Source organism: Adiantum capillus-veneris, chromosome 5 (genome assembly GCF_014529385.1).
Source record: "Adiantum capillus-veneris isolate H3 chromosome 5, ASM1452938v2, whole genome shotgun sequence".
Taxonomy (NCBI): domain Eukaryota; kingdom Viridiplantae; phylum Streptophyta; class Polypodiopsida; order Polypodiales; family Pteridaceae; genus Adiantum; species Adiantum capillus-veneris.
In genome coordinates this window covers 69297981-69442159 of record NC_140935.1, presented here as the reverse complement: position 1 = coordinate 69442159, position 144179 = coordinate 69297981, and the positions used below count along the sequence as shown (strand labels likewise).

At 41.9% G+C, this 144179-nt stretch overlaps 2 pseudogenes; one reads left to right on the top strand and one right to left on the bottom strand.

Moving 5' to 3' along the window:
* Positions 1-38272: 38272 nt before the first annotated feature.
* Positions 38273-68203, top strand: LOC147457497 (uncharacterized; annotated as a pseudogene).
* A 3151-nt stretch (positions 68204-71354) lies between these two features.
* On the bottom strand, positions 71355-88786 carry LOC147457496 (FT-interacting protein 7-like; annotated as a pseudogene).
* Between the last annotated feature and the right edge of the window lie 55393 nt (positions 88787-144179).

Genomic DNA, 144179 nt, shown 5'->3' with positions numbered 1-144179 from the left:
CCTCTTCTTCTGGGCTGCTAATGTCAACACTAATGACTACTCCCTTGTTGTGATGCAGTCTCTTTGGCGGTTCATCATCCTTGGGTCCCGGCTTCATAACATTGGAATGATTTCCCTTGACCATGGCTAAGGGCAGTTGTAGAATGGGAGTGTACTAGAGGAATTCAGGCGACCACATGTGTAAAAGGCTTGTGCTATGGAGTTTGATGTGTTACCCCTTCAATTAGCGCACCCCACCTTACACACCTCTCTAATCGTTACGACAATGATATTATTTTTCTTAGTGGAGAATCAACCCTTAGTTGACCTTATCGAACCGCCAAGCATTCCTCATGAGCCCAAAAAGATTCTGGATTCTCATGATCTTCACACCAGACATCATGTCAGACAACACGTGTTGGTAAAATGGCTAGATATACCTAAAGAAGGTTCTACATGGGAGAATGTTTCTGCACTTAAGAAATGTTTTCCTACGTTCATTTTTGAGGACAAGACGATTCTCCGGGGGGGGGGGGGGGGGGGGGGGGTTAATGTAAGGACATGGATCCTATGGGCAAGGCCATCAGCACGGCCGGATAGTGTGTACGCTAGGGGGAGGCTATAAGATAGCACGATTGGGTGGAGACTAGCACACGCATTACCACCACCCTTTCATAGGGGTCAGCACATGTTGAAGAGAGGATTGAAAACCCAAAAGAAACATGCCCTTTTTTAGGAGGAAGCTAGAAAAGTTAAGGACATTAATTGATGGGCCATCCAAGAACATCATATGGATGCTCGCAGTAAAGAAAGCAGGCATTGGGAAAACAATTGGTGTTTAACGAAGAGGGAGTGGACGGGTTCAATGGAATCCTCTCTATTGTGGACAAGAACCTCAAGTCCACTCAAGGTCCCACTCACAAATATGGCTAACCAGGCTTTTGTCAAGGGTCATTGGATCTCAATTGGAAAAGATACCTTATCAAGCCTATCCTAAAACAGGTTTGTTGCTCGTAGCTCAAGCACTGGCATCCCATAACTATGATGTCTGTGGCATACAAAATCATTGCCAAGGCAGTCGCTCTTCAAATGCCCCCCCTACTGGAGAGAGTCTTATCCCCTCATTAGCATAGGCTCATCAAAGGAAGGTCAATATATGACAACATCTTGATAGCAATGACCAACATTGAGTGCGCAGCTTTCACGAAGCAAGAGTGCATTTTGCTGCAGCTAGATCTTGACGAGGCTTATGATAGGATTATGTGGTCCTTCATTGAAGATGTCACGAAATCATTGGGCTTTGGACCTTGCCTTTGTCATCTTATTCACATTCTGTGTGCAGGCAGCCAATTTGTGATGCTTATACAATGATAAAATTGTGTACTCCGTTGAATCCAAGAGGTCGATCAAGCAAGGATGCCCACTGACCCCTCTTCTATTTGCTATTGGGTTGCATCCTCTTATGATGATGTTTGAATCTACTGCTGCAAGGGGAGAAATACAAGGGTTAACTCTGCTCGGTAATGACCAACTCCTAGCCAAGATGTTCGCGGACGACTCCCTCCTCTTTTTGAAGGCCTACCCTAAGGTGCTCAGGAAGGCCCTTGAGACTGTGCATACATTTTTTGTGGCTTCGGGGTCAAAATGTAGTATTGAGAAGTGTAAAATGATCTCCCTTACAAAAAAAGACGCATTTGACCCATCATTCTGGTTAGGGGAGATTGTGTCTAAAGGTAGGCTTTTTCGGCATCTAGGGCCCCTTTAGGGGTGGACGTTACTCACAAGAAAAGGTTCCAGTGGATCCTAGAGAATATCCAAGGAAAATGAGAAGGTGGGAGTATGTGTTGCTACCCTTCCAGAGTCAAATCAGAGTGATCAACTCATATATGCTTCCTTGTATTGCTTTCACCAGCCTGCTCCTCGAAATAGCCAAATGTAACTAGGAGTTTTTGAAACTTGTTAGAATATTCTTATGGAAGAACAATACTAAAGCTTGGCTATTGTGGAAATGGGAAAGTGAGAAGGTATTGCTCGCCCATTGGTCCAAGGTGGCCTCGGAATTTTGAACCTTGTTGTTCATGCTGAGGCCATGTGTGCCAGGTTATTTGTCTCAATCGCAAAATAAGACCAGTCTTGGCCTATCATGATGAGGGATATGATAGACAAGGAAACATATGCTCTAAAGGTGGTCAGTGGAAAGGGATCAAGGTACACGGCAAACTATTACTCCCAAGATGGGCTAGCCTAAGACTGAGTGGCATCACATGAGAGCTAGTTTGAAAGTGAAATAGAGCAACATGGGCATTGGAATGGGGTGAATTAAACAGATACTTCCAAAACTTCATCTCAAACTAGTCCCGTGGCTATCTAAAGTAGCTGGGGTTATCTTGAACCCTTATCGGAGAGAAACTACAAGAAGGATGAACAATAAAGGACTTCAACGGTTGAGCCACTTATAGGATAGAAATTGTCATGGCAAGGGTAGGACTATAGGAGGGCACGACCCTGGCCAAGGGCTGACGGATACACATGCGATACAGGGGCTATATATAGCTAGGAGCCAGAGGGCCAAAAGCCTATATATAGGTATGGTTGGGTGGTTATTGGCATGTCTATCTCCCTATGCCCTTTCACTTGTATCAGAGCTAAGGTCGAGGAGAGCTATGAAGGTGGAGGAGGGGGTAAGTTGCATGGCTTGTTGCATGACTTCATCTGTGTGTGTGTGTGTGTGTGTGTGTGTGTGTGTGTGTGCGTGTGTGTGTGTGTGTGTGTGTGTGTGTGTGTGTGTGTTTGTCTCTATCTTTCTCTATGGAGGGCTGCGGGCAAGCTTCACGAGGAACCCCTGCTGCAAGGCGGGCATGACCCCTTGAGTAGATGCTAACCGCACGAGAGTGATCCCTAAGCAGGGGCTTGGAAGCCGACAAGCAACACAGGAAAGCCCGCTTATCGGAGGAGGAACCTGCAGGAAATTCCGGCATGTCAGGCCTGTTGGGAGCGCATGGGGGGACACGAGAAAGATCCGTTTCAATAGCTATGAGCACTGAGCAGTGCAGGAGGTGCTGCCTCTTTCTCTCTGGCACGCATCCCTGCAGACGCCGTCGCCATGGATTTTTTCTATGGTTTTCATATTAGGGGTTTAATTTGGGCACCCTAAAGTGACCAAGGGTCACCATAAGGGCCCCTTCTCACCTCCCATTCCACTCGCAAGAAGATACCTATTGGCTACGGGGAAGGAACAAGCAACCAATCAAGGAGATGATGGCACCATGTGTCATAGAACTGCACAAGATAGAGGACATTCCAGCTTTCAGTTGAAGCTCAACCAATATGCATCTTGAAAATCTAGGAGCCGGCGGATGAGCACTGCAACATTAAGACCATAGCAATGCGGTTGAGCTCGGCTAAAGCAAAGGATCAATGGAGTTTTTTGAAGACCCACAAGGCTTCATTCATTGGCCGTGCCGAACGGACAATTCTATAATGGCTAGAGTCGGCAAATTGGATAGCTTTGACAGGGACTGATGTTCAACCGATTTCCAAGGGGTTCTTTAAAAGATTTGCACAAGTTACTTCTTGTGCAATGTGGCAGTGGCACTGAATGCCGATACACCGTAGTGTTCCCACGTGAAGCAAGGATCCATATGCTTACTTGGTCATCAATTTTTCTTAACAAGTATCTCTTTGATTTATCCTCTTCCTACTCTCAAGGAGCGGGGAGACACAAGGCTTCAAGCTTCTAGAGCACGACTCATAGGAAGGTTGTATGTCATTACTGCAATCAGATAACGACATGATCCATCCATTGTCAGCAAGCGTGCAGCTAATCAGGTACAAGTTTGGAATATGCTCGTAGCATACGAACTGGAGAGAACTTGCCACAAAGTTGCACCCTCTCCCCCATGGTTTTCGCCGTTCGACCTAGACTTGTAAGAGTTGGTAAGAAAGTTGACTTTAATGTTTTCAATTATAACTTCTTTGAATCTCGTAGATCTCTCTACATTATACCCACAACAAGCAAAGCATGAAGAAATTTGAGCATGTTCGGGTCTACAATTATAGCTGTCAAATTCTCAGTTTTGGCTTGGAAATTTTGGATCCTCGGCAATGTTTGCTCCTCTGGTTCAGGCAAGGCTTATGCCATACTGGTACATGCAAGGCTTGTGGCATTTAAGGTGCCAGTATTTGGCAAGGCCAACCACTGATTAAACTTTCACAAAGTTGTAAACCAAGTTTGGTAGGACATGGCTCCTCAGCCAACTGTTGGTCATTGTTGCAATCAGGCAACAACATGATTACCCATTATCAACAAGCATGATACGACAAGTTTTCTACAATATTATGGGAGCATGGTTCCATCTACAGGATCTTCAAGAATACAATAAGCAAGCCAAGTAGCGGCTATGGCTATGAACCATCTTCCAACAAGTTTTTTCCTTCAGAATTTCAAGACAACTGGTTACAACGGGATGACCAGGTTAGACAATTTTAACTTTTGCTTGTTTTTCCATGTTTTACGTGAAGCCAACAAGGCACTTTTGTTTTGGCTCTCACATTTGAGGCCATCACTCTCGGCAAGGCATATACGCCGTGAGCGGGATGAAAACACACACAGCGCCTCTATAACGACCCGACACACACTCTTGGGAAGATACACACACACACACTATGGGGCACCACTCGGCTTACACAACACACCTGGCCGAGACAGGGAACACACCTCTGGAGTGAGAGGAGAGAGACTATCCACTTGCCCACTCCACACAGACACACACACACACACACACACACACACCCAAAAAACTCAGCTCAAAAGAGGAGAATTTCTGATGTTTAGATACAAATGAGCTTGGACCAACACCAATGGGGCAAACAGCTCACACAATATGGGTAAAAGATACTAGATACAATCACAAACTGGAGCAGAAACTTCGCTCATAGGAGAAACTTACACAGAAAAATAGCAAGAAAAGAGTGAGGAATTTGGCAAAATGGACAGCGCAATCGCTTCTGGAACAGCCCAAAACCCCAGTCTACAATGTCAAAGTGCTCAAATCCGACCTCGGATGAGCAGTTTACGGCCAAAACAGGCTCCAAAATGAGCAAAAACACAGTTGCGGGTGTTCCTCCTCTCTTCTCCACGTTTTTTCTGGTCTTCTCTCTTTTTTCAGTTCCCACACTTAGCTTTATTACTTGGGCACCCTTGGCCTTTTAGATGACCTCAAACGGACCCCGAACAGGCCAAAAACTGACCTCGCAGTGCATAGTTGTCACCTTTTTGCATCATTCGCACACCTGGCACTCAGCTTTTTTCCAATAATGCATCTCGCCACCACGTGAAGTGGCCCCAAAAAGTGGTCCTAATGATGACCTTTTTGCATAACTCTCACAAGAAAACACCCACGTTGTGTCCGTCCTCATCCGCGTGCAAATATTGACCTCGTTCGCCCTCCTGATGCCACTAGATGCCATCTGACGCACTTGCTTACCTCATGTCGTCGGCCCGCGGATAGCTTCCTCGAGAAGTTTTACACGCTATAAAATCCTCATTATTGTAGAAAAACACAGTGGTACTGGTAATAGTGAAAATCGATGCACTATGTACATGCTGTCCTACCTGTACACACGTGGGCCCCACGTAACCACCTGGCTATGGAAATTGGGCAATCCTTTATTCGATGCACCATGCATGTGTATGTACATATGCGCAATCCCTTGCTCCAAAAAACTCCTGACATAATTTGCCCACCCCCTAGCCTGCTAGAGCATTCATGCTCAGCAGCAGCACTAGTAGATGCTCATTCCACCTGGATCAAAAGGCCAAAGACATATCGCCTGATTCACAAGAAGCATCATAACACCACACATACATTTGTCAACAATCAACCAAAATGCACCATAGGAATATCCAACTAAGACATCCGCCCTGTCTGGAGTTCCAAAAGCATAAATATTGCATGCTTCATTCAACCCAACCGATAGAGACAACTCAAGTGACTCATCACCTGGCATCTTGGCTTCACCAGCCATAGAAACAACCTGCAAATCATGCACCCAAGTAGCTAAAAGCACTGTGTGAAGGTAAAGTTGTTGATATCCAAAGCACAAAAGTATCCCCGCAGCACACATATCCCTAGCATAGGCATCCACATAGCTGAGATTGGACTCATATATGCCAAACCCCTTCTCATCATCATAAGCATACTCATCATCACACATAACTTTATCCACATCATAATCATGGCTAGCACCACTATCCATAGCTTCAAGCATGGGTTCATGAGTCTCCAAGAATACAGATCCCTGCTCTAAACCACAATCATGCTCACAAATCGGTTCAATCATTGCACATACATCAAAATATGGCTTCAAAACAGGCTCCACATCCAACAAATCCACAAAATGGCTCTCAACCTTGCCCTCTTCCCTAATTTCCAAGGAACTAGTATCCAAAGATGCGTGCTCATGATCAATAACCTCAACCTCACACTCACACCCAGAATCACAAGGTACACAAGTAGCCAATGCATCCTCTTCAAGACTTTTCAATCCTGTATCCAAAGCATTACTCACCTCTTTAGGCTCTTCCAGAAACCTGTCAACCTGCAAGACCTCTTTACGCTTCACAATAGACCTTGGGAAGAAACGAGAAACATCATAGGATAGGCTACTTTTCACCTGCTTAGGCTTAACTTCATCTTCCATGTCAAATCTATCTTGCACATGCATACCTGTACTGATACCATGTTCCTCAAGACGCTTAAACTTCCATTCCTTGTGCTTTGCAATGCATACCGCATCTTCAAAAGACTCGGGCGTCTTCAACTCAACCTCGAACCGCAACCAAGGTGACAAACCATCAACAAAAGACCTTTTCTTCAATGAACAAGGGGGGGTCTCATCCTTAAGAGCAACACACCAACGAGTCCATAAATCTGTAAAACCTTGTACATAGGCATCAACACCTTGACAAGAACCTTGCTTAAGAGCATTGAGCTCATTCCATGCCACATTTGCATCTTCAAAAACCTGGAAACGCTCTAAAAAAGCTTCTATAAACTTGTCAAGACTCAAACCATAAGAAGAAGCCACTGCTACTTTAGCTTCCAAATCCATGAACCAAACACGGGCCTCATCTTTCAAAAGCAATCCAAATAGCCTCAAAATCTTCTCCTCGTCACACATATTGTTGCTTATGCATGCCACCTCGACTTGCTCCAGAAAGTCTTCCGCATCTTCACCACTTCTTCCATGAAATCCCGGATAAGAGAAAGCCATGTCTACCCAAGTTTAATGCTTTGAGAACCCCTTCGAACACACGTGCAAGAACCCAAAACTTTTCACTACCCAATCCCCAGAAACTTCAATGGAGCTCAGCTTTAGATAAGGACAAACACATGCACATCAAATGAGTTTTCATAGTTGATCATCGGAATTACAACAGGCAAAGGACATTCCAAGATCTCTCTTAATCTTCTTGGCCCGAACATAAAGACTATGCGCTGCTGGAAAAAAATCTTCCTGGACACATGAACATTTATCTGGATTCTTTGTGTTAAATGAAAAGGAGTGAATTGAGGGCCATTTTGATCATCCATTAGAGCCAACCATGAAGCTCCCAAGAAAGAACACCTGTGTTATCCTCTGATTTTGCCAAAATTTCAGCAGCATAACAGCATAAAATGGCTCAACAGACCAAAACACCAGCCATCATAACTTGGAAAAATTTTGACAGAGTTTCCCCAGAAGTAGAGCAATGAGAACCCAAAATATAGACTGTATCTGTATGCATAAACTGCCAACAATAGAACACGAGCATCAAATAGGACTCACTAGTATATAGCCTATGGCGAGGTCACAAAAAGGGTGCTCCAGCTACCTGTATCACCGAAAGGATCTCCACATTTGAGAATCCCCCAGCTCAATAAAAACCTCACGCTATCGACCCTCACACGAAGGCTAATGCAAATCGCGTATAGTCAAGTCTCAGAAATGACTATCTTCCAGACCAAGTCTCAGAAATGGCTGGGACTGCCAAATACAACCAAGTATGGCTCCACAAATGCGTACAATGGCAGTTGCCACAAGTAACGTACAATCCAGCAGACAATGTGCTCAAATAGGCGCCAAGTGATGCATTCCCACAACAACTGCAAGTGACATCACTGCTAGTATATCACTGTACTCCAGCTACCTGTACCTGTGTGAATCACCTGTACCTGTACCTGTCCCTGTAACCTGTAACCTGTAATCCCGAATCTCGAAGCTTGAAGCAAAAGGTACTCGAAGAAGATCCTCCGTGGGGGCGCCAAAAGAATGTGAGCGGGATGAAAACATACACAGCGTCTCTATAACGACCCGACACACACTCTTGGGAAGATACACACACACACACTATGGGGCACCACTCGGCTTACACAACACACCTGGCCGAGACAGGGAACACACCTCTGGAGTGAGAGGAGAGAGACTATCCACTTGCCCACTCCACACAGACACACACACACACACATACACACACACCCAAAAAAATCAGCTCAAAAGAGGAGAATTTCTGATGTTTAGATACAAATGAGCTTGGACCAACACCAATGGGGCAAACAGCTCACACAATATGGGTAAAAGATACTAGATACAATCACAAGCTGGAGCAGAAACTTCGCTCATAGGAGAAACTCACACAGAAAAACAGCAGGAAAAGAGTGAGGAATTTGGCAAAATGGATAGCGCCATCGCGTCCGGAATGGCCCAAAACCCCAGTCTACAATGTCAAAGTGCTCAAATCCGACCTCGGATGAGCAGTTTACGGCCAAAACAGGCTCCAAAATGAGCAAAAACACAGTTGCGGGTGTTCCTCCTCTCTTCTCCACGTTTTTTCTGGTCTTCTCTCTTTTTTCAGTTCCCACACTTAGCTTTATTACTTGGGCACCCTTGGCCTTTTAGATGACCTCAAACGGACCCCGAACAGGCCAAAAACTGACCTCGCAGTGCATAGTTGTCACCTTTTTGCATCATTCGCACACCTGGCACTCAGCTTTTTTCCAATAATGCATCTCGCCACCACGTGAAGTGGCCCCAAAAAGTGGTCCTAATGATGACCTTTTTGCATAACTCTCACAAGAAAACACCCACGTTGTGTCCGTCCTCATCCGCGTGCAAATATTGACCTCGTTCGCCCTCCTGACGCCACTAGATGCCATCTGACGCACCTGCTTACCTCATGTCGTCGGCCCGCGGATAGCTTCCTCGAGAAGTTTTACACGCTATAAAATCCTCATTATTGTAGAAAAACACAGTGGTACTGGTAATAGTGAAAATCGATGCACTATGTACATGCTGTCCTACCTGTACACACGTGGGCCCCACGTAACCACCTGGCTATGGAAATTGGGCAATCCTTTATTTGATGCACCATGCATGTGTATGTACATATGCGCAATCCCTTGCTCCAAAAAACTCCTGACAACGCTTCCGCTATTACACTAGCAACTCTATCAAGGACACAAGATAAGTGATGAATTGTTTTGAATTACTATCCACACACAACAACACTAAAAGGAAACTAAAGCTAGGACTTATTTCACAGGCAAAGTACCATATTTAAGTCATTTTTGTAAAGTCACGACCCCATACATGGTAGGTGGGTCAAGCTGTGGCTTGTGTTTTCTATTACCTCTCTCGATGAGAGCGTTATACAGGCAGATTGTTTGCATGCTTATAGGATAAGCTGCAAGTCAGGCATAAGATGCGTAAGAGCACACATATTGGGTACACACTCTACAAATTTAAGGAAAGTTGCTTAGCCTAGCATGCTCTCTTCTCTCTATTATTTCTCTCGAAGAATAATGAAAACTTTCTAAGAATCTTTTGATACATGTTCTGTTTGCGAGTCAGCCTGAGCCAAGGTGCTCTAACTCTCCGCTAGAAATTGGGCAAGATGCCATCCAAATTAGTCTTCATCGGTGCGACGATTGAAGACTAATTTCCACGAGGGCTATGAGCCACACACGCTGGCCAAGAGTCATTGTCAGATCTTGGGTAAGACGCAACTGTTGGCATTCCTTGGGTGATTGTTTTCACAATCAAACAAATATATCCAGTGGAATACACATCGACGTTAATGGACAAGCAAGAGTCTTGTCATTACGGATGTTTAGAGTGTCATCTTTGCACTACGTGTTTTTAGTGAGAGGCTCAAGTTGAGGTTTTGATAGCCTTAAACTCACATCAGTTGATCTCTATCACGGAGTCTAGCTGGAGCAAACCGCCATGACAGCATGGCTGTCCATACGAGATAGGCATTTCACTTGTGTTGATATCCTTCTCTCTCTATAGAACTATGAGTGTCTATGCAAGCACAGTTTTGGAGTAAGACCCAACGGGTGATTACTAAATCAGTCCATAGGAATTAAGGATCACAGTTTGATCTATTCCCGTTATACTTTCAAGGAAAGAATTCCGCAATCTACCACGTGGTAGTGGATAAATTTAGCTTTCTGTACACGGTTGACTATGTTGGTTACCATTACCTGCTAGTTGAGCAGTTTCTACAAAGGTCTTCCCAAGGGGTTTGACTACGTATATTTTAACCAACGGGTTTGGATTGCGAAGGCAACACCCAGGGTTTCCAATATAATGTTGCTTGGCTTTTTATCAGGTAGGCAACATGCTCCTTTGCAATTGAATACGGGTGAGTGAACATATAGTTCAATCCCCAAGTACGCATCTATTGATTTGGTATTATTCCATTTTTTTGTATGCTTTGTTTGATTTTTTCACCTCGTATGCATGTTTCCAAGACATGCCAAGGGCATGTCAGAACAAATTATTTTGGGCCATAGTGTCCAACATACATTTCTACATTATGCTATTATGAACCCACTTGTAGGGTTTTCTTTGGCACATGTTGTCACACGCGATACAACATGGTCTAGAAACTCAAGGAGTTTGGTTTAGCCAATGTGGAGCAATGATAATGAGGGTCCCTCTCACTCTTGTCGTGGAGTGTTTTGCAGTTACCTCCACACACAAGTACATCTTGTACTTACTGGATGTCACTTTTTTGGCCATCCTTATTTGAAACATATTCCACATGTGGAGAATATGAGTCTCTCGGACAGACACTGGTGCCGCTATTTCAATTATGTTCGCGACGATGTCCCTAGGTGATGGTCCCATCTGTTTTCTACACCATTTTCAACACGACGTATCAGGAGCAATTTTAGTGGCCATAAGTTGTCAGATACTTAGAATGACTTGTTAAGGTACAAGTGCTACTAAACAATATTACAGATGGTTGTTTTACGTATAGAAAGGCTATGAGTTTTTAATGAAAAAGTTTCATTGTCTGTACCTAGAAGTGATCATTGTTTCACCTTCTATTATGGTTTAGACGTTTCAGCAAGGCTTGCAAGTGACTGCCACTCAAAGTAGTTAGTTTCTTTTCATAACTTTTTACATTCCTCTTTAATGTGTGCTAGGCGCATCACATTTGCCATAAGTATTGGCAAGGATGATCATGGATATACAAGTTTGGATCTATTATTTCCTAAATGCATGCACACTAGGTGTTATGGGCCCTAGTGTTTAGCAAAGGCTGATTTGGAACGACATGCATATTCATCAAGTTGTTGCTTATGAAGCATTTTGGACTCTATGTGCAGTATCTCTACGAGATTAAGATATGGGTCTACTAATCACCAATAGAGATCATGGCTCGGTTTGGTTGTTTGTGGGTTTTTCAAGCTAACCGTGATGGTTATTCCAGGCATTTTTGATTCCTCAACAATGTTATACAACACTGTGATTCCCATTTACCAGTCATCTGGGAAGATTGTCTGTAAACCATGGGGGAAACACACCTCAGTACTTCAATTATCCAATGGGATAGGCAGATTACAAAGTGTAATCTTGGGCTAAAGGATATGAAAAGTGCGTACATTAGAACCAAGCAATCCAATTAATACGCATTTATTGCTCTACTTGGAGTTTATTTACTATTAGTTATCGCATGTTTGCGACTAGGTTTAGTCTCTTCATGTATAAGTCAGGTTCTAACCTTGAACCCTAGTTATGGTGGGGTTGTTTACTGATGAAATTTGAGAACAAGTCAAGGACTTACACTTGGCTGATGAGTTATGCAGCAAGTTACTTTCACGAGAAGTGAAAAACGGTACTCTTTCAGGTACATCTTTGTTGTGATAGCTCGTTTAAGCATGCTCATGTGCATTCTAAATGGAGTCTACACACTAGATGGTTCCAAAAGGACAACAATGTGCAAAGTCACGATGTTATTCTTCTTTCATTGAACCTCCTACTGTACCATGTTTTGGTCAAACAAATAGCTAGATCCATGAAGGATACCACTCTGGAAAACATTAGTGTTCTTATGAAGATCCTACCACTTTTGTTTTTGCGGACAAAAACGCTTCTCCAAGGGGGGAGTAATGTCATGCCAAGGGTAGGACTATAGGAGGGCACGGCCCTAGCCAAGGGACAATCGATACACATGCGTACAGGGGCTATATATAGATAAGATCCAGAGGGCCAAGGGCCTATATATAGGTATGGTTGGGTGGTTATTGGCATGTCTATCTCCCTATGCCCTCTCAGAAATAGAAAGTATGGAAATACATTGAACAAATGGATGCCCAGTTTCAGTTGAATGGCACTGAGAAGCTACTTGTCAATAGGTTGTAGAAGGCCTAGACAATGTTCTGATGCTGATCTCTAAATCTACATCTGAGTGAAGAGCTTGGAAATGGCCCATGAGTAGCTTTAAACCCCATACCAAGGGCATATACCAAGTGTTAATACACGAGGATGATTGGTTCCCCTCGTTAAACAAACATTGGAAGAAGCATGGTCGGAGGCTAGATGGGTACAGGTTATGAAGATCCACAGTGGCCTCAATTTATGAAGAAATTTTTGTGGAAGGTTCTATGGGGGGTCTTGTGATAGGCGTCAAGGTTCAAGTACGTGGCATCGGGTCTGATAGATGTTTAGGGTGCAGATCTGCTAGCAAGGACCTCGCCCACCTTTTCATGGAATGCCTGGCTATTAGAGGCCTTGCAGGAAATTTGTACAAATGCATACGAAGGACATGGACGATAGGTTTTTCAGGAAGGATATGTGCCTTGGTGGCAAACAGTCTCGAAGTTCTGCATTGCTAATATGTACTCAAATTGTCAGATATTGAAGGCCAAGAATTGTCGTGCTTTTTTATAGAGATCTCTCTGTATCTAGCTTCTCAAAGATTGTACAAGAAATCAAGGAGTTGATATGTGTGGTAGATAAATGGCATAACTCAGATGATTGGCTTAGGCCGGCCCTCGCCATCCGGTCGATCCTTGCTCTGTAGACAATTGGACTCTTTGTAATAGCATGATAGTAGGCTACCTACTAGCAGACGGTAGCTTGAGATATAAATCCCAAAACTTATCCACATACTTCTGGATAGATTCATTGGGAGTAAGCTTCAAACTTTTCCATTCGGGAAGCACTTTGTCTTTGGCATCTCTTGCAAGAAATTTCTTCATTATGGAAACTCATAGAGCTTTCCATATCTTGGGAGCTTTTCCATTACCTCATAGAGTAGCCCACCATTATCGATAAGACTTTTGAAAATGCATTGCTACATGATGTAGCTTGGACGACTCCGTGAAGCCCTCATCTCCAAAGGACACATCAAATTGTTGGATGAATGCCAAAACTTTATCCATAGCACCAAAGGTGCCCTCATAGGTGAGAAAAGAGATTCTCTTTCTTCCTCCTTGAACTTCTTAATCTTGTAAAACCTTTTCCAAGCAGTATAGGATTTGAAATGTCCTCCCCTCTTGTATTCTCTAGGAGAAAAAGCACTGCGTCCATCAAAAGAGGAGGAAGATGATGAAGATGGAGAAGTAGGTGACCAAGTCTTTCTCTCCTTTTTCTTCTTTTGATTCCTCTCTTCTCTCTCAGAATGACAAGGACAAGGACTATATGATGATCTTTTACTCTTTGGAGGAGTTGGAGATTGTCAAGACCGCCATCTTTGTGGAGCCACATCTTTCTAAGAATTTGGAGATTCACTTCTTTCTCTTCATAGGGTTCCTTCTCTTCTCTCACTAGAGAGAGTCTTCTTTTTGAAGTCTCTACAAGAGGCTTCCTAAGCTCTCTCCTCTTGGGGAGTTTGGAGAATCCCATGTGTAACATTTAATGGCCTAAAAACTTATGTGTAGCGGAAATTAGCATGAACATAGTGGGCATTTCATTAGATTAGATTCCTAATGAGAATTACAAGAGTGCTTGGGTGGAGAGAGCAACAAAAAGCATAACACCTAGTTAGATAGCATCAAAAATACTTTCAAAAGAGAGAGAAATTAAGCTATTGACAACAGTTGAGGACCAGATTTGCATGGAGCCGGTCCCCCTCCAAGAGGCTTTGTATTATGGTTTCTCCCATCAAGAGAGACATTGTACAATACAATTCTTTGTGTTCCTTCAAGATTAGCTAGTGCAATGAATATGAAAGCTTCATGCACTAAGAAAAACACTTAGCAAACAAAACATCAATTATCCCCGTTCTCAGACCCAAGACCTCATACACCTTCGAAGATGGTGAGAGCTAGCAGGGTATGAGAGTAGATTGAGAGGAAGAAGGAGTATCTTACGAGAAAGATGTACATCTCCTCACATAATCACTCATATTAGCATAGATTAGCTTAGTAATTAGCATGGTAGAGGAGATGAGTATGCATTGAAGCTTGGCTCTTGGTTGGATTTTCATCCACATGCCAAGAGTGTGTCGATGTAGGCTTCTATCTCACAAGCCTGGAGTAGGTTTATGAGCTCTCCATTAAAGCTTGGGAAGAGATAGTCTTCTCTTTCTTCACACATGAGATTGTGTGAGTGCGTGTGTGATAATGCCATGCAAAAATCAGCCCCCTCTCTCTCTTGGGCGAGCCCTCTTGCTATTTGCTCTTGCTATTTGCTCTTGCTATCTCCCCATTGGACCTCCCCAAGTCAAGCCAATGCTTATTAAGCAGCATAAGTGATAGCCTTGTGACGTGTGTCCCCATTTCCCTTTTGTGAGAGCTTTAGGTAAATTAATAATTCAACTAATCTCTCATTGGACCCCTTTGCCTCTTGGCCAATAGAAATCAGGCAAGCCATTGGGCTGCTGAATGCTCATTGGACCCCTTTAGAGACTGTCCAATAGTCTTCCAGGAGACTTAATTTTCATTGGTTCTTTTTATTAAGTGTTTTTAAATTAATTAAACTAGATTTACTCTAGCCTAATTCTCATTGGTCCACCTCCAAGGCCATCCAATAGGAATTGGGTACACCTTGTGGGCATCTCGGCTAGGGAGCTGACATGCGTCCCTCATTCCCTTTGTGTAAAGGGGGCTTGTGTGTGTGTGTGTGTGTGTGTGTGTGTGTGGATTTCTCTCTCATCCCCTACTTGCTAGGCTCGCCCCCTCCTATGTAGGGATATGCAAAGACTTTTGGGACACATACAAAGCATCCAATTCCCCCTATGGTTGACCTTTGGACACAACCTTTGAATTTTGGAACCTTAGCATTTTGGAAGTCTTAATGGGCTGAACCTTAGGGTCTTTTTAGCCCATTGTTGCACATGGATCTTTTGCAGATGCCCCCCCCTTTGGATCCCTATTTTCCCTCTTTTGGATCCCTATTGTGGTCGGTCTGCTAGCTTAACCAATATTCTAGCTTTTTCTCCCCTGGCACTTCCCCATATTAAATGATCAGTTTAACATGAGAAAATCATTTAGGAGAATTAGATATTGATTATTATGACACCATGTGTGAAGTTGTTGATTAACTTTGGCTTGCAAGGCAAGGTTGCCCATAGCTTGTTGCAACCTACTAACAAGATAGTTCACAAACATGGGGGCATCATTAGTAGCACCTTTATCTGTAAAATCAAAACTTTCAATATTAATTCTACTCTCTTTATTATTGTCATCCATGCTAGCTAAATTTATATCTATGCTACTTTGTGCTTTGGAAACTTCAAAACTTTAGTTGCTACTCTTCTTAACTTTTAAAAGTTAGCTCTCAAGCATCCACACCCATGATTTAGAGATTGTTGATTGCAAAGAGTAGTGGAGAGGGTCTAGCAATGCCCGACTGATTATAGGTTTTGTTGAGCTTGCTAGTATCTCAATAATGGATAAGCCAAAGGTAAGCCCTAAAAGACTCCATTATTAAGTCTATAGCTCCCCACTATGTACCTCAAAATTAGTTCATTCCAATTGTGATAATAAATCCATGTTCCACTTACCCTCTTGCAATGAATAGTTCCAACTTTTCATGGAAAACCCAAGGACCTCTCTTCTTAAGCAAGAAAAGAGAAAACAGTAGCTCTGATACCAATGTAACAAAATATGTCTATAACATTGACTGTAGCGGAATTAAAGTAACAATAGTGAGCATTTCCTTCAGATAATTCTTAAAGAGCATAAGTAGAGCACTTAATTAAAGGTAGAAAAATGAACGTTATACTTAGTTAGCGTGCCATGAACAGTACTTGTAAAAGAGAGAGATAATTAGATAAATTGACAATAATTGAGGACCAGATCTACTTGAAGTTGGTCCTGCCTCCAAAAGACTTTTGTATTATAGATTCTCCCATGAAGAGAGACTTGGTCCAATACATACTTTGAGTTTCTTAAACCCTTGTTGATGACATGAAGATGGTAAGCTTCATGCACCAATATTGTGCTCATAACTAACTTGCAGAAGCATTAACTTGTCCTTGAATTCAATACCAAGACCTCAAACACCTTCAAAGGTGGAGAGAGGTAGCATGGAGTGAGGGAAGGGAAGAGGAAGAAGAAGTAGCATACGAGAAAGAAGTAATTTCCTCACCATAGATTACTCTTGGAGCGTAGCTTAGCATAGTAATATAGAGGTAGAGAAGATGAGCATGCCATTGAGGCTTAACTCTTGGTTGAATTTTCATTTCATAGCCAAGAGATGTTGCTGCGGGCTCTCTATTTCTCAATCTTGGAGAAGGAGATGGAGTTATTGCTCAACAAAATGAGAGAATGTGTGAGTGTATGTGGTTGAGTATGCCAAAAATGATAGCCTCCTCTTGCTTGGTCCACTCCCCCCCCCCGCCTCATGCAATTACTCATGCTTGCATCCTATTGGTCCATCCATGGCTTAGCTAATGAGAGATAACAAGCAAGGTGTGTAGCCTTGTGACAAGTGTCCTTCTTTCCCCTTTAGAGAGGGCTTAGATAATTGTTTAAATTCATATTGGACCTGTAAATCAACTGTCCAATAGGAGTTAGGGGGATCTCATTTCTCATTGGTTCTTTTAGCAAGATTTTTTAAAATGTTTAAGCTCAATTTACTCAATCTTAATTATCATTGGTCCTTGCCATAGGCCATCCAATAGGAATTAGGCTTTATTTGGGGGACAACCTATCTAGGAGCCTGACATGTGTCCTATATGGCTTATGTGAAAAAGGGGAGTTCTTGTATAGTGTGTGCGCGTGTGTGTTCTCTCCCATCCCCTAAAAAGAGGGCTTGCCCCATGTAAGTGGGAGTGTTCGCTTGGCCACTTGCATCCACTTGGTGACCATAGTCCAAAGTTTACACAGGTTAAAAATACCTATCCGTGGCAAGGATTTTAACACTAACCTTTGGAGGCTTTAATAAGATAACCCTAAGTTATTTAAGCTCCATTACCTGCTTATTGTTCTTTTGTAGACCATCTCCTTTTTGGACCCTTCATGAGATGTAGACTTCTCTCTCTTTTGGTCCCATGCTGAGATAGATGTAAAAGCACATATCTATATTCTAACTCTTGTTCCCATTCATTTTTCCATATTAAATGATCACTTCAATATGATAATCATTTGGGATGGTTAGATATTAGATTTTATGACATGATGTGACCTAATATTGAATCTCTTGTAGGAAAAATTCACTTAGAACTTGAAAGATTACATGGAGGTGTTTATTATGGCCCTTTAGGGAATTGAAGTAGATAGTGATATCATCAGAGAATACTCTTGTAAACTTGCGGTAGGGCCTAAATATTTTCTCCATTAAGCGGTTGAATGTGTCCGAAGCAGTTGTCAAAGGCATGACGAGATATCCATGAAGACCAAATGTCATGCAAAAAGAGGTCTTTACGATATCTTCATTGACTACCATTATCTGATGATAACCACTTTTAATATCAATCCTACTGAAGTAGGTAGACCCTTGTAATTCATCAAATAGATATTCTACCTGTGGCACAAAAAATATATTCTTGCTAGTGATTCTATTTAGTGCTCTATATTCGATTCACATACAATATTTGTCGTCTTTCTTTTGGATTAAAAGGACCCGTGAACAAAATGGTGGAGAGCTAGGCATCACCATCCCCTTTTCTACTAGTTCATGAACTTGCCTCATGATAAGGGATTTACTTTGCAATGAGCATCCCCTTTCAAAGGTCCAATCATATAAGCTCTAGGTGAATCATTGCGCACATTTCTTTGGTGGCAAGTGTGATAGCCAAGTCCCTACTCCCCACACTTGAATCACTTGTTATCTTTGCAAAAATGCTCTAGCTCTTTAGAGGAGAGTCTATTCTTACCTTTGTAGACTCCTTTCTTCTTAGCTATTTCGTTGTTGTTGCTAGAGTTGCCTTTAGAATAATTTTGAGTATTTTTCTTCTCTTTAGGCTCATTTTGATCTTTAGTTTCCATGGGCTTAGAATTTCTCTTAGCCCCTTGTTGGAAATTTATTCATGAAGCGACCATAGTATGATGTATGACTAAAGAGATGGTCCTAGGCCTTTGAGAATTGACATGTTCAGCCATGTCTTAAGATATCCCAACAAAAAACTGTTGTTTTTATTCTCCAAAGTCTATCTTTTTTGTAGAAAAAGGCTTTAAGATGCAACTCCCAAAACTTGTCCACATACTTGTGGATAGACTCGTAGGGAGATAACTTCAAACTTTGCCATTCGGTAAGAACTTTGTCTTTGGCATCACTTGCAAGAAATTGATTCATTATAAAAGATCTTAGGGATTTCCACGTCCTTGGATCTTTGCCATTGGCTTGTAGACTAGCCCACCATTGTCTAGCAGACTTTTGAAAATGCATAGCTACATGTCTAGCTTAGAAGACTCCATGAAGCCCTCATCTTCAAAGGCCGCATTAAATCGCTAGATGAAGGCCAAGACTTTTTCCATAGCACCAAAGGTGCCATCATAGGTGAGAAAAGATATGTTCTTTCCTCCCTCCTTGAACTTCTTGAGCTTATTGGACCTTTTCCAAGAAACATAAGACCTCCAATTCCCTCTACGTCTAGGCTCTTTAAGGGATAATCCGCTACTTTCATTGGAAGAAGATGAAGGTGATCAAGATGAAGAAGAGGGTGACCTTTTTCTCTCCAAATAAGAAGGTGATGAAGATGGAGAAGAGGGTGATCTTTTCCTCTTAGAAGGAGTTGGAGATCTTTGTGATCGCTGTCATTGTGGAGCCACATCTTCCAAAGGGTTTGGAGACTCACTTCTTTCTATTGCGTAAGGTTCCTCCTCTTCTTGCATTGGAGAAAGTCCTCTTTTGAAGTCTCACTGAGAGACTTTCTAAGTAATCTCTCTTCTTGGGGAGTTTGAAGAATCCCATGGGTGCAAAATTATTGGACAACTTCACCTTGTAGAACGGGGTTGCTATTAGGGCATGATGTGTCACGGTACTTATCTTTTTGGACATTTAACTAAGTTCTGAGCTTTAAAACCTAAAGGAAAAGTTTACACAAGTGACTTTTCTTAGGTAGTTTGAAATACCCAAAATGTCTTATGGTGTGTAGCAGTTTTTGGACATAGTCAACGAGCAGTTTGCAATTTACTAGTAGTCGTAACGCTGTTTTGCTCTGTTTTTTGATGGTGATGATGGATACACAGTGAATCAGTGCTTTATTATCTTAACTATGGTGTTTCTTATTCATATACTTTGCATTTTTGTGATTAAATGAGCAGTCTCTTGTACTCATTTTCCTTTATACTGCATGTTTCTTGTACTGAGTATTTGTTAGGGTTGTGAATCCCTAACACTTTGGCAATTCTATAACTGGTTCAAATTCAGCCAGAACTATATGTCACCCAGGAATGCAACGGGGAACTAATATGTTGGTTGACATAGAACACCTACGAGAATTCTCAAATTGGTAACCCCGTAGGAAGAGTCTAAGGAGTATACAACAAAGTTCTTGTAGGAGTTCTTTTCATATCTTCTGGGGGAAATCAAAGTTACAATTTCTGACAAGGTGGTTACATCATTTTTACCTTTTGGGGCATGCAATTTACCTTCATGTTACAGTCTGTATGAAAGGAAAGTGTTGTTACAGTATTAGGACAGAAGAGAAGAAGTAATGCATGAGGGGGTCAGGGAAAGGGTCCAATTTACCACAACACGCATATGGCACAAGGTTTAGATTGAAAAGCAAGTTCTCTACAAGGGAAAGACAAGAGAAAGAGTCAGGTAGTAACGACCAAGAAGAAACTATAAGGGGGCTTATTGCAGGAGTAGAAACTATTGGGGTGGGGATTGAACTGCAAGAACCTGAACACAGGCTGCAGGAGATCCCATGTTCAAGCCAAGGAGGCCAACAAACAACTCCTCCCATAGAAGACCCACTTTTGGGACAATTGGTTAATGTACTACTAACTCAGACAGTCTTAAGGGAAGGGCAAGAAGACAATTACAATTTGTACCATCAGGGGTAGGTACTTTACCTTTGAATCCACTCCCAATAAGAGTACTCAAAACACTTCCGATAACTCCAATGGCTGCACCAAATCCCAAAGTGGACGCGGCAAAGTTTAGTGGGAGAAAGTCCCAAGATGCTAACAGCCACGTTGGTCAGTTTCAAACAAGGTGGCCTGTAAGTGGATATGAGGCGTTACATCCGGATTTAGTGAAGAAAGAGCATTTTACAACAACACTGCAGGGTAAGTCCATGGATTGGTTCTTACAATATGGCATGGAAGATTTTCCTAATTATAATGATTTGAACCAAATTTTTCTATTGGGGTTCAGGGAGGATAAAACTCTTGAAGACATTTTGAAGAAGTTGAGAAAATTTAAGTGGAAAGATTTTGTTGGTTGAAGATTATGCACAGCAATTTAGAAATTTGAATAATAGATTGGAGGCAGCACAACAACCTTCTATGGAGAGATTGGGAGACTACTTTTGTAAGGGACTCAAAAACGAGTTCAGAAGTGCAATAGTAGGGAGACACCTGTTAGAAAATGCATGCAATTTTATTGATTTGGTGGAATTAGCTACAAGACCTGAAAGAAGATATGGAGGTAAGGCATAACTAAAGAAAAAGAAGAAGGAGAAGACTGAGGATTCAGACCCAGAGTCAAAAGATGAAGATTTAGGTCAGGATAAAGAGGATGGAACCGATACTAATGATGAAGATTGGTCAAAAAAAAAGAAGAAACAGGAAAAAAGAAAAAGCAGAAGAAAGGTAAGGTAAGCAAAAGAATGAAAAGAAGCAGGGAAAGGAAGTAGTAACTGCACATACAATCAACAAAATCATTCAAGAAAAATTGCAGACAATTGGAATGAGTTAGGTTGGAATGTCAGGAAAACCATAGTCAGGTTTGTCAAAGATTTGGTCATGAATATTAAAATTGTTATTATAATCCAATTTTTAGGTGAAGTAGAAATGAGTATATAACTCAAAAAATGAGGGAGGCAGCTGCAAATGTGGCAGCTCCTCAAGGTGCTAACAGGAGAGATCAGGGACGTGCACCTCAAAGAAGGTTTAAGAACCAAAATATCTGGGGATACCAGAATAGAGGTCAAAATAATATGCAGCAGTTGCAATGTAGTTAGTATGGAGCAGTAGGACATAGACAAGGTCTTGATTGTGAACTATGGTGTAGACACAAAAATGATAGAGGCATTCCTATCATCAGGTACAACAATAACAATAACAACAATTTTAACAGGCCTCAGGAGAAGAATCAAAAATCTCCATTCCAATAGCAACAGAGACCTCCAAGTGAGGCTAATTTAGTGGTGCTGGAGGAATGGATTGAGGATGAATGGATTCAGGACAGGGTACATTTCCATCAAGAGGAACAGAAACCTGTTCAAAAATTACAAGATTGTCATTATACTCAGGGAATGAGTAAGCATTACAACTGTGACTGTGCAACATGTATCCAAATTGAGGATATTCTTAAAAGTGGTGGGTGCAATAATGTCATGGTTGTAACAAGATCAAAATCAAAACTAGGAAAGGGAATCATGCAAGAAAAAGAAGATCAGGGCACTGAAAATTGGAAGGAGAAAAAATAAGTGAGAACAGAAGCATTCAAGGAAGTATGAGAGTCCCAAGGTGGAAATATGGTATCTGAAGAATGAGAGTTTGCTGCAAGATCCTTGGTTGACTAGGGGAAAAGTACATTAGATAAGCATAACACTACACTGAAAGGGCGGGACACTGGTGAGGAATTTTATGAAGCTTTGTTGTGAGCTCCAATAGCATTTACTATCAAGAAAATGTTGAGGTTGATACCTGCATTTTCCCAACAGTTGTTGAAAAGATTTACTCATGAAGTGAAAGGTACAAATCAGGCAATAGACAGGGAAACTGAAGAAAATTTTTATGGAGAAGCATGTGAAGTCCTACCAATGGATGTGGATTACAAGGTACCAGTAGTGGGGGTATCTATTGGAAATGTGTTTGTTCCAGGAGTTTTCTTGGATGGCGGGTCAGGAGCTAATATTCTCCCAGAGTCAACATGCAAACGTCTAAATCTCTTGAAGTGGGATCCAACACCTTTTCACGTGAAGATGGCAGCCCAAAGACGGGTTCAGTCTTTGGGGATTCTAAGGAGTTTGGAAATCTCAGTTGGGGCACTGCATTTTGTGGCCAACTTTGTAGTTCTCAGGCTGGAAGAATCCACTTGCTCTTATCTAATGATGTTGGGGAGGCCCTGGTTAAGAGCAGCAAGAGTAAAGCAGCTATGGGGAGAAGACTCTATAGTGAGCAAAAGATGAAAGAAGAAAGTGATAATGCAAATGGATGCAAAAAAGGTGATACCACCTGGTTTCAAAGCATTGCATGCAAAAGGACTGAATATGGTAGAAGAAATTGGAGAGGATGCAGAAGAAGAATTTCTTAGAACTAATTGATCAAATGTACCTAATTTTGAAGTGGATGTGCAAAAGATAGAAATCAGATATTTGTTATAGCCAGAAGATGATGGAATACAGTAGTTAATAACTCAAAAATCAATAATTAGGAAGGGGAGTAAACAATCAAATAACAAGATGGGCAATGAGTTGTTGAAGAACCTAAAGATTGAAAGTAGAGAAGAGGAGGAAGCTATTGGAGCAATGAAGCAAGCAAAGAGAGCCTTTGAACATCAAATTGCAAGAACTGCTAGAGTGACTCAGGATGAACTGCAGGAATTGAACCTGAATACCAAGGAGGAACCACAAACAGTGAAGGTATCAACAGATATGGATGAGGAATTTATACTCAAATTGAAGGAATTGTTGTTAGAATTCAAAGATGTTTTTGCATGGAAATACACATATATGAAAGGAGTAGATGCTAGCTTTTGTCAACACAAAATTGATTTGAAAGTAGATGTAGTTCCAGATGTACAACAAAGTTATAAGATGAATCCTAATTATGCCAAATAGGTTAAAGAAGAGATTGACAAACCATTGGCTGTTGGGTTCATTTCTCCTTTGGATGAAGTTACATGGTTGTCACCAATTGTTTTAGTTCCAAAGAAGAATGGAGATATTGGGGCGTGTGTGGATTATAGGAAACTGAATGCTGCTACAATAATTGATCCATTTTCGTTACTTTTTTGTGATACACTACTAGATACAGTAGCTGGACATGAGATTTATAGTTTTTTGGATGGTTTTAGTGGTTACAGCCAAATTTCAATGGCATTTGAAGATAGGGAAAAAAATGCTTTTGTGACTAAATGAGGAGTTTATGCTAGCACTGTGATGACATTTGGATTGAAAAATGCTCCACCAATATTTCAAAAAGCAATACAACATGTGTTTTCTTAATTCCTGACAACATTTATGAGGGTTTTCTTGGATGATTTTAGTGCTTTTGGAAAGAAGTAGAAGCATCTTGAACACTTATGGTTGTGTTTTCAAAAATGCAGGGAATTCAGGTTGTCATTAAATCCAACAAAATGTTCTTTTGAAGTGAAAAGAGGAGTTCTTTTAGGGCATGTGATTTCTAAAGAAGGGGTTTCTATTGATCCAAGAAAGGTGGAAACTATTAGAAATGCACCAAAACCAAGAACAATTAAATAATTGAGCAGATTTTTGTGGCAAGTCAAGTGGCATAACAGATTCTTGAGGTATTTGGCTCATGCATGTGTGCACACCATTAACAAAGCTTACAAAGAAGGATATTGTATTTGAATGGGGAGAAGAGCAACGCAAGGCATTCAAGATTTTGAAGAACATGTTGACTGTAGCACCAATGTTGATTGCTCCTAATTAGAAATTACCATTTCACATCTTTGTGGATGCATCCCATGTAGCAGGGGGTACAACATTAATGTAAGAAACTAGTAGAGGTTGGTTCATACCTATTTACTATACAAGTAGGGTATTCACACCTGCAGAGAAGAATTACACAGTTACAGAGAGGGAGTTCTTTGGAATGGTCTATACATTGCAAAAGTTTAGACATTATCTATTGGCAAATAGGGTAATTTTTCATGTAGATCATCAGGCATTGATCTACTTGGTGAATAAGACACACCTTTCAGGGAGGTTGGCAAGATGGATATTGTTATTGTAGGAATTTGATTATGTAGTAACACATACTCCAGGTAGACTTCATGTATTAGATGATTATTTGAGTAGGTTGGAAGCAAGAGAGGAATACTCTAGAGGAGTACTTGATCAATTGCCCAATGCAGAGTTGTGTCTAGTTTGGTGAATGACCAGTCAGGGGACTGGTGTGAAGACATGCTTTAATTTTTTACTGAAGGGGTGTTACCTGAAGCAATGACTGAGGATGATCAAAGAAAGACATTAACATTAAGAAGCAAACCTTTTACAGTTATTGCATGGATTTTGTACAAAAGAGGAATTGATCAAGTGATCAGGAGAAGTGTTCCTAAGTTTGAACAGAGAGTAGTACTGGCAGAAGATCATGTAGGTAATTCAGGAGGACATTTTTTAGAAGATGTTACTGCAACAAAAATATTTCAAGCAGGACTTTGGTGGCCAACTGTTATAAAAGATGCTCAGGAATTCAGTAAGAACTATTTGTTATGTCAAAGAGAGGGTAGACCATTCAATGTAGACAGGATGCTCTTGCAACGTGTTTTATGTTTGGAACCATTTCAAAAGTGGGGATTAGATTTTGTTGGTCCCATCAAGCCACCTGCAAGGTTTACACAGCAGGTACATCTTGGTTGCAATTGATTATTGCAAAAAATGGGTAGAAGCTATGGATTTGAGAGATAACACAACAAGGAGTGTGGAAAAGTTTTTGTATAAAAATATTATGACCAAGTTTGGATGCCCTATTGAGTTGGTTTCTGATCAGGAAGGACATTTCATTAACAAAGTGATCAGGAAACTAATTAAACTGCATATAATCCTACATAAAAAATCAACTGTGTACTATCCTCAGGGAAATGGATAAGCAAAAAGTACCAATAAGATTTTGATCAGGATAATCAGGAAGTTGGTGAATCGGAATAGGACAAATTGGGATGAGATGTTGGATTCAGCACTCTGGGCTTTTAGGACAACATTTAAGTGAAAAAAGGCATGGCACCATTCAAGTTGGTGTATGGATTGGAAGCAATAGCTCCTATTGAATTTTTTGTACCAAGCCTGAAGGTTGTAGTTCAGTAGAAACTATCTCTTGAAGAGTTAATTAACTACAGAAAAGTAGCATTGCGGGAACTTGAAGAGGATATAATTCAAAGAATGTATATTGTAGAGGTTATCCAACAAAGAAGGTGAGCTTGGATCAATAGGAACACAAAGGTCAAAATTTTCTCTGCAGGATATTGGGTGATGGTTTACAATAGTAAGCTGGGACACAAACCTGGCAAATTGAAACTCAAGGTTGTAGGGACATTTCAAGTATTAAGGCCTGTGGGACCTAATATGTTTGTTTTGGCCAATGAGACAAGATAGGTAATTGCTAAGCCAGTAACTGGTTTTTGACTCAAACCATTTTTTGGAGAAATAAAGAGTAGTCGAGTTGAGCATCAAATTAATGATGTGAGTGGGATATATATGTCTTATGCATGCGAGGCAATGGACAAAGGTATCATTCTGAGGGGTGCAAAAAATTCTACTTCACTCCGTTTTTCTACTCCACTGCACTTTCTTGCTTGGTGCAGTATGTTGAGCCTTTGTAATACACCTATGGCTGCAGGGTGTCACCCGAGGATAGAGGAAGAAGAGCCCTTTTTCACGCTGAAGCCTCGGTGGAAAACTTGTTACCAGAGGATGGTGGTGGATGAGTCCAGCAAGGAGGATGAGCTAGAGATGCTTACAACCATCAAGGCTTTACCACCTTTGACAGAGGAAGTAGTCTCAAAGTACACCTTTTTGGACTTCAAGTATGATTTAGTGGCAAATGAGGAGAATAATCCATGGTTGAAGAAAATAGGGTTACTGAACTTTGGAAGATTACCTTGGATGAGTTGGATGAAGAATCAAATGCCAACGGTATACTTAAAGCATATGCAGGCCAATGATAGACATATCTCTATAGAAGATTATTTGAATGAAGGATTGAATGCACATGTGTTTGATATACCTACTACAAATGAAAATGAGGTGAACAAAGAAACTGCAAAATACATGACAAAGGCTTTTGGACAGTCTCAAGGTGGGAGGCGTTACTATCAACTATTAGGAATGAAGAACCAGGTGAGATTGTAGCAGGTGAAATGGTTTCTTGAAAAAATATGTATGATGGTTAAGTTAGAGTATATAAGGAGTGAAAACTATGGCATATTTCTAGCAGCTGGGACTAGCCGGTAGATTAGATGGGCAAACATTCTATTTGATAGGATCAAGTTTGAAATTACACAAAGCAGAAGAGAAAGGATAAAGCTACAAAAGCTAGACCATATTTGGCAGCAGTTTTTCAGTATGCGAACAACAAAATCATTTTGCAAGGGAAAAATATTCCACGGGAAGGGCAGCTGATTGAAGACTTAGGATCTGCACCAAGGATGAAAAAAGACAAAAGTTGCATCAGGAACAAAAAAGAATGCATATGACAAATGATGTACAAAATTTGGTTTCTGTAGGATATTCAACAAAGGAGTGTCTAGAAGCAGCAAAGGTGAACTTGGACAAAGAATTTGGGGACTTGTTTCCTAAATTTGGGATGGAAACAAGTGAAAAGATAGTAGTACATGTGTCAGTAAAGACAAGGTTTAAACTTAGAAAGCTAAAAGGAAAGCCTGCAAGAGAGACATCTGTCATAACAGTTGGGGAATCTGCAGTTGAAAAGCCAAATATAACCAAAGCAAGATTTCCAAATGTATCATTTAGTCAGGTTTAGAATGCAATTGGAGTAGCGAAAGAATATGTGGAACAACAAACAATGGAATTTACTTTAGTGAAGAGGGAGAATAAGAGACTGCACACTGAATTGGAGCAGTTCAAGAAAGAAGCACTGAAGGAAAATAAAGTTCAGATTGACGAAGTAGTTTTGTAGAGGAAAGTTCAGGAATTAACTAAAAGCCAGGAGTTGATGCAGAAGGAGTTAGCCTCGTATAAGCAGTTGGTAGTATATAGACAAAATAGTTCAGACAGAATTCTTGAATGGAGAGATGAGTGGTTTAGTGTCTTGGAGAGATAGTTGACTAAAATGAGTACCTTAAATGCTACTTTGGAGAGTAGCAATAGGGCTTTTTTTAACCAGGTTAGTGCATGAAAAAAAGTGGAAGAAAAGATTAGGGAAATGTCAAAGGAGGAGCTAGATGTAGAGGGATGGTATCTTGCCTCAGTCGATGCGGAAAAGATGAAGGCTAAAATGAGAGACTACATGAAAGGTGTGTGGGAGCACATCAAAGCTAGAATGTATGATGTGGTGAGTAAACCATATCAGAGCTTTGCAGAAGAAGAAGTAAAGGAGGAGAACTTGTTAGGGCAGAAGAAAAATGATGAGTTGAAGTAGCAGTATGATCAACGGAAACAGAAGTGTGACAAATTGAAGAAGCAGGTGGAGCAACAAAAACATCATCAACCTAAACAACTTCATACTCAGAGTGATATTGTAATGATGGAAGCAATTGAATCTAAAGTTCAGATGTAGTCTACTAAAGATGCAATTATAGTTAAAGTTGCAAGTGGTGTAGGTGGACAACAAAAATGTAAAGATCTAGTACTGATTATTGTTGAAGATATACTCAGTAAGGAGACTACTGAGGTCAGAAAGGAAACAGCTGAAGCTGAAGTGAATACAGTACTTCGTGAAGATGATAAGGAAACTGCAATTGAAGGGGAAATTTAAAAGTAGATTGAAGTAAAATATCATGTTGATGTTGAAATTTTTGAGTTCTCACAATGTTTGATAAAAAATTGCCACTAGGTGTGCCAGGTGTTAGGGACTAATGTGCCACGGTACTTACCTTTTTGGACTTTTAACTAAGTTCTGTAAGGGAATGTTTACACAAGTACCTTTTCTTAGGTAGTTGAAATACCCGAAATGTTTTATGGTGTATAGCAGATTTTGGATGTAACCAACAAACAGTTTGCAGTTTCACTGTAGTCATACTGTTGTTTTCCACTATAGTTTGATGGTGATGAATACATAGTGAAGTAGTACTTTCTTATCCTAATCATGGTGTTTCTTATTCATTTACTTTGCAGTTCTGTGATTAAATGAGCAGTCTCCTATACTCATTTTCCTTTATACTTCATGTTTCTTGTATTGTGAATACCTGTTAGGGCTGTGAACCCCTAACACTTGCCCATGGCTTGTTGTAGCTTGGTGATAAGATAGTTCACAAGTATAGGGGCATAACTAGTAGCACCTTCCTATTCAAAATCAAAGTCATCACAACCTCATTCTACTCTCTTTATTATTGTCAGTCATGCTAACAAAAACTAGGTGTATGCTAACTTATTCTTTGGTAGCTTAGAAACCTCTCGTCGAAAGCTTTTAGGACCTCTCCTCTTCAACAAGAAAAGAGAAACCAATTAGCTTCGATACCAATGTAACGGGACTAGGCTAATAACAGTGACTGTAGCAAAATTAAAATGACAGTAGTGACCATTTCATTAAGAAAATTCCTAATGAAGATAGAGAGGGAGTACTTGATTAGAGATAGCAACATAGCATGAAACCTAGTTAGCTTAGCATGAACAATACTTGTAAAAGAGAGAGAATTAGAGAGATTGGCAGCAGTTGAGGACTAGATTTACTTGAATCCGGTCCCCCCTCCAAAATGATTTTGTCCTATATGTTCTCCCATAAAGAGAGACTTGGTACAATACAAACTCTATACAGTTCATTTTGAGACCTTGTTGATGCCATGGAGATGGAAAGCTTCATACACCAAGATTATGCCCAAAACAAGGGTTAAACATAAACTTGTCCCCGGCCTCAATCCCAAAACCTCAAACACATTCAAAGGTGAGGAGAGCTGGCAAGGAGTGAGGAAAGTGAAGAGGAAGAAGATGTAACATACGAAAAAGAATTTTTCTCCTTACCATAGATTAATCTTAGATCTTAGCTTAGCATAATAATATAGATGGTAGAGAAGATGAGCATGCCATTGAATCTTGACTCTTGCTTTGGATTTGCATTACATAGCCAAGAGGTGTTTGTGTAGGCTCTCTACTTCTCAAGCTTTGAGAAGGAGATGGAGTTCTTGCTCAACACATGATGTGTATGTGTGTGTGTGTGTGTGTGTTTTCGTCTGATGATTATGCCCAAAAATGAGAGCCCCCCTCTTGCATTGATCGACCCCTCTCCCTCCTAACATCCTATTGGGCCATACTAAGGCCTAGCCAATCAATGGTCTGCATCATAACAACCAAGGGGTGTAGAATAGTGACAAGTGTACCCCTTTCCACTTTTGAGAGAGAGATTAGCTTAATATTTAGATGAAGCTAAATTTTGATTGGACGTGTAGGTCTACTGGCCAATAGGAATTAAGCTAGCTTATAAGCTACTTAATTCTCATTGGACCCCTTGGTAGATTGTCCAATAGGAATTCAGGGGTCTTAATTGTCATTAGTTCTTTGTATAGGCTTTTTCTAAATTATTTAAGTTCAATCTACTCAAGGTTAATTATCATTGGACCTTGCCATAGGCAAGAATTAGGCTTGAATAGGGGGGAAACTCTGCTAGTTTCTTGACATGTGTCCTATATGCCCTCTTTGTCTTGAGTGGGTCTAGAGAGAGAGTGTGTGTGTTATCTCTCATCCCCCTAGCAAAAGGGTGAGAAAGTGTGTGTGTTTTTCTACATTATTTAAGTTGAATCTACTCAAGGTTAATTATCATTGGACCTTGCCATAGGCCATCCAATAGGAATTAGTCTTGAATGGGGGGAAACTTTGCTAGTTGCTTGACATGTGTCCTATATGCCCTATTTGTCTTGAGAGGGTCTAGAGTGTGTGTGTGTGTGTGTTCTCTCTCATCACACTAGCAAAAGGGCTCGCCCCCTCCTTTATAGGATTAGTTGTTGAGGTTTGTGCTCAAGAACTTAACGTTCGCCAAAATTTTACTTAAAGGTTCTAGTATAAGGACTTTTAACACTAGCCTTTGGAGCTTTAGTGAAGCTTAGCCTAAGGTCTTTTAAAGCTCCATTAGGTGCGCATTGGTCCTTGGTAGAACTCTCCCCATTTGGACCCTGATGAGATTAGCTTATCTCTCCTCTTGGTTCCTTGCTGAGAATGGGTCTAGCTACACATATCTGTATCCCAGCTCTTGTTCCTATTTATCTCCCCATATTAAATGATCAGTTTAATAGAGAAAATCATTTGGGATAGGTGGATATTAGATATTATGACATGTTCTTTGATAACCTCTTGGCGTGCCTCCATGCCCTAGCCAAGCCACTTATTCCCTAGGATTGCCATTTTAGTCTTGGGACCGTCTCTTTGTGAGCTATGATGAAAGAAACCCTCAAACATTGGTGCCATTTCTAGGAAATGAGTACCTATACTAGTTTGAACACATACCAAAATCGGTAAAGTTATCTTAGATAGACTAGTTAGATAAAATAAGATAGAAGTGGAGATCAGGACATCCTTGGTCTTGTTAACATTATGTCATCTCAAGTGAACTCCCCAATCTAATCCCATTATTTATTTTATCTTTTAGGTATTTCTTTTACTTGCTTGTCAAAGTTGGGTAGGGCAATTTACTAAGGTGGCTATAAAAGCACATCTAAGCCCCATTGTATGATTATTAGTTTATTCATTGCCAAGGTTGATTGGTTTAGGAGACTCTCTCTCTCTCCCCCCCTATCTCTCTCCTTCCCCCTCCCTTTTGTCTCTACGCTTCCGCATCCTGGACTTTGACATGTTATGAGAGCTTTGGCTCTCGGGGGGTTCACTTTGTGTAAAACTACCATATCACGTGCGTTCAAGACATGTTTGTAGAACCTCTTATTTGTGAGTTTTGTTAAAAATATAATGTACCCTTTTCTTATGAAATCTGTAAGGTTTTTTTGAAATTTGAAAAAATAATGTCCTTCTGTATATATATTTTTGTAAATTTCAAGAACTTTAAATACCCTTCTGTTGAACTCACGTGATAGGTTACATTTTTATTAGGTGATCTCCCCAGACCTAGGCTTGCCCCTTTGATTTCTAAAGTCTTCTCTCCCCTGATTTGTGGTCATTTCTTTAGCTAGAGATGTTGTCCTTAAGAGAAAATCCTGGAGTCATATGGGTTTCATTGCTTTAAGACAGGTATCCAATGGTTGATTCAGCCCTTGATAGAATCCTTGTCGTGACGCTCCACGTCCACAATGTGAAGCTCAGTCAAGACATGATTTTTGGATATTATCATTCCTCAAGCGAAATCATTGTGATTTTGAATATATGCTCGGTATGGCAGTAGACAAAATGTATATCAAAGGTGGTACACTTTGAGAAGTAGATCAATTTTTAAAGTACTTTTTGGTCAAAAAGTATTCCAAGAGAGAGCCATGGGATGAGGTTTTTCTTTCACTAACAAAGCGTTTGGAGAGTAAAATGCATATGGTAATGCTTTCGGTTGATATGTGAGCCAAGTAAAGTACTTTGCAATGACTTATTCATCAAGTATACCAATGTGGCGTACTTCAAAAGCATAATAACTCTTGAGAGAGCTTATCGTTTGGGATATTATTTCTTAGAACACATTGATTGTGGTATACGCCAACATAGTTGTGGCAAGGAAGGCCGGATGCGGAGGGAAGGCGTTTGTCCATCACAATTATTTATGCCGCTTGTACCTTGACAATTGTGCTTAGTGATGCTTTGATCGATGTGAAAGCCAAATGTGGAGCTCTTACAATAGCACAAAAAGTTCTTGGTCTTTGGAATATCATCACTGTGAGATCATTGATTGCTACGTGCAAGCCAAGTGTGAAGGGTAGTTTTGTGCAAACTCATGCACTACTAAGTTAGCAATTTGAAGGCCAATGTGAATGGCCGCTTAATATATTGAGGAGTGAGTTATTTTAAGGGAAGTTGATAGCTTTAAAACAAAAAAATGAAGAAGAAAAATGACGTGCTATCTGTAGCGTAGATCCGAGGAGGAGCCGCTGCCGATGGGAGGGGCGTCGCCTACAGAGAACAAAAGGCAGATTAGCAAAGCAAGGCCGGGCTTGCAAGAGAGCGACGAGTGGTAGGCATCTAAGACAAGATGGAGGAAGCGTCGTCAAACAAGAACGTGGTAGGGAGGAGTGACTTTTGCAGACAAAAGCCGCCGAAGATCAGGACCAGTACGGGGTCGACCTGCAGTGCATACCGTTTATAGCCGTTCTCAACCAAGAGGAGGAAACCAAAGGGCGTAGAGGAGCACGCGAGCGAGGAAGAGTTGGCTGCCGAGAAGAAGTTGGTTGACAAGCAACTTGGTGAGGGACAAAGCAAGTGCTGCAGAGGACTGAGACGAGCTGCTTAGGGGCGCCATCGGGATGGGGCTGCAAGACACGACGAGCAGCGGTTAAAGCAAGACCTGCAGCAGACACGTTTTTTACTTGGTGAGCCAAAGGCTCTTTTCCCCCTATTTGATCGCACAAGCCACCACGTGGCAGCTTTTCGCGCTAGCAAAAAAAGCTAAATAAAAAACCCAGGTGCCCGCTTAATAATAAAAACGCCGCCGTGAAACAAGTACAGCAGCTTCGCAGGCTCTCCGCAGACAAGGAGTTCGCAGGCACCACAGGCAATCCGCAGGTTCCCCACAAGCAGCTCGGACAGCCAATTCCAGCTCGCAGGCTCCCCAGAAGCAGCAGGTTCTACTCTTTGCGAGAGAGAGAGAGAGAGAGAGAGCCTACTGCTTTCATCTGAGTTCGGGCCTCTGCCATGGCTTGATCTCACGAAATATCTCCCCATGCCTAATCCTTAAGATTCACACCAATTCTTCTCTGCGATGTTTGACCATGCAGCAGCAAGCCGGGCAGAATCGGAAAGGAGTACTGGAGACCTTGCAAACCCTGGTTATATTTCGCAGCTCATCAAGCTGGAAGGTACTTCGGATGCTTGCCGACGTGATGAGCACTACCTGCTGCATATCATTTCCATGAACATTGAAGGATGGCCGAGGGCACAGGGTTGCTGAATCTGTATAACCTATACTTGGAGCGGCATAATGCTGACCATAACTAGTTGCGCCCGCAGAAACAGAAACGAGCTGGACATACTGTTCAGCTGGCCGCTGGGTCTTGTTGCACACAAAGCTGCTATGATCGCTACGTGGGGAAGGTGCTATGATCGCTACGTGGGGAAGGCGCTAGTAGGCTTATAATAATTAGGTAATGAGGCTTCACCGCAAAAGAAGCCCGATTCCAATATGCCGATGGGGCAAACAATGACATTGTCGACCTTGCACTATTGGAATGAATAGGGAGGAACTTGGCCTACATACTCTATATCTGTTACTAAAGAATGCTCTTGTAATGTCGACGAGGTACCCATAGCATTGCCAACTAGACGTTGCAGGGGATCGATTGGCCGGTGACACGGTAGAATTTGATAACACTTGAGCGCAACCATAAAGCTGCACGGTTTTGAATGCCCTACATGGTGAGCGCGATATGGAATCCTCGCTCTGGGTGGCCCTTTTGAAGCAAAGATGGATTAACTCTACTTGGTGGCGCGCATTAAAATCATTCTCGTTCGTGTTTTGCAACTATGCCATAATCTGTAAAGTTGGCTATGGCATACATAGTTGTATAAGCAAGCTTAGTTATTTCCACGTGACCAGAAACGAGGCTTAGTAACTAGTGCAAATAACTAGAAACTAAGCCTCGTGTAACCATGGCCTACGATCCATCACATCGGCAAAAATTCAAGGAGGGTTGTCTGACAGGGGTTGGTTGGGGTACTGTGGGTTAGAGGGCCGCTAGTGCTTGAGAAGAAGAGTTGGCCACGTGGGGTGGTGGCGACGACATCGATCGGACTAAACATATGGAATCTGGTTGTACGAAAAAAGGACTAGATTTCTCGCAGGCTTCATGCCGCCACCTCAATCGCATCATTAACAGAACTACTAGTACCTCCCTCTGTCGTGAGCACTGGCTTCTGCATCTTTTGGAGGAATTGTTCCCTGACAGCCTTCAAGTTGCATCTTTTGACTAGAAACATTAGTTTCTAATGGATGGCTGTTGCGCCCCCTGCATGCGCAAAGTGGTTATTGGATCTTTAGAGTTTATTTTCTCTCATTACTGCTCAAAGCACGAGACTCATGGAAGTTCAAAAGCAGACGCTCAATGCAAAAAACAAATCTATTGCTCTTGAAAGTGAGATCGTTGCAAAAGAATCAATAGATCTTTTACAGTTGTTGGTGACGAGCTTGAGTATATCGTCTCTATGGCCACAAAAACACACTCATTCCACCCTCACCTTTGAGCAGTGTTGAAGAGAATTGCTACTCGATTGAGACCTGATTGAAACCCCTTGGAAATAGCAGTGCCAGCTCTCCACCATACTCTTGTATGGCACCTCTGTATGACGTGCACTATATGTTTTGCACTTTCAGTCTGTCATGTTTTATTGCAAGACGATATGTTTAACTATTCACATTGTTTTTTTGTAGCTTGACTCAAATATCGGCCTGTACTAGATTGAACAATCGAAAAGCAGCAGTACAACATTGCAAGTCAGTAAAGCACCTCATTTATTGTTGCAGTTTATTCATGCTTTATCTGTTTAGTTTTTTAAGAATTTTGCGTACTACTTCCTTTGCTTCAGTTTCTTTGGAACTTGTTTTCAGAACCATACACTCAATGTAGATCATCATCTGTACATATTAGTTACACACACAACTCTTTGCATACGGTTGCTAGCCAATGGATGTGATGTATTACAATAGTGAATTCACAAGTGTGGTGTATTAGAATATTGAATTCACCTTGTGCATCTTTACTTCAGCTCTAAACAATTGATACCATACTAGGTGTCGAAATAATTGATGACATACTATATATGTCCTTGTTTCTCTATACTAGGTGTTAGTATGACGTTCTCTAGACCTAGAAGATTACACTCCAAAGTGTCAATAAGCTAGGGAGCAAACTGTAGCCAACTTGAAGCTAGCTTATCGTCCATATGCTAGGTCATGGTTTGAAATTATTGCATTGTATAAAGATTGAAGCATGCAACATGACATCTTTGCTCACAATCTAGAAATATGTCTCTCCTGCGTGGCGGCATACCTCACATATATAGCAATAAACGAGGTTGACAGACACATGAAATACACTTTTGCTATCGTGATCACTTCTATATTATTATTGGGTGCTTTTTGCCATTGGAGCAACAACAACAAGACACTATTAGTAGCAGCATTGCATCTACAATTTATTATCAATTCAAGATACCAACCACAAATCAGTAGTATCCCCTCTCTATTTGTGAGATCGATGAGCAATATTTGGACATAAAAGAGGCATATTTTATAACTACAGACGAGATTCGATGAAAATTTTATTTTGCGAAGCCGTAGCTCTGATACCAATTCTGAGTGCGCGAATGCGGTGCGTGTACGGAGAGTGAGAAGGGCAAGAATTTACATGTAGCATGTATGTCTCCTCCCATAAACATTATAGCATTTATCAGATATATATCCCTTTCACTCAGTGTGGCCCTTGCCAAATTAGTCATGCTCGAGTTCTTTTCAATGCTAGATGCTAAATGTCAATTTGTATGTCCTGCTATATTCTATAGATGTTGTATAGCAAGGCCCACCAAGCAAGGCTAGTTTATAAGAAAAAGACTTAAAGGTTTCTTTATTTACTTTAAAAGTAAATAGTTTCCATGCTGGATCGTGGAACAACAAAGAACTAATTTCAAGCATATGAAGGGTTTTTCTTCCTGAAGAGATCGATTGAGGCCAGTAGGGGGTACCGGCTGTGTAAATTCAATAAACCAGGGGAATCTCAAATGATGTGGGGATGGGGTGCAGAGGCGCGTGGAAGCAGAAGGCGAGAGGGGGCAAGGACCATGCAATCAGAAGGTGGAAGAGGTTGATTAGAGGCGTTGAGGGTCGCACAAGCAGGAGGCGGAGGGGACAGAGACGTGGGCGTTGCGCAAGCAGGATGAGGGGAAAGTAGCGATCATAGTGTTTTTTATTTCGAAATATTGTGGAAGCCTTGCAGCGTACGGCTGCAATGGACCTTGTGGTGTAGAGTAGCAGAGGTAAGATCCTCGTCGCCTGTACTCGAGTTCAAACTCTTTTGGCTGAGAAACGGGGAGCACTTAATACTGAGGAGGAATCTTTGGAGGTTTCATCGTAATAAGTTGAGAACCTGCCAGCAGTAGCTACCAATATAACAAGGACAAGATGTTGAAGTTCACAAAGAGTTGGAGAAGCAGGTTTTACAGAGGTTCTTTTGAGTTCAAGAAAGACCAAACCAAAGGAGGAGTAGCTTGTGCTTGTGAAGGTGTTTGAGAAGAGCAAGGGAAGGCAATGGAAGTAGCTAAATAAAGGGGAAGAGTAAAGACAAGCGAAAAGAAGAGTGCCTTCACTTGTGCTCCCCTTTGTCAAAAGCTTCGACATTCGTACTTCTACTCACAGTCGCGGAGGGTTGAAGAGCGCATGGTTCCTATTGCGGTCAAGTTTTCTTTGTATTTAGATTTTGAGTTCAATAAGTATACCAATTTAACGTTTCCATAATGTCTTTTGTACCAAATTTTGTGGCATCTTATATCTTTCTCTCACTCGTTTCCCACAACGAGAAGTCCAGTGCTGACCCAGCTCACCTCTCAAACGCATATCCGGGGATGAAGCAATGAAAGAAGCATTGGATAAAGTTTATGATGAAAGAGGTACACTTGATGGCTATGATAGTGATGGTTACCTTGAATGCTACAGGTCAGAGATGGAGCTTATGGGTATTCCAACTGAGCATATGATCAAGGAGTTTGACCGGTTAGTAGCTCTAGAATTACGTAATCAAATACATGAGCTTATCGATATGCATAGACATAACTGGGCAAAATTTGAGGAAGCAGTTGTACAGGTGGGTGGCTAACACATAGCCTTGGAAATAGAGCAGTTGTCTCAATAGAAGCAGAGTACTTTCAGAAAAAATGATGGAGATCAATTATAGATAATTAGCTATGATGAATTATGGGAGCAGATTCATGCAAGAAGTAAAGCTAAAGCAGATGCAAATTTACAAGTACTAGATTTCATCGCAGAGGATCATGCTTTAGGCAATCTAGCGCACGTAAATAATGAATTTCAAACTAAAGCCATTGATAAAAAAAATTCAAAGCTTGCTCGCATGGTAGCTGCCTCTATCATCATTGATTCTTGTGAAGAAGGTGTTGATGGTCGTCTCAGCACAATGAAAGCATGTGAAGCCAAGCAGAATAGTAGGTTTCTTGAAGATGATTGCATAGATAAAATCATTTGTACTGTAACATTAAATGAAGTGTAGGAAATCATGGAGTCCATAGAGGATTTACGTAGCAGTATATATGAGCCTATAATTGCTACTGATGATATGTTTATAGGTGATAATATCACAGAGCAAGATGAAGATGCAAATAGTAATGCTTCTTTGTCAGGATTGAGAGAAGATGATGCCATTATTAATGTTTTCTTATCTAATTAATTGTGATATGTATGAGCAACATATTATGAATGATTTCTCTGCTCTTAGTACCTATTTAGAGGAGGTGCATGAAGAGTCTTCACAGAGTATCGATGGATCTTTGACTACCATCAAAGTATGTGAAGCGGTACAGGATGAAGAGATCTATGCAGATTACTTGGATGATGTTCTTTGTGTGCCTAACATTTCTGACATGACTGAAGTACATGTTACCCATGAAATTTCTCCTTGTGTTATTTCTCATGAGCTGCAAGAGGAACCAACCCTCAATTCTTTGACAGATAATGAGGGTAGTGAGGGCTCTACTGATCCAAAAGTGGATGAAAATTTACAAGTTACAGCTCCTTTTCATGGTCAGGATGGAGTTCCAAGTAATGATGTCTCAGACACTGATGCAAGATATTTAGAGGTTCGTGATAAATATGAAGTCAGAGGGGTGAATCACTATGGATAAAGCAAGGCATGCAAATGCTTCTTTATTTTCTTGGACGAGGTACTTTCTACAGTTGGGTTTGGATAATTTTTTATACTAATGCTTATGTCAACATCATTATGGTTGCCAATAAAAGGGATGCAATTTTCACATATGCTTACTAAGCAAAACCTGTCAAAGGTTTACGGGATTTGGGTGTTTCATAACAATTCAAGGGAAGTTATACTCTATTGTAAGGCTCACAGATGTTGTGTGCTTGTAATGCAATTCGACCCAGGAGATTTTGAGGTCCTTAAGAAGCATGTTGAATATGGTAGGGTTCTTCTGGGTGCACAATGTTGTTGGTTATTACTTGATCCAAGAATAGCAAGCTTACACCAAGGTTATTTGACATCGATAGAGACCAATAATATGTGCTCATATGGTTTTTATAAAGCTCAAGTACTTAAGAAAGATCTTCTTAAGCCATTTGATCCTGGAGGACAGGATTATGTACCCGGCGTGTCATAATTGATCTACATATCGTATGATACCAGTCGAGTTCGAGATGCTAACAGATTATGGCAATTGGTTTATAGGTTTTACAATGATGCAATAACTTTATGGACTTCTTGATGGTTACACTTCATTGATGGAAATTTTTTGAGTTTTCCCTTCGATCTTGGAGGTTTTTGTCTACCTGAAGCCAAATTCTTGGGAGGTTATTGACAACATGCTTACAGAGGGCAGTGATTAGATTTTATGTTTCCAAAACTCTGAAGATGGTTTGGCACATATTGGAGGATGTGCACGTTTCGAGACGGTGGATGTCGTGAAGCTTCGCGTCCACAATGTGAAGCTCTGTCAAGACATGAGTTTTAGATATTATCATTCCTCAAGCGGAATCATCGTGATTTCAAAGATATGCTTGGTATGTCAGTAGACAAAATGCATATCAAAGGTGGTGCACTTTGAGAAGCAGATCAAGTTTTAAAGTACTTTTTTGTCAAAAAGTATTCCAAGAGAGAGCCATGGGATGAATGTTTTCTTTCACCAGCAAAGAGTTTGGAGAGTATAATGCGACTGGTAATGCTTTTGGTTGATATGTAAGCCAAGTAAAGTACTTTGTGATGAATTATTCATCAACTATACCAATGTGGCATACTTCAAAAGCATAATAACTTCTTAGAGAGCTTATCGTTTGGGATATTGTTTCTTAGAACGCATTGATTGTGGTCTATGCCAACATAGTTCTGGTGAGAAAGGCCGGATGCGGAGGAAAGGTGTTTGTCCATTACAATTATCTGTGCTTGTACCTTCCCAATTGTGCTTAGTGATGCTTTGATCAACATGAAAGCCAAATGTGGAGCTGTTACAGTAGCACAAAAAGTTCTTGATCTTTGGAATATCATCACTGTGAGATCATTCATTGCTACATGCAAGCCAGGTGGAAAGGGCAATTTTGTGCAAATTCATGCACTACTAAGTCAACAATTTGAAGGCCAATGTGAATGGCCACTTAATATACTGAGCAGTGAGTTATTTTAAGGGGAAGTTGATAGCTTTAAAACAAAACAAGTGAAAGGGTCACGACAGCTTTCAAAAGCAATAAGAAAGTGATAAAATTGCTAGGTTGAGTTAAACTAGTATTAGTGTTTGGAAAAGGATTGCCTCATCTTAGTTTTGAGCCGATTGAAAATTGAGACTAGCTAGCTACAAACCATCGTAAACGGACGAAAAACCGATGAAATATTTGAGAAAGTCGTCTAAAATATAAAAGTTTTGCTAGTATTTCAGATTTTCTTCTTTGTGAGGAGGAAACGTGATCAGCAGCCGCTTAATAAAAGCGACTTTGTCGAATGTTAACATTGATTAGGATCAAGCTATAGAATGCAAGAAATGTAAAGCTATGTGAATTTGTGAAACATTAGGGGAATTTTGAGATCATTTTTGTGCCTTTTAGCGTGTAGAGAGAGAGAGAGTGGTCTCAACCAATGGTTGAAGAGCTTCCGTTACGGAACCTCTATTTTTGAAAACTCACAAAAAAAGAAAATATTCTATCTTTACCGCAACTTTGAGCTGGTAAATAGCAATGTAAACAAGTAAAAGTGCAAAGGAATTCAATAGCTGTCGCTTTTAGAAAGACGTACTTCTCATATTATATTGTTTTCATTTTGCACGTCGCCATCATAAAACAACGTTTGGATTCTATCTCATGATCTTTTCCAGTTTTGAACCGTTTTTTGCACATTCTGCTTATTCTTCTCTTGAACTCAGACTAGACTTCTCTGCTCATTTCTTTTTTCACCATGGAATCTTCATCACGATCAAAACGACCAAGAACTTCCATTGAAGCCATTGTCACTTACAACACGGCTGATCAAAATGGACAATGGATTCCAATAACTATACACAAAGGAACGTGGATACTGATGCAACAGAACAAGAGAATAAAGTCTTCCACCAAAAACTCTTTCTTGGCGGGATGGAAGGGTATTGTTAAAGATTTCAGCTTTGGCGACAACAAAAAATCAATCAAAGAGGTGCTGGTGCAGCATGTGACATGCATAAAGATCTGCATATTGACTCAAAGAGTTCTGCTTTGCCATTACATAGACCAAACTGTAAGTCTCTTAACTTAAATCCTTATTTGTAATGCATGTTGTATAAGGTTATTTGTTGTACAAATTTGTATCCTTCAAACATTATGGAATGGCAGCCGATAGAATGTGTTATAAATATTCTGGATGTGTGTCATGGATCAATTGGTGAAGAAATATACAAGGGAGGACTAAGGGTTCACTGGCAGAGAATGGAATATTCTTCTTTGACCATTATTATGTTCCACCTAGAAGGACTGGAGAACTTGGAGCCACAACCAAGCTAGAATTGCCTGATTTCAAAAGTGGAGAATGGTCACTCCCTAGCTCAAATACAAGTGAGGGCTACAGGTGCAAACTGTTTTGTGAGATTCAAAAGTGTTTGAAAGCAAACATAGTAAGCAAATAGAGTAGAATTTCTATATTCATGCCCATTACAGTTTTTGTAGACTTCTTCTCTAATGCTGAAGTCAGAAAATCTAGAACAATGTTTTCAGTGAAGACTTTAGACTCAGCAAATGTACTTGAATTTGTGGATGAGGGTTGGAACACCAAAACAGTGAATGGAATCACTTGTAATGTGCAAGCTGGCTCAATTGCTTGCAAATACATGATAGGGACACAAAACTTCAATATGTCATTTTATTACAGAAGATGGCACTATGTTGGTGGTCAGCTAACTCCACTTGATCAAGACATGGAGGACTTCATTGACAGCCCAATAGAAGACATTGATATATGGGTAAACAATGAGCATCTGTCAATTGTAAAGATAAGAGGCATGTGTAGCTTATAACAATTGAGATTGGACCTGCAAAATGATGAAATTGAATTGCCCACAACATTCTGCTTTCAAGTAAATGGTGGAAAGGTAACTGTTATGCCTAAAAGTCTCTTGTTCTCTTATTGGTTCTTTATTTAACTTGGACTGTTTTTGTAGGTATCAAAAAGAAATGAAAAGAGGCTACAGTGCAAGGACATTTTGGATGGCATTGTACATTTGGTGCCTTAAACATCCTTCAAGGCAATTTTGTAACACATGCCTTGCAAGGATCTTATTTTGTATCACATGACCTGCAAGGATCTTATTTTGTATCACATGATCTAAAAGGATCTTTATTTTGTTATTGAAATGCAACTTTTCCAAACATCCAATGATTTGATTTTACTTCAATGATTTGATTTTGTAACAGAGTCTTAAAACAAGGTGATCAAAATGTATTCAATTTCAAATATTTGCACTTACATACAAGGGTCCATACAAGGGCCAATTGGTTACAAGTGGGCTATAGAATAGACAATTGGATACAATAGAACTGGGAAGCTTGATACAAGTGGGCTACAATAAGCTAGAATAGTTTTCTGCCAGGAGTTTTCCTGTCCCTAGGGGACTTCCTTAATGGGGTTGGTGCTTTTGTAGGAGATTTTCTTTTTGAAGTGGGCTCTTTGGCAGGAGGGCTTGAAGGCTGCTTCCTCTTTCTCTTATCATCCATCTCTTCACTTGCCTTTTCCTGCTCACCAGTCTCTTCTTCCTCTTCTAGCTTTGCTTTCCCCTTCTGATCTTCAACATCATCATCTTTAAATACCTCTTGCAGTTGTCCATTTGCTTCAATCATATACTTGATAATCCTTGCTCTTGTCAACCATACATGGTTCTCACTATAGCACTCTCTGTTGATCTATACAAGGCAATAGAAAGCAAGTTTTAGGAACAATAAAATGAGATAAAATACAGCTGGCAAATATGAAATATGCTATACTTCTATATCCTGATTGTCATTGCGATGTAGAACTCCACCTCTATGCGCGTGAAAGTTTATTTATATACTTATACATGTATAAACACATGCATACAAACACATGCTAAACTCCTCCTGGTGGACTTGGGGGTACACATTATATGTGACACCCCGTACGCGAAATAACGAAGGGAGGAATTTCTTCACACATACACAGATCGCGCACGGGGTGACGGTTGATCCAAGCACGGCTTCTGAAGTTATTGAGCACTTTCTTGAAATTTGGCAGATCATTTTTGCCCCAGGATGTCTTATCACAGTAGGAAAATACTTTGTCTAGTGATTCCCATACCTCTGCTTTTTTATTTCTTGATGTACCTTCAAGACCATGATCTTTGATGGCATTGTAGAGAGCTTTCCACTGGTTATACTTCACATTGGATGAACCCTTCTTGGCATTTACCTTTCCTAGTTTTCCATGAAACCCTAGGAAAGCTCTGGCCTTCACACCACCAACAGAGACCTTTCTAGGCACATTGTTTCCATTTGAAGACCTCTTTAGGTCTGTTTCAATCTTAACCTTACCACTGTGAAGGCCAATTTCTGATAAAACCCTTTCAATACATTTGATTGCAGCATCTCTAGTTGCTTTTGGCTGTAACTTCCAGGCAAACCCCACATACAGATGTACAATTTTCTCCGCAATTCTGCAAAGAGCATGCAGAGTGCATATGTGGACATTAGCAAGTGGAATATTTAAAACTGCTTTGAAGTTTGGATCTTGAGTATGCCTATTGGGTGCTTTGTTCCAATTTGCAGGATTACATTCTTTTGCTGATGCCATACAATACAGACAAGGGCTCTTTGCCATAGCTCCTTCGGAGACATTGTACATACATTTAAGGGTTTTAAGGTCTCCTCCCATGTGCCATTCCATCGTGTAACTTCCAAACCCTTCAACTTCAAGCTCTTCCCCTAATTCTTGTGCATTAATGACTTCGTGTATTGTTGTTTGATGGAAAACCCAATCCAGAACATCAAAGTCTTCACTCTCTACTTCAAAAGCACCTAGCCACCAGACATTCTTCTCCGATTGCACGCTGAAGTACTTGGTATCCTTCGGTTTCAATGCTCTGTTCATTAAAGGTATGGAAATCCTCTCAATTTTTCTGTTCTTAACAATCTTGCATTCATCAAGCTTTATCACAAAACTGACAACACCATTTGCTTCTGTATGCTCCAGCTCATAGAATCTGATCATTTCCTTCTGAAGTGTCTTCAAGTCAAGGAAAATATTATTGAACTCGTCAAATTGAAGATCCCTCTTTTTACCATGATAGGTACCATGAATGTGGTGAGGCTCACCCAACATCTCCATTATCCTCTCATTGATCTTTTTCCTTGCCTGCTGCACAATGGATGGCTTTGGAAGCAAAGAGGACCTGACTTTACATTGCTTTAACCTTGACTTCATATTTCTAAACAGCTTGCTATAACCATCTCTGCTAATGCCTACCTTATCCATAGTATATTGCACATCCTCCTTGTCCAAGAAAGAGCTCTGCAAAAATTCCTCAATGCACTGCTCCTTTGCCTTTTTAAACTTCTTCTCTGTGAAAATATTTTTCGCAACCTTGGGAGGTAAAACATCACAATAATGTTTAGCTGCCATTTCCATGTTTGATGCAAAGTTTGGTTGTAGCAAAGTCCTAAATCAAAAGGTACAAAATTAACTGATTATTGATCTTGTCCAAATGACACCAACAAAATAAACAAACAGTGATCAACTAAATTAAAGTTAACTGAATATTAATCACTTAATAAAGAAACAATAGCAATAGGGTCATAATAACAACCTAACAAAAAGATTAACAGCCTAACATAAGCATAATAATGTGGAGCAGAATCATAATACAACTTAACAAAGAAAAGTAACCTAAGCATATTAACAAAGAATAGTAGCAACTTAACAATATAAAATAAGCATATATACCTTGCTGCTCTGATTCTCCTGCTGCAACCTCCTCCACCACGTCTCAAGGCTTCAATGTTCTTTAACTTCTTTTCTCTTTGTCTGTTTCCTAACATTGTATTCGTTCTTCTAGCTTGTTTGAGCTGAGTTTGTAGCTTTTCCTTGCTCTCTTTACATTCCTCAAGCTGTTGTTTAAGAGTATTTATCATTTGTTTGGCCAAATGATCTTCTAACTTAAGAATATCTCTCTCTGCCGCAAGACTCTGTGTATAACCCAGCAACCCTCTTTGACCATCACCCACACATTTTATCAATGATGAACAATTTGAGAATGGGGGAGTGCTCTTTGTCATTGGGTCCACTAGATACAATCTTCCATCAGTCCAGAGATCAATGTGTTTTTTTTTAATCTTGCCTCATTGCTTCAAATATGGACGAGGACACCTCTGCACATTTGTTTCTCTTGCGCACTGGACAATATTCTTCATTTAGCTCAATGTGTAGATGGTATAAGCTTCTCTTCTCCATGGAAGTCTGTTAACAGTAGTTGTCAGAGATAGTACTATAGGGAAAAGCTCTACAGATGCGAGGAAGAAGACGACAGAGAAAAGGTTTGTTTCCGCTTTTGAAAATTTTGAATTTTGGACCAGAACTGACGTTTTCGCTAGTTTTGGAGGGAGTATTTTTTAGAATACTAAAGATCCTAGAAAGATTTGACAATGACATGTTTCGGCGGAGGTAAAAAGGACGCAAACTCACCTTTTTACAAACATTTCACTATTTTTTAAATAAAGTATATATTCTCTCTCTACATATTCTTACAGGGCACAAAAGTGACCTCAAAATTTCCCTAATGTGAAAGGTGAAATAAAAAGAACTAATTAATATGTGTGTGTGTGTATAGAATTTATTAAAATTATGCAAGGTGAAGCTTTACTTTAGCATTCTAAAACAACAGAATGCCAAAAAAAAGTACATGTTGTGTGTGTGAGAAATTTACTAAAGTTATGCAAGGTGAAGCTTCACTTTAGCATTCTAAAACAATAGAACGCAAGAAAAGTAAAGACATGTCACGATGTGAAATGAAAGGTACTAGTGTGTGATCCGCGTGTTGCTGCGGTTAAGAAAGCATCGCCATTGGGTCACACACATACACATATTTGTAGGGGTGTGTGTGCGCATGCGCGTGCGCACAAGCGAGGAGGGTGTACTTTATTCCTTGTAATCACTTCAATAAGATTGCAATTTTCACTCCCTTTGTTGTTAGATCTTGAGATCGAGACTCTTAGAGTAGACCTTTGATATTTGCTTAGATTGCTCTTATGACAATACAAATTGTTTTTGACTCCCCCGTCCCCCCCCCCCGTCTCTCTCTCTCTCTCTCTCTCTCTCTCTCACACACACACACACACACACACACACACACACACACACACAGTTTTGAGTTTAATAGTTGTCGGTTAGATCTTTGGGATCTCTCTCAGTGAATAAGAAAAGGAAACTATAGTAACCTTTGAGTGTGGCAGATTGGTTATCACAGTTCTCTCTTAAATACCACGTCTTAAGTTCAAGACTTGTCATATAGAGCTTTGAGATATCGTGATGTATTTCTATGACTTAAAAACTTCCCTTTCTCTCTCTCTGTCTCTCTCTCTCTCTCTCTCTCTCTCTCTCTCTCTCTCTCTCTCTTTGTCTCTCTCTCTCTCACACAAACACACACACATAGGCGTTCAAGTTGTTGATTACCTTTTCTATCTCCCTCCATCAATATTTATCTCCCTATGGACAAATATAGGCTCATATGGAGATGCAATAATGTGTGTGTGTGTGTGTGTGTGTGTGTGTGTGTGTGTGTGTGTGAATGCACAAGTTAAGAGAGTGGATTGTAGTCCTTATAATCACTCCACAAAGATGAAAATTCTCTCTCTCTCTCTCTCTCTGTCTCTCTCTCTCTGTCTCTCTCTCTCTCTTTGTCCCTATTTCTCTTGTAATCTCTCTCTCTCTCTCTTTCTCTCTCACTCTCTCTCTCTCTCTCTCTCTCTCTCACACACACACACACACACACACATGCACATTCACACACACACATACATACACACAAAGTTTTGAGTTCTAGACTTGTTGGCTAGATGTTTGGGATCTTTCTTAGATAATAAGCAGAGGAACCGATTGGTGATCACAATTCCCTCTTAAGTACCATGTCTTAAGTTCAAGAAATTGAGGTCTCTTGATGTGTTCCTTTGGCATTAAAACCTCTCTCTCTCTCTCTCTCTCTCTCTCTCTCTCTCTCTCTCTCTCTCTCTATACATTGCATGATGCATAGAAGCGTCGAGCGCTCAGATTTATTTAAGCTCTTTAAGATGAATATCAAAGTAGAGTCACCCATCAAATTTGAGGGCTTGATTTTCTTTATGGCCTTCATAGGAAAAGTTGAGTCACACTTTAAATGACACATGGATGCTTGCAAGCTCATCTCTCTCTCTCTCTCTCTCTCTCTCTCTCTCTCTCTCTCTCTCTCTCACACACACACACACACACACACACACACACACACACACACACACACACTCATTTGTGCCCCATGGAAGGTTGTAACAGATTTTCAATAGGTGTGCCCATCCTTTTTTGGCATAGCATATCCTTGAGGTGATGAGAGAGTGATAGTGGATATATTCAACATTCAACTTTTCTATGTCTATTATGCTCTTCCATTTTGGGACTAAAATTGTACATTTTTTGCTAGATTTCAAGCTTTCCTTGAAGAAAATCGGCAAAATTTTGTAAGTTTGTGTAAATATCCTCAATTCTTTAAATTTCAACTTAAAATTCAAACGATTTTTATTGTGCAAATTTTTAAAAAAGATTTTCTCGATTAAAAAATTATGTTTTGGTAGGTCCTATTCGAGACCTCTCTCTCTCTCTCTCTCTCTCTCTCTCTCTCTCTCCCCCCCCCCCCCCCACACACACACACACACAAACACATGCCAATTCAACTCCAGGACCATTCAATTTTGTCCCTTTGCACAAAGCTACAATGTGCAATGTGCACATTCTCGGGGCTAGAAGGACAATTAATTATACATGGAGGTGCCAAGTGCCAGATTCATGTGTCGATTGCATGGTGTACAATGCATGCATGTCGTGATCCGTCACCTCCACCATTGATCCCATTTGAGCATGCACATCCCATGTAGTGCTCGACGTTCTGTATGGCCTTCAAAATGCAAAATAGAGCAAGCCTTTACAAAACTAGAAGTAGTCACCCTTCAAATTTGAAGGTTGGAGTTAGCATTCAAGAAAAGTGTGTCTTAGATTCCCCTTGAGTAAGCTGAAAACTCAATACAATTGGTTGAAAGGAGGGGGAAAAGAAAAAAATCCGCTTGAAAATTTTAAGAAAATAGAGGTGCGTTGTAAACGATACGATTAATTTGGAAAATTTTCTCTTTGAATCTACCCTAAGAAAATTTTGTATGTTTGTAAAATTGACTTTGCCCAGAGATTGGCTGGAGTGAAACTTCATTGCCTTGCCAAAGTCTATAAATAATATAGATATAGATGAAGTACTAAGCTTTTTGACTTTTTGACATAACTCAGAAGTCAAAACTATATCTTTTCATTTTCTACCATCACAGTTATTATTAGTACTTACCACTTACCCCTCACTTTTGCATTTCAAATCAAAAGCTTTTAAAGGATTTCTTTGAAATGAACCACAGTGTGACATGTGGATGCCCTTTCCTTCCTATAAAATTTTAAGCTGCATTATATATAGTATAGAAGTATCCATCATGCACTAAAAACTATGAAAGTCTCCCTAACCCAACACAACACTAAGGTTTTCTTTTAGAAAGCCAAAAATGAAGAATAAAAATGACTTGTTGTCTGTAGAGAACATCTGAGGAGAAGCCGCCGCCGACGGGAGGAGTGTCGCCTATAGAGAACGATAAGAAGATTAGCAAAGCAAGGCCGGGCTTGCAAGAGAGTGATGAGTAGTAGGTGACTGAGACAAGCTAGAGGAAGTGCCATCAAACAAAAACGTGGCAGGGAGGAGTAACTTCTACAGACGAAAGCCGCCGATGATCACCACCAATACAAGGCCGACCTAGAGCACATACTGTTTACAGTCATTCCTGACCAAGAGGAGGAAACCAAAGGGCACCACAGTCTGTCGAGGAGCTCGCGAGTGAGGAAGAGCTGCCAGCGGAGAGGAAGTTGGTTCACAAGAAGCTTGGTGAGGGACAAATCAAGTGGTGCAGAGGATTGAGACGAGAGATGCCAAAATGAATGAGTTCTTTGCTCTAAAACAACTATCCTTATCGGTGAGAGAGTACTACTCGAAATTCATAACCTTGCAAAGATAGGCCCCAAGAATGTCCATTGAGCAGCAAGTAGCACGGTTTCAGGGGGGGATAAGTGTTCAAGAGGTGAGCCGGGCCAACACTGGACTACTCTGTGGGAAACGAGTGAGAGAAAGATATACGACACCACAGAATTTGGTACAAAAGACACTATGGAAACCTTAAATTGGTATACTTATTGAGCTCAAAATTTGAATACAAAGAAAACTTGATTGCAATAGGCACCATGAGCTCTTGAACCCCAAGACTATGAGTAGAAGTACGAATGTCAAAGCTTTTGACAAAGGGGAGCACGAGTGAAGGCACTCTTCCTTTCGCTTGCCTTTACTCTTCCCCTTTATTTACCTACTTCCATTCCCTTCCCTTGCTCTTCTCAAACACCGTCACGAGCACAAGCTACTCCTTCTTTGCTTTGGTATTTCTTGAACTCAAAAGAACCTCTGTAAAACTTGCTTCTCCATCTCTTTGTGAGCTTCAACATCTCGTCCTTGCTTTATACTGCCCTCAATCAAACTCTTCGGGGAAAAAAAAACCTTCATATGCTTGAAATTAGTTCTGTGTTGTTCGGAGATCCAACATGGAAACCACCTTCTGTTTACTATTAAAGTAAATAACGAAACATTTTTCTTATTAAAAAACGTGTCTACTATAGGTCTTGCTTTAGCCGCCGCTCGTTAGTGGCATCTTGCAGTCCCATCTCGATGGCGTCCCTAAGTAAGAACTAATCGCTCTCTAATTCTTGACTACCTGTTGTGTGGTTGATTCTATTAGTGTGTGCATGATTAGATTAGTATGTAGATTAAGGATTTGTAATGCATTACTCTAATCATAACTCCTTGAGCTTGGGTGAGCTTGTGATTAGGATGTGACCACGAGGATTAGTAGAGAATGCAAATATTAGTAGATTTGATTAGCATAAGGGTTAGTGTGTGTGCATACACTCATCCCCTTCATTATTTCTCTCTTCTTCCTATTGTAGATAATCTCATGTGATTTCTCCACTCAATTCTATCTCATTTCTGTCACACAATCACCCATATGTGGTGTTTCCATGCCTTAGGCGGATCGCTATCATCCTTGGATTGATAAATTTGTTGATTCTTTGGAGCTATGCTACGAGGGGATTAACATTTGGCACCATTGCCAAGGACGGTAGCTTAAGCTCGAGGAGAATTTTTGAGTATAATCGAGTGTTTAGGAGTAGATTTAGGTAGAAAAATCTCAATTTCTCACTAATTGATCATTAATTTTTAACCAATCCACTACCAATTCAAGTGTTTTACATGTGTATATGCCTACTTAGAGGTTTAGTCATCAGTCGTTTGATATGATTGTAAAAATTTTGACTAAAATTGAGTGATCTTTTAGTGTGTAATTCAAGATTTTTTTCTAATTAGGCTCTCTAATTACACTTTAAACACATATTCTTTTTGTGTTGCACATAGCTAAATCGTTGATTAAAGTTGTGATTATTATCCTTATGTATTTAATTTCATTGAAAATGATGCTACACATGAGATTTTGTGCTCAATTGATTGTAGGTGAAATGCCGTTAAGCGGTTACTAGTACACACACATGTGTGTAGGCGGCAATTGGAGTTGGAAATCGACGCGTTGCTCATGAAATTGTGAGTGCACTAACCCACACAATTGTTGATTTGATTTGCAGGCTGATTAAAGTTTGATTACAAAAAAAATTAGTGCAAAATTTAAGTGCAATTAATATGTCCATGTGTAGACAAAGTGCGCACTTTTGAGTGCTAGTTATGGCTCAATTGGTGCCAATTAGAATTGTGAAAGGCAATGACTTGTTTAATGATGTTATGACAATGATGGTTCAGATTTTTTGATTGCTAAAATTCCACCGTTATGCTGTCCAAATTGCGGTACAAATTGTGTGTGCGCACTAATTACTAGATTTATGCTTAATTTTGCTAGTTTGCTAATTTGAGTTTACTAATTTTTGGGTCAAAATTGGACAAAAAAGAGACAAAAAACAGTCAATTTTATATCGATTTGATTGTCAAATGCATTGGAAAATGATTGGGATTGTAATCTTGATGTTCCAAATGCTAGAAATCAAGTAGAACAAGGTGCATATTTTTCAAAAAGAATTTTGCTAATTTTTTGTAACTATTTCATTACTTTTTGGTATTTTTAGCATTTTTTGTGTTAATTTAGTGCTTAAAATTGTTCAATTTTTATAAAAATTGATGAAATTGTAAAACTCTGATGTGAAAAATCGATCCAAAATGAAATTTTTGAAAGGATGAACTCTCGCTAATGTTTTGGTTATTTTTAGCATTTTTGGGTTATTTTCCCTTCCTTGCAATTTTTTTTAACTTTGTTACATCTGTGTATATTTCCACCTACCCCGCCTCAACCTCGCCTGCATCCATGTTTACACTTACCTTGTTCTGCACTCATTGCCCCCGTGCACACAGTCTCTAATTAGCCTCCACTCCTTGACCTCGTGTGACCCAACCCCTACACACACACACACACACAAAACAAAAGCAAAACAAACAAAAGAAGAAAAGACAAAAGACTTAAAAAATGGAAGACAAAAAAGTCAACACACTAAGAAAGAAACACACAAACAAGCATACACACACACACATACACAAACACACGTTTTCTCTCTCGCGCACACACTCAAGAGAATTTAGAAAAAAAAAACTCAAAAAACAATTTTTTTGTTTTGTTTGCTTTTCTCTGTTTTGTTTCTCTTCATTGCATTGCACATGCATCAAATATCCGCACATGCCCTGTTCACACGCATTTAAGCACGAATAGACACGTTTAGAGAATCGAGGGTCAGATTTCATTCGAAATTGTCCGATTTTGTCGATTTGAGCTATTTTTAGCATATTCGAGCCAGATCACACACACAGACCTTGTTTGATACGGGTTTTGATTATGGATCTACGATTTTTCAGATTAAATGCTTAAGAGCTGTTTCATGCGCAATATTGCATTTTGGCTCGATTTGACCGCATAGTTCCACGATTGACCATATTTGACCTGGACTTGCGATAGAGATGTGTTTTGGCCTTGATATTGACCAAATTTAGCTAGTTAGAGCCTATTCACACACAAGATCTCAGTTTGGCCGCTTTTGGCTATTCTTAGCACACTGACGCGTGATACGAGCTCGATTTTGTTACTAGACTTACATTTGGCTACAACTTTATTGAGTGACCGATTTTAGAGCCAGATTATACACAGAGATCCCGATTACCATTTGGATAGCCATTTATTGCCAGATTACTCCTTGTACCTAGTCCATTGGTTTATTGCCCCCTCACACCCGATTTGACCTACACTGCTAGACTTTGGCAATCATGGATCTTGAGGCCATATTTGATCGATTATTATAGATCCATGGCGGGCTAGATGGATTGCCTGTGTACATCCATGTAGATACCCATCATAGGTATATCCAGATTTAGCCCACAGATATCCAGGCTCCCAGATTTCAGATGCTTAGAGCCCGGGTACATGCCACATTGCCATGTCATATTCTTGATGGTGTTGGTACAGTATATAGACCCATGACGGAGGATAGTCCAGAGCATATCACTTTAGCCCATCTTGAGGATTGTAGAGACACACTCGAGCTGCCACAGACTGCATCATTGCGAGTATGTGACACTAGACCCATATATATGAATGAGGATAGGAGGTTTTACATGAGAGAGCTTGCTAGATCTAGAGAGTATCCCTTCTATGATATAGTGATTGTGATCCCCCCAGGTTCCATCCGATGTACCTATAGGAGTGTCCATGCTGATTCTACATATGTATTACTATGTGGACTACGATATTCTCCTTCACGGCCTAGTGATACTGAGCATACAGTAGATATGATGACTCTGCAGCATACAGAACTTTGATCACCTCCAGGATTTCCATCCTCACCACCATCTAGGAGACTGACCTTAGAATAAATCATAGCAGAGGCTAGGGCATATATGGAGCATAGGATGCAAAGCCACACTAGTGCACAACCAAAGCTACGAGCCACAAAGACAGTTACACCTCATATTTTGAATGTTCCTTCCTTCTATTAGCACACATGCTAGAGAGGTTATAGACATTGTTGAGATGTCGAGCTCTACATCTTGAGCTGGCATCCACTACGGGTCTTGGCCTCTTACAACATTTACTCACTGGCGTGTTAGGTGACCGACACGAAGGATCTCTGCCAGTGATTCTACAACTGGACTACACTTATAGTGCTAGCCTGGTACGTTTCTAGCGAGCTCACAGAGATTCTTAACAGGTCTCCAAAGTGCAGTACACAGAGATTTATTGTACAAGTACAATGGTTGTATGTACGCTTGATTGTGGACACTCGTTGAGTGTAGAAAGCGTTACAGGTACCACGATAGTAGGTTCAGCAGATTTGCAGGTTTTTGTAGATTGCAGCTATTTTGTCTTAGTGCTTCAAGATGTCTGACGGTTTCAGTCAGATTGTCACTGAGAAGCTTGAGAAAAATAACTACCCTGCATGGAAGTTCAGAAATGAGCATCACAGATGGCATGATGGGCTATCTACAAGATGCTGAAACCCCCGCCATTGCATGGAAAAACTTAGGTAGAGTATTCGAGGTGATCACCAAGGACAGGAAGCTTCAACTAAAGTTGGAGCTAAATCAGGTTCAGAGGAACAACCTCTCCATCAATGATTATGCCTTGAAGATCAAGAGTATCATTGAGGCTCTTGGATCTATTAAAGTCTCAGAGGAAGACGATGACATAGTCCGTGCATGCTTGGATGGTCTAGGAGATAAGTATGTACATTTCAGGTCTTCCATGAATACAAGAGACGACATCCCCGTGTTCCAAGATTTGATTTCTATGCTTATTCTTGAGGAGAAGAACCTTGGTCTTGACACATCTTCTTCTCATGGTAGAAATAGGTCTGAACAGGCCTTCTATTCTAGCTCCAACAGAGGTAGAGGTTGTGGTCAAGGCCCAAGTGGTTGCAGGTGCCAATTTCGAGAAGGTCAATCAAATAAGAACAATACAGATGGCAGGGGAAACCAGTCTCAAGGCAGGGGGAGTCAAAGAGGTCGTGGTGCAGGATCAAGCAAGCAGCAACATACTGCAGATAGCACAGAATGTTGGACTTGTGGTGAAAAAGGTCACATGTCACGTGATTGTCCAAAGGGAAAAGCAAGTGGAAAGAGAGAACAGGGAAACTATGCATCTACTAGCAGAGATGCAGATGACAGCAGAAGAGAGCGCATGTTTGTTATGCAGCATGTAATGAATACAATGACTGCAGAGAATTCCACCCAAGATGATGTTTGGTATGTGGATTCCGGTGCCTCTAATCACATGACGTCTCGTGGAAAGTGGTTTAGAGATATGCGCAAACCAGATGTGTCAGGCTTTGTGCAGAGAGGAGACGACACAGCTCACCCCATTGCTCATGTAGGGGACATACCTCTAAATACAAAGAGTGGGAAATCAAAGTACTTAGCATATGTACTTCATGTCCCAAACATTACAAAGAATCTTGTCTCTGTTGGACAAATGGTTGAGCAGGGTTTGCAAGTTCGCTTCAATCCGAATGGATGTTATGTAGAAGATTTCAAGAATGGTTGTAAGCTGATCACAGAGGGCAAATGTGTGGGCAGAATGTTTACCCTGAATGTAGACATGCCTGAGGTAAAAGCTGCATTATTTGCACAGGGCACAGGTGTTGTGGCTGATGTTAACATTTGGCACAAACGCATTGGCCATGTCAATGAGCAGAGATTACGCAGCATGCAATCAAAATAGATGGTAAAAGGTGTGCCCAAATTCAAGGTGGACAGTATGCATAAACTGTGAGCAGCATGCCAGTTTGGAAAACAGTCAAAGGGCTCATTTCCACATGAGCGCAATGTATGTAAAAAGCCACTTGAGGTGGTGCACACAGATGTTTGGGGTCCAACCGATACAGCAAGTATACATGGTTGCAGGTACTATGTCTCTTTCATTGATGACCATACAAGGAAAGTATGGGTCTACTTCATGCGTAACAAAAGTGAAGTGTTTGGTCACTTGCAAGACTTCAAAGTCATGATTGAGAAGGAGACAGATATGCAAATCAAGACATTGAGGTCAGATGGAGGGGGAGAGTACTTCTCCAATGATTTTTTAGATTTTTTGTGAATGCATGGTATACATAAGCAGTTTACATGCAGATAAACTCCACGGCAAAATGGGGTCACAGAAAGGAAAAACAGGCACATTGCAGAGGTTGCACGTGCATTAATGCATGAGAAGAACACGCCTCATCATTTCTGGGCTAAAGCTGTAAATACAGCTGTGTACATTATGAACATGACAGCTACAGCTGTGGTGCATGATGTAATACCTGAGGAAAAGTTTACAGGTACAAAGCCTGATTTGGCACACTTGAAAGTGTTTGGCTGCATAGCTTACGTGCATGTACCAGATGAGTTGCGTAGGAAATTGGATCCTAAAGCAGAGAAATGTATTCTTATGGGATATTCCCTTGAACAAAAGGGGTACAGGTGGTACAATCCTACTAAACGAGAATTACGAGTGAGCAGAGATGTAGTCTTTGATGAGATGAGCAGCTGGTACAGTAATGCACATGGCACTATTGGGGCTGATGTAAAAGATGATGTGGTTGTACAAAATGTGAGGCCACAGTCACAGGTTTTGAGTGGACCACAAGAGTCCTCTTCTCGTGGATCTGTTGAGAAGCCATGGAATGGTAGACTATGTACGCAGGTTACCTCACCAGCAGGTACATGGAATGTATCACGAAAAGGAGAGGAAAAGGTTGATGAACTCCCTTTATGGCTGATGCATCATCAGGTTTTTCACATGTAGACATGGATTCATATGGTTCTGAACAAAGTCTTGATGAGGAATTTGGAATTTCGGCTGTCAGGACACCTGGTGTAAGGAAAGTACAAGAAGATGCTAGAGGGCAAAGGAGTGACCCAGGATCGTGTAGATCTAACAGAGTCAGAAATCCAGTTCAAAAATTGACTTATGATGGGTATCTAGCGCATCACCAAGCCTACATGGCTAAGGTGATACAGGATGTGGAGCCCACATGTTTTGAGGATGCAGTTGGAAATGTGCATTGGGATGATGCAATGAATGAAGAGATGGCTGCATTGGAAGCAAACGACACATGGGAGTTGGTGCCATTGCCAAGTGGCAAGAAAGAGATTGGCTGTAAATGGGTGTATAAAACCAAGTATAAAGCTGATGGTAACATTGAGCGTCACAAGGCAAGGCTGGTCGCAAAGGGTTATGCACACTCTTGTTGAGCTCGTGAAACTCGATAAGGAGGCTTATTAGGCAGTGGACTTCTGGGTAGAATCTATATTGCATGATCATCATCACCTCCTTTTGGAGGTAACTCTCTAGGGATAGCATCAATAAAAAAATCTTGGAGTCTACTTAGGAAAGTAGACAACTCTAATTCCTCTTGATTGCAACCATTTTTATCCAGTAAAACATTAGGATCATTTAGAGATTCCTTAACAAAAATCATGTACGTAGAAATTAAGCTTTTCATTGACATATCAAAAGCAGGCATATTTACAAGGGTTTTACCTGACTCATTAGCATCTATGTACATATTCGTGGAGGGTGCCCATAGTACATTTCAAGAAATTTCCAGCCATAGCTAGAAATTGTTTGAAGCACATTAATACTTTGAACTTCACTTTAAGCGGAAATATCCATGCATGCCTAGAGTAATTACCAGTGAAAGTAATCAAGTAAAGGTAATTTCCTAAGGACGGAGTTTGCATGGGCCCACAAACATCACTATGCACAAGCTTCAACCTTCATGTGGACCTAACTGAACCATCCTTTGGATACTTAGAACGCTGCATCTTACCCAAATTACAACTCTCACAAACATGTTTGACAGGTCATTCATGAGGTGGAAAAGAAGCACCATATCAGATTTCTGCAAATGCAAAAAACTGGTAAAATTCACATGACCAAAACGTGCATGCCAAAGTTTTGCATCTGAAATATCCAAAATTGTATTTGCAAAAATTCTGCTTACACTTGTGATACAAAGTGAGCTTATACATCCCACAACATAAAATGCCAGATGCAATAATTTCAAACGACGCTGAGATCATGTATTGTACATCTGCTATCCACAAATTTGACTACAAGGCCAAGTCTAGCAAGTGCAGATACAGATAAAATATTCTTCTTGATCCCAAGTACATAAAGTGTATCAACAAGTGTTAAAAAATTGACATTTGTAGCAGTAAGCACAATCTCTCCAACTCCCTAAACCGGATAAGAGGCATTGTTGGCACAAGTGACTGAATTCCCATGAGTGGCAGACTCGAGAGAGGTGAACAAATCACGATGTGAGGTAATGTTCTTTGTAGCACCACTGTCAAAATACCACACTATGTGAATTTGCAGCAAATGACATGCATACATCATGGATATCATGATTATAGATGCACTCTGCACTAAAAGCCCATTCTACATCAACATTAGTATCACAGTCTCCTTTCACAAAAGACTCAACAATAGATGCATTTGTAGTGGAACTAGTATTTGCAATGGAACCACCCTCTTTCTTCGTTGCCTCTTTGGCCTTCAACTTAGGACACTGCTTGATCAAGTGATCATTAGCTTTACAATAATGGCAACGCATCTTTTTGCCCTTATCACTAGAATTTCTAGACAAATTATTTCCAACAAAATCATTAGGAACAGGTGATTTTCCATTCGCAGAGGAACCATAAGAAGTGGTTGCATTGATGTTGCCACCCTTTCTTTGAGAAGTAATAAAAGCCTATTCAACTGCACGCTGTCTAGTCCTGTTTTTTTCTAGAAAATGACTCTCGTAACAGCAATGTGCACAATGCATCAAACTTGACAACTGTAGGATTTCCTTGGGTCATTAGTCTCCAAGTACTAGAAAAGTCTGGTTAGAGTCTGGCAAGGCATCAAGAATAGTCTGCACAAGGGAACTGTCTGAAATGACTTCACCTGTAGAAATAAGTTTCTCATTGGTATCCTCATATCAGCAAGCAAAGTGTCCACATCATCTTCCTCATGCATAATCTTCGACTCCAGCTCTTTACGTAGCAATGCATTTTTTGCCTCATTGCGGCTTGCATAAAGACCACCGAGAATATCCCAAGCCTGTTTTGCAGATTTTGCTGAATGAATGTGAGGAGTAATGGTGCGCTTCATAGACAATGTAATCAACGCATGAGATGTGCATCCTTTACATCCCAACGAGCTTGTTCTATTGTAGGCAAAACAACGCTGACAACAACAATCCTTGCAGCAAGACCTACAACATCCTCAACATCGCCTACATCCTTAGAACTAGGACATACATCAATGCCCTGCACAATATTCTAGACACCCTTCAACATAAGAACATGTTGCATCATATAAGCCCTCATAGGGTAATTGTCCCTATCCAATCTGTCCTCGTAGCAAACATCTTGAACACATCTGTGTTGTCGTCAACCATGTACAATGTATGCACCTGATGTGAAAACTGCGCAAAATGAGCAGAAACTGAGTGAGACCAGCACATGCTATATAGCACAACCCGCAAAAGATTGTATGGGACCTGTTATGCAGTAATTGGCACTGATAAAAAAATTGCACAAAATGACAAAATTGCATGTGCAGACCAAGCTGTAGTGGAAACGGAGGTCGCGATGAGCCCGAATAAAAAATTTGAGCAGAGCTCTACGAGCATTCCCAATTTTTCTTTTGAAATATGTTTGTGTTTTTGAAGTCTACGTGCGCTATTACTCGTTGATCAAATATCGATTGCATTTTTTAAGTACACAAGTCATTTCTGAAGATCGTTGCATTTTTTAAGTCCGTTTGTGATTTTTCTGCCATTTGCCACTACCTCTAATAACCTCACATTCTCTAGCCATGCCCGATTCGCGCACACCTTGGTCTAGAGCTGCACGAAGATCAAGACCATCGGGTACTAATCTCATCTTTATTGGTCAATGACTATGTATTAGGATTCGATGTAAGTACACACCCATAACTACATGACAATGCAAGGACGTGATCCAATACAACCCTATCTGAAGATCATTGGCATTTTTGAAATATGTTTACGTTTTTGAAATATATACGCTATTGAAGTTTGTTTGCATTATTTTACTTTGTTTGCATTTTTGAAGTACACAAGTCTTTTCTGAAGATCGTTGTATTTCTAAAGTCTGCTTGCAATTTTTCTGCCATTTCCTGCTAGCTCTAACAACTTCAGATTCTCTAGCCATGCCCGATCTTTGCACACCTTGTTCTAGAGGTGCACAGAGATCAAGACCACCGGATAATAATCTCGTCTTTATTGGTCAAATATCAAGGTGCGTACAGTCAAACACATAAGCGACTAGCCCTACCTAAATAACAAAGCAGATAGGCCTAAGCATTTTGACGGCAAAGAGGCAGTTAACCTTAGAGAATAGCCCTAAGTGGCAAGCCCTAAACAATAAGTCTTAAGTGGTTTGAATATTGATTCACCCAAATTAAGCGATTAACCTTAGTTAAGTGGATTAAGGGATAAATAATAAAGCACATGGGTTTAAGCGGCACGGCTAAGCGACTAAGTACTTAAGCGGCTGGCCCTAAGCAGCCAACCCTAATTAAGCAATGTGAATACTGATTAGCCCTATGCGAGTAGTTCTAAGTGGCTAAGTGGCTAAGCAATTGAACCTAAGAAACTAATCCTAAGCGTGTAGCCTTCAACGGCCTAAATACAAAGTAATACGGTTTGAGCGACTAAGCGACTCAATACGTAAGCAGCTAGCTTGAAGCGGCAAGCCCTATAAATTGTCTAAATACCAATTAGACATACATGACTATCCCTAAGCGGCTAAGTGGCTAAATAACAAAGCTAGAGGAGCTACGGGTTGGACTAAGTGGACTCGGCTAAACGATTGAATACCTAGCAGCCTAGCTCTAATTAAGGAGCTAGCCTTCACCAATCTAGATAGAGACCATTCCTAAGCAATGAAACAACTTATTACCAAAAAGTTTTGTCTTAGGGGGCTAACTCTACTTAAGTGAATAGCCCAAAGCGGACAATTACGTTTGATCAACATAATGTCGCTTTGTTTTAAGTGATCAACTTAACAATGTTGATCAATGATTTGCAAATTAACGAATAAAAATCAAAAGGTACTCAAAACCTAACACTATAAAGTTTCTAATTTAAATTTACAACACCTATGGAAAGTCACAATTAAAAAAATAACAATATAATTTCTTAATTTCTAATTTATTTACATAAACATAACAAAACTAATTGTAAAATGACATAAATCAAAATAACTCTTTCTTTCAATGATCAAATATCGTAATCTTTCTTTATATAATTGTCTAGTGTGCATTCTTGTTTATTTGTGTGAATGTGTGGATGCAACAAAGAGAATGATAGAGCACTCACATGCGGCCTATTTGAGCAAGAAACACTTGAAGAAATATTGCCAAACGTGCAAAAACAAACACACATACTATGTTACTCACACACACACATAGAAGTAAACAAATCTACTACGAAACTTGAAAAGAAGCTTACCTTGTTGATGGGGAGCAGCGTATGAGTGGAAATCTCAAGTTTGGCAAGCCGTGTGGCAGTAGATCTATATCAAGTGAGGAGAAAGAGGGCAAGAGAGGAGGGTAAAAACGAGTAAAATAAGTAGGAGGAACTTGTGGGTTCTATTTTTGTAGAGTCCATCGGTACAAGCTTTGGTATATGTATTGGAATGAGCGATGGATCCGACATTGGTATGTGTCTTGGTATCAACATCAAAAACTTGAAAAAAAAATAATCTCCCTCTAGGTTTACCTACACATATACCAACGCCCGCCATCGACATCGATGATCTGACGATGGAATTTAAGCGATCTCTTGTAGTGTTTGATGCCATAACTTTAAAGTTTGTATAGACTTCTACCTAAACATAATCTTTATCCTTGGAATGATTGAAAAGTATTGTAGAACCTTTGCAGTAACAGATTTCCCTTGTGTGTCCTCTCTATACCTATTTGATCCGCATTTGGTACATTGTGCCAAATACTCATACTCATTTCAAAACTAGTAAACAATCGTTAGGACATGCATGGATTTTATTATAATCCATCACCAAGTTTGTAAGCAATTGTTTGGCGGTGGATCAAGTAGGGGGCATGTGATTGCCTTCAGGCAAAATTTGCTCATTAAGCAATCTATCAAAATTGTTTAAACAATTTAAACAAGAACTTTGGCTTTTTAGGTAAATTACTATAACATATGTATATTTACCTGAAAATCTTTGTAACACTCCTCTCGGACCATCCATATATAGATTATAGATTAAGCATTGCCAAAGTTGTACGTATAATAAAAATTTTGACACCACTATAAAGCATCATATGGGTAAACCTTTTCATCATCTCTCCTTCCTCTTTTTCATTCTCATTTTGTCATTGTAAATGGATGATTGGGGTCGAGAAGTAGTATTGGCTTCCCTGCTGGTGCTTTCTATACCTTGGATTTCAATGATGGGGTCCATTTCAAGGAATACATCCAACATCCATTTAATCTCAACTTCTTAAAAACTAGCATCGATGGTTGATGGGGTTGACTCCACCAGTAGTGTTTCATTTAATTTGTGCCTCCTTTGTTAATTCATGTTGAGGTTGGAGTGATATCAATATCCAAGATTTGATCGATGCTCTCTTGACCATGAGATTGATAATGCAAACCTTGTAGCTGCTCTATGGAAAAAGGTCGTTGTTGTGTATATGCTGACCACAGATCTTTGCTCTTGAAACATTTGATGCTTGAATAGTATACAAGGGTGTGCCATCCTATCATTCATAATTAATCTAAGGTAAAATTACCAAAATACCCCTCTAATTTGTGGAAAGTCCCAAAATATCCCTCAAATTTCAAAATTTACCAAAATACCCTTGCATCTATTTTGGTTGGATTGTTCAAGATTTTCTAATCTTTATTCCTTTTTGAAATTTAATTCCATTTTTGAGTGCTCAACATGTAATTTCTCACAAATTACCTTGCAACAAGGGCCATTATGTCTAAAAATAATGCAAACATTTATCTTCAAAGCCTAAGTAACATACACAAATTCTAGTTTTAGCATCTTGGATTGATAGACAATCAATCTTCTTATGAAAACCTACAAATATTTTCATCTTTCAAGAAATTTAATCTCACGACTAGGGGTACTTTGGGAATTTTGGAAAAATTGAAGGGCATTTTGGGAATTTGTGACAAAATATTGGGGGTATTTTGAGAATTTCCAAAAATTAGAGGGGTATTTTGGTAATTTTCCCTTAATCTAAAGATTTTAAAACAAAAAAACAAGTAATAGTGAGTGGTCACAAGTTTACCGTTATTAGAGCGTAAAATATGAGCTAATAGATAAATGTGAACAAACAATTAGCTAGCCCTAAATGGAGCAAAACCGTCTTCTCACGACTAGTCATGATGGCCAAACTAAAATCCACCAATCTTAATCAACCAAGCCATAAGCATCTTCACATATAATCCTAAGCGTCCAAACCATTTGTCACTAGTGCTAATCATTCAAAACAACAACATATTTGCATGACCATCCCTAATTAGCCAAACCAACAACATATAATAATGTAACTTAACTACCTCACAATCTCTAATCATGCCCAATTCCTGCCCACCCTGGTCTAGAGGTGTACAAAAATCATGACCATTATGTAATACTTTTTTGTTTATTGGAAAATGCCTATATTTATGGGTACAACCTAAGTACACATCCATGTCTATGTGACAGTGCATATAGATCAAGAACAAACCTAATACATAACAATCTATCATAAAACTCTTCTCAGTCAAACCATTTAAACGTGGTCATCTATCATCGACCAAACCATAAGCCGCTAACCCTTTTAGCAGACTGAAATGGTCAAAGGTTGCATTAATCCCATTTGGAGCGGCCAAAACAAAAGTCACTAACCCTAAGCAGGTTTACATGGCCTATCTTAACGTTCCAGATTATATGATTGATCTATTAGTGGCCAAACAAAAAGTCACTAGCCTTAAGCTGGTAGTCATAGCGGCTAGCCCTAAGCACACTGAAGTGGCCAAACACTATCCTAATGCGATCTAGAGTGTCTTAATCTAAGAGACTTTACACATCATACCTTAACCATCTGAACACAATGTGCCATCTATTAACCAAAATCCGCTAACCTTAATTGGTTGGCCCTAAGCATACTAAAATGACCAGATACTATCATTAGGAGAAATATGAACCTTGCATGGGCCTTGTAAGGAATCCTAATTTTTAGGGATTAAGGCTAATGTTGTGTGGGGTTTAGGGGGCAAGGGCATGAAGAAGGTAGTTTTGAGTAGGCTTTTCTAGCCTTTTTTTTAGACAAATGTAGGATGTGGACCTAAAGGGTTCATTTCTCTCTCTAGCTTTTTTCAAAGTGAAGGAAGCATTGGGGTGTGTCCACATCAGCAAAAACGTGGGTCACAAAGAGTCAAAATTTGATTTATTTTTTTAAAAATCATTTTTACTTGTTTTTTACTTAAAACTCCCTCCCAACATATATACATATCCAAAAATCATTTTTTGACCCATTTTTTAACCCACAAGCTTAGAAAGTCCAGTTTTTCAAAAATCTTTTCCCCCAAAAAGTAATAAACATTTTGTTCTCTCCTCCTCCTCCTCCTCCTCCCTCCTCCCTCCCTCTCCCTCTCCTCTCCCTCCCTGCCCCTACGTTCCTCCTCCTCCCCAATCTCTCCCTCCCCCCCTCCTTCCTTCTCTCCTCCCATCTTCCTCAACCTCTCTACCCTTCCCCCTCTATCTTTTCATCATTTGCTTCCTCACACAACAGCTTCCATGGTGCTCACAGACATTACAAATGGTTTGCTTCCACCACCACGTACTCCGCACACCAAAAGCATACATATTCGCTTACCCACAGCATTTGCACTGAAGACCGCTAGTGAGGGTGATCAAAGGTCGTCACAGGAACGTCGCACCGCTTATGGGACCAATGTTGACATTTGGGTGGATGGTCATTTGTACCCTTACGATCCTATAAGCCGCTTCCATCCACCTTTTAATAGCCTTTCCACATTTCTTCAATTTCTTGGGAGGGGAGAAGCAGGCTTGTTAGGCTATTGCAAGCGGTTGTGTATGGGTGCAGGTGCTTCTTTGCATATGTGGATGCACGAATGTCAAGCTCTTCACCTCAACACGACCTCATTACAAGAGAGTGTTGCCTCTTCGGAGAGGGTGGTTAAAACTCTTGAACAACAAATGCAAGAAAAGGAGTCCCACATCCAGAAGCTTACCAACACCATCACATACTTGAAAGAAACACCCCTTGGTGAAAGGGAACGTAAACACAAGTATTCATCCATTGAATCTCTTGCACATTCAGGAGGAGCACGCAAACGACGAGTTACATCCACAAGGTGATTTGGTCTTTACTTGCATGTTGCATTCTTACTTCACACTATTTTCTAACATTTATGTTTATTTGTTGCTAGAAACTTCATCCAGGAGGCATGTAGTGGAACAAGCCAAGATGATCGAGTCAACCTTCTCACTAGTTGTCTCAATACCCAGGACATGATTTCTATCTTACAATCACCTGGAGGTAAGCACATTGAGGATGCAGTCACCAAGGACCTTATGCATAAATTAAGAAATGTGGTTAGTGATGATGACGTTCAACAAGCTTGTGATGAGGCTGGAATCAGCACCAAAGCCTATCAAGCTATTTTCCAACTCCTAAAGGATGCCCTCAAAGAACATGGCATTGTGGAAAACCTATTTCCCATTCCTCACAAGGTCAAGCTCACAAAGAAGGCCATAAACGAAGATGTGTTCTCCCGCATTGGGACATACCTACACATTGAGGACACAATGTCAACTTCCCTTTATGCTTCGTGCGCAACAAAGACAAGGGAAAAAGGTAAGAAACAATCCATAAGACCTTCGGAGAAGGGCTTTCCTTAAACAATGTGGAACAATATTTTCGTGGATCTTAGAAGGCTTCAAGAAGCCATGCTTAGATTTTACGACTTACCTGAAGAAGGTGACACACTTTACTTTTTTCTTTGGTATTATTCTTATCATAGACTCTGAAGTTTAAGGTCTTTGCACTATTTATTTTGTAGTGCTTGGCACAAAAGTCGCTTTTGTGCTGAAACTCGATGAGTGTCAAATAGTGAAAGGCCGAAGGTTAGAGAGGCTAAGTGTCACTCTAATGAACGGGGCTCTTCTGCAAACCAAGCGAAGGGATTCAGTCAAGCCATCTTCCACCCCATCTTTTAGCGTGCAATCAGAGAAAGATATTTGGTGGTTGGGTGCTATTGAGGTGCCCAAAGAGACCAATGGAGTACTTTCATGGATTTTTGAGAGAACTCCATGGATCACAGAAGTAATACACTCCCAAATTGCAGGTCAGAAGTTAGAGATTGAGGGTTTTGGTAGTTATGATGTGGAGTGGCACTTAGGTGGGGATTTGAATACCATAAAGTGTTTGCTTGGCTGCAAACAAGGGGCTTCTTCTCTCACGCCTTGTCCATTTTGCACTCGAGGGTACAAACCTAATGGACAAATATCACATAAGAGCACTGCAAAGGTCGGTTCCATGCTTCCATGGCAAGGGCATGGAGAACAAGGGTATCAAAATGGGAAGCGTCTATTCTGAGATGTCCCATGTTCAATGCCCCAGACCGTGATCAAAAGGACCACGCTTGGAATCCAATCTTTCCATTTCCTCTATCGAATGTACATTTTTGTACATTACACGCATTCATGCGCATTTTTGATAGTCTATTGAAGCTCCACATTGACTATGCTTTCACAATGAAACCATTGGAAAAGTCCCAGGAAGCAATTGAAAGACTGGAGGTACTCTTGAATTCCATTGGCTGTCACGTTGGAAATGTGTCTATCGTTGCTGCAAAGAACACAGGGGAGGCCCATGAAATTGCTCAACAAGTGTCAATGAGTGGACAAAAAGCTAAACACTTTTTGAAGAAAGTTTCCCAAGGAAAGCCAAGTCAAAATGATGCTCAAAACAGCTCCAACCAACAGGCAGGTAACCTTTGGGAGCTTTGGAAGGAGTTATGCAAAGCTACTACTGACAATGATTCAAATGGCGAGCTTGCAAACAAGCGCAAGCAAGTTTGGGTACATTTTGATAAAATGGTCAAGCTTATGGGCCTTAACAGCACAACAGAAGAACAACGCCAATCATTTCAAGAAGCCTTGGCAGATTTTACCAAGGTCTTCACGCTTTCTTGGGGTGAAAATAACATCACACATTACATGGTAAGTCATTTTACATGGTGTATTCATTACAAGGGATTGTTTTTATTTAATAATGTGGATCGTTTACTCATGTGAACAACATATCTTGTTTGCGCATGGTGCATTTTTTATGCACAAGTATGGATCGCTTGAAATTTTTAGCACTCAAGGCATGGAGAAGTCCCATTATCGAGCAAGGGGAGTGTACTTCAAAAACACTCGACATGGTGGTGGAATGGTGCAATCCAACTATTTGGAGGAAATGTTCAACTGGTTTTTTCGCACAACATTTACTCGTAAGCTCACAATGGAGCGTGCGCGACAATCCAAGATTGCTATTGAAGTGCGAAAATGGAGTCGTCAAGAGCATAGCAACAAGTGGCGAATGTCGCAAGGTCCCACCAAGCATGCTGCATGGCGGCGATGCAGAGTGCGACAAGGATCAAAGTGGATACTGGCGAGTCACTAAACGTGAACGCAGGGTCCAACTCTTAGCGACATGTTTATTTAAAAAATAATACTTTTTTTCAAAAATTAGTGTGAACAGGGCCCTTTTTGAATGGGCCCTTATAAATATTGCATGCTCTCATAAACCACTCATTTCTTAAGAATAGGTGAGCTCTTACCAACGAAATGGAACGCACCAAACAAACCGCGAAAGAGCATCCACCTACCAACAAAAACACCCTCCAAGGATGTGAGAAGCCGTCATGGCTTAAAGGCACAAGAAAACGGCTACGAATACCTGGCCGTTCCAGTAACTCTTCTGGTAGTGGGCATGGTGGTAGGGCACGAGAGTCATCGAGGACTGTTGAATCTCCACCTCCTCAAGATATAACACCTAGAAGGAGAATGAAGCAACGTGCCCAGCGCTGGAGAGAAGAAGAGGCCCAGCAAACAGCAGAGTCCGATAGGGAGCAGCTGTCGCGCCACCAATCACAAGCAGGACCATCCAAGACTCGAGTGGTCCATACACACACTGAATCAGAGAGTGAGCCACCATGGCTGCGGGATAAAATACCGCGCACACACCGGGTGGCCGTTGGGGAGAAGACATTGCCTCGAGGCCAGGGAGCTCTCCCCACATGACAAGATCGGCAGCCAAGGGAAGAGGAAGAATCAGAAGAGAATGCAGAACCAACCCCTAAGCATGTAAACAGGCGCAAGTCTAAGTTTTTCAAGAAGCCTAAACGACGCCCGCTAGCAAATGTACAAGTGCCTCCAAGACAACCGCAGTGGCGTCGAAAGTTAGCAAGGGCATTCGCAGAAATCCGTCACTACCAGAAGAAGACGGAGCTTTTGATTCGACGCGCCCCCTTTGCTCGCGTTGTGAAGGAGGTGCTTCAAAGCTATGGAAATTAGTATAGAATGCAAGCAATAGCGCTAGAGGCTATTCAAGAAGCTGCAGAGGCCCACATGATTTCGGTGTTGGAAGATACCAACCTATGCGCCATTCATGCAAAGCGAATGACAATACAACCAAAAGATATGCAGCTTGCACGTCGATTGCGACGAGACTTCGAGCATTAGCCGAAGTTACCCCTCTTTTTCTATTGCACACCCTTATCTTTGTAATGATTGGACTTTTGTTGTGTCTACTGTGTCTATTATCTTTGTAATGAAATGACTTTGTAATTTCAAGTTCTGTATGTAATTTCAGTCAATTTCAGTAAATTTAGGTCTTTTAAGTACCCTTGGGGGTAGATAAGCCTATAAGGGGCAAAAAAAAGCCTGGCCACAAGGGTGCGCAAATGGCTCATCCATCAATTTTGGATGGGCCATTTGCGCGCCCTTGTGGCCAGGCTTTTTTTTTCCCCTTGTAGGCTTATCTACCCCCAAGGTACTTAGAAACCACAAATTGACTAAAACCTATTGGTTTTGCAACATTATTTTACATGGATCCTTGTGGACATCCTTTTTTGGCCATTTCAAGCTTTGAATTCCCTATAGGATATTAAAAAAAAAACATATTGTGAAACCAAGTGTCTATGCAACATTAATTTGGATTTTTCAAATGTCCAATGTAATTGGACTTTTTGGTGCAGGGGTGTACTAGGTAGAGCTAAAGCAGGTGATAGTGTGCTAGAAACTTCATTTCATAATTGATTTCACCTTTTCTAGTGTCCTTGAGTGTGAACATATGCTGGAATTGCCATAAAAATGGTGCATCTAAATTAATGATGTTAAACCAATTCATTTCAATAAATTTGTGCTTTGTAAGTATCCTAGGGGGTAGATAAGCCTACCAGGGGCAAAAAAAAGCCTGGCCACAAGGGCGCACAAATGGCCCATCCAAAACTGATGGATGGGCCATTTGCGCGCCCTTGTGGCCAGGATTTTTTTGGCCCTTGGTAGGCTTATCTACCCCCTAGGGAACATAAAATACCTAAATTTACTAAAATTGACTGAGATTACATACAGAACTTGAAATTACAAAGTCATCAATCAAAACAATTTTCATATCAACAATTGAAATAATTTTCAAGATTGACAAATCACATTCAAAAGAATTTGCAAGATAGAGAGACAATTTCAAATATTATTTATTACTTCCAAAACGGTGATTTTACATCATGTATCTGAGGAGTTCATAACTTTTTTGACCATTTCCTGGCACCTATTTTGCGCGTAAGGCAACTCCCCAGTCAAGAGAGACTGCGCTATGGCCTTTGGGTCAGTTGAGCCAATGGAAGCATGTATCCCTATCTAGGCAAGCACTTTACCACGAAAGCCAGTGCCAAACGCAGTGCATACAAGGGATCTACGCACTACGAACACTTGATGCGCAGTTTGAGCAATGGTGCTCAAACACAAAAACTTGCTCAAAGCTTTTAACGACCAAGTCATAAAATGGGCTTGGGGAGTAAATTCATTATGTATAATGGCCATTTTGCAAGGGGGGAGTTGTTCTAGGTAATGTGCAAGGGAAGCTTGAGGTCCACAGCCCGTCCGCTTGCCACCCGTCCTTGCAGCAAAATCATCGACCTCCACGACATCCTGTCATAAACCGATGAAGGTTGAGAAAAAAGACAATGAAGGATAAAATAGTAACATGAAAATTAGGATACAGTTTACCTCTTGCTCCTTGTCGTCCTCCTCCCTGTTGCCCTTTGCATCCAAGTCAATGCTCCCATGCACCACAGATACGAGCTTTGGATCATCAGATGGTAGGTTGCATAATGGCATAGGCATCCTAGCAGCCTCAACCTTGGCTTGCGTGGCTTGGAATTATTCATCAGCCACGTGCAACTGCTCTGCTGTCAGGACCTCCGCACATACAACTGCAATAGTGTCAGCAACAGACTCCCCATCTAGAAAGAGCTTGCTTTGTAGGGCATCTGGCGTATTGTCTAAGGGACATTTGGTGCTGTTGCATAGCACGCTCAAGAATTCATCCATGCGCAAGCCAAACGCTTTCTCCAAATCATGCAGGAACACATACTCCTCCCCATCCACTAACACTGAGGAGAAGCGGCTGATTTCTACCTATGGGATAGCCACATCCGTCGGTGGTAGTGGCATTGGAGTGTCACTAGGGCCAGCCACAACTATGGATTTCTCAACCACTTCCTCAAGACCCCTAGGGTACTCGAGCCAATGTGCCTTTCCTTCCGTTGCAAGGTTCATGGGGATAACCTGCTGCTCCTTAGTGTCCTTGATAAAGGACTCAACCTGAAGGTGTGGTAAGCGGAGCTCCTCCAAATCAGGTTCCTCGCTCACCAAGAAGATAAATATTGCGAGCCGAGAAAGGTACTCCACCCCCAACTTGCGCTTCTTGAGCGCTGACACCCCTAGGGCTTGCTCGTCCAAGTAATGGCCTGCATCGGTTGCAATTTCTTGGAATCGTTGCAATCACTTGGAGAATGGGCGATCACCTTTGTGTATATAGCACAAAAGATTGCAAGGCACCCAGATCCCTGCATGTGGGGGGATAGATACAGAATATTTTATGATGTGCTCCTCCATGAACACAAAAATCTCGGCAAATGCATCCATGTGAAGGGCAACTGTGGCGTCAAGGTCAGGGAGACGAGTAAAAAAGGTGTGGAGGTCCAACTTCCCTTTGTATTTGGTGTCCTCGAGGAAGAGGATGAAGCGTGACAAAGGGGTGGATGTGGCTGCAGATGCAGAGGTTGTGGAAGCATCCATGTCTAGCCTGGGGTGTAGATAGAGAGTGGAGGAGCTCAAGAGTTGCAACTGTGAAAATAGTGAATGAGTTAGGTGGCCCCCCTTTTATAATGGACCCTTTTTTTAAGACATTAAAAAAAAGGCACTTTCACCAAAAAATGATTTCTCATCCCAATGCAAAAAATTATATTCAAAGGCATGATTTGCCAAAGCAAATCATGTTGATTACAGTGGGGATCAGTTTGAAAATTGCAAGAGTTACAAAGTTATAAGATCGATAGCATAGTTCCATCCATCCCCCAGTCCTCCTCAACCTTCAATTTGTCTTCCATTCTCTTCCCAATCTGCGGACATTCATTACCATAAGCATCCAATGATCGACAAACCATGATGTATTGAAAATGTGGTGGAAGGATTCTCACCTTGTGACCTTGTAAACAAAATTGTGCTTGTTGAAGGGCCTCAAAACCCATAATAACCAAATGTTATCGAACATTACTGAGAGTCCAATGCTTGTTCACTTGGACTGTGTCCAATGCATCGTTGGGCATCTTCACTGCAATGTCAAAGCTTGCAATAGTGCCGTCTACACTTTGTAAGGGAGCCCACACTCCAAGCTTGCACATCCAATGATCATAGAGAAATCGTATGTACAAGGAGGTGCGGGATTTCAAATAGCGCATTCCAATACCTGAAGCTCCAACCTTACAATGGTACCGGTCCCAGTTGTGCATGCCCTCCACAAAACCCCAGTCCTCTTCTAAAAGCCTTCCTAATTCCTCGTAATGCACATATTTACATAGAAGCATTGTGGTAGTCTCCACAAATCCAAACTCTTTAAAAATGTGCACAAAACAATGAATAGGCAAACACCAACTCAAGCCCACAGACCTAGAAGCTTTAGAGTATTTCAAAGAGTTTTGGATATCCATTATCATATTTTGCTTGAAAGATGCTACCGACCACAAATCTGGCACCGGCCACTCCATACTTAATAAGGAAGTTACTTTGATGGGTTCAAGCGTTCCAAACGCTTGTGTAGAAGTAGGGACAATATAGGAGTAAGAATAGAAGAAAATCCTTCTTTGAACCAGTTTGGTTGGGCAAAGATGTGGGAACATTATTGCTCCAATATCCGCATGTATAGCATTGAATGTGCCGGAGAGACTATGTAGTGGCTGCTCCTCCACCAACGTGGATGGAAATATGACTATAAATTCATGACAAATCTTAAGTATGAATCCATAATAACATTACACTGTGATTTCACACCTAGCTTTGTATTCTCAAAACATGTACTTACAATGTGTTGGAAATCGAGGTGGTTGTTGCAAGTGCATGGTTGACATTGAGAAAACATGTTGCACAATGGCTACGGTCCCCTTGTCTTTGCGGTTCTTGAAGCCAAGGAGCTTTCCTTTCCAATGAAGATCCAAGTTTGCACGATTCCGCACACGATGAGGGCCAATAGCAGATGGTTGCATGTATACCCAAGCACTTTTTGTGAACTCTTGTGGCACCCACTCATCATCTACACCTCTAGTGTTGTGGCATGCAAGTGCTGTGACCTTATCCTTTGGCCACCTTTGCGAAGTAGAGTTGGCCATGGTTGAGCAAAGAAAAATAGGAGGAGGAGAAGGACCTTGCTTGTTGCTACAATGTAGGTGGAATAAAGTGATATGAGAAGGTGGTTAACCCTTGTGGCAATGGGAGGAGAAGGTGGATAACCCTTGCTTGGTGTGGCAATGGAAGGTGGTAGGGGAGGAGAGAGGAGCTTCCTTGCTGCAGCAATGGAGATGGTGTAGAGAGATAGAGTGTTGGAGTAGAGGATGAGTGTGATGGTTGCAACCAAGGAGGGGGTTTGGAAAAGGGGTTGTAGAGAGAGAAAAGCACTTTTTGCCTAATAACTACTTTTGGGGGAGCCCTGGATAGCAAAAAAATATTTTTCAAAAGTTTTTTTTTAAAATTGAATTTTAGGGTTTTTGGGTACACGTTTTGACTTTTTGAGGTCAAAAAATGCTTTTTTGACCATAAAATAGTTTTCGGGGGTTTTAAGAAGATGAAATTTGAGTTTTGAAAATTTTGAAAAATTTCAATTTTTTTAGATTTTTTCAAAACCGGATGAAAAAGGAGGGAAGTTGGAGGTTCGATATGGCCCACCCCCCGCCCCCCCACCCCTCGTTTATAAGTGACACGGGGTCACGTTCAAGGGATCTACGGCAGAGGCGCGCTTTCGGCATCGCGCGGATTTTAGACCGTCGGATATCCGCAGCAGGGGGGAGCAAGCTTTATGTACGCACGGACTTGCATAATGTGTACGGATGCGTGTTAGGCGAGTTGGATAGAGCGTGGGAGTCTGAGGGTGAGGTCCGGGGCTCAAGCAGCGAGCACTGTGAAGAGGCGCTAAATTTTTTAGGTCGCGCTCGTTTGGATCGAACTGGCACCGTTGATCCCTCGAGGCGACCCCGTGCTCATTATCAACAAGGCCCCCCATCCCACCTTCTCACTAGGTAAGAGCCCATTTAAAAAGTGTAAAACTACTTTGTCCCCCTACATTTTTGAGGGCATAGAGTGTGTCCACCACCCTCTTCTCATTGGCTGGCCTCTAATTAACCTTAATCCCAAAGGGCCCCTGAGAGGGTTCATATTTTTCCTAATGATATTAATTCAATTTGGAGCGGCTAGACCTAAGCGGCTTTACACGGTGTATCTTAACGCTATTAGCATCCAAATTAACCAAAAGTTGCTAATCTCAAGCCGTTAACTTTAAACCGCTAATCCTTAGTGGCTAGCCCTAAGCAGATTGAAATGGCCAAATGCTCCCCTAATTCGATTTAGAGTTTCTTAAGCGAGAGGCTCTACATAAGGTACCCTAGCTGTCCAAACACGGTGTCCATCTATTAGCCGCCAAATCAAAAGCTGCTAGCCCTAAGCAGACTGAAATGGCCAGATGCTACAACAATCTGGTTTGGAGCAGCCAAACCTAAGCGGCTATACACGGCCTATTCTCACACTTTAAATATGGCAATCTATTATAGCGGCCAAAAAAAAAGTTGCTAATTGTAAGTCACTAACTCTAAGCAGACCAAAATGGTCAAATGTTGCACTGGAACAATTTAGAGTGGCTTAACCTAAGTGGCTTTACACAGTATGTCCTAATCGTCCAAACACGACACATCATCTATTAGCGATCAAACCAAAAGTTGTAGAACCCTAAAGGGCTAGCCCTCAGCATACTAACCACAAACCCAAAGATAGGTAGTCCAACAACCATCAAATTCAACATCAATTGATGACGATCACACACCTTTGCAAAGGACCTCTAGCATGCACCCCTTCTATGACAAGCTTACAACCACTTTGAAAACACAACCCATCCAAATTTGATATACTTTGCACACATTACACTCACACATGAACCACTTGGGTACACTACACACATACTATCATAAGATCAAGAGAGGATGCTCTTGCACAATGAAATTATGTTCATTGCTTACATCCCCTATAATTATTTTAGCATTAGGACATGCACCATACAAATCACCTAATTGTGTATTAGTGGCTCGGATACGCCACCCGTGTTCGACATCAATAGGCCACTTCCCTTTCAAATATAAACTCTTTGACATAAGGTTTACTTTCGAACCATGATCTACCAATGCAAAAACCGGCTCTTCCAAATTTACTATCTTCACCAAAGTTTCAGTAGTAGCCCTGTCCCAATGATTCCATGTAAAATGGCTGCAAGGTACGTCGTCATGATACTCATCCTCATGAAAGCTTACATGCTTTACGCGCCTTGGAAGCACGTGATTGTCCACTATGCTTCCCCATCATCATCCCCAAATTCTTATTCATTAGCACTGCTCAAGACGGCTTCATCTTGTTCATAAATGCTCTACACTCCGTGTGTCCTGGTTGGGTCATTTTCAGGCCCGTACAATATTTGGTGCTTCCTCTTAATAAGATCAATGATGCTGTCATGAAATTCCCCCTTTGCAATACCTAGGATTTCTCCTTGGGTGAACTCCACCCGATTGTTCAGAATCCGCTCGTCAAGAACCCTTTTTACATCAGTTTCTTGTTCAGTATGAGATCTTAGTTCATATGATGGACACGGAGCTTTTCCTTCCTTATTCTCCTTCTCGGCTTCATCCATTGGGACTTCAGGTGGGATAGGAGCCATGCATGAGCTAGAATTTTTTTCCTTCAGTACACCTGACTAGCTATCTTCTTCAAAGTTCCTACGACATCCTCTTCCCTTTTTTGCTTTTCTTCTACAAAAGCCTTATTGTTTTGAGACCTTGCTATATATGCGTATACTGAGAGGGAGTCTACAGGATTTGCCCACCCAAAAGTCTTTCTAATTTTGTTTCCCATTTGACATAGCTTTTGATATCCGACCTTTTCATTTTTGTGTTGTTGTCATAGCATATGGCCAGAAAGTTACCTTTTTGTGAGAAACTTTAATTGGTTTTTCGTGTTATTTTCTTTCAATTTTCACTCCATAAATCAATGCTTCAACTACACTTGCATGATGTTCTTGCAACATCTCTTCCATACTCTTCTTCATACCACCTTTCTCATATTTAGTCTTTAGAGGCAAACTCGTTTCCCGTGGATGTATCAGCCCAGCCTTCCAAAAAAACACGTCTTTATGCTTGCTTCTGCAAATTCATCGCACTCACTCCTAACATGATCGAGAGTGTCGCACCACATGCAATTTTGATTTCCACTTCACCTCTGTGGACCGCCTTGTTTTGATCGAGATAATGAACCTTTTTCTTCAAGATTCACAGCTTTCAAATTGATGTTTAACTCTTGGATTCCCTTCACAAGCTCATCCATGAAAGACTCCTCTAGCTTTGGGGTCTTCTCCTTTGCTGAACCAGGACGCTGGCTTTAGGATTTTTATTGAATTATAGTGCTAAGCTGAACCCATTGTCTAAAACTTCTATTTAGGTTGGCTAGTGTTAGATGCTCCTTCTTAGACTATAATTTTGGATACTTGCTCATGACTATGGTTGCAGGGCTAGTCCATGACCCAAAGAATCAAACAAGAATCTTAGAACAAATTAGATTTTAGTTAAAGGACCATCCTCCTAAAAACGCCCTGGCTAGTAGATCTAGACATTTTCTTGTGAGAAAGGCCAAGAGCATTGTAGCCTCTTATCCTAAGTAATCTCTTGCTCTCTCACAAGGCATGTAATTAGCTTCTGAAACCCTCTCTATAGCAACCTCCCTTGTTCTCAGATGTATAAGCAACCTGGATGCTTCTCAACTTATTTATGAATTGGATGTAGCTACGGATAAAAAGTCTTCTATCTTGCACATGCTTTCTTTTAACGATTGGGTCAAAATATTGGCTACTTTAGACAAAGACACCAAAGATAGGGTTTCTATGATTGTCCAATACATTGCCCAACTACCCATACTTTTGTTACAATACCAACAAGAACTAGCTCAGTTCTCTTCATTAGGGGCTTGATTATCTAACTTTCACAAGAAGTTATGTGGTCTCAACCCAAATTTCATCAATGCCCCCACTACTCCATCTATCCCTCCAACGTGGGGCATCTTTCGTAGAGATAGTGCTGCTCTGGAAGCCATCGGAATTTCATAACAACCTTTGCTCCCTCAGTGACACTAACCTTTTAGAAATGGTGCCCAAAATTTCTAAAGTTTTTCCTTTTTTACCAGTTAGGCAAATTGAAGGTGAGTCCTTTTCTATGGACCATCAGGTTTGGGTCCTCCCCAACAAAGCCTTTTTGGCACCAATCCTTAGTGAAACTTCAGTTTATTTGGCTAATCTTCCAGCATCCATGATTGAAGATCGCAGAATCAAAATCTTGAAAGGAGGATAGTTTTTAGACAAAGGAGAACTCATGAAATCCCCCTTCAACCTTAACTTTGTTGACCATTCTAAGTGCTCCTCTAATGCAGTGTTATACATTCATACAAAAGGCAACATAGAGTTTGCTAAAAGCAATATTGACTTCTACACTGAATCTATTTGGAATGTTTTTTGGCTCTATCTAAAATGTGTATACAAATTCCTTGACCCCAAATCCGCTTGTGAGTCCAGTATCATGTGGTTTGGCCATGCTATCTGGTGTATCCTCAACCACCTTGATCAACTCTTCCCTGAAAAATTGGTGGACTTTTATTTATCCCTCATTTGATCTTGGTTAGGGGGACATGCTAAACAACTAGTGGTTGCTCAAATTACTTTTAACATTTTTCGTGGGCTAATGCTTGATATCCTTAAAGAGCACAAATCTGATGAACCAGGGACTTATCTGACTACTTATGCCAATTATAAAGGTGTCAAGATCATCACTAGTTTAATCAAGCCCTGTATTGAGGATGATGATTCTCCCTCTATCGCTCTCTAGTGTCAAAAGCCTTATTCTCACTTTCCCTATCCTTCCATCCTTGGGGCCTCCCCCCTTCTCATTCATTCCATTCATCAAATGTGAGTTATCAAACACAGCAACAGTCAAAACTGTACGTGGGTCATACACCTCCCATGTGTACTGCCCATTCCAGAGCGGCGCAAAGCTGTCCACTATTGTCCTGCTTCTCACCCACTTCTGCCCATACTTTGCAACCACATAGGCATCAGTAGTGCCTCGTTGATCCTTGGTCTTCATAGGCAAGAACCCAGACCCACTCAGAATCCCAAGCTCCAACACTCCTATCGGAGGCTTCCATATCTGCTTTCCACTTGGCCTCATGTCACTACTGTAATGTGTAGACTCATCCAAAACATGGTATCCGCCATTTAAGCAAACCCGGAGATGAATTCTATGAACTTGCCAGTGTCTTTGGGCTTGGGAGGCTGATTGGGATTGGGTTGACCCTCTGCGGGCTTCTCTTGCACTGTGTGCTTTTCTAGATTGTACCAGCGAGAGGTGACCTGGCGATGATCCACCCGCCGTTCTATAGTCCCAACAGCAATCTGCACTTTTCCCACAACCTGGTCCTTGTTAGCAGACACACGATTCTCTACGGTAAGAATCAGCTGCTCCTCAAAGGGCTCTGCAGCAACAAACATAAGATCCTCGTTCCAAACGGGGTTACTAGAGCAATTACCCGAGGGACGTGTTTGTCCCGTTTGAAAGCCCAGCTCTACCTTCGCTCTGACATTAGGAATCCGGTTTTTGTTTTGTCACCAGGAAGAAGAAGATCCTGAGCTTCAATCGCATTTACTCAAAGATACCATAACCGAGGGGGCAAGTAGGCCTTTGACTTTGCAGCAGGATGTCCGCCAGAATCAGTTTGCCAAGCTTCTAGAAAGGCCTCATCAGCTTGAGTGCCTCTCCACACCAAGACCATAATCTCCCCAAGGTTTGCAGAATGTCCCTTCTTGCCCTCCAGCTTGTACCATTGTGGTGCAAGAGCGCTATCTGGTGGAACCCGTGTCCTAAATACCCAAGAAAGTCATACTTTATAGTATCCTTTTCTTTGACATAGAGCTCCAATAGAGGGGCCTGGAACTTGTCTTTCCCAAAGGCAAACACTTGATTCCACTTGGGATTGAGTGTCTTCTCCACGACACGGGTCTTTACTGAGACATTACCAAGGGTCAGAGCTTCCAGTGATATCTTTGGCTACCAGACCTCTAGCTTTTACCATCTTCACATAAAGGTAGTCCATTCTCTCAACAAGATCGTAAGTGTTTGTCTTCTCTGAGTGTAACATGTTCATCCTCCCTGCCTGTGGTGCTAGCTTGGGATTGGTCTCCCTCAAGTTAAACTCAGCTTGTTGCACCTTTATCGTATGTGATTGTTGCTGCTGTGCATATTTGATCTGTGCTGATGGTTTCGACTCAAATACGGCCTCCTCTAGAGAAGAGTTTTGCTTTTCCACTACAACACTCTACGCGCTTTTCGACGCGTAGTATTTCGATGCGACGTACCTTTTGATGCACATTTCGACGCGCATGGCGGACGTCAATATATATGCGTCGATATGTACGTGGCAACACACGTGCCAATGTCCATCGAAATTGCATAGCAACCACACGTATTTCCACGCGCATATCGATGCATATATCAATGCATAAATCGACGCTCAAAAAATTGGAAAAAAAAATCCCACCCGCGCGCAGACGATCATTTTCGCCTGCGCGCACAGATCTAGCCCTTGCTTCTTGGAAACCTGCAGTGCAGGTATTGTTCCCTCCCCCCCCTCTCCCCCCGGCCCGCCCCCATCTCTCTCTCTCTCTCTCTCTCTCTTTCTCTCTCCCTCAAGCTATATTGTTGTGTGTGTATGTGTAGGAAAGGGAGAGAGAGAGAGAGAGAGAGAAATGTGTGTGTGTGTGTGTGTGTCTGTGTAGGAAATTAAAAAGAGAGAGAGAGAGAGAGAGAGAGAGAGAGAGAGGGAAGTAGAGAGAGAGAGAAAGTGAGAGAGAGGGAAATAGAGAGAGAGAGAGAGAGAGAGAGAGAGAGAGAGAGAGAGAAATAGAGAAAGAGAGAGAGATATAGGGAAGTAGAGAGATAGAGAGAGAGATAGAGAGAGAGAGATCTAGAGAGAGCGAGAGAGTGATGTATGTATATATATATATATATATATATATATATATGTATGTATGTATGTATATATATATATATGTATGTGTGTGTGTGTGTGTATATATATATATATATATAGAGAGAGAGAGAGAGAGAGAGAGAGAGAGAGAGAGAGAGAGAGGGAGAAATAGGGAGAGAAAGAGAGATAGAGATAGAGAAATAGAGAGAAATAGAGAGAGAGAGAGAGAGAGAGAGAGAGAGAGAGAGAAAGAGATAGAGAGAGAGAGAAAAAGAGAGAGAAATAGAGAATGAGAGAGAGAGAGAGATGGATAGTAGGGATAGAGAGAGAGAGAGAGAGAGAGAGAGATGGATAGTAGGGATAGAGAGAGAGAGAGAGAGAAGAAAGAGAGAAAATTAGAGTTAGAGATAAGGAGATAGAGAGAGAGAGAGAGAGAAATAGAGAGAGAGAGAGAGAGAGAGAGAGAGAGAGAGAGAGAGAGATAGTAGTAGATAGAGAAAGTAGTGGTGAAAGAGTTAGCTTGGATGCTGACCATTGTGCGAAAAGGACAGAAACTATCTCTCTATCTCTCTCTCTCCCTCTAGAAGAGACTATGGAACTAAAAGAGGCAAAGGGGTTTTGCCCGCTACATGCATTGTCATGTACACGTACTTGGGTGTGCACGTATGTGTCATCTATATAGGATTTGATCAATAAAAACGAGATTTTGATCCGGTGGTCTTGATCTCCGTACACCTCTGGACCGAGGTGTGCGGAGATCGGGAAAGGCTAGAGAATGTGAAGTAGTTTACATTCTGAGGAGTATATATATTGAGACAACATTCATAATCATTGTTGATGGAAACGTCATCAACTAACATGGAGGAAAACATTGTACGGAGAGTTTGCTAGGGAAACCGTACAGAATCTACGATACGACTCCTACGGAACGGGCATTGATTTTCGCGACATAACACCTACATCTGAGAGAGAGAGAAAAAGGATTATGCGTGAAGGTCCGACCAATCCAGAGCCAAGGATGGAAGAAGAGGAGGGCTTACAGACACAAGACGACGGCATGGAGGAGATGCTAGATGCCTTCTTCTAGCCAAGCGAGGAGAACGCTAACGAAGCAGCACCAGAAGACGTGCGCTTATCTCTTGAAGACATGTTGAGAAAGTTGGCACGTCAACCAATCCATGAAGGCGCCAAAATATATGTGCTTCGTACTTGTCTATCGTTTAACTGTCAGCATTTCAAATTTGCCTTGTGGTTCAATTAGTCGCATTTGTTGTGGTTTGATTTAGTGGATTCTGTGCAGTGTCCCAATGAGTGAGAATATATATTTGCCAATGATATTGAATATTTTCCACTCTGTTGACTGCAGCTCTAAGAGAAAATGGCCGATCAAGAACAAGATATTGGCACCCAATCATTGCCTGATGATCAACAACAAGCGGCTGTTAATGCATTTCAACGCATGAAGTCTCTGGCACATGGCATGTCGGCACAACAAGCGACACGTACTGCTCACCGACTCTCAAAGTGTGCAAATCCAAACCATATGCACTGGAAAGAGATCAATAAAGAAGTGACAAAGGACATGATCAAGACAATATGGCCATGTGAGGACGCAGAGATCAAGAAAGGAAGGTGGAAGGTTTCTAAGTGCAACCATGATGGTATCAAAGATAACGTTGAGAGGATTTATTTGGAGGTTTATGGCCATCCCCTGCACAATGCAGATTGTGCGCTATATTTTGCCAAAATGTTATATGTTCACTTTGTGCAACAGCAACCAGCAGACTTCTCAAGAAAGGAGACAACTGTTGCCACTCATGATTTAAGGGAGAGTTGTGTCACTTTCACCCGAGATGAGCCGGCATTGATAGTGGAAGGCACCAACCTACAGTTAAAGGGAGAGAAGGATATTTACATGACCCAGTTGGCAGAGAAAGATGCAGAAATAACACGTCTTTCTATAGCCACCCAGACACCACAACCCTCACAAGTCTGGATGGAGAAAAGTATTCATCGCTTAAGTTAGGACGTTCAAAATGTGACACAACGACTGAATCCAACACATGTACAAAGGACACACATCAACCACCTTCTCTTGCATCCGGAGTTGGTCCCCTTGTCTACTTCAAATGCATCCTCATCTTCCCAATGTCTAGTTTGCTACATGAATTTTGATGGATGGAGTGGGTACTATACATTAACATGTGGTCACTATTATCATTTAGTTTGTCTTATTGGTTTGATGCAAAACAATAGTCGATGTGCAATCTATTCACAAGATATTCCACAAGGAATATATATTATGTTTGGCATGGCAAACGAATATAAATTCAAGCAAGCACGACCAGAAACCCCTAGCACAATTAGAAATCTGTTTGATGAGTAAGATGTTGCTTCAAGGAAATACAATTGAGATCGACAAACTATGTAATATCGTGATAAACTATGTACTATCGAGAATATGAATCATTGTAATTACTCAAAACACATTTGAATACAAGTTCTTTTACAATGGTTTTTGACGTTTACTCATTCTACTCTCAAGCTATATTGAATTAGTTGAGTTGTTATCTGGTTCTAAGTCTGAGTGTTATGGTTCTCCTTGTAATTCAACCTCCACATCTATTATCAAATTCTCTTCTATTTCCTCTACAGTGCATTGAGATATACCAACATTGAAATCTTCTTCATCTTTGTTTTGACAATCATACAACCAAGTTGGCATTTCCACCTCGTAGCTAGCACTTTCGATGTGATTCAGTATCTTTTCGTTGCAATACATATACACTAATTTCTCTGCTCTATCTGCTAATAGTATGTTATGAATAGTGCTGTGAACATACTTGTACATACTCTAGTTTCTCTTTGTACTTGAATTTGTTGCCCATTGTGCGAGTACTTTCATTGCAAGAGGACGTAAGGTAGAGTAATGCTCTCCACCATTCATCATCCACCACTTCCATGCAGGTTGCTCTTTTGCCATTACTTGTACAAAGTCATTCGCAAAAGGAGTAAAACGTGTTGACCACGTGATAGAAATCACCTACCACCTCCGTATTGGACATCAAATTTAAATTCCAATACTCTAGATCGAGCATGTAAGCCACGCTATGGAGTGGACTATGAGCGCTCTTCCACCTTGCATAAAAATACTTAGCCAAAATTTTCCGTTGTTTGCCAGAGAATGGTAATCGCCACTCCTTCTCTACTACAGACTCTTTCAGCTCTTCAGGATTTTCAAGACTCTGTTGGACTCACCACCATGTCATCCACACTTTGCCCAAGTTTGGCGCCCTTTGATCAAGATTGCGGATTGCAAACATAACGGGAATCATTACATGGTAAGCATCCATTACACTCCTCTACCAAGCAACCTTGTTTACATTGCCACGTAGACATGTAATTTTATCTTTCACTGTTTCTTTCTGCTCAAGTTGCCATTCATCAAAGGCCACGTAATTGAATGTGTCAATCACAGCACATTTATTACGGAGAAGTGATTCCAAGGTATAAAAGTGTGTGCATAACCGAGTTTCAGCAGGAAGTTTCAGTGTCACTGACATGTGCATCCTATACAAATCGAGCACTCTTTGTCGTTTCAAGATAAATTTCACAACCTGACGTGCTGTATCAATTATTTTGGTGAACCATGTGGTTTCTTCGCTAGTGTACCAATCTTTCAGCACCAAGTTCAACCTGTGCGTATTACAACCATTGGAAAAAATGTGTGGAAAGCACTTTTTTATTAATTTACTGGCATTTTTACAATTCTTTGTGTTGTCCATCACAACTTGAACGACATGTTCAACACCAATTTCTTTAACTACATTAATCAAGACCTCAGAAATATATTTGCAACTTTTAATTGCACCAGAACTATCAATCGCCTTTATAAGCGTTTCTCCCCTTGGACAAACTAGCATTACATTGATCAACGGTCTCCTCTAAACATTTGACCAGCCATCACTCACAATCGTACATCCTGAAAGCGAAATATTCCCAAGTATTATTTTGCCAACACGCTCTTTGACTTTGATGTAACATTTGTCCAAGAAAACATTTCTTATCGTGTGATAAGAAGGAGCTGAAAATCCTGGACCAAACTCACCGATTTTCTTCCAAGCAGCCTTCCAATGATTGCTGTCTACCATGACCAAAGTACTTCCAGTAAAGAATATTGCTTTGGCGAGTGCTATTTGTGCTTCTTCTAGAGACTGCACTCAAAAGCTTTGATGTAATGATTTTTGACGCATTTGACAAAGTCCACCTTCATTGTGATGTTTAAAAGGAACACTGCCTGGAATTTCCTCTCCTTGCGCAGGTTGTTCTCCAAGGTTAGTTGGTGTCACAACAGGATCTGCGGAGTTAATATTTGGCTCTGAGAATTCTTGATTCGAAGGCACAGAGCTATATATCTGTCGTCACTTGCCACCCTTTTTGGCGAGCTCTTCTCTCAAACGCTTTGCAACTGCAGGTGCCTGAGAATGTTCACATTTTCTACAATTGTTTTTAGAGCTACCAAGAAATTGATCCCTAATACGTGGTGCCCCGCCAGATTTTGTTGTGTGACAAAATTTACATTGCCACTCCATATATCGGCCGCATATGTTGTGAGCATAATCCCACTCTTTGCTAGGTGCTTTTTTATTCTTTGGCTTCTTCGTACCACTTGTGCCCACATTTTGCTCCATTGCTTTTAAATTAAAACTGAAGACAAAAGAACAAGATGTTCAGTTCTGAAAACATTTTTTCTATTTTCAATATATATTATAATTTAAAAACCATTCAATATGAAAGTAACCATGATGCACAATATGAGATTTTCAATGCATGCTAGTCAATCCACATATCGATCACCTATATTGTGAACAACCATACACATTGCAATGTAGTCTATACATGGCGTAATAACCATAGCAATGCTATGAATCTCTCTATCAATTATTATTACAATGATTATTTATATGTCCACTTTGATTTGCAAACAATAAGACACATCTAATTTCATTTGCTACAAAAAAACAAACGAAAGCAATAAAATATATGATTGGTCATTTCATGCACTAATAATATATCATAATACACAATGTACTCTCTGTATAAACCAATGCATGAACTAACGCAAATAAATCTTCAACATAATCACCCAATTGGGGACTACTTGTACACAGTGAAGGATTGTAGCCCACCCATGCAACCAATTCAATATATAAAAGTTATTTTAACCCAATCAAGGATTATATATCTTATATTGTAAATCAACTCAAATGTAAAACTTGAAGGATCTTTATATGCCCGGTACACTAGTAGAGGACATCCGACCCTTGACTATTGACTCGTCATTTTCATATGCTCATCTTCTAAAACCAATTACAGCCCTCATTTGGACCAATGGCTTCTTTGCAATGAGCATGATTCCCCAAGTTTTCAGTTGTTTTGGTTTCGTACCTTTATGTCGGTAAACGAATTAAAATTTTTTAGAAGTGATTACCGAATTAACAATCACGTTCGCCCAAAAAAAGGATCTGTGACTCTGTAACCTTAAGTCAATTCACAAAGAGATGAAAATACCCGGCACTCGGATACACTCCCCAAGGATTTGCCTAGCTAAAAGTCCAGGGTTAGCACTTTATTTACTATATATAATTACACCCACCGGGCTTTTTCAATTTCCCGTCGGGCCCGCTTGGCTACTGCATATACACGGCGGGCCCGCCGGGAAAATGAAAGAGCCCGGCGGGCCCCGTAGGGAAATTGAAAAAGCGCGGAGGGCTAACCGGTGCTATAGGTTTTTGCAGGTCAAAATCAAAGTCACATTAACAATTAATGTGATCACGTGATTTTTTTATGTAAATACTATAGTTATTTACCTAATCCCCCGATCATGATTATGTTAATGAAATCCCTCGCCCTTATGCAGACGCCGTCACCGTGCCGCCCCACCCGACCAAAACCCACAACAATGCGCCCAACAAGGCCGCGGGACATCCAACGCAGTGCCCCCTCGGGGGTCCGCCATCACCCACAGCTCAATGGAGCTCGCCCACCTTTGTGGTGCCAATGGGAAGGCCTTTTTTTGGGTCAAATACCGTGACTCGTGGCATGTAGCTCTCCATGTGGGATTTCTTCCTATGCCACATGGAAGTAGCCCTCCTTTGGGTAGTCTTCATGGCCTTTTTTTCATATATAAAAAAACCCTTCACACTCATTTGCTATGGCCCCACTTCACAAGTCTGCCATATTTTACCCAGAGGCCAGTTTTCCTAGCCACAAAATCCGTCCGATTTCCATTGTGCCGGTCTCGGGTCGAGAAAGTCTTGCCGCCTTCTGCCCGTTTTGAGCCCCCTATCCAAGGCCATCCAAAAATCGAGGAAATTACCTACAATGTCTTTCCTATCACCTGTCACCAACTTCGACTTGCCATATCTTACTGCCCAAGAACCCGATTAATGTGTTGTCAATTTGTGATGGCTCTTTATGATGCACACTATTACCGGGAACCTTGGCAAGGCCAAAAAGATTCCAGATGGCGCATCCTCCAATGTGGTCATGTGGGCTCAGACCCGGATCCGCCGTGAAAATTTGAATCGACCATAACTTGCTAATCAGAGCTTCGATTCGCAATCCGAGAAGACAGGCATGCTCCGTAACTCGAGCACTACACATCCATCCACTAACACCTCCCTGGGCCACCTGTCCCCAGCTTCCCTGCCCGTGGGGGATCTGCTACACACTCTTCTTTTAAAATTTAGTATCTTGCACACCGGGGCTCTGTTTGACGAGCCGTCTAGACCGGATTCTAGAGCACACTGAACACTACATTTTAGGACAGTGATAGGACACTTCAAACATCTTCATCTGCTACCCCATCTGGACCATCCCGTTGCACTTTTGGTCTAAAAACTGCCTCAGGCATACTTTTTCGCTATCCTTTGGCTGCCTAGGGCTTTGGTACCTGTCCTAGCCTTCTGCACTGCACTTATTTGCCACCTTTTCTTGGCATAGACCATCTCCTAGCTTTGACCAACTTTGGCTACACCATCATTTCCCAGCCCCCTTGTCAAACATTTATGTTCGACCAAAAGCACATGTACAAAACTTTAAAACTGGCACACTAGACTGATGATTGAAAGCACTCACTAAACCATAATTGTATGTACAGGCTATGTACAAAAGCTTCATCTCTTTTCTCTCGCACATTACATGCTTTAGGTGGGTTGTCCACCCCCCTTGACTACAATTTGTTGCACCTTAGGCACTAGATTTCTTTCAAATATAATTTGAGCCGCACACCATTCACCCTGTTCCTAAGAATCTTGCCATTTTCTCTTACCAGCTGGTAGGTCCCATTCGGAAAGGCTTTCTGCACTTTATATGAACCTGTCCACTTCTTCTGGAATGTGAAATCCAGGTAGCTTTTGTACTTCATGACCAGGTCTCCTTCTTCTATCTTCTTATCTGGAAGGTTCTGATTAAACTTGGCAACCCGCTTCTCTCTCTGCTTCACATAGTAGTCTACCGTTGCCTCTCTATCCATCTGCAAAGCCTCTAAACTGGCTATCCGATCATGTAGAACTCCTTGCTGGGTGGCATTGACACGCCACATACCATTCAAAGCACGTAGTTGTGCATGCACCAACAACGCAGCCTCCTTACCATAGACTTGCTGGAATGGAGTGAAATTTGTGGCTACTTTATAGGACCTTCTATACGCCCAGAGACACTTCTCTAGATTTGTCTCCCACTCAGCTTCTTGCTTGTACACATACTTTGTTAACATCTTGACGATTTGACCATTAGCACTCTCAACTAGACCATTGCATTGGGGGTGATCGGGCGAGGAAAGCCGATGCTGAATCTTTAACTTTTCCACTAATGCACTCATGAGCTTGCTTCTAAATCCCTAACCCCTATCAAAAACTAACACCCATGGAACATTAAAACGGAAACAGATGTTATAAGACACAAACTGAGCCACCACATTAGCATTTATTTCCTTCACAGCTTTGGCCTCGACCTTGTAAGGTAGTCAATGGCTACCACCACATACTTCTTACCGCTCGTAGACTTTGGGAGAGGACCTATGGCATCCAGACCCCACTTCTCAAAAGCGCTTTGTGTAATGATGACGCCTTGTGACTCTACTACCAGACGTCTTTCACCTATAGTTTGACACTCGTGGCACATCTTGCACTAGTAATGCACATCCTTCACTATGGAAGGCCACCAAAAGCCTGCTCTAAGCACTCAAAACAGAACTTGGTCTTTGCCTTGATGTCCGCTCTCTTCGTGGCACTGCTCCAGCACCATTCCTATCTCTTCTTTGTACAACACCCTTCTAAGCACTCCATCACGCCCATAGTTCATAAGATCTTCACCTACCAGTGTGAATTTGTGGGCCTTTTGCACCACTCTTCTCCTTTGCAGCCTAGACAAACCCTCTGGACATTTCCCTGTACCCAAAAAACCTTCAATCTCCTTTAGAGTCTCCATACCTGCATAAGTGGCTGGGGCCACATATAAACTTGCAACATGCACCTGTACTTTGCTACTTGCTAGTTGATCCGCCTCTTGGTTCTGCTTTATTCTCACATGCTTGAATTGGACCTCTTCAAAAGACTTCATCATCTTCTTGCTGGAAAAGAACCAATGCTTCAATGAATCTCGTCTTACCTGCCATTGGCCTAACAGTTGCTTGATCACTAGCAATGCTTCTCCCTTCACCACCAACCTTGAAAGGCTGAACTCTATACACTGCTTTAGACCCAAATGCAGAGTGAGATACTCCACCTCATTATTGGTGTGGACATTCTCTAGATCATATGCCTTCAAAAATATAGCTTTGCCGTGTGGGTCGTGTATCATCACACCTCCTCCTACCTTCTGTACTACCCTTTGATACGCTCCATCAAACCACAACATAAAAGCATCCTCCAAATTCGGCTCTTCCTTAGCTTCATCTTGCACCGCCCTTGGATAGGCTGTCAAATCAATAGCCTTGGTGACAAGAATGTCCGCCAAGTAAGATCTACCTTGAACTCAAACTCAAACTCTTGCAGCTCCAACACCCACTTCATAATCCTCCTTCCTAGCACCGCCCTTGGATAGGCTGGCAAATCAACAGCCTTGCTGACAAGAATGTCCGCCAAGTGAGACCGACTCGTGTGATCTACCTTGAACTCAAACTCAAACTCTTGCAGCTCCAACACCCACTTCATAATCCTCCTTCCTAGCTTCAACTGTAGCACTACCTCTGGCAATAGATTATTAGCTGTCAACACAAAAAACTTGTGCACAATCAAATGCACCTTGAATTTCCTACAAGCGAAGACCAGACCTGCTACAGACGGAGGCGCAGTGTCCCTACAAAATACATAAAAAAACATACTACAGATAATAAATCAATAGATCTTCATACCTGCACAATCGTGTACTCGTAAACGCCATAGCAAATTTGACAAGAGAGAGGCAGAGAGCGAGACAGACTAAGCGAGCACGTGCAGGCGCACCTCCTAGAGCAGAGTGCTACGCCGGCACGGCGAGAGAGGAGGGAGGAGAGGAGAGAAGAAACACACAAGCACTGGGGACAATCTCCCCCTGTGCAAGAGTGACCATTTCCCTCTTGCACGTATTTCATTTATAGATTTCTTGAATGGTCAAAGTGATTACAAAACTGGCCGGCCGGTCATAAATGGCCAAAGCTCATAAAGAGCACTTGAATAATAAAATGTACAATATATATATATATACATATATATATACATTCGCATATATGTACAATATATATACATATATATTTCCATTCGCATAGCCTAGCTCGGTCTAGTCTTTTCCACATGTCAGCTGCAATAAATAATAAAATATCAATTCTATAACATACCTCTCCGCCCGGGGAGGTCACCTAATATGAATGTAACCTATCACGTGAGTTCAACAGAAGGGTATTTAAAGTTCTTGAAACTTATAGAAATATATATACAGAAGGGCATTATTTTTTCAAATTTGAAAAAAACTTACAGATTTTTAAAGAAAAGGGTACATTATATTCTTAACAAAGTTCACAGATAAGGGGTTTTACAAACATGTCTTGAATGCACGTGATATGGTAGTTTTACACATAGTGAACCCCCCGAGCCTCTCCGTTGGAAAGCAACTGTCCTTAGTTGCGAAGATAAAAATCTGCAAACAATACTTGTAAAAAACAATGATTAAAAATCTGTATCAAATAGTAAAAGAAAAATCCATAAAATTAGACAACATTGCTTATGCCTACCGTCATCCACATACTGCTTATTCTAGTGTCCCATACCACTAGAATAAGCAGTATATGTCATACCGTGATGAATCAGAATATCATTGGTCACTCTCATCATTCAATAATCAATTTTCATCAATCTCAATGTCCATTCCATAAATACTATCGCGACAAAAAATCATCATATACCAACTCTAAATCCAAATCCAAATATCCTTCATTTCGTAGACCCGGGTAACAAAATCATACCAGTTACAGTGGTGGCCACTCACTGTAGCATGATTTTGTGATCGGTGTTGCCTAAATCGGCAAATCTACACCAATAAGACGTGCTGCCTAAATCGGTGAATCTGCACTAATGCTGCCTAAATTAGTGAATCTTCATTTGGTAAAAAAACATGTGAATCTGCCGTTTGTTGGTGTGCTGCCTAAATCGGCGAATCTGCACTAGGATGAGCATTGACACATTGCCTAAATCAGTGAATCTCTGTGACTGTGACCAATGGACTAGACATGGCATAAAAAGTGAAAAATAAATGACCTGTTTGATATAAAATTAGAAGAGACTGGAATGTGTTAGTGATCATCGCACACCAACTGAGTGCATGTAAGTAGTGGTATGACAAGTCATCTCAGTAAGAATCCAATCAAAGAAAGTAGAACCCATGACATTAGAAACAATGGATCTTGCAACATAATGTAAACAAGTAAGGAAGTTTTGTCATCTTAAAGCATCTGGAAAAAAATTCTTGCCTGCTGCAAAGGTGCTTGGGTATTTGTGGGAGTGTGAGAATATCTGCAAAAGACTCACTTAAAAGAAATCAAATATAATAAACATTAATTTATCAAACCACTATTAACTAGAGGATTCTCCCATAAGGATATGTGGTGAAGAGTGGGGAAATTTGGAAGGGCCAAGAGAAGAGATGGGATAAGCAGTTGTGGTGAATTAGTTAATCTTACTTTTAGGTCTAAAGATACATAGAGAAATTTTACTTATCAGGGATAATTGTCATGATGTTTCAAGAGGGGTATTATCAGAATGCATTAAGCAATGTCATACCTGGGGCTTGATATGAGAACATTGTATGTATATTTATCTGCAAAACTTTTCTAAAAAAACAAAGCACTAAAAACAACTTTCTGTTAAATTTAACAACAATCTAATCATACACTGAATTTACGTGGCCAAAAGCCGGAATATCTGGAGTCGATTGATTGTAAAACTGATAAATCGGGAGAGAGTTCGTACAAAGTGGGAACAATCATAGTGATAGACATACAAGGGACATGCCATGTTAACAGTGAGAAGTCGACATGAATGTGTGTTATATCTGCTTACCATTGGCATGAAGAGTGGAAATATAATGCACAAAGAGTGTGTGTAATTTAAAATTTAGGTAGACTCATTTGAAAAGAATGCTAAATAAATATAGAACACAATTATGAACATTTTAATAGCAATAGCAAGAACTTATCGAGTGTATGAGTAGTTACATGGCAACTTGTGCTCAAAGAGTTCTGAAGCACTTAATTTTGGTTGAAAGTCTCATAAAAAAATTACTTTCAACTCAATGACCATGTTCGACTAGAACGCTCGGGATAAGCTACAGTTCTAAGGGTGGTTAGTGTATGACACTAACGTCCAAATTATATATGAGCCTTGCCTATTGCATTGTTCAAGTACCAGGTAGGTGTGTGTTCTCTAATGTTTTCTTTTAATTTTAAAAAAACAATAATAATAATAAATAAATATATATATATATAATGCAATTAGTGGATTATTATACATTGCATAATTGTGACTCTAATTTAACATGATTGACTTCAATTATCATAACATTAGGGGGTGGCAGGGAGGTTGTGAAAAGAAAGAGAGAAATGAAATGAAATGTTATAATGCCCGTCTTGAAAATGCAAAAATAACCTACGAAAACAAAGTGAGACATTCCTTATGGATATAATACAATGTCTAGGCACAAAAATATACTAAAATCAGCATCGTCGCCGTCAAGTTCCGTGGATGCCCGACATTGGATGTCGTCGCAAAGAGTATTGCACTGCTCACCGAATATTTTTGTCGATCTCCGCTTCTGTAAGTAGTCTCGGGGGGGGGGGGGGTTGTGGAGGGGTCAGATGCAGCAGACCAGGGGAACAAGTGAGAAAATGAATGAAATAAAATGTTACATTTAAGGCCTTCAAAGGCCAAACTCATACAATATGTGTGGATCTGATCCAATGTCAGATGCTGCAGCACTGCAAACAACACCCCAGATCAACGGGGGCCATGTGATTGGTTTTGTAAGGGGAAGCCTTATTTTTGCCGTTTCTCCCTTTATTCCAACTCACTGATTTAAGGCTTTGCTATCATCTGCCTTCGTAGGTACAGAAGCTGGTACAGTGGGCTTAACCTCATCTGTGCCAACATCCATAGCCTTGATCTTCAGTCTACTTGTTTGAGATCATTGTTGTCGTCATGTGGGAAGAAAGAGAGAATTAAAAGCATGTAAGTGCGTCCAGTGATTGCCCGAGGGGGGAGATGCCTTGGCCAACGAGACACTGGATGCGTGTTGAGAATCTGATGAGGGTTTCATGGAGGTTGAGGGAGCGTGGGCAACCAGGCGGTTTTCAAATGTGTGATGTCTTCGAATGTTCAAAAGGATATACTAACTGATTGGCATGGAGATCATCCCCACACAAACTTTCATGGAATGTTTGATATACTTAGAGATGCTGGCTTTTACTCCCCACTCACTTGTTTCGATGCTAAACATAATGGGACTCTATTGATGGTGTATTTGAAGATGAATATAATGCAGAAGCTACGCGGGAATAGAACCCAGGAGGGATCAGCTAATGAGAACCCAGACCCACCTACCATACACAAGCCTAGTAAATCAATCGCTGGTGGCAGTATCTCATAGCATCAGCAATGAGATCAATGACAGATGTCACGACGACGACGACAATGACAGTGAGCAGTGGCAGGAGAAAATGAGCATCCCCAGCACCCCTACTGAGTGAGCTTCTCTTACGCATCAAAAGTTGATAAAATGAACCTACCAAGCTCACCTAGTCTTCATGCTTTCACATGGTGTTGCATATTGCATGCACTAAGTGAATCTCGGAGGAGAGGTGGGGCGGCTAAACAGAACCAGAGAAAAAGAGGGCTCCATTTTCTCTGGCGGTTGACAGTGGCGATGATTGGTGGAGAGTGAGAGATAGAGAAAGTAAGAGAGAGAGAAGGGGGTACTGCCCAGTGCCCGCCATGAGATCAGGGAGAGAAAGACTGCATGGCGGCTGGAGTTGAGGGGCGCTGAGAAAAAAGGTGAGGTTGGTTGGCGGCTACATTATTGGATGGAGGCGACATTCGGAGGTCAATGATGTGCATGCAGACCCTAGAGAACTCGTCTAAGAGTGGTGCATGAGAGAGAGAGAGAGAGAGAGAGAGAGAGAGAGAGAGAAATATTTTGTGTGGTCGCCTGTGTCTGGGGTGTCGAAGGCTGCATTTCATGCAACGGTGGGAAAATGTTGGCCAAAAAACACTAGCTCTGGTTGGTTGTAGAAGGGGCGACTCGGGGGGTTTGGGGCACTGAGGTCATGCATGGAAAGATAGAGGAAAGTGAAAAACCCTGCAGCTCCTAGCGCCCATCCTGATATGAGCTCTCAAGCGCCGCTAGCATGGCATCCTCTGCTCGCAAACAATTCCGTGGGCGTTAGTGGGTATGCCATTCGAAATTGTTGCCACCAATGACTCAGTGGCAAGGCTTGTCACATGGTAGGGTTTGTTGTGAGCCGGGCCTTGGGTCGCTCCATTGTACTGCATTGCACAACTAGCTCCATAGTTTTTTTTTTCCCCTTAAACCTCATTCCCATGACAAGCTCCCAATCGCATGGGACTAAGCCATAGGTTGTTTCCCCCAACAATTTTCTATCTCGAACATCTACTTCACAAGGTTCGCTTGGGTGTGCTTGCTACAGCGCAAGAAGAAATGAGAAAGATTCGCGCTCAAGCTCCTTCTGCACATCGTTGATTCACCCAATGACAATAAAACATCCAATTCTTCTTCAAATTCTAAACTAGCTCAAAGGAATGTTTTGCGATTCCTTCTCCATGATCGTTTTGCGGCCACTCTCTCCTATGGGGTCTCTTCAAAACACTTGTTATGCCTAGTTAGCCTTTTTACATCAATCATCTCATATCTACTATAGGCCTAATTTCTAAAACAATATGTAATGTCGACGATTCTCAGATATACCAATTATGCTCTACAATGTACACTAATTATGTAGCCATACAAGCTTTCTTTATCGGAGAGAGAAGAAAAAAAAAACACCAATGATTTTCTCTTAATAAGAAAACATTTGCACCATTTAGGAGTAAAATTGTCACACAAAAAGAAACAGGAACTTAGCTCAATCCCTTGGAACTCTCCATAGGTGTACTTGTATCATTTGGAACGTTGGAGAGGAGGAATAGGGAACACACCCAGCACATAAAATATCTGCCTCTTTATAGCCCAGGGATTCCACAACACCCCTAACCTCTCAAATAACACCTTCACATTGGCTAATTTGCACCAACAACTCCACTCTAGCATACAAACAACTACCTCACACCTTGAAAAAAACACCCACAACACAAATGCAACCACACTGCTCAACTCACCCTTTTTGACTCACAAAACACTCCTAATTTTCCCTCTTGGTAGCACCTTTCGAGCTGCAGGCAAACCCTCTGCAAGCAATGGCCAACTCACGAAGAGTGAGAGAAAAGGAGGGGAGTGGGGAGAAGCAACACAAGAGATTGGGGCAAATGAGTGGTATTATTGCATAGGGAGTAATACAACCAGTGCATGCAGCTTCAATGGCAAGCTTAGCAACACACAAGCTTCAAGATTTCAATCACACACACTGGCAAAAAAGCCCCCTTGGTCCAAAAGACCCTAAAAAACAAACATAAACCTTCTTTTATAAGGGTGTGCCTAGGAGTCCCAAAAAAGAAAAATGGGGAGAGCTTACATGTCGTGCACTTCATTTGGAGCTCTATTTAGAATTGGTTTGCATTGCCACCACTTCACTTTCCCGGCTGCAATCACACCCTCTGTTTCTGCATTTTGACTCCTTGGTATCCTCGAACCAAGGCCTTCAAAAAAGGAAAAAATCATCTGCAATCCACTTTGGACAAAGGCACCCCAGCTTCCGACTGCCATATCTTTCCGCTCCGGACTCCGTTTGGCATGCAGTCACTTCCTGCTAGCTCCGTATGATGCACACCCTGCTCTAGAACTTTGTTGAGGCTCAAAAGATGCCAGATAGCATATTCTCCAATGCAACCAAGTGGGCTCAGACCCGACCCCTGGAAAAACTTCAAAAGATCATATCTTGCAAACCACGGCTCCAATCCGCAATCCGAAAAGACGGGTAGGCTCCATGAATTGAGCTCTACACATCTATACCTCAAGTTCCACTTGGATCACTTGTCCCCATTTGCCCTGTCCGGAAAGAATCTGCAAATTATTAAAGCTTAAACATTCAATAACTTGGGCTCCATAGCTTGGTTTGATGAGCCGTCTGGACCTGCTCCTTCAGCACTTCAAGCTCTTCATTCCTAGACCCAAAGGCTGCACTTTTCATCTCCTTCACATGTCACCCAAAGTAGCCCCTCATGGAGCCTTTCCTGGCCTATAAGCCGCATCATGCATACACCTCCGCTGCTACCTACCATCCCATGATTCTCTTAGTTGCTCCGTTCCTCTGCCATGCCTCTGCTTGCCTGCACACATCTGTCCATGTCACCTTCTAGAGCCGACACACTTTGGCTGCACCATCATTTCCCACCCCCCTGTTGAGCATTTATGCTCAACCACATAAGAGTTTTATTTCACTATAAACTTCAAAACCTGGCACACACTATGAGAAAACTAAAACACCATATGTCACTGTTTTATTGCACCCTATTGCCAAACCTTCAAGTGGGTTGCCCCACCCCCTTCATCACATAGCTTCCACCTGGATCAAACACCTGGCTCTATTCACTTTTATCCATCTGCAACTGCTCACCAGAGTGCCGTGAACCAGCACCTAGACCACCATGTGTGTAGGCTGCCCATAGCCTACCTTCTGCACTTCATGCATTCCTTTGCAACTTGTCTACTCCATACCAAGCAGCACCAAGTATATTATCATCAGGAAAAGATGTACTTGACACCAAGCTACAACACATGTCTGACCGATCCTCCCAACCAAATAAAGTAGAGGCCTTGAGCGTAGAACTCTGCACTTGTCGAACCAGCGTCCATAGAGTGTACCTACCACCATATGCATCAACCATAAGTCACATACCTTCACTGGAAGCAAAGTCACTGCTTGAGATTCTCCTTTCTCCACCATTGGACATGTCTGTTGCATCGGAATCTCCTCCGTCTTTGGCATCACAACCTCCTCGGTGGCTACACACTCAATTCTAGCATCATCGAGCCCTTCCTCGTCAATTGGCCCTTCAAGGTCGACCAACACCATCTGCTCATCAACTTCAACCAACTGCTCTTCAATCACCTCTTCTACCGCTGCATCATGCTCCTCTATGGAAGAGAGAAACTCGTTCTCTACCACATCCATCACCAGTTCCGCCATAGATACGGCCGCTTTATCTCTCTTGGCAAAATCATGCACATGTTGCACCACCATGGCACATTCCACTGCTACTTTCATTAGCACAGCCATTAGCATGGCACCACATACCACCGTCACCTGCATCATCTGTAGTCCTAGACCGCTCCACTTGGCTTTCATCAAGCATCTCGGCTTGCTCTGTTCCCTGCTCTTCTTGCACATGGGCTATTATCATATCATCAAACATATAAGAGGGCAGCTTTAACTTTACCAGTTTTGGTTCATCAGACTCCCTCTCCTCGTCATGGATGTATACTCATCCACATTATTCTCCTTGCTTGTCTCCCAGCTAATCGAGCTCGTATCATCATCGGCATCAGCATCATATACCGACTCCATATCAGCATCTGCATCCACTTGCTGCTCCACAAAAGCTTGACCATCACTACAGCTTTGCTCACTTTCTTCATCAGCTTTTGAACCCTGGGTATCTGCATCTCGATTGCATTTTGCTACCTTTTCATGCAAACTTTCAACACGAACATGCTTTACCTCTTCAATCCGTATTGGAACCTCCGCACCTGCTACCACTTTTGCATCTTGATTTACCTCGTCATGGAGCTTACCCTCGTTGACATACTCTTCCACTCTCGGCACATGCACATCACAAACCGGAAACCTCCAAGGAACATAACCAATAGTAGGTCTTACCTCAACAGGCCTTGCATTTTGCACAACTGGAATCACCTTTGGTTGGACCGAAGAGCACTTTGCTGCCTCCGCAACAACAAGCATATAATCTATTGGCTTTAACACTCCTGACTCCAACTTCCGCTTCACCTTTCTGCTCTTTATCTTTGCCAGATAGACCTTGTCTTCATAGGTATCTGCACCATCTTCGACCTTTTCTCTAATCCTCGGGTGCAAGCACTCTAACAGCTTTGACAGCTTCAAAGATTGATTGCTTTTGATCCTAGTAGCAATCTCTAACTGCTTCCAACAAGCTTCAAACTGCTCAATGAAAATAGAGAAATCTTTACTCACATCTTGGTGTACCGCCTTCAGCCTTGCACCGATTTTTCCTGCCGTAATCACCTCTCGAAACCGCTCCAGAAACTGACTCTGCAACCTTTGCCATGATTCTCGATCACTGCTCTCTAAGCCATCAAACCACACCTTGGCTCCTCCTCACATCAACAAAGGCACCATCTGTAACCTTTTTGAATCCGTCGACATACGCCTCAACAGCAACCATAATTCAAAATCAGCTAACCAATCCTCGGGATCTTCGACGCCCGTAAATATGGGGCCAAAACTTGGCTCCACCATCTCTGTCAATTTCGAACTCGACCATCAAACATCTCTACCATCAACCAACCGCTTTGTTGGCAAAAAAACACCACTTCAAACCTCAAATTGGAGCATCAGACAGCTCCTCAGTGGGGGCACCAGAAGATGGAGAGCGGGAATAGGAAACACACCCAGCACACAAAATATCTGCCTCTTTATAGCCCAGGGATTCCATAGCACCCTGAACCTCTCAAATAACACCTTCACATTGGCTAATTTGCACCAACAACTCCACTCTAGCATACAAAACAACTACCTCACACCTTGCAAAAAACACCCACTACACAAATGCACCCACACTGCTCAACTCACCCTTTCCGACTCACAAAACACTCCTAATCTGCCCTCTTGGTAGCACCTTTCGAGCTGCAGGCAAACCCTATGCAAGCAATGGCCAACACACAAAGAGCGAGAGAAAAGGAGGGAGTGGGGAGAAGCAACACAAGAGATTGGGGCAAATGAGTGGTATTATTGCATAGGGAGTAATATAACCAACACATGCAGTTTCAATGGCAAGCTTAACAACACACAAGCTTCAAGCTTTCAATCACACACACAGGCAAAAAAGCCCCCTTGGTCCAAAAGACCCTAAAAAATGAACATAAACCTCTTTTTATAAGGGTGTGCCTAGGAGTCCCAAAAAAGAAAAATGGGGTGAGCTTCCATGTCGTGCTTTTCATTTGGAGCTCTATTTAGAATTGGTTTGCATTGCCACCACTTGGCATGTTTTATTTTTGGACACACTTGCATGCTACACATTGGTCCTTGGTCCCTTTCCCTTTGGCCGCCCGGATTTCCCTCCTCTTGGCCTTTGAGTTCCCTTAGCCTTGCTCTATAACTTCCCTTGCTGGCACCTTCTTTGCAGCGGGACCCCTCCCCTGTCGAGGCAATAGCGATGTCGCTATGTGGGGGGGGGGGGGGGGGGGTACACCCCTTCTCCTCAAAAATATTTGGCCCTTTGTGGGCGTGGGCACCGCCCTTACTGCCTGCCATGTCATCACCGAACTCAACCCCGCGGGCATCCTGCGCCGCCCCACCTCGCTGGCCCTTGCCAAAATCGCCACAGCCACCGTCAACGGCCGCCACAACAGCGCCAACGCTGCACGGCATAGCTACGAGAGGAGAGCTCCCCTCTCTCTCTCTCTCTTGTATACCAATGGAGAGGCCACGGCGTAGCTAATATACCGCGGCTTCCTCCCCTTACACTGCGCATGTGGGATCTCCACATTGCCACGTGGCGGCCCCACAGACCCTAAGCCTTTTGAACTTTTAAAAAAACCCTTATTTTTTTTTACCCAAGCTTTTTTTTTGGGCCTGCCTTTACCAGGCTTCCATGCTCTGCTCCAACCTCCTATTGCCAAGCCGCAAAGACCTACTAAAACTTCACTTTCTCGGCTCTAATCACACCCTTTGTCTCTGCATTTTGACTCCTTGGCATCCTCGAACCAAGGCCTTCAAAAAAGGAAAAACTCATCTGCAATTCACTTTGAACAAAGGCACCCCAGCTTTCGGCTGCCATATCCTTCCGCTCCGGACTCCATTTGGCATGCAGTCACTTCCTGTTGTCTCCGTATGATGCACACCCTGCTGTAGAACTCCGTCGAGGCTCAAAAGATGCCAGATAGCACATTGTCCAATGCAGCCAAGTGGGCTCGGACCCGGCCCTCGGAAAAACTTCAAAGGATCATATCTTGCAAACCACGGCTCCGATCCGCAATCCAAAAAGACGGGTAGGCTCCATGAATTGAGCGCTACACATCTATACCTCAAGTTCCACTTAGATCACCTGTCCCCATCTACCATGTCCGGTAAAATCTGCAAACCATTAAAGCTTCAACCTTCAATAACTTGGGCTCCCTAGCTCAGTTTGATGAGCCGTCTGTACCTGCTCCTTCTAGATCCAAAGGCTTCACTTTGCGTCTCCTTCACTTGTCACCCAAAGTAGCCCCTCATGGAGCCTTTCCTGGCCTATAAGCTGCATCATGCATACACCTCCGCTGCTACCTACCATCCCATGATTCTCTTAGCTACTCCGTTCCTCTGCCATGCCTCTGCTTGCCTGCACACATCTGTTCATGTCACCTTCTAGAGCCGACACACTTTGGCTGCACCAACGTAAACCTGGCTCTAATACCACTGCTACAGATGGAGGCGCAGCATCCCTGCAAAATACATAGAAAAACATGCTACAGATAATAAATCAATAGATCTTCATACCTGCACGATCGTGTACGCGTAAACACCATAGCAAATTTGACACGAGAGAGGCAAAGAGCGAGACAGAGTAAGCAAGCACGTGCACGCGCACCTCCTAGAGCGGAGTGCTATGCCGGCACGGCGAGGGATGAGGGAGGAGAGGAGAGAAGAAACACACAAGCACTGGGTACAATCTCCCTCTGTGCAAGAGTGACCATTTCCCTCTTGCACGTATTTCATTTATAGATTTCTTGAATGGTCAAAGTGATTATAAACTGGCTGGCCGGTCATAAATGTCCAAAGCTCATAAAGAGCACTTGAATAATAAAATGTACAATATATATATATATATTTCCATTTGCATAGGCCTAGCTCTGTCTAGTCTTTTCCACATGTCAGTTGCAATAAATAATAAAATATCAATTCTATAACAAGACCCATCACCCATTGCTCTGCCTTGGTGTAGGTAGCCTCTCCTGAGCTAATCACCCTGCTCTCAAAGTATATCGGCTTGTAGGTTCTCCCTACCTTTTGCAGTAGAACCGCTCCAATAGCAATTGTGCCTACTGTCATAGACACATAGAAGTCGTCCTCTCGATTGGGAGGACATACCGCTAGCAACTGACACGAAATCTCCTTGACCCTATCAAAAACCTCCTGAGCTTCTGCATCCCACTCATAACCATGCACTTGTTGAGCCATCTTTTGAAGAGGATTCACATATTGCGACATCCAAAAGAAACGTGATAGATACTTCAGCTTATGAACAAACAAAGCCAAATCTTGAGCATTTGATGGTGGCTCCATCAACACCAATGCCTTTACCTTTTTGGTATCAGCCTCCATACCATTTTGCGACACCACATGACCCAATAGCTGTCTCGAGGTTGTGCTAGCTTGCACTTCTTGGGGTTTAGCTGACCTCCTTCTTCATAAAGCCTTCGGAAGCATAACTGCAGCTTCGATAGGTGCTCCAATCTTGAGCTCTAGCAGCCTATAACATCCATGAAGACCCTAATAAATCGGCCCAGGTATGGACCAAATACCCTGTTCATCCAATCTTGGTAGGTGGCATATGCATTCAATAATCCAAACACCATCCTGCGGCAAGAGAAACAACCCCATGGAGATATGAATTTGGTCTTCAACTGGTCTTCGAGCGCAATCCCTATTTGAAAATACCCCAAGAAACCATCCATAATCGAGTATCTCTCATGCCCAACCACCTGGTTTAGGATTTCGTCTTGAAATCCTAAACCAGGGATAGTGATTCCTCTTTGTCGCGGAATTCAAGGGCTTGTAATCAACACACACTCTCCCACTCTAACTCTTTCACAGGGAATATGATGTGAGCATCCAGTAGCTTATTGATCTTTTGCCAAAGGGCCCCTTTTTGGATTTCCCCTAGTCTTCTCAGCTTCTGTGCTTTAGGCCTATGTCCCTCCTTAAGAACAATCTTATACTCTATCCCTTTTGCACCTCGCAAATGCTTGTACTCCGTTGCAAATACATTTGGATAGGACTCACACGTTTGAGCATAACCTTCCTTTTCACCTTTGGCTAAATCTTCACTCAACATGCTTGAAACCTCCTCCATGCTTAAACCATGAGCTTGAGGCTGCATACCTTCTTCTTTAGGTGGGGAGTCGACTATGGTGACTCCAAATAAGTCTGCATCTATCTTCAGTATGTCGTCCTTGCTTTCCTCTTCCTTAGTGCTAGTATAGCCTTCATCATAGCCCGTCTTTGTCTCATACTCGTAGCTCGTCGTGTCGCCCTCACCTTTAACTGCCATAGGACGAGAATTGCTCTCCTTCGTCTTCAAATCAAGCACAATTTGCCTTCCCCTCTCTTTGCCAGGTAAGGTGAACACCTTGCTCCCCCAATCTTGCTTAGCACCTATTGCCAAAATCCATGGCCCACCCAAAATGATTGGATAAGCATTATCCCCTGCCTTCATCACAAAAAAGTCTATTAGGCATTCTATGCCAATCACCTTGACCTTCACATCCTGAGCCACACCCAGACACCTGGCCTTAGTACGGTTGGCCATCCTCATGCGCACATTCGACTTGACTACTGCCTTGACCCCTGTTTCTTTCATGGTTGCTTCCATCATAACACAAACCTGTGCTCCACCATCTATGTAGGCTTGGACCTGCATCCTCTTTTCTATAATCGCATCCACAAGCGAAAGAACGTTGGTGGGGCTACCTACCCTCAAAGCCATGTTTTTCACCACTTGCACATTCCCCTTAGATCTCGGCAACCTGGTGCTAACACTTGTGGACCACTGTCTCCTTAGCTTTGGATTTAAAGCTAACAAGTGACCAAAAGTAATGTTTGCCTTTTTATTTTGAACATCACTCACCAGATTGTACTCGGGATAGCCGTGCCCTAACTGGAAATCCGCTTGTTTGATTTTGCGACGCCTCCTTCTTTTGCTAGGTTCAGGCTGCTCTCTACCTCCATACACCTTCTCTTTGCCTTTGCAAGCTCTGGTCTCCCACTCTATCTCTATCTCCCTCTCAGCTCTTGCTCTCTTATTGGCCAAAACTTTGACATCCTGCTTATCCACCCCGATAATACTCACTCTTGGGACCTCACCTCCATTTGGTGGAGCTAGCTGCACAGGATTTTCCACCACTTGCTCTCTAGGACCATTAAATTGCCCTTGCCCTCGACCTCTACGAAACAGCGGGTAGATACCTCCTCTCCCTCTCTCTCTCTCTGTGGTTGAGGACAATCAGGTACATAATGCCCCTCTTCTCCACAATTGTAACACCTACCTGGCAGTGGCCTTGCCCTGCCCCTTGCTCCTCTTGGATGTCCACTATCCATGACACTGAGCCGCAACTCCTACATCTGCTCGGACAAATCTTGCACCATGTGCACCCAATTTTGTGGCACAACAGCTACACCTCGGTTTCCATGATTTTCCTTGTGTATAGCCTCCCTCGGACTTTACGATTGAACATGGGCCATCTTCTCATAGCCTGACACACCCTGCTCTATCTTCTTCTTTATATTTCTGCTCTTTGATCGGGCAATCGCTACCGCACCATTGTAATTCTCTGGGCTCCCGAAATCAACTTTCTCTCTCACCTTGGAATGCAGATATGCCATGAACTTATCCAGCTTGAAGTAGTCTCCATTAGCCAACTGCATGGCTGTCGCTAGTTCTACCCAACACTCTTCAGAATTACCTAAAAACAAATTGAATTCTCACTTACATCTTGCTTAAGTGCCTTCAACTTCTCATCCATCTTGACTGGGGACACCTCCTTGCAAAAGTCGTGAAGAAACCTCGCCAGTAGATCCGACCATGCTTGCCTCGGCTCGCCTTCCAACACTTCGTACCATGCTTTAGCTTTACCATGCATCACCAAAGAAAAAGTCTACATTTTTCTATCCTCGTTCGGCATACGCAACGATAGCATATACAGCTCGAATGACATTCACTTGTCAGGGCTCTCTTCGCCGGTGAAAATTGGTCCATAGCTTCTAGCTGCCATGACTTCGAATGCGAAAAACTACTTCATTTCAATTAACGGGGAGAAATCAGCGTGCTCCTCCATGGGGGCAGCATAAGATGGAGAGGGGGAATGGGGGAACACACCCGGCACAAATACAAGGGCCTCTCTATAGCTTAGGGTATCCACAACACCCCTGTCCTCTTGGAAAACACCTTCAAAGAAACACTTTACACTAGTAGACCAGTGCCTGCTCACACACTCTACAAATCTACCTCTTGCATCCTAGTTCGCATACCATAACTAGGTGGTGCCTCTATCTTGTTTGGGTTTGGCTGTGGGTTTGTTGTTGCGTTGTGCTTGTGGTTACCCCAGCCCCAATTGAGCAACACAGGAGCCTTGAGAGGTGTTTAGAGGTTGCCTCTCTTGTTGCCCACCCCGGACCGCCTCACTATCGATGGAATTTCTATTGCCAACACTAAGGGTATCTAAAGATCTTGAGTGGACAGGACATGAATTTTTAGAGAAGCTTGAAGATTTAGAAAATCTTGATGAACAAAGGCTAACAGTTGTAGCTCACATCTATGCACAAAAATGGAAGCAAAAACAATTTTTTGATTCACATCTAGTCACAAAAATCTTCAAAAAAGGGGACCTAGATTTAGTTTATTCCCTTAAGCAATAGTTCCCAAATTCAAAAAAAAAGGGAAATGGATTGATTTTCATTGAAAATGTATCTCCAAGTGGAGCAGTTAAGTTGTCCACTATAGATGGTGAACCAATGGCAAATTGGATTAGTGGATGACGCTTAAAGAAGTACCATTTTCCACTAACCAATGTTTGCTAAAAAAATACATACAGCAAAGCAGAGAAAGATTAAACAACGGCTGATAAGGCTCAAGAGAAAGCTCCTTTTTGACTACTCAAGAGGAAATATGCTTTCAAAAATAAACAAACCCCAATTCCCATCAGCACATTGGAACCAGATAAAAGACAATGGGAATCACAAAATGATGTTGTATCACAACAGATGATGAATGGTTGGATGGAATTGACCTTCCCATCATAGTACAATTGAACCATCATAGCACAAATGCTAATGCCGGGTTGTCTGCACCGCACTGTAGACCGGCCGGAGAGATGAGGTTCTAGGGAACGAATGGCACACACCGTTTTTTTATAAAAAAAGTCTCCCTCTCTTTCATCATGATCTGTACTCTCTCTCTTATTCCCCCTTTTCCTTCTTTACCACACACACCCCTCTCTATCCTTCCCCTTGTTTTATTTCCACCAGCGGGCCGAGCCCGACCCCCCCAGCATTTTCCCATCTTTACCCTCTCTCTATGACCTCTTTCCCTCCCCCCTTCTTTCTCTTTTTCCTTCCTCTCCCTCGTTGTCTCTTACAGTGTGTGAACAACCCATAAGGAGAGCCTAATAATACATCCTTTTTCTTTATATATATTCCACCTTTTATTGCATTAAGAACCCCCCCCCCCCCCCCCCCCCCACCCCCTTCCTCGCTCAAATGGCCGAAAGCCTAGCCTACCACCTCACTATCTCACCCCCCCCCCCCCCCCCCCCCCCCCCTTGAGCGTCCTCCCAAACCAGGCCATAGGCCGCACGGGATGACCCCTCTCCCTCAACCCCCTCACCTTCTCAGGCCCGTCATTGCTCACTCTCACACTCTCTCTCTCTCACTCTCCACGTTGGTGCAGATAGGCCCGCAGGCGTAGCCATAGGGCGCTTACACACAGTCAACACACACACACACACACACACACACACACACACACTCACCCCTCACACCCCCCTTTCAGCGTTGCCGCCGCTCGTCGCTCCCATCTCCCTGCACAGTAAAATCGTATATATATATATATATATATATATATATATATATATATATATATATTATGCACTTAATAAAAAACCCCACCTCCTAATCCCGTTCCCACACACTCATACAAACACCATATATTCACACACACATTCATTTGCATACACACACACAAAACTATACATACACACACACACACACACACCATACAAACACCATATATTCACACACACATTCACTTGCATACACACACACAAAACTATACATACACACACACAAAACCATACATACACACATACATGCACACGTGCATATACACACTCACAACAAAAAGAAGGAAATGAAACTATGAACAACAACATCACAGGAAAGAATGAGGCCAACACCAAAACAATAAGTGGTGCCAAAGGCACGCCCCGGCTAGCACAGACTCGTGTGTCGCCAACTATCGACACCAACGCGTGCGTCGCCAACACAAAAACAAGAAGTGGTGTCGAAGGCACGCCCCACCCCAGCCGGCACCGAAATGAGGTAATTCAACACATCTCGACTTCTCACGACAAAAACCGACTCTGGCAACACTAAAACCTCACACCGACCACCCAAACCATCGCCAAAACCCTTGTAAATACCCTAAGACGGCACTCTTCCCTAATAACCTAGCCACGGCTAGTGGATTGTAAAAGAATCTACCCATCCCACTCTTTCTCTCTCTCTATCTCTACCTTCTCTCCCTCTATCTCTCTCTCTCTAGAGAGACATATAGATCTTCTACAGCAACGAGAGGATATTTGCAGTGACCAGTAGTTAAGGACCACTTCTCAAGCCTATATAAAGAGGTCTCCGCTTAGCACAACAACAACACACAAGACAGAAGAAGAGAGACGCACAAGAGAGAACACTCAAGTTAAGGAGGAGCATACTAGCTCCATGCACTACATTGTAAGCACCACTAAGCACGTACAGCACCCATGCTTGAGAGCTAATGGCATCATGTTTGGTCGCAAGTTTTGGGCACTTTTAGCATTGGCAACATCACCGTTCTCCCTGTGATTCACCACACCATGTTGAGCTACTAATCATGACCACTCTATGCACATGAAGTAGTCATTGCTCTTCCACTAAGCAACATGAGCACGCTTGGATTGAAGGCATCAACGCCATGCCACCATGGCCCTCTCTCAATGTTGGTGATTGATGTCATCGGTGGTTGCATCGTCTTGCTATTTTCCCTCAACTAACCCTCCCGCTAACTCCAAACCTCGTCATGCACCATATGGCGCTTGTAATCCACGTTACATCCCTAATGCCAAGAGCCAGGTTTGTAGTCATCAAGACCATCACTTGTAAGTATCTCCATCACCAATAAAGGGTGTAATGTTGTCTTGATCTTTTGAGCACATTCTCTATTATGATTTCCCCTGGTTACGGGATGTTTCGTCTCTTGTACATCACCCTAATCGTGCTACATCATATAAAATCTCTCCCGCCAGTCAGTGTTGTGTTTTCGGTCTTTTCACATACCTATCTTGTGCACACACTAATGATTAATGACTAGGACTTTTTTCTACATGTGAAAGGTTATTACACCACCATTTCATGTCGACTACCTAGAGAGCCTTTTCACGCTTGCTACCCTAGGTCATGTATGTTTGCGTCCTAGCCCCATTTATTCTAAGTGGTGCCCCTTCCTATTGTTGATTCGGAGGGAGAGAGCGTAGGTAGACAAACAGAGACGAAGGAGAAGAGAGAGAGAACTCCATAACTACAAACCCCAAAGTGTGTATAGAGTGGGGAGAGTAAATTCATTTTACTAGGCTATGAAATTTCAGCAAAAGGTATCAACGCCGATCCAAGGTATCAGCACTCATAGCCCTACCTTCACTAACAACCGCACGACAACTGGTCTCTTTTCTACAAAAAGTGAGGTACTTGAGTAGATTCATACATCTACTATCACAACTCGTTCTACCACTTGGACAACTCACTCAAAAATCAACTTTCATTTGGGACGAGGAAAGCGAACATCATTACAACAAGGTAAAGGAGGTCTTAGCCACCCTGCCAACTATCTCACCACCTAAGTGGGATGAAAAATTTTATGTCACCTCAAGTGTGGGTGAGGACTCATTGGGGGATGTGCTACTCCCAAACGATACAACAACATCTTCCATGAGGCCAATCTATTTCTCTAGTCGGATGATGACAATAGCAGAGAAAGGTTTCACCCATGTGGAACACTTAGTCCTAGCTCTTAGATTTGGAACAAGAAAGTTTAGTTCATATTTTATGCCTAAGCAATTTGTGATTCTAACCAGGGATGAGATGTTTCCTTATGTTGTACAACACATGGATGTGTCTGCTAGGATTACTAAATGGCTAATTCATCTGCAAGAATTTGACTACACGGTACAAGTGGAAAGCACGACAAGGGCAAGCTTGGGAGGACTCATGACCTACCAAGGCTTTGAGAGGAAGGAGAATCAATGTAAAAGGGAAGAAGTTCAATCGCCTCCAGTACCACCAACGGTAGAAGGAGCACACTCTCTCTACTTGATGGAGCCTACAAACGAGCATCCGACAAAGCAGCTGCGGGCATAGTGGTCTTTGATGACAAAGGGGTAAAGGTATTTTCGCTTGGCCATTTTTTAGATTCACATTCTAACAATGAAGCTGGGTATGCAGCACTAACCAAGGGTCTACAATGGTGCGTCTCGCAAGGGATACAACACCTTAATGTATTTGGGGATGCTCTACTTCTGGTAAGGCAAGTAAATGGAGTATGGACATGCAAGAATACTAGCTTGAGGACTCACTTAAGTGGTGTAAAAACCTTGTTGGGTAAGTTTGAAGAAGTTCAAATACACCATATTCCAAGGACTCAAAATCATGAAGCAGATGCCCTAGCAAGTGAAAGACTGCAGGAAGTGTTGGTTGGGGCCATAAAGCTAAAGCTCCCTCTATTTCAAGGTAGTGATGCCTTACCTGACATCATGCATTTTTCGGAAATAGGGGAATGTCCATCGGATTTAACAAAGGGACAAAAGCAATGGTTGACGCAGAAGGCCATGAGGTATCGGCTCATCAATGATGGTCTGTACTATAAGGGTAACGACCAAATACTCAGAAAGGTGCCCCTCTCTCATGAAATCACGGGAGTAATTGCTAGCTGTCATGACGGGGTCTGTGGTGGTCACTTTTTCCTAGACATAACAAGTAGGAAAATCTTGCAGGCTGGCTTCATATGGCCTAGCCTCAATTGAGATGTACAGCACTGGTGCAAGACGTGCAAGTTGTGCCAAAAGGCAGGCATTAGGTAACTTATGCCTGAACCACAGACACCTATTCTTTCATATGGACCATTTTAAAAGTGGGGTATCGATGCCATAGGAACATTGCCTAGGGCCAACTCGGGAAAATTTTACATCATCATGGGAGTCGACTATATGACTAGATGGGCGGAAGCTGTAGCCACCACTAGAATCTCAGCGGTAGAGGTAGCTAAGTTTATTTATGAGCACATATGCTATAGGTTTGGCACACCTTTAGAGATCATCTCTGATAGCGGGCCAGGTTTTAGAGCAAACTTGGTAGGAGAACTAATGCAAAAACTCGGCATTACAAGGAGGCACTCTTCACCATATTACCCTCAATGTAATGGCCTAGTTGAAAAGGTGAATGGAATGGTTTCTAATATTACTACCAAGTAGGTAAACAATCATCCTGGAGACTGGGACAAGTATCTACTACCAGCTTTGTGGACCTACAGAACCTCATTCTGTACATCCTTGGGATTCACACCGTATCATCTGGTTTTTGGTAAGGAAGCAATCTTGCCCCTTGAAGTACAACTACAAAGTCTCAGAGTAATGGCAAGCCAACTTCAACAACCTAACATGCATTTGAGAGATCACATCATCGGCTTGGAAAGACTACAGCTGGACAGAGAAGAAGCAATAAATTATTATGCGGCACAATTAGAGCACAGACGGCTTAGCTTCAACCAGCATCTGTGGCAAAAAAATTGAAGAAGGAATGTTGGTGCTCCTCTAGGACAATCGCTTTGACACACGCAAAGATAAGAAACTCCTACTCCGATGGGAAGGCCCTTTCATCATCAAGAGAATGTATGCCAATGGAAGCTACCAGCTTATGGAAGGTGATGGAAACTTCATAGAACCAAAGTAAATGGTTGGCGGCTCAAACCTTATTTTCTTCGATTCAACCAGACTCCACCTATCAACATTCCAGATAAGGATACACCATCAACCGCCATCTCCAACGACAATAATCAAGCAGATGAGCTAGAGGCATGAATAACCCTAACCTAAGGGAGAGGTCTAATGATGCCGGGTTGTCCGCACCGCACTCTAGCCCGGACGATGAGATGAGGTTCTAGGGAACTAATGGCGGACACCATTTTTTTCAAAAAAAAAGTCTCCCTCTCTTTCATCATGTCTGTACTCTCTCTCTTATCCCCCCCTTTTTCTTCTTTACCCCACACACCCCTCTCTCTCCTTCCCCTTGTTTTCTTTCCACCAGTGGGCCGAGCCCGACCCCCCCCCCCCCCCCCCCCATTTTCCCATCTTTCCCCTCTCTCTATGACCTCTTTCCCTCCCCCCTTCTTTCTCTTTTTCCTTCCTCTCCCTCGTTGTCTCTTACGGTGTGTGAACAACCCATAAGGGGAGCCTAATAATACATCCTTTTTTTTATATATATATTCCACCTTTGACTGCATTAAGAACCCCCCCCCCCCTTCCTCGCTCAAACGGCAGAAAGCCTAGCCTACCACCTCACCATCTCACCCCCCCCCCCCCCCCCCCCCCCCCCCTGCACGTTCTCTCAGACCGGGCCATAGGCCACATGGGATGACCCCTCTCCCTCAACCCCCTCACCCTCTACCTGACCTTCTCAGGCCCGCCATCACTCACTCTCTCTCTCGCTCTCGACGTTGGCGCAGATAGGCCCGCAGGCACAACCATAGGGCACTTATACACAATCAACACACACACATACACTCTCACCCCTCACAGCCCCCCTTCAGCACTGCCGCCGCTCGTCGCTCCCATCTCCTTGCGTAGTAAAACCATATATCTATATCTATATATATATATATATATATATAGATACATACATACATATATATATTATGCACTTAATAAAAAACACCACCTCCTAATCCCGTTCCCACACACTCATACAAACACCATTTATTCACACACACATTCATCTTTATACACACACACAAAACTTTACATACACATGCACACATACATGCACACACGCATATACACACTCACAATAAAAAGAAGGAAAGGAAACTATCGACACCAACATCAAAGGAAAGAAGGAGGCCAACTCGTGCGTCGCCAGCACCAACACAAGAAGTGGCACCAAAGTCACGCCCCGACCAGCACCGAAATGAGGTAATTCAAGACATCTCGGCTTCTCACGACAAAAACGGACACCGGCAACACTAAAACCTCACACCGACCACCCGAACCATCGTCAAAACCCTTGTAAATACCCTAAGACCCCACTCTTCCCTAATAACCTAGCCATGGCTAATGGATTGTAAAAAAGTCTACTCATCCCACTCTTTCCTCTCTCTCTATCTCTACCTTCTCTCTCTCTATCTCTCTCTCTAGAGAGGCATCTAGATCTTCTACAGCAACCAGAGGATATTTGCAGTGACCAGTAGTTAAGGACCACCTGTCAAGCCTATATAAAGAGGCCTCCGCTTAGCACCACAACAACACAGAAGACAGAAGAAGAGAGACACACAAGAGAGAACACTCAAGTTAAGGAGGTGTAAGCACCACTAAGCACGTAGTGCACCCCTGCTTGAGAGATAATGGAATCATGTTTGGTCGCAAGTTTTGGGCACTTTTAGCATTGTCAACATCACCGTTCTCCCTGTGATTCACCACACCACGCTGAGCTACTAATCATGACCACTCTATGCACATGAAGTAGTCGTTGCTCTCCCACTAAGCAACATGAGCACACTTGGATTGAAGGCATCAACACCATGCCACCATGTCCCGCTCTCAATGTTGGTGATTGATGTCGTCGATGGCTGCATCGTATTGCTATTTTCCCTCAACTAACCCTCCCGCTAACTCCAAACCTCACCATGTACCATATGGTGCTCATATTCCACATTACATCCCTAATGCCAAGAGCCAGGTTTGTAGTCGTCAAGACCATCACTTGTAAGTATCTCCATCACCAATAATGTTGAGCTATATATAGAGATACTATATATGCATGCGTCTTAAAAGAGAGCTCTTCCATGTTGCCTGGCTGATTATTTCATCTAAATACATTAAAAGCAACATTCATTTACTTTGCTTAATTTATTTATTTTTGAATGGGACATATTATCTACTTTTATTAGACTAATCACAATCACCGTATCAATATAATCATGATACAACATTATATAGTCTATTGTTCGTCCATTTGTCAAAACCATTTATGATAACTCGTTCTATTAACAGTTGTATGAATAACACCACAATCAATTGTAGGAAATTTTTTTATCTTTGAAGGGAAGTTTAAATAGAACTAAATGGTTTGATTGCATAGTAGTATCATCACTGCATGGCCTTGTGCTATACGACCGCTTCATATCTTGACTATATGGTTGCTACCTCATCATTGTTGGAGTTTATCGCTTATTCTTGGTCAATTGATAATTCCAGATCATGACTTTACTTATGCTTTTTATAATTCTACATCATGACTTATTAACACTTTTCTTGATGATGTGATAGATTATCTCCCATTATTGACAAAGTTTATGCGTACTTGGGAGCTTGGTGTTGAGCTCGGTGCCATGCTTGTTATCATCATATTGCACCCTTTGTTAGTATTAGTGCTTTGGTATTTCATGGCACTATGGTTGTTATCGTCCTATTGCACCCTCGTCGTTCGTCATTGGTGCTATGGTTGTTATCATCTCATTGTACCCTCATCGTCAGTGGTGCTATAATTGTTATCATCTTATTGCACCCTCATCGTCACTGGTGCTATGTTTGTTATCGTCTCATTGAACCCTCGTATCGTCTTGTTGTATGTACCTGTGGCATCATTATTTGTTTCTCTGTCATCTTTAGAGTGGCATCGCGAACATCTCTAAGGAAAATGTGATGTGATTATTTCTAACCTTCACGTCTCGAAATGTTTCTTGAGTTGATATTGTTTACAAGATGAAAGTCACATCAAGCAGTGTGTACAGGGGCTCAAAGCCGATGTGATGTGGGGTTCTAAGATATTCAATCGAGTCGCCCAACCCTACACAACCTTTTTCATGAGTATGGAAGAGCCCGAGAGACTATCTTTCATTCCCCCCTGGGCCCCGCTGTCTATTGCGCTATGCAGTTGCTTTAACACCTCATGATGCAGCGCTGCAATTGACGATGGCTACGGAACACACCTCCCTATTCTCAACGTAAGTCCTCTACGTGATCAGGACTCGGGACTCAAAACTCGTGAGGACTGGTCCTCCTCCATGAAAGCTATGCAGGGTTACACAAGTGCAGGCCATGTGCGAGGGCTACATGAGTACTGAACAGGATCGTTTTGCACATGCTTCCGATTGGACTCATGACAGCCATGCAAATAGGAAGAGCACGATGAGAAAATCTCTACATGTAAATTGTTTGCACAAGTGTGAGGAGCAATCCTAGCAAGAGCCGACGGGGGTCGTCTAGATGCATCCAAGTCTTTTGTGTTTCCTCCACAGTCTGAATACAAACCGTATTGTCTCCCAAGTCTAAAGAATCCGCACCCGCAGCGGTAGATGCCAAGAGCAGCACAGGAAGCGAGCAACAAAAGCAGTCTCGTTCATATATATAGCAGGAACAACTAACAGACATCGACTTAAGACAAAAGCCTCCAATATTTTAGGTTATTTTGTTTCCCAAAATAGTGACACTTTAATTTATTAGCCACAAAAACTAATGAAACCCTGTGACGGTTGGCAACACATGGAGGAGAAACAGTGCTATGGTTGACAGCACGACCACAAATAGTGCTATATTAAATGTTATTTTAAGAATAACGAATGACCTGGCATTAAAATTGTTGGCGGCTTGTATTTTTAGAGTTGCTTTTGGATGCTCATAAAAGCTAAGAGGTCATGCACATTGATGGTGTCTGCATGTCTCAGCTAGCTCAGTTATTCATAGTTCGATAATAAGTTTTTGCATCGTTTTGATCGTGCTCAATTGTTGTTTTATTTAGTCAAAAATCTACTTATCTTTGAACAACCTTTGATCAATAGATTTGGCATGTGGCGTTCGGCCTTCGTCATCACTAGGGATTGGCCTAGAGCCACCTTGACCTTGCCATCTTTAGGTTGTATGTTTGAGCATCAATTCTTGTAACTTGTTTCTACCTCAATGATAGCAGGGTCATACCACTTGATGCGATTTATAGCATGAATGATACTGATCTCATTGCAATTTGTCATAAAATACTCGTTTTATGTGATCTACACTAATGTGTGTGATGGTTTTGATGGGAATCATCAACGTAGAGATGACAAGATTTACCCAGCCATTATCTATACTAACTAGTCATTGTCTTGAGGTTTTGTAGATTTTGCACAAAACTAGCATCTCTAATGTCATGGTACGTAAAGCCATGATGGTGATTATTATTTTACACATTTTATTTGATTTGAAGAAGACGTCTCTGATGCCATGGTACGTAAAACCATGATGATTGATATTTTCAAGCTTTTCAGAGCGTCTCTTATGCCATGGTGAATATCGTGATGCCATGGTACGTAAAGCCATGATGATTGGTATTGAAAGCATCTCTGATGCCATGGTATGTAAAGCCATGATGATTGCTATTTCAAATTTTTTCTAAGCGTCTTAATGCCATGCATGGTGAACACCATGATGTCATGGTACGTGAAGCCATGATGATGACAATTGTTAGTTGAGATCTCGAGGGTCCCAATGTATTTATTACATGCCGACTTTGTATATATTTGTGCACAAGTGATACCATTGATGTTACGTTTGTTTCTATGTAATCTACACATGTGATTGCATCGGCATAACGTTTGTTTCTGTGTCGTCTCTAGAGCGGCGTCGTGAACCGTCTCTAAGGATAATGTGATGTATTTATTTCTAACCTTCACGTCTTGATATGTTTCTTGAGTTGATGTTGTTTATAGGATGAAAGACACGTCAAGAAATGTGTACATGGGAATCAAAGGTATTGAAGCGGCTCAAACATATTGAAGAATTTGCATCAATTCAATTGTATGTATAGGGTTCTTAAAGACCCTTGAAAGGGCACATTGTAAAACAGGAGTGATGAAGCTCCTTTGAACATTGTAAATACATATTTAAAACATTTCAATAAAACGGTGGGTATATATAGAGCTGTGGGTTTTTCCCTTGAGCCCCCAAGGGTTTTTTCATCCACAATTAGGGACCTTCATTTGAGTGGGGATGTTGAGCTATATATAGTATCTCTATATATAGCACCCTGGTCCTCTCTATATAAACACATCTCGTGTGATCAGTTGGTACACTTTGGGGTTTGAAGATATGGAGTCGTCTCTCTCTTTTCTTGTCTGCTAGCGTTCTCTCCCTACGCTTCAACAAATAAAGGGTGTAATGTTCTCTTGATCTTTTGAGTCCATTCTCTATTATGATTTCCCATGGTTACGGGATGTTTCATCTCTTGTACATCACCCTAATCATGCTCCATCATATGAAATCTATCCCATCAGTCAGTGTGCCCTATTTTCAATCTTTTCACATACCTATCTTGTGCACACACTAATGATTAATGATTATGATTTTTTTCTACATGTGAGAGGTTATTACACCACCATTTCATGTCGACTACCTAGAGAGCATTTTCAGGTTTGCTACCCTAGGTCATGTATGTTTGCGCCCTAGCCGCATTTATGCTAGCGGGTTCCCCTTCCTATCCATAGGATCACTCCCACCTTGAGATGATGCTTGGAGATGTTCAGGCTATGTGTGGTGTAGAGGCCACCCCATATCGTATGTCATTTCCAGCCATCAATGCATTAGTATATACTGGTGCTTGAATGAATGAAGTTAGTTATTCCACTTACAAGAAATCTATGAATTAGTCTTTAGCATCGGCAATATCTGTTATCAAAGGATGCAACAAAAACCCAACAGCAATATTGGGAGTGGTTAGCTGGAATGTGATAGTAAATGGATTTTCATGTTCTCATCAATCTATATGCATACCAGATGAACATATGAATGAAACAATGATTCTTGGAATCTCATGGATGTGGACATACAAGGCAGTACCAGATTGGGACACCAACCAACTCAAGCTATCACTTAAAGGAGGACAACTCTTAGTTCCAATTGCACAGAGCAAAGAGGAATGGAAAAGAGGTCACCCACAAAAGAAACCAAGGAATAATTAATCTACGTCAACCTCTAGACAAGCAAATGCTACAAGCAGCATGCAAGGAGTCAGGCAATTTTGGGTACCAAAAGAAAAAATCAAGGACAATCCGTCTCAAATTTGGTTGTCCAGAAACTCATCTACAATACTGACAGATGTTTCACATCTAACAACTCAAAGAAAAACATCTTGTGGAAGAGAAACTAGCACTAGGTGGGTTTGGAAACCAAAGGAGCATTTCTCTTCTCCACAAGCTATAAAGTTGTTGAATCAAAGGAAAGTTAAATCTCAAAAAACTCCACCACAACAGTTTGCCCATTGGAGTTCATCCAATTTACATTGGCATGATTCGAACTTTGCCAATTAGCTCTCTACAGATAATCTATTTTTCCTCTGTTGCATTACTTTGGGTCCACCTAGTAAGAAATAGAACTTTGAGGGCTCTTTGTTCGCGGTCTTGTTCATTATGTCCCTTATTGTGACCACTCACAAGGTTGAGCTCTTTCTCCAATACCTCTACACCTATGACAACATTGTTGTCCAGGCCAGCTGACTCTTGATCAATAGGCTCAAATTGAGAGCATCTTGCAACATTTTGAGAGTGCTTATATCAGAAGCAAATAATAAGTGATTGTGTGCAGATCATGTACTTGTCCACCAAAGTGTCCAGCATAACCTCACAATGTATGACTTCCACCTCTTTAGCATGCCACTCTCTATCAAGAAGCTTGTCATAGAAGCAAGTGTCTAGAGATTTTCATACTAGCATTGTCTTTGCAACAAGTATGCGGCAGATGTGAAATAGTTCCACAAATAAACTTATAGGATAGAAATTAGCAATCTTCACCAATTTGGTGGGTACAAAATTTTGTAGGGACTTTTGCACATTCCTAAACAACTTACTTTGAAGAGCTTCACACATTGTGATGTTTGGGACTTGCCAGTCAATAAAACTACAATTGGTAGGGAGAGGGACGTTAACCAAGGTACCTTTTTTATTTCTCTAGTTGAGCTGGTAGAAGTTCTTGCAGAAGAAAATTCCCTCATCTACAAGGCTCTTACTAGCTCTTCCAACATACTGTAAAACACTAATATGAGCATGGATTACATATATGAGACCTACAATACACTCAGCTGGCTCCCATTCCTTGTATGATGAAGGATAGACATCTGCACTAGCCCCTCATCTACAAGGCTCTTGCTAGTTCTTCCAACATACTGTAAAACACCAATGTCATCATGGATTACAGATATAAGACCTACAATACACTCAATTGGCTCCCATTCCTTGTATGATGAAGGATAGACATCTGCACTAGCAATAACCAAAACAAAGAGACCACTTAGTCTAACAATTTAATAGAATTTAGGAATACTTTAGAGAACTAGATCTACCTCGTTTAATATAGTACTACCTCTTCAAAAAGAAAACAAATTAAGAGACCAACAAGGTATGAAGGAAAAATACAGAAGGAAGCCTAAGAAAGCTCTTACATTTGCATCATGGATGATAAACTAGTGCCACCATTTTCAATCACGCCAGAGTGATTGTAGACATGCTCAATGAAATCTTCCTTAACACTTTTCTTGCTGACCTCCAACTTTGAAATCTAGCACTCATGCTTGCCATGCTGAATGAAATAAATTTGTTGTATAGAATCTTTTCATTCTTGAATTACATAAGAAGTCAAAAGCCTTTGGATATCATCTGATGTTGCTATTGACTATCTATATTGATGGAGTTTGAGATGGTGATAGAGCGTATGGTGCTACTTGGCCTCCTTGGCAGACTAATGGTGAGGCTAGCTGGGGAGAGAGGACAACAACCCCTAGAGCTATTAGGGCGGGAAGAAGACGAAGAAGCCATGGCCCTTTTTGAGTGGAAAAAAAAAGCTTGAACCTACTTGCAATGGAGGTAATTTCAGTTTTGAACGATTGCATAATGGAGCAAGAGCTTTTGGTGGCAAGAGTATCATAAATTTTTGTAGCTATCTTTTAGTACCTGTACAACTATCACACTCTGTTTACAGTGGGTCCACATATGGATGTTGTAAAACCCATAAAAACAAGATGCTACCTCATGTTTGGTCCTTTTCTTTGTATTTTTTAATTTCTTTCTTCTATTTTTCATCACTTCAGAGTCACTTGGATAAGATGCAACACAAAACACTTCTCAAAGTCATCCTACTACTTCTCGGACTAATATTGCTTCTTCAGCACCTTCTTTCGAAGCTTTCTTGGACAAACAAAAACAGTTGAGGTAGAAAATTGCAAATTTCAATTACTTTATAAATTTTTTAATGTTGCACAAAAGGAGAAGCTTGATGTTGAAGTGTCAAAATCATACTATGGTCACCACGACCAAAGCTGTAAACTTGTGTATGATCTATTTGTTGGCTGGCATGCTTTGGTAGACTTTGTGAGATACTAACCTGCACTCATCTACAAACTCAGGGCATGCTTTGGTAGACTTTGTGAGATACTAAACTGAACTCATCTACAAATTCAGGTCGCATCATATGCAAAAAGATTTTAGAGCCCTTCTCCCTTTTCTTCATGAAGAGTCATAACCAATATTGATATATAACAATGGCCTCAATAAGGTACAGGTAGAGCTTGTCCTCCAAGATTTAGCCATACTCCTCATGCAACTCCTCTGGAGAGGGAGTTGATATGTACCAATGGAAAATCCACCAGTGAAGCTCTTTGATTTGCAACATGTGGTCTTGGAAAGAGTTCTTCTCCAATGATTTATCCACCAACAATGAGCTATCCCCAACAATAACCAGATTTCCATCTACTTTATTCAACAATGCTACATACATTACATATTGGGAAAAAAAGGGTTGAATGGGTTGATAAGACTCCTAACACGGGCATTGGACTTGTCCGCATTTTCAATAATATTTCAACATAAAAAAAACAAAGGCCAACACCATCACCAAAGCGTGTAGAATCCAATATATTTTGACATTTTGTAACAATTTGGGGTTATTTGGGATTTGCACGGGCATTTTAAGAGCATATGCATGTTTAAGTAGCTGCATTAAGACCGTGTTCTAGGCCTATTCCTATAAGTTTTAATTTTTTTTGAATAAATTTTATCAGTACTATTTGGAAACATGATCGTAGAAAACGTTTTCTTAAATTGTGGCCGTAGTACCAGATTAAGCCTTTGATATCCTGTCTGTGTTTCATCTTTATTAGGAAGGTTCGAGTTCAAAACTCTCATGGATAGATTTTTAGGTTTATTAGGAGTGTTGAGTATTCTAAGAATATCTAGATTGCTAACATAAATTGACTTCCACGATTTCCTAATTGACAGTGTATACAACGCGGCATTGTAACAAACCTAAGCGAGAAGAAATGTTGTCTAGTGATAGAAGGGGTTTTAAGTCCAATGCTTGCCAAAATAGCTCTTTAAGGTCTTTGAGATTTTCTTTACAATGTTAAAGATTGATTTGGTAGGATACAAGAGCACCGATCAAAATGGTAAAACCACAGTTAGATTTTAAGCTTGCCTTCAAGAAAAGCGGGAAACATACAGAAGTTTTCGTGGAATTAACGGTAAAGACTTTCAAATTTTGACTTAAAAATGGAGAGAGGGGGAGAAATGGCAATAACTAGCGAGAGAGAATAGAGAGAGAGGACTTTCAAATTTTGACTTAAAAATGGAGAGAGGGGGAGAAATGGCAATAATTAGACTTAGATCTTTGAGATCTAGAGGATTGTCTCCACGATGTTAAAATCATTTCAAAGGTGGGAACAGAGTCTTGAAGACCATGGAGAAAGTTAAAATAATAAAAAAGAGCTGGTTGTTTCCTGTTATCGTGCTGGAACAAAACACCTCCAGCGAGAGAGGCGAGGGTCATGAGCGTAAAGGATATCGCCAGGGAGTTAGGCAGTCGGAGGGAGCGCTCGAGAGAAGGAGTGATTGTGTGTAGGGGGTAGTATGTACACACACACACACACACACACACATATATATATATATATATATATATATATATATATATATATATATATATATATATATATATATATATATATATATATATATCGAGAGAGAGAGAGAGAGAGAGAGAGAGAGAACATGTATGTGTGTAGTGAGAGAGAGATTGAAAGTTTTGCAGCGCAAGTGGAGATAGAGAGAGTGCTGGGCTAGTTAGCAAGAAGAAAAGAGAGAGAGACTTGCCAGGGTGCGAGAGAGAGTGATTGTGAACCAAGGCCATGGACTTTGCATCTGTGTGCGCGTGTGTGTGTGTGTGATTAGAAAGGAGAATTGGGTTGAGAACAAGAAAGAGAGAGAGTTAGCACTCTATAGTTCTAGTGTGAGAGAGAGAGAGCTATTTCTAAAGCAGTGTGTGTGTGGTTGGTTCAGGCAGACGGAGAAACCTCTATGAAAGCCATAACCGAAGAGTAAAGAGAGAGAGAGAATGAGCTTCCCTCTCTATGTATGTAGCACAAGATAGAGAGAGAAATTTCATAGCAAGGAACGGCAAGAGAAAGTCTTGCAATTTCGTGTGCTTGCCTATCTGTGTGCCTGTGTTTTTTGCGACATCTATTGTGAATGTGCATGGCTTGTGTCTAACTGAATGTACATGTTTGCTAGTGAGAGAAATAGAGAGGGAATTCGTTTGCAGGAAACAAAACCTATGCGCATAAGCAAGGAGAGTGGGAACTAGAGAGAGCATACTCGCAACAGGCAGTTTGAGATTTAGCGAGAGAGAGAGAGAGAGAGAGAGAGAGATACTTTTGGATATTGTGTGTATGTTATGTTAGGGAGAGAACTATTAAGTTAGAGAGAGAATCATTTCAATAAAGAGAGAGAAATTCCGGCTCCCAAACGAGCAAAAGAAAGCAACGACAAAGACGAGCTAGAAAAGAATCTGGTGGATGACAACGGAGACGATAGTAACGCTAGCAAAAAATTGAGTAAACCTTTGATTAGGTGAGTCGATTTTTTAACAAACATAAAAATTTCTAAAAACAAAGTCATACTTTAACATAAATTTAAATTTAAAGAAAAAATTTAGTTGTCTTACAGTATTTAGTAAAAGTTTATCAAATTGGCATATGCATTTTTTGATGAAGCATTGGGATGGGGAGCTGAATACTTGATCATTATTAATATAAAAGTTTGTTATATCCATGGTAGTGTCAAAAGAATTTCTCATATGTGTGTTTGCAAATCAATTAAAATCTAGATGGTTTTGAAAGTCAAAAACAATGCTTAAATCCTTGAATGTGTATACTTAAAAAATTGGCTAAATTGATAGCATAAGGAAAATACAGAAAGTAAGTTCATTTGTAAATAGATAAGAAATTTGTACGAAAGCAGTATGCATGGCTCTGTTTACCAAAAATTAGAGACTTCAGAGGCTAGTTAAGAGGGCAGTTAAGTTATTTGGACTACATTAGTAAGACTTGGAAGGCAACCTCCATCTTGTGCGTCTACTGAGAACCGTTGGCTATTGTAGCTACAGGGCATTCCGGTGCATAGACTTTCCACACCGACTTTACTTGGGTTTGACCTAGAGTCCTAGAGCGATAAGTTAAGTGTTTGTAATGAAGTTATCGAGTGAGTCAACATAGACATTAGAGATTACATAGAGTCACCTCTTTCATGCATTCTAAGATGCCCACCCTAAGATCACCATAGGTCAGCACTCCTTTGAGGCCTACAAGCCTTGTCATGTGTGATTTATGCACAAGAGAAAGACCCATTTGTTGCAGATACCATGTGCAATTTTAGTGTCTACTTTTATATATGTTTTGGTTAAAAAAACACACACTATGTGGAATTCTTTTTTGCTTGGATTTCTTGTTCTTTTTTTTTTCCAGTAGCCCATAGGCTTCTTGGTTATTCTATTAAACTCCTAAATTTGCAATTAGTACTCCTTCAAGGCCTACAAGCCTTGGCACGTTGGAGAGGGGGAATGGGGACGACACCCACCACGACCAGAAATGCCTCTCTATAGCTCAGGGTCAACACAACACCCCAATCCAATCGAAAACACCTTCAAAACGACAATCTACACCTAATCCGCTTCACCTGCTCAGTTCCCAAGCGCACACACGCTATCCAGGACCGCAAAAGGAGCCAACACCTCACTGCACCTGCTCTGCCTCCCTCCACACATACACTTACTCTCTCTCTCTCTCTCTCTCTCTCTCTCTCTCTCTCTCTCTCTCTCTTTGCAAAGCACCAACGATCCGGGTGCACACACGCTTCACCGGCACCGCGGCTGGCAACAGACAAGACGACAAAGAGAAAGGGGGAAGGGGGATGTGACACAGCACCACAGACCAAAAGGGTTGTGCATTAATGGCTTCCAAGCTCCATTACAAACTTTCTCTGAGCTTCTCTCTCTATCCCTTTCATGTACAGTGGAAAAAAAAAGCCCCCTAGTGACAAAAAATTTTGCCCCCTTATTGGGCTCGTTTTTGAGTTTTTAGGCAATTTTCATGGTAGACCGACATGTGGCACTCCCCTTGGGAGACTTGACTTTGCTTTGACCATTTTGAACATATCCCGAGGCTTCATACTTCACTCTACTCACAAGTATCCTCTAGGGAGCAACGACGGCGCCGTCGTTGCCCTCCTAAGGGCTCACACTGCCTTCAAAAAAGGATTTAGACCAAACTTGTCCACGGGAAACGGCCCCCCATGGGCGGACGCCACGTCATCACCTTCCTCGCGCGGGCGGAGCCGCCCAAAACCGCCTCCTACCGCCAGTGGCCGCCAGCGCAGCGCCGGTGGCGCCTTCCGCCATGGCTCACGCGCTCCCAAGGAGCCTCTCTCTCCCTTGTGACACTATAAGGGCCTCACGGCCCACCAGCCTTTATACCCTCCCATCGGATGGCCGCACTGTGCATATGGGGCTATGCCCGCCACCAACGGCGCCCTCTCCTTCGAATGCCACCCCTTGGGGGTTGAAGCTTTTACACCAAAAAAAACCAATAGGTTCCTTTTGTGATCCACCTTAGCAGCACCCCATTCATTGCTCCCGCGCCCAATGATCAAACCGCAAAACCGCATCGGATCTCCATTGAGTTGGCTTTGAGCCGTGCAAGCCTCACTGTATTTTTGACTTCTCTGAGCTAGCTATCCGAGGCCGCCAAAAACCGGGAAAAACATCTGCCAACCTTTCACCATCAAATGATCCCAACTTCGTGTAGCTGTGTCTGACTAACCGAATATCCGATTGACGTGCAGTCAACTCGTGCTAGCTCCACATGGTAAACACTTCCACCGAGAACCTTGGCGAGACTCAAAAGACGCCAGATGGTGCATTTTCGAATGCGGTCAAGTGGGCTCAGACCCGGCCCCCGAAAAATCGTCAAATGGCCATAACTTGCTATCCAGAGCTCCGATTCACAATCCGAGAAGACAGGCATGCCCCATAACTCGAGCACTACACACATATGCATTGACATCAACCCGGGCCACCTGTCCCCAGTTGCCCTGTCCGTCGGGGATCTGCTACACACTTTACCTTTAAATTGCAATATCTTGAGCACCGAGACTCCATTCGACGAGCCATCTGGACCGACTTCTAGAGCACACTAAGCACTACCTTTCAGGACACGGTTTTGGCATTTTGAACATCTTGACCTGTCATTTCATCTGTACCATTCCCTAGCACTTTTAGCCTAAAAAACCGCTTCAAACACACTTTCCCGCTATCCTTTGGCTGCCAAGGGCATCGGCACCTACCCTAGCCTTTTGCACCGCACTCGATTGCACCCTTTGCCCGGCATAGACCACTACTTAGCTCCAACCAACTTTAGCTGCACCATCATTGCCCACCCCCTCGTTGAACATTTATGTTCAACCACTCATGGGCTTATTGCACCAAAAAAACACACCAAAAACAAACTTTCTGTACACTGCAAAAACACCCATCATATGTACAAAACTGGCACTTGCTACCCGCTTTCTTTACTCATGCGGGTTGCCCAGCCCCCTGCTTTACCTGTAATCAAACACCAGGGTCGAATACTTTGCATTGGTCTTCTCCATCCACCTGCAACAACCTTGTACAGTGCCACACCACGGCACATACCCAACTGCATAACCAAACTGCCATCCACATGCTTCTACTACTCCAAGCACTCCTTGACAAACTGCCCACTCGCAACAAAGCACCTTCAACAACATCAAATAGAGCACCTTCGTGCTCACCACCAAAGACCTGCTTGTACCATCACTCGCACCAAACAGACCTAACACATTTGACCCACCCTCCCATCCATGTAAAGCTAGATCCTCGTCTAGCAGATCCTGCACCTGCTCAACAGCATACTGCACAGCTACCTTGATTAGCATTCCCTTCAGCCACCACTGACATACCTCCTTACAAAGCCTAGATACCGCCTTGGAATTCATATCACCTGTCATAGAGGGAACCAACTGCATAGGAAGCACCTCTAACTTTGATTCCGCTTTTCCCTTCTCACCTGCCATGAACTCAATTCCAGCATCGTCGAGCTCCTCCTCGTCAATTGGCCCTTCAAGGTCAATAAGCATTGCTTGCTTGTCCGCTTCAACCACCTGCACTTGTACTACCGCATCCTCAAGCTCCGCCAAGGACGAGAGAAACTCGTTCCCTACCACATCCTCCTCATCCTCTTCCATAGGTACAACTGCTTCACACCTTTTGGCACAACTTTGCACTTGCTGCACCACCATGGCATATTCCACCGCTATCTTCATCAACCTAGCCATTAGCATGGTACCTCACACCAGCTTTACCTGTTCTTCATTACCTGTGGGCCTAGACGGCTCCACTTGGTCTCCGCTAAGCACTTCGGCTTGCACTTCATGCTGCTCCTCGTACATATTCACTGCCACTCCAGTCACATGTAAGAGGTCAAACTCATTATACCTGGATTGGGATGACTCGATATCCCAACTCGTATCCGCGTCCATAGAGCTACTGTCACTCGACATAGTCTCCACTTCGGTTTCAAGCTCGGGAATCTCCTCTAGCTTCACCGCTTCAACCTCGTCTGCAAACCGCACTCGTTGTTCTTTACCGCACTCCAATGGAGCTTCAACAACTTCACTTGAACTTGGCAGCACACTCTTTGTCCGCTCTGGAACCACCTGCACTTCCTCCATAATTTGAACTGTTCTAGCCGGCATCTCCGACATAGGAACCATTCTGTCTCTTTGCAGCCAAAGAACCCTTGGTTCTTCTCGCATTTGCACTTCTCTTTGCATCACCTGCGGCTCATCTACCACCGCATCACACTGCTTTGGCATCACTGCACTTTGCCAACTCCGCCTAGCCTCGCGCTTCTTCAAAATCTTCTTGGTTCGCCCTTTCGCTAGAGCTACTGCCTTTTTCCCACGACATTGGGCCATCTATTTCCACCTTATCTCGCACTTCTTCATGCAGGCACTCCATGAACTTACACAACTCCAAAAAACTGGCATTTTCTGCAGCAGTTACCTTGATCAATTTCCCCCAAAGGGCTTCAAATTCCCACTCGAACGCTTGAAAATCACCCTCCAAGCTTTGCTTCAAACCATCCAGCTTCCACTTTACTTCATCTAGCTGCACATCCGCAAAGAATCTGCTTCGAAAAGCCGCCTCCAAGGCTTCACAATCTGCCTTTTCTTCTTCACCTAGGCCATCGAACCATAGCCTAGCTTTACCACGAACTAGGAGCGGGAACACCTGTACCGCACCATCCTCTCTTGATAAACCGCTTTCCAACACGAACAATCCGTAGTCTTGAAGCCAAGTCTCCGCATCTTCAACCCTAGTGAAAATGGGAAAATCCTGCCCAAGTCATCACTAGCAGCACCTGCTCTTCAAAGGCCGCACCTTTGGCATTACAAAAATCACTACTTCAACTTTAACTAGGAGCATCAGCATACTCCTCCGTGGGGACACCAGAAGATGGAGAGGGGGAATGGGGACGACACCCGGCACGACCAAAAATGCCTCTCTATAGCTCAGGGTCAACACAACACCCCAATCCACTCGAAAACACCTTGGAAACGACAATCTACACCTAATCCGCTTCACCTGCTCAAGTCCCAAGCGCACACACACTATCCAGGACCGCAAAAGGAGCCAACACCTCACTGCACCTGCTCTGCCTCCCTCCACACATACATTTACTCTCTCTCTCTCTCTCTCTCTCTCTCTCTCTCTCTCTCTCTCTCTCTCTCTCTCTCTGTGTGTGTGTGTGTGTGTGTGTGTGTGTGTGTGTGTGTGTGTGTGTGTGCAAAGCACCAACGATCCGAGCGTACACACGCTTCACCGGCACCGCGGCTGGCAACAGACAAGACGACAAAGAAAAAGGGGGAAGGGGGATGCGACACAGCACCACAGACCAAAAGGGTTGTGCATTAATGGCTTCCAAGCTCCATTACAAACTTTCTCTGAGCTTCTCTCTCTATCCCTTTCATGTACAGTGCAAAAAAAAGGCCTCTAGTTACAAAACATTTTGCCCCCTTATTGGGCTCAATTTTGAGTTTTTAGGCATTTTTCATGGTAGGCCGACATGTGGCACTCCCCTTGGGAGACTTGACTTTGCTTTGACCGTTTTGAACATATCCCGAGGCTTCATACTTTGCGCCGTCCTTGCCCTCCTAAGGGCTCACACTGCCTTCAAAAAAGGATTTGGACCAAACTTGTCCACGGGAAATGGCCCCCCATGGGCAGGCACCACATCATCACCTTCCTCGCGCGGGCGGAGCCGCCCAAAACCGCCTCCTACCGCCAGTGGCCGCCAGCGCAGCGCCGGTGGCGCCTTCCGCCATGGCTCACGCGCTCCCAAGGAGCCTCTCTCTCCCTTGTGACACTATAAGGGCCTCATGGCCCAGCCTTTATACCCTCCCACCGGATGGCCGCACTGCGCATATGGGGCTATGCCCGCCGCCACGTGGCGCCCTCTCCTTCGACTGCCACCCCTTGGGGGTTGAAGCTTTTACACCAAAAAAAACCAATAGGTTCCTTTTGTGATCCACCTTAGCAGCACCCCATTCATTGCTCCCGTGCCCGATGATCAAACCGCAAAACCGCATCGGATCTCCATTGAGTTGGCTTTGAGCCGTGCAAGCCTCGCCGTATTTTTGACTTCTATGAGCTAGCTATCCGAGGCCGCCAAAAACCGGGAAAAACATCTGCCAACCTTTCACCATCAAATGATCCCAACTTCGTCTAGCTGTGTCTGACTAACCGAATATCCGATTGACGTGCAGTCAACTCGTGCTAGCTCCACATGGTAAACACTTCCACCGAGAACCTTGGCAAGACTCAAAAGACGCCAGATGGTGCATTTTCGAATGCGGTCAAGTGGGCTCAGACCCGGCCCCCGAAAAATCTTCAAATGGCCATAACTTGCTATCTAGAGCTCCGATTCACAATCCGAGAAGACAGGCATGCCCCATAACTCGAGCACTACACACATATGCATTGACATCAACCCGGGCCACCTGTCCCCAGCTGCCCTGTCCGTCGGGGATCTACTACTTACTTTACCTTTAAATTGCAATATCTTGAGCACCGGGACTCCATTCGACGAGCCATCTGGACCGACTTCTAGAGCACACTTAGCACTACCTTTCAGGACACGGTTTTGGCATTTTGGACATCTTGACTTGTCATCTCATCTGTACCATTCCCCAGCACTTTTAGCCTAAAAAACCGCTTCAAACACACTTTCCCGCTATCCTTTGGCTGCCAAGGGCATCGGCACCTGCCCGAGCCTTTTGCACCGCACTCGATTGCACCCTTTGCCTGGCATAGACCACTACTTAGCTCCGACCAACTTAATCTGCACCAACGTGTGATTCGTACACGAGAGAGAGACCTGTGTGTTGCGGATACCATGTGCAGTTTTAGTGTCTACTTTTACATATGTTTTGGTTAAAAAAACACACCCAATGTGGAAAGCCTTTTTTGCATGGTTTTCATGTTCCTTTTTTGGTAGTAGCCCATAGGCTTCTTGGGTATTCTATTGTACTCTTAAATTTGCATTAGTATCTTATGACATGCTTCTATTGCTAGCTTTGATTCATTGATGATAAGTTAAAATACCATGACACTTTTTCAAATCTTGAAAATCTTTAGAAAATCTTGAATTTTTTCTTTTTTTATGCTAAGGAATACTTATGTAGATAAATGTACACCAAATTGATAGTTATATGGATAAATAGATCCTATTAACTTTGGCTTGCGTCCGTTGTAGGGAATGCTTTGCTTAAATGGAAATTGTAATGGATAGCCTCTAAGTAATTGTTCACAAATTTACTCTCTCAAACACTAAGTTGTGAAAATTTCACATAAATATTATACATGTGTCCTTATGAAGTAAAGTGCATTATAAAATGATACTAAAATGATTCTTATGCGGATAATCTAATCCTTTTAACTTTGGCTTTAAAGAGAAGGGATTGCTTTGGAAATTGCACTAGATAGCCTCTAGTTGCTGCTCCTTGTCATAGAGTGATCTTGGCTATGAATCTTGGTTACCTAATATTAATTGGGAACTGGTTGCACACGCACACATTCACACACCAACTCACTCGGAACTATTTAATGCTTGGTTGCTTTACAAGGACCTCAAAAATTGGGTTTTTAATTCTAATATGGATTGCTAAGGAATTGCTCTTGTGATTTCTGTGCTTGATTGATTTTGGTATACATGATTTTTGTTTTGGTAACTTCATCTACAAAAACTTAGTATTTGTCTGTTATTACCTTGCTACTTTGGGCTAATGCTCGAGGAATTGTCATGCCTTTCAAGCCTTCAAAAAGGCGATTTGACATAGGATTGGCTGCAAGAAATATATAGAGCATGGTGCTATGATTCTAAAGATTACACATAGTCATCTCTTTCATGCATCCTAGGATGCCCACCCTAAGATCACCATAGGTGAGCACTCCTTTGAGGCATACAAGCCTTGGCACGTGTGAGTCATGCACCAGAGAGGGACCCGCTTGTTGCAGATACCTTTTGCAATTTCAATGTCTACTTTTGTATATGTTTTGGTTAAAATAACCCACACAATGTGGAATGCTTTTTTTGCTTGGCTTTCATGTTCTTTGTTTTGGCAGTGGCCCATAGGCTTCTTGGTTATTCTATTATACTCCTAAATTTACATTAGTATCTAATGACTTGTTCCTTTTAATAGCTTTTCTTCATTGATGTTGAGTTCTAGAATACCATGACACTTTTTCAAATCTTGGAAATCTTTACAAATATTAAATTTTCATTTTTTTAATGCTATTGAATACTTATGTACATAAATGGACACCAAGCTGATAGATATATGGATAAATGGATCCTATTAACTTTGCCTTGAAACAATCTAGGGAATGCTTTGCTTAAATGGAAACTGTAATGGATAGCCTCTAGCTAATTGTTCTCAGATTTACTCTCTAAAAACACTAAGTCATGAAAATTTGACATAAATATTATACTTGTGCCCTTATGGAATGATACTGAAATGATTCTTATGTGGAAAATTTGATCCGTTTAACTTTGGCTTTACAGTGAAGCAATTGCTTTGGAAATTGAACTAGATAGTTTCTAGTTGTTGCTCCTTGTCATAGAGTGATCTTGGTTATGAATCTTGGTTACCTAATATTAACTGGGATTTTGTTGCGCACGTACACATTCACACACAAACTGACAGGGAACGTACTATTTAATGCTTGGTTGCTTTACCTGGACCTCAATAATTGGGTTTTGAATTCTAATATAGATTGTTAAGGAAGTGGTCCTGTAATTTCTCTGCCTAATTGATTTTGGTATACATGATTTTTGTTTTGGTAATTTCATCTGCAAAAAACATAGTATTGGTCTTTTATACCCTTGCTACTTTGGGATAATGGTGGAGTATCTGTCATGCCTTTCTAGACTTCAAAAAGGCAATTTGACATAGGATTGGCCACAATAAATATATAGAGTATGGTGCTATGATTCTAGAGATTACATAGAGTAAGCTCTTTCATGCATTCTAGGATGCCCACCCCAAGATCACCATAGGTCAGCACTCCTTTGGGGCCTACAAGCCTTGGCACGTGTGATTCATCCACGAGAGAGAGACCTGCTTGTTGCAAATACCATATGCAATTTTGGTGTCTACTTTTATATATGTTTTGGTTAAAAAAACACACATAATGTGGAATGCTGTTTTTGCCTAGCTTTCATGTTCTTTTGTTTTGCAGTAGCCCATAGGATTTTTGGTTATTCTATTATACTCCTAAATTTGCATTAGTATATAATGACATGTTCCTATTGCTAGCTTTGCTTCATTGATGATGAATTGGAATACCATGACACTTTTTCAACGCTTGAAAATCTTTACAAATCTTGAATTTTTTCTTTTCTTTTATGTTAATGAATATTATGTAGATAAATGGACACCCAATTAATAGCTATATGGATAAGTGGATCATGTTCACTTTGGCTTGTGACAACGTAGGGAATGCTTTTCTTAAATGGAAACTGTAATGGATAGCCTCTAGCTAATTGTTTACAAATTTACTCTCTGAAAACACTAAGTTGTGAAAATATGACAAAAATATTATACTTGTGCCCTTATGGAATGAAGTATAGTAAAAAATGATTTTGAAATGATTCTTATGTGGATAATTTGATTCGTTTACGTTTGGCTTTACAGTGAAGGGATTGCTTTGGATATTGCACTAGATAGCCTCTAGGTGTTGCTCCTTGTCATAGAGTGATCTTGGTTATGAATCTTGGTTACCTAATATTACTTGGGAACTGGTTCCACACGTACACATTCACACACAAACTGACTGAGAACTATTTAATGTTTGGTTGCTTTACATGGACCTCAATAATTGGTTTTGAATTCTAATATGGATTGCTAAGAAAGTGGTCCTGTGATTTCGCTACCTAATTGATTTTGGTATACATGATTTTCGTTTTGCTAACTTCATCTGCAAAAACTTAGTATTGATCTTTTATACCCTTGCTACTTTGGAATAATGCTGGAGTAATTCATGCCTTTCCAAACTTCGAAAAGGAAATTTGACATAGGATTTGCCGCAATAAATATATAGAGCATGGTGCTATGATTCTAGAGATTACACAGAGTGAGCTCTTTCATGCGTACCAGGATTCCCACTCCAAGATCATCATAGTCAACACCCCTTCGAGGCCTACAAGCCTTGGCATGTGTGATTCATGCACGAGAGAGAGACCCGTTTGTTGCAGATACCATATGTAATTTTAGTGTCTACTTCTATATATGTTTTGGTTTAAAAAACACACATAATGTGGAATGATTTTTTTTACATGGCTTTCATGTTTTTTTTTTTTTTGCAGTAGCCCATAGGCTTCTTGGTTATTCTATTGTACTCCTAAATTTGCATTAGTATCTAATGACATGTTCCTATTGCTAGCTTTGCTTCATTCATGAAGACCACGACAATTTTTTAACTCTTGAAAAAATTTACAAATCTTGAACTTTTTCTTCTTTTTTATGCTAAGGAATACTTATGTAGATAAATGGACACCAAATTGATAGCTATATTGATAAGTGGATCGTGTTCACTTTGGCTTGCGACATTGTAGGGAATGCTTTGCTTAAATGGAAACTGTAATGGATAGCCTCTAGCTAATTGGTCACAAATTTACTCTCTAAAAACATTAAGTTGTGAAAATTTGACATAAATATTATACTTGTGCCCTTATGAAATGGAGTACAGTGAAAAATGATACTAAAATGATTTTGATGTCGATAATTTTATCCTTTTAACTTTGGCTATACAGTGAAGGGATTGCTTTGGAAATTGCACTAGATAGCCTCTAGCTATTGCTTCTTTTCATAGAGTGATCTTCATTATAAATCTTGGTTGCTTGATATTAACTAGGAACTGGTTGCACACACGCAGACACATACCAAATGACTCCTTGTTTATATGCATGCAGATGAGAATGCTATCGTTAGTTAAAAGTATTTTGCTTCGTTGTTGTCAACTTTGAAAGTCCCTGGTGATTCAACATAGATGACCTCCACACTCTATTTCTTTTGTATAGGATCATTGGAATGATGTCTTATTATATTGTACAAAAATGAATCTAGAACTAAGTCGTTTTTTCACAAATTTTTGTCCACTTAACTAAATTAAGTTGTTTTTTGAACATTATGTTCTTTTGTGTATATATACTATCATAAAATCTAATATCTATCTATCTCAAATGATTTTATCATACTAAATTGAACATTTAATATGAGAAGATAAAAGGGAGCAAGATTTAGATTATTAATATGTATTGTTACATCTATTCTCAACAAGGTACTGAGAAGAGAGATAAAGATTATCTAAAAAAGGGTCCGAATTGAGAAAGGTCTACCAAAGAGCAATGTGCACTTAATGGAGCGTTAAAAGACCTTGGCTTAATATTCATTAGATCCTCCAAAGGAGGTTAGTGTTAAAAGCCTTTAGGCCTAGGACCAAAGGGGTGTTTATTGTCTATGGTAGATATTTTAAACCTTTGCAAATTTGGACCATGATCAACAAGTGGATGCAAGTAGACAAGTGGACACTCCCACTTACATGGGGCAACTCCTCATTGTAGGGGATGAGAGACACACACACGCGCGCACACACACACACACACACTACAAGAGCTCCCCTTTTTCATATAAGGCCCATAGGACACATGTGAGACTCCTACACAAGTTGCCCCCAATGAAGCCTGAATCCTATTGGATGGCCTTTGGCAAGGAAGAATGAGAATTAAGCTTGAGTAATTGAGGTTTAGCAGTTTAGAAAAACCTATCAAAAGAACCAATGAGATCTAAGACCCCTAAATTCCTATTGGACAATCTACCAAGGGGTCCAATGAGAATTCAGAAACCCTTGTGCAAGCTTAATTCCTACTTGCTAGCTAGCCTATAGGACCAATAAAAATTAAGCTTCATTTAAATGATAATCTAAGTTCTCTCTTAAAAGAGGAAAGGAGGACACTTTTCATAGTGCTATACCCTTGCTTGGAATGAACTCAATCTCTCATTGGTTAGGCCCTAGCATGGACCAATGAGTGCAAGCTAGAGCTAGGAGAGAGAGGAATCGCCCAAGCAAGAGAAAGCTCTCATTTTTCACACACACACACACACACACACACACACACACACACACACACACACACACACACACACACAATTTCTCATATGTTGATCAATAACTCCATCTCCTTCTCCAAGCTTGAGACGTACAGAGCCTACACCAACACCTCTTGGCTATGAAATGCAAATCCAAGCAAGAGTTAAGACTCAATGGCCTCCTCATCTTCTCTACCATCTTCATTACTATGCTAAGCTAATCTCCAAGAGTAATCTATGGTAAGGAGAGTACTTATTTCTCGTATGCTACATATTCTTCTTCTTCACTTTCCTCACTCCCTACCAGCTCTCTTCATCTTTGAATGTGTTTGAGGTCTTGGGATTGAGTCCGGGGACAATTTTATGGTATTGCAAGTAATTTTAGTAGTTATATGGGCATAAATATTGGTTCATGAATCTTTCCATCTTCATGGAATCGAAAAATTATCAAGGAACACAAAGAATGTATTGTAACAAGTCTCTCTTTATGAGAGAACATATAATACAAGAGCCTTTTTGGAGAGGGGGACCGGCTCCAAGTAAATTTGGTCCTCAACTGTTATCAATTTCTCTAATTCTCTATCTTTTATAAGTATTGTTCATTCCAAGCTAGGTAGGTGTCATGTTTATATTGATATCTTTAATCAAGTACTTCATCTCTATCTTAATTAGGAATTCTCTTAATGAAATGCTCACTACTATCATTTTAATTCCACTACAATCAATGTTACTAGCCTAATTTTGTTACATTGGTATCAGAGCTATTGGTTTCTCTTTTCTTGTTTAGGAGAAGAGGTCCCAAAAGATTTTTACAAGATTTTTTTAAGCTACCATAGAATAAGTTATCGTTCACCTAAATTTTGCTAGCATGGATGATAATAATAAAGAGAGTAGAATGAATATCCATGACTTTGAGTTTGCACATGAAGGTGCCACTAATGATTTCCCTGTGCTTGTGAATTATCTTTTCACCAGTTTACAGCAAGCCATGGGCAATCCCGCTCTACAAGGTGAAGTTGTCCAACAACTTCGCACCCATGGGATTCTCCAAAGCCTCCAAGAAGAAAGAGTAATTAGGAAGCCTCTTAGTGAGACTTCCAAAAGAATATTTTGTCCAGTGAGAGAAGAGGAGGAACCCTACAAACAAGAAAGATGTGCATTGGAGAGGGGGTATAGGGAACACACCCATCACACAAAATATTTGCCTCTCTATAGGCAAGTGATTCCACATCACCCCTAACCTCTCAAATAACACCTTCAAATTCGCTAATTTGCACTAACCACTCCACTTTAGCACACAAAACAACTATCTCGCACCTTGCAAAAAACACCTTGCAACACAAATGCACCCACACTGCTCAACTCACCCTTTTCGACTCACAAAGCACCCCAATTCTGCCCTTGGTAGCACCCTTCAAGCTGTAGGTAAACCCTCTTCAAGCAATGGCCAATACACAAAGAGCGGGAGAATAGGAGGGGAATGGGGAGAAGCAACACAAGAGATAGGGGCAAATATGTGGTATTATTGCATACAATCAAGTATGCAGTTTCAATGACAAGCTTTGCACTACACAGACTTGCAACTCTTAATCACACACTCCGGCAAAAAAGCCCTCAAATTTTCACATTTACATCCTTTTATAGGGGTGCCTCTAAGAGGTTCAAAAAAGAAATCATGGATGAGTTTCTCCTCCCGTCACCTTCACTTAGAGATTTTTTTGGAATTTATTTGCATTGCTTGCACCTGGCATAGTTCAACTTTGGAAACAATTGTATGGTGTACACATTTTGACTCCTTGTCCATTCAATTTGGCCTCCCGGTCTTGCTATTCTTGGGGTTTTGAATTCTCTCTCTCCCACTTTGCTCTTCCCTAACCCTTTGGCGGGATTGGCCCCTTGGCCGGACTTCTTAAACCCTTTCTGGCCCGCTTTCTCTGCTTGTGTGATCACTTTCTTCCACGAGGGGGGGAGGGAATAGCGAGGTCGCTATTGCCCTCCCTCTTGCCTTCAAAAATTTGGGGGCCCCAAGGGCCGCGGGACTCACCGCTAGCACATGTGCCATGTCATCACTGTCAAACGTCCACCCAATGTTCCTTACGCCCGCGGGCGTGCCATTGTGCCACCGCCAAAAGCCAAAACCACCCCAGTGCGCCACGTGCAGTGCCCGACAGGGCCGCCCGCTCGTGCACCATAGCCAATGGGAGGGAGAGCTCCCCTCTTGTGTCCATTAAAGGGCTCACGAGCCTGTATATGTAGTGCAACCCCCTTGCTTCCTCCATCGTATGTGGGACGAGCCCTGTGCCACATGGCAACCCTGCAAGAAAAAGCCCTTGGGGCTATCCAAAATTCCCCAAAAAAAACTTCCCATAATAATAATAAAAACTCATTTTTTTCTCCAGGCTCCTATAGTCTGCTCCAATGTCATACTACCAAGCCGCAAAGCTCGGATGAAAGCTTGCATTGCTGGCTTTCTTCACCATAATCCATTTGCTTCTCGACTTTTTCTAGGCTCGCGATCCGAGGCAACCAAAATTTTGAAAAACCAACTGCAAACATTTCATCTTCAATTGCCCTAGGTTTTCCCAAACCATAACTCGGTGCTCGAGGATTGGAATCACGTGCCGTGACTTTGTGCTAGCTTCACATGATGTACACTATCACCAAGAACTTTGGTGAGGCCCCAAAGATGCCAGATGGCACGCCCTTCAATATTGCCAAGTGGGCTAAGACCCGGCCCTCAGAAAAATTCAATTGGCCATAAAATGCAAACCATAGCTCTGATCCGCAATATGAAAAGACAGGTAGACTCCATGAATTGAGCTTTACACACCTGTACCTTGACTTCCACTTGAACCACCTGTCTCCAACTATCCTGTCCAGCAAGAACCTGCGAACCACTGAAACTTCAACCTTCAATAACTTGGGCTCCGTAGCTTGGTTTGAGGAGCCGTTTGGACCTGCTCCTTCAGCACTTCAAGCTCTTCATTCCTTGACCCAAAATCTGCACTTTGCATCTCCTTTATCTTCTCCCCAAATAAGCCCCTCGTGGAGCCTTCCTTGGCCTATAAGCCGCATCAAGCATACAACTCCGCTGCTACCTGTCATCCCATGATTTTCCTAGCTGCTCCAGCCCTTTCCATACTTCTGCTAGCCTGCATATATCTGCCCATGCCACCTTCTAGAGTTGACACACTTTGGCTGCACCATCATCGCCCACCCCCCTATTGAACATTAATGCTCAACCACAAAAGAGCTTTTATTCCACTATTGACTGCAAAACCTGGCACACACTATGAGAAAACTAAAACCATATGTACATTGTTTTATTGCACCCTATTGCCAAACCTTCAAGTGGGTTGCCCCACCCCCTGCATGAGAATCTGATGCATTGCTGGCACTAGCTCCCTTTTGAAATAGATCTTGAGACGCAGACCATTTACCTTGTGTTTAAGTAACTGACCATCCATCCTTATTAGTGCATCAGTACCGTTGGGAAAAATTTGATGAACCTTGTAAGGTCCTGTCTACTTTTTTTGGAACTTCTTTTGAAAGGTGAAGTCAGATAACTCTCGTACTTCATCACTAGATCGCCCTTCTCAATCCGCTTGGCTGGCAAATGTTGGTTGAATTTTGCTACCCTTCTCTCTCACTGCTTCACATAAAAATATGTTGCTGCCTCATGATCCATCTTCAAAGTTTCAAGACTTGTAATTCTATCCTGCAAAACATCTTGATGAGTCTTATTGATCCGCCACAAACCTTTGAGAACCCCTAGTTGCACATGCCCACGCAGGACCGCTTCCTTGCCATATACCAACTCATATGGAGTAAAGTTGGTTGCCACCTAATATGAAGAACTGTAAGCCCACAAACATTTATCAAGGTTAGATTCCCACTCTTCAACCGGCTGGTATATATACTTCATAAGCATCTTGACTATCTGCCCATTGGCACTCTCCACCAAACCATTGAATTGCGGATGGTATGGAGATGAAAATCGGTGCTGAATCCCCAATTTGTCCACCGAGGCACGCACCAACTTACTGCTGAACCCTTTTCCCTAATCTAATATAAGCACCCAAGGCACTCCAAAGTGACAACATATGCAATCAAATACAAACTGAGCAACAGTATGTGCATTTACCTCTTTGACCGCTTTAGCTTCAACCCACCGCTGTAAGGTAGTCTATGGCCACTACCACATATTTCTTACCGCTCGCTGACTTGGCCAATGGACCAATTGCATGCAAACCCCACTTTTCAAAGGCATCATGTGCGATGATAGCCCATTGCTGCTCGGCTACCAGTTGTCTTTCACCCATCACCTGGCACTGATGACACATATTGCACCAATAATGCACATCTCGCACAACAGAAGGCCACCAGAACCCACTGCTTAAGATACGAAACAAAACTTGACTCTTACCCTGATGACTGCTTTCTTCGTGGCATTGCTCCAACACCATATCGATCTCTTCCTTGTAAAGGACACGACGTAGCATCCCATCTCTATCGTGCATCATAAGATCTTCACCAACCAGAGTGAACCTTTTAGCCTTTTGAACAACTCTCCTCTTTTGTAGCTTGGAAAACCCGTTGAAACATTGACCTGTACTCAAGAAATCATCAATATCCTTCAAAGTCTCTCTACCTGCATAAGTGACCGGCCCCACATACAAACTCGACACTTGGGTCTGAACACGACTGCTAGACAACCGATCTGCTTCCTGGTTTTGTTCTCTCCTCACATGTTTGAACTGCACTGCTTCAAAAAACTTCAATAGCTTCTTTATAGAAAAAAGCCAATCCTTGAGGGATCCCTCTTTACCTGCCATTGGCCCAATAGTTGTTTGACAACTAGTAGAGCATCACCTTTTATGACTAACCTTGATATGCCAAATTTAATGCATTGCTTGAGTCCCAGGTGCAAAGTAAGATATTCCGCTTCATTGTTGGTATGCACCTCCTCCAAGTCGTAAGCTTTGGAGAAAATAAATGTGCTGTGCGGGTCTTGAATGACTATCCCTCCACCTGCTTTCTGTGTTACCCGTCTGTAAGCGCCATCAAACCACATCGTGAAGGCCCCTTCCAAGTCATGTTCCTCCCTATCATCCTCTCGTACCACCCTTGGATAAATTGGAAACTCAACATCCTTGTTGACTAGGATATCCGCCAAATGAGACCGTCGTGTGTGATCCACTTTGAACTCAAACTCAAACTCTTGAAGCTCGATTACCCACTTCATGATTTGCTTCCTTGGCTTCAAGCGTAGCACCACTTCAGCCAAAAGATTGTTAGCAGTCTAGACATAAAACTTCCGAATGACCAAATATACTTTGAACTTTCTGCAGGAAAAGACCAAATCCATCCCCCACTGTTCCGCCTCCCTATAAGTAGCTTCCCTCATACTAATGACTCTGCTTTCGAAGTAAGCAGGCTTATAAGTCCTTCCCACCTTTTATAGCAATACTACTCCGATAGCCACCGTCCCCACCGTCATAACAATATAAAAATCATCCTCATGGTTAGGAGGGCATACTATAGGTAATTGACATAGAATACCTTTCACTTTATCAAATGCCTCTTGAGCTTCCTCATCCCATTGAAACCCATGAACCTGTTGAGCCCTTTTCTGAAGAGGGTATATATATTAAGATAACATCCAAGAAATGGGATAAATACTTTAACTTATGCACAAATGATGCCAATCCCGTTGCACTGGTTGGAGGCTCCATAAGAACCAATGCTTTCACCTTCTGTGGGTCTGCTTCAATTCCGTTCTGTGATACCGCATGACCCAGCAACTGAACCCTTGGTTGTGCTAGCTTGCACTTCTTTGGATTCAATTGACCTCCTTCTTCATCTAGCTTTTGAAAAAGAAGCCTTAACTTGGACAAATGTTCTCCCCTGGAACTATAGCAACCAATATCATCCATAAACACTCTAATGAACTTACCCAAGTATGGCTCGAACACCTTGTTCATCCAATCTTGAAACGTTGCATACGCATTCACCAATCCAAAAGGCATCCTGCGGTAGGCAAATCAACCCCATGGAAAATGAAGGTAGTCTTTAATTGGTCCTCCAAAGCAATATCAATCTGAAAATACCCTGAAAACCCATCCATAGCGTTCATGCTCGGCAACCTAGTTTAAAATCTCATCTTGGAATGGCAAGGGGTAATGATTCCGCTTGGTTGCACCATTCAAAGGCTTATAATCTACACATACTCGCCATTTTCCATTTTTCTTCGGGGTAATGACAATGGGAGAGACCCACTCAGACTCTTTTACTGGATATATAATACCTGCCTCGAGAAACTTGTTGATCTCCTCCCATAGAGCTTCCTTTTGAATATCTCCCAACCACCTGAGCTTCTGTGCTTTTGGCATGAATCCTTCTTTAAGTAGAATTTGATGCTCCACTCCTTTAGCTCCCCTCAGATCCTTATACTTTGTTGCAAATAAGTCAGGGTAGGATGCACATAGGTCCATATAGCCTTCCTTCTCCTGCTGTGTTAAACCTGTACCTAGCATATCTTCCACCTCTTTAGCCTGCAGACTACAAACACGAACTTGCATACCTCTCCTTACAGTGGTAGAGTCTACTGTGACTCCAGATAAATCTGTATCCAGCTTCAATAAATCCTCATCACTCTCTTCCTCTTCGACACTGGTCAACCCTTCATCATAAGTACACTTCATTTCATACTTATAACTGGTACTGAAATCTCGATTATCTCCACTTGCTGAGGGATGAAAATGACTTTCCTTGGTCTTTAGGTCCAACACAATTTGTCCTCCATTTTCCCAATCCGGAAAGGTAAACACCCCGGTTTCCCAATCTTGCTTGGCTCCAATTGCCAACAACCACAGCCTCCCCAATATAATTGGATAAGCATTTTCTCTTGCTTTCATGACAAAAAAATCAATTAAGCATTCAATTCCCATAACCTTTACCTTCACATCCTGTGCCACTCCTAAACAACGAGCTTTGGCATGATTAGACATCCTTATTCGCACATTGGACCTGTCAACGTCTTTAATGCCAATATCCCTCATAGAAAATTCAGTAATAACACAGACTTGGGCACCACCATCGATGTAGGCTTGAACCTGTTTCTTCTTCTCCAGCAAAACATCCACCACCGGAAGCACATTGGTAGGACCCCCCATCTTTAAGGCTAGATTATGTACTGCATGCACATCTCCTCCCACTCGAGGAAGCCTCGTACTGACACTAGTTGACCACTGTCTTCTTAACTGAGGGTTTAATGCAAACAGCTTCCCAAAAGTGATGTTAGCCTTTTGATTTTGAACATCTCTTACCAAATCATACTCCGGATTGCCGCGTCCCAACTGAAAATCCTTTTGGGTAATTCTTTGTCTTCGCCTTCGTCTGCTTGGCTTTGGCTGCTCTCTACCTTCATTTACATTTTCTTCCCCCTTCTTTGCTCTAGTTTCACGCTCCATCTCAGTCTCCCTTCCACCTCGTGCTCTTTTGTTGGCCATAACGTCCACCTCCTGCCCGTCCACACCAATAATGTTAACCCTTGGTATTTCATCATTACTTGATGGAGTTGCATGTGCTTGGTTTTCCACCTCTTGATGCCCTCTTTGGCTATTAAATTGTGCCTGACCCCTGACTCAACCAAATAAAGGATACATGCCGCCCCTTTCCCTTGGTAGGTGAGGGCAATCTGGAGCATAGTGGCCCTCCTCTCCGCAATTGTAACACCTGCCAGGCAATTGCCTAGCTCTGCCTCTTCCTGTCCTTGCTTGACCTCTATCCATGACACTTAAACGCAACTCTTGCATTTGCTCAGACAAATCTTGAATTGTACGTACCCATTGTTGAGGAACGGTTGCTATCCCTTGATTGGGATGATTCTCCGTTTGAACTTCTTCTCTTGGATTCAAGTTGGATTGGGAACCATCGCCTCATACCCCATTGCACCTTGCTCAATCTTCTTCTTTATTTCCCAGCTCTTAGACCGCGCAATAGCAACATCCTCATTGTAATTCTCCGGGCCCTCAAAATCCACCTTTTCACGAACTTTGGGATGCAAACAAGACATAAAATTTTCCAATTAAAAGTACTCACCGCCATTGACCAACTGCATGGCCGCTGCAAAGTCCCTCCATCACTCTTTGAAGCGGGCGAGGAAGACGCTAAATTCCTCGTTCACGTCCTGCTTCAAGTTTTTCAATTTTGCATCCAATTCAACAGGAGATACCTCTTTTCAAAAATCTTGCAGAAAACGGGCCCGCAACGCCGGCCACATAATTCTTGGCTCTCCCTCCAACGCATAGAACCATGTCTTTGCTTTTCCCCGCATCAACAACGGGATTGTTTGCATCTTGCTATCTTCATTTGGCATATGCAGTGACAACATATACAACTCGAAATCGACCATCCACTCTTTCGGATCTCCTTCTCCGGCGAAAACTGGTCCATAACTATGTGTTGCCATCTCTCCTTGATGGAAATAATTGTCTTTGATCAACACCAACGAGCAATCAACGACTCCTCTGTGGGGGCACCAGAAGATGGAGAGGGGGAATAGGGAACACACCCATCACACAAAATATCTGCCTCTCTATAGCCCAGGGATTCCACAACACCCCTACCCTCTCAAATAACACCTTCAAATTGGCTAATTTGCACTAACCACTCCACTTTAGCACACAGAACAACTATCTCGCACCTTGCAAAAAACACCTTGCAGCACAAATGCAAGACCACACTGCTCAACTGACCCTTTCCGACTCACAAAGCACCCCAATTCTGCCCTCTTGGTACCACCCTTCAAGCTATAGGAAAAACCTCTCCAAGCAATGGCGATACACAAAGAGCGGGAGAAACGGAGGGAAATGGGGAGAAGCAACACAAGAGATAGGGGCAAATATATGGTATTATTGCATAGCGAAATAGTACAATCAAGTATGCAGTTTCAATGACAAGATTTGCACTACACAGACTTGCAACTCTTAATCACACACTCTGGCAAAAAAGCCCTCAAATTTTCACATTTACATCCTTTTATAGGGGTGCCTCTAGGAGGTTCAAGAAAGAAATGATGTATGATTTTCTCCTCCCGTGGCCTTCACTTAGAGATTTTTTTGGAACTTGTCTGCATTGCTTGCACCTGGCATAGTTCAACTTTGGAAACAACTGTATGGTGTACACATTTTGACTCCTTGTCCATTCAATTTGGCCGCCCGGTCTTGCTATTCTTGGGCTTTTGAATTCTCTCTCTCCCACTTTGCTCTTCCCTAACCCTTTGGCGAGATTGGCCCCTTGGCCCAACTTCTTGAACCCTTTCTGGCCCGCTTTCTCTTCTTGTGTGACCACTTTCTTCCACGAGGGGGGGAGGCAATAGCAAGGTCGCTATTGCCCTCCCTCTTGACTTCAAAAATTTGGGGGCCCCAAGGGCCGCGGGACTCACCGCTAGCGCGGATGCCACATCATCACTGTCAAACGGCCACCCAACTTTCCTCACGCCCATGCGCGCCTCACCGTGCCACCGCCAGAAGCCAAAACCACCCCAGTGCGCCACGCGTAGTGCCCGGCAGGGCTTCCCGCTCGTGCACCATAATCAACGGGAGGGAGAGCTCCCCTCTTGTGTCCATTAAAGGGCTCATGGGCCTGTATATGTAGTGCAACCCCCTTGCTTCCGCCATCGTATGTGGGAAGAAGGCTTACACCACATGATAGCCCTTCAAGAAAAAGCCCTTGGGGCTATCCAAAATCCCCCAAAAAAACTTCCCATATTAATAAAAAAACTCATTGTTTTCTCTAGGCTCCTATAGTCTGCTCCAATGTCATACTGCCAAGCCACAAAGCCTGGATGAAAGCTTGCATTTCTGGCTCTCTTCAACATAATCCGTGTCACTTCTCAACTTTTTCGAGGCTCGCGATACGAGGCAACCAAAATTTTGAAAAACCATCTGCAAACATTTCATCTTCAACTGCCCTAGGTTTTCCCAGGCCATAACTCAATGCTCGAGGATCGGAATCAAATGCCCTGACTCTGTGCTAACTCCACATGATGTACACTATCATCGAGAACTTTCGCAAGGCCCCAAAGATGCTAGATGGCACGCCCTTCAGTGGAGCTAAGTGGGCTCAGACCTGGCCCTTGAAAAAAATTCATTTGGCCATAAAATGCAAACCATAGCTCTGATCCGCAATCTGAAAAGATGGGTAAACTCCATGAATTGAGCTTTACACAGTTGTACCTCCACATCCACTTGAACCACCTGTCTCTAGCTATCCTGTCCGGGAAGAACCTGCAAACCACTGAAACTTCAACCTTCAATAACTTGGGCTCCGTAGCTCGGTTTCAGGAGCCGTCTAAACCTGCTCCTTTAGCACTTCAAGCTCTTCATTCTTGGACCCAAAAGCTGCACTTTGCATCTCGTTCATCTGCTCCCCAAATTAGACCCTCATGGAGCCTTCCTTGGCCTATAAGCCGCATCAGGCATACAACTCTGCTGCTACCTGTCATCCCATGATTTTCCTAGCTGCTCCAGCCCTTTTCCATACTTCTGCTAGCCTGCATATATCTGCCCATGCCACCTTCTAGAGTCGACACACTTTGGCTGCACAGCATCTCCAAACCCTTTGGACGGTGGTCACAAAGATCCCCAACTCCTTCTAAAAGGAAAAGATCACCACATAGTCCCTCTCCTCAAAATCCCAAGAAGGAAGAGAGGAATCAAAGGAAGAAAAAGGAGAGAAAGAGATCACACTCTTCTCCCGGACTTCATCACCTTCTTCCTGGGAGAGAAAAAGGTCACCCTCTTCTTCATCCTCAACACCTTCCTCTTGTTCCAATGAAAATAGTGGCTTATTCCCTAAAGATCCTAGAAGGAGAGGGCATCGGAAGTGTTATGCTACTTAGAAAAGCTCTAGCAAGTTGAAGAAGTTGAAGGAGGGAGGAAAGAATATCTCTTTTCTCACCAATGATGGCACCTTTGGTTCTATGGACAAAGTCTTGGCCTTCATTGATCAATTTGATGCGGCCTTTGGAGATGAGGGATGCACGAAGTCCTCTAAGCTACGCCATGTAGCTATGCATTTTCCAAAGTCTTCCAGACAATGGTGGGCTAGTCTACAAGCTAATGGCAAAGCTCCAAAGGCGTGGAAATCCCTAAAAGCTTCCATAATAAAGAAGTTTCCTAGAAGCGATGCCGAAGACAAAGTTCTTACCGAATGGCGAAGTTTGAAGTTGTCTCCCTATGAGTCTATCCACAAGTATGTGAACAAGTTTTGGGATTTTCATCTCAAAGACATTGTCGACAAAAAGATAAACTTTGAAGAACAAAACAACATTTTGTGCTAGGCTATATGAAGAAATGGCCAAATATGTCAGTTCTCAATGGCCTAGGACCATCTCTGCGGTCATACATCATACTTTGGTCACTTCATGAACCAATTTCCAACAAGGGGCTAAGAGAAATTCTAAGCCCATGGAAACTAAAGACCAAAATGAGCCTAAAGAGAAGAACAATGCTCAAGATTCCTCTAAGAGAAACTCTAGGAACAACAACAAAAAATCTAAGGAGAAAGGAGGCTACAAA